The 116,374-nt window shown below is 42.3% G+C and overlaps 5 protein-coding genes across 5 annotated transcripts; all 5 read left to right on the top strand.

The window, feature by feature from the left end:
- Window positions 1-31,982: 31,982 nt before the first annotated feature.
- On the top strand, window positions 31,983-73,414 carry arhgap21a (Rho GTPase activating protein 21a). The gene is made up of 25 exons (XM_070927954.1): window positions 31,983-32,294; window positions 36,759-36,947; window positions 39,794-39,815; window positions 50,448-50,540; window positions 51,446-51,524; window positions 51,904-51,958; window positions 53,979-54,002; window positions 55,480-57,481; window positions 61,390-61,539; window positions 61,638-61,740; window positions 61,945-61,981; window positions 62,359-62,478; window positions 62,845-63,144; window positions 64,245-64,309; window positions 64,442-64,590; window positions 64,721-64,863; window positions 65,084-65,242; window positions 65,397-65,475; window positions 65,593-65,666; window positions 65,885-65,974; window positions 66,058-66,183; window positions 66,272-66,313; window positions 66,521-66,626; window positions 69,041-69,072; window positions 70,495-73,414. Exons 1-25 carry the CDS (start codon window positions 31,983-31,985, stop codon window positions 72,175-72,177), a joined length of 6,234 nt encoding a protein of 2,077 aa, XP_070784055.1. The 3' UTR covers window positions 72,178-73,414.
- A 1,402-nt stretch (window positions 73,415-74,816) lies between these two features.
- apodb (apolipoprotein Db) lies at window positions 74,817-79,951 on the top strand. Its single transcript, XM_070928178.1, has 5 exons — window positions 74,817-74,882; window positions 76,176-76,291; window positions 76,375-76,496; window positions 77,570-77,655; window positions 79,064-79,951. The coding sequence occupies exons 2-5, from the start codon at window positions 76,181-76,183 to the stop codon at window positions 79,294-79,296; spliced, it is 552 nt and encodes a 183-aa protein (XP_070784279.1). The 5' UTR covers window positions 74,817-74,882; window positions 76,176-76,180; the 3' UTR covers window positions 79,297-79,951.
- Window positions 79,952-80,581: 630 nt separating this feature from the next.
- On the top strand, window positions 80,582-82,438 carry otos (otospiralin). The gene is made up of 4 exons (XM_070928490.1): window positions 80,582-80,626; window positions 80,805-80,871; window positions 81,279-81,302; window positions 82,140-82,438. The coding sequence occupies exons 1-4, from the start codon at window positions 80,582-80,584 to the stop codon at window positions 82,325-82,327; spliced, it is 324 nt and encodes a 107-aa protein (XP_070784591.1). The 3' UTR covers window positions 82,328-82,438.
- Window positions 82,439-82,999: 561 nt separating this feature from the next.
- Window positions 83,000-86,646, top strand: cops9 (COP9 signalosome subunit 9). Its single transcript, XM_070928355.1, has 3 exons — window positions 83,000-83,143; window positions 83,918-83,990; window positions 86,441-86,646. Exons 1-3 carry the CDS (start codon window positions 83,081-83,083, stop codon window positions 86,476-86,478), a joined length of 174 nt encoding a protein of 57 aa, XP_070784456.1. The 5' UTR covers window positions 83,000-83,080; the 3' UTR covers window positions 86,479-86,646.
- Window positions 86,647-89,614: 2,968 nt separating this feature from the next.
- and1 (actinodin1) lies at window positions 89,615-96,094 on the top strand. Its single transcript, XM_070928539.1, has 7 exons — window positions 89,615-89,687; window positions 92,498-92,539; window positions 92,889-93,040; window positions 94,088-94,501; window positions 94,697-94,948; window positions 95,099-95,311; window positions 95,507-96,094. Exons 1-7 carry the CDS (start codon window positions 89,615-89,617, stop codon window positions 96,092-96,094), a joined length of 1,734 nt encoding a protein of 577 aa, XP_070784640.1.
- The last annotated feature ends 20,280 nt before the right edge of the window (window positions 96,095-116,374 follow it).

The raw sequence follows: 116,374 nt of genomic DNA, 5'->3' as shown, positions 1-116,374 counted from the left end.
TCATTTAACTCTCTCTCTCTTAACCACCGCGGCCGAGCAAACTCCCAGCTGTCGAGTAGAAGCATCAAAAATACATCAATTACTTTCCAACGCAAGCTGCTTCTCGAACACTAACTTCTAAGACTCTGATACTCTCGAGCTTTGGTCAGCTTTAAATCAGCTAAACACACAGATGAAGCCGGGTTTTTAAAGAGTTTTTCAGCTTTATTGGTTGAATATCGGCACAAGAAAGATGCTACGTGCAGAAGGACAGAACAAAAAACAGGTAAAAGAGAAATTTGATTCCATCAGTTCCATAATAACCCGAGGACCAGAACAATATTGCCACACATCTCTACATCGCTGCAGAAGCTGTGAGTCACCTGTGAGTCAGTGCCGGTGTTTAGCCTGATTGTTTGCAGCCCGGGGCTTGACATGGGAGCGAGGCAGGCCTTTTTATCCACCTGATGCCTCCTACAACACGCACACAAACACAAATCTCGCCCAACTTTCAAGCTTCGCTGCTTATGAACTGCTGTCCCCTCTGGGGTCTAATGAGAGTTGAGACCCAAGGCGGGACGAGGCTCCCCTTTCCCCCCCCTCCTTCACCCTCTCCGCTGCATCATCTTGGCTCACTAATGAGGGAGGTTGCAAGGGGTGTCTTCTCTAAGACTACCCCCCCAAGACATACAGACACCCACCCCATCCTGCTACCGCCAAAGCGATGGTAGCAACGCTGGGGTAATTTAGGCACAGCTGCCCCCGTCATTAAGAGAAAAACACCCCACATGTATAGTGTCTTCTTCTCTTGGCATTTTCCGTGTTCCCTACCTTACTCGACCTGCTGTCACACTGATGCTCGCAGGGTAGTTATGAAGCAGCTGAGGCTCAGCTCTAGATACATCTTAGAGAAAGACAATTCAAAAAGACACAGTCAAAGTGACTTTCTTGTTGTTAGAATTAGTGCTGCGACTAACAATTGTTTTCAAGTCCATCAAATATCTTGTTTTGTCCAAAGCCTAAAGTCAGCAAAGCTGCACAATTGAGACGCTGAAACTGGGCGATCGATTAATCGATTAATTGACAGGTCGTTTCAGCTCTAGTTAGCATAGTGGTTGGCTTCATAGCATTATTTTAAATTTAATAAAACGCCTGCTCCTTTGTTGAGATCTCCGCTTCTGTTGTGTTCACTATTAGAATGGGAGGTTACCTATTTCTACCACGCCGTGAAATAATGGAAGCTGAAACGATTAGTCAATGAATCAATAGAAATCAATCAACAGCTTATTATGATAATCACTTAATCATTGAAGTCATTTTTTAAAGTAAAAATGGCATAAATTCTCCAATTCACTTTTGTCTTCTCGTCTTTCTGTCTACCTTTCTTCGCCTCTTTCACATTTTCAATTTAAACTAGCAAAACCCGTAAATTATGTTTGTGTCCCCAAGGCGTTCAGAAAAGAAAAATAGTGGATGAAGGAAAGGGGAGCAACAAAGAAAAACAAGCAACGCAGCTGTGAAACACTCTCAAGCATATATTGATCACATCCCTCATTCCTGTTGGGGCGGATGAGACCAATGGCGGAGCTGTGAGTGCTGGTGATGCTCTCTGCTTTGCTCTAAATATAGCCCCTCCCAGCTCCATAAACCCCTGCTCTTTTTCTTTTTCTCTCTCTCTCCCCCGTCCACATGCTTGTCTTTCACCCGTCCTCTATTCCCGCGTGTTTTTAGTGATGCTATATTTAACCCGTGGAAAGATGAATGCTGTGTGTGTGTGTATGTGTCGGAGAGGGAAAAATGGAATCACTGTGCTGGAATCGCCGTGCGTTTCCTCCCGAATGCTGTTGCAAGCAGTGAATATGTGAATGTTGGTCAGGACAGTATCATTTTAGGGGTCGGGGAATGCACCAGTGGTCAGTTTGGGCCATGTGAGTGCTTGTTTTTTCTGTGGAAACTAGGAAGACGCTCTTTTAGTTTTTCCACATACATACCCAGCTTGGAACACTTAGCGTCAAAAGACAACTTACATTTCCAGTGTCACATCCCAGCCCTAATTAAGCTCTCTATGATCTCATTTTTTAAAAGTCTGATGGTTTATTTTAGTCATTGCAAGGGAAAGAAAATGTTTTAAAAAAAAAGGTAAATTACAGTGTCTCCAAAAGGAAATGACCTACACATTTATCAGCGTTTAGAGCCGTGGCAATTCATCAATCAGACCAGCGACAAAACGATTTTGATTTGCATACATTTGAAAAGCAAATGTGTGTCGTGCAGCACATCAGGGTTCTTTCCTATTCAGCAAACAAGACCTGGACATGACCTGGCTCGTGTCTTAGCACATACACTCACAGAGAGAAAGCGTCTGGGGAATAACCAGGAGTACGCTCTCTGGGGGGGCTTTCCCCAGGTTTGGAAACACCAGATCTGCCTCACAGTTATCGTCGTCAAACTGAAAGCGGAGTGTGTGTTTTGGCATCTCTTATCGGAAACAAACTTCCCAGCTATTGTCGCTATTTTTTCCTGGAAAAGATAAAAAGGGAAATCTGTACGCGTGCTGCACCGGACTCAAGGTCACTTAAAATATGTGAGCATGTGTGTGTCGGGCGGCCCCCTTATCGCTTCCTCTTGTGGAGGGGTGACGTTCATGCTCGGCATGGCTCCTCTGCATGTCATCCCTCAGTCTGCTAAAAGCCCAAACTGGCCGCAGTCACACTAGATGCCATTATTCTGCTGGCCACAAGCATGGATGGATGATTGAAGGGTGGATGGGTGCTCAGAGGGAGGAAGGGAGGAAGTGGGAGGAGGGCAGGGGTGTCGAGGCAGACGAGAGTTTAAACATTAGGGAAAAAAATGCCACCCTTTTTCTATTTCTTCTCATCTTTTTTTGTTCTCTCTATTGCCAATTGGCTCGATGTCACAGCCTCTCCTGCCTGGATGCCCCCGTCCCTCCATGCGATAAAGGGAGGGGCAGAAAAAAAATGGTGAGAGGTCGGAGTTTTGGGGGGAGGGGAGGGTTGCAGATTCAGGCAGACAGGCAGAACAGAACCAGTCTAATGCTCAGTGAGGCTGAGACGCTATCCATTACACATGCCCAAGGCATCTCCGTCAAAACACTTGCCCCCCTATCTGCCTCTATCTTTGGCTCCAAGACATGACATACACTAGTCAGGGGTGTGTGTGTGTGTGTGTGTGTGTGTGTGAAGAGCATGAAGTGCTCAGTTTATCTGCACAGCTCATTTCTTAAGGCGGTATTCACCATCCTCCATCCTATCATAATTTACACCTTACAGGCGTTATTAGCCACACATTATGTAATGCACTTTTTCAGATGACAGTACAAGTAGAGACAGATTTTCTTTCAGCCATTTCCTGGAAGATATTCCCATGACTCCTGGAGGCACTTATTTTATCCTGTATGTAACACTGCAGATGTGTATGAGCAGTATTTGTTTTTAAATCTATCCGTATGTAACAAGGTGTTATCAGAACATATCTTAACCCACAGCGTTAGTGTGGGCTTTGAGGTCTTGGCAGGAAACCACATTATTTCCTGTCAGCGTCAGCAGTGGAAATGAATAAGGGCACCCTGATGAAGGAATGATTTAATGAATGGATGGCAGGGGAGCCACTCTGTTTTGGGAGCTGCAGTCTTCTCTGATTGGCTGTGGAAGCTTCTCGAGTTCAAGACTGAACTTATAAGTTGTCTATGAAAGTAAATATAATACCCCAGAATTGATCACAACTGCTTAATTGTATATATACGCTGCTAGTTAAAACGGATTAAAGAATCCTAAAACACATTTTTACTAAGATTTGGGGTCTCTGAAATGTAAATGAGGATTATAAGACATTCATAAAAGTGTCCAACAGGTAAGAGTGTGAAAAAGGAAATTGCAGCAACACATGTGCCACTTAAAACAAAGTTTTATTCCAAAAGCCACCACATTTTGGTTCGTGGCCTCCCTCAGTGCTGATTGGAAGACCACTAGTGCTGAGACCGATAATTTGAATGAACGACAACAACATTTACTGGCTCCACCTTTTCAAATGTGAGGATTGGCATCGGGTTCTGGGAACTTTTCTGACTTTTTATAGACTAAGAGATCAGATTGTTTGTTGGATCTGTCAGCCATCTCAATCAGCTTCAGGTCCCCACATGACTGTCATGGAGTTATATTTCTCTGCCTGACCGTCCTCATCTATTCTCTGTCAGTGGAATGATGTAACCTTAACCTCTTTAAAACATGCATGCGCTCCCTGTTGTTTTGAATACTGTAGGAGGGTGTGTGGCACTGACTGTGTGTGTGTGTGTGTGTGTGTGTGTGTCCAGAGAGTGCCACAAGATCTATAAGTCAGAATTGATTGGATTATATTGGCTTCAGCGTGGGGGTAGGGCACATGCTTTTACTCAGCTTCTGATTTTGGAGCCGCAGCTCATAGACATGTTGCTGCATGATGTCACTGCGGTTTACTGTGTAGATGATATTAAATGTATTTAATAAGTTGTAATAATTTACTCCAACATGATATAATTTGGACTAAAGTGAGCCGCACAAGTTTAAACAAATTATTGCCCTTCTTATAAACAGGTCGCAAGCGAGGCAAGTCCTCTTTTATACACTGCATCGTGGATATTTTAGAATTAATAATAACATTTCGGTAAGCTTTTTCATCTTATTTGAAAGGTAGTTTATTATTTTGGAACATTGCCCCTCATTGAGGCGATTTGTTGGATTCGCCTGGCCTAGATATTTTGTGAACAGTACGTCACTGTTGCAGATCTTGGTAGAAGATTTGCTTGTGTTAATCCCTTTGACTTCTTAAGCACTTGTAATGTTTTGTTTGAAGCGTAAGATGGCAAAACAGGGACTTTGATGTGTTTCATTTTGCCAAGAGAAATCTGGCAGTCTGGAGACAGCTGGGCGGTTTGGACTGACGTCACATTTTAAGAGTCTTGGGTCTCTGAGAATTTGTCTTGGTGATGTCTTACATGTTTTTCCCCCTACGTGATGAATGCAAAAACAAGGTCTTTTAGTTTGTCCTGCTGAGCAACAGCCCTGACATGCTTATTTTTTAACTTCAGAATGAGAATATTCACCTTTTCCAGTGAATCATTCCCGCTGGAGGCCTGGCCTCCTAAGTTAAGGAAAGCAAAGATGTGTTGTGTTGATAATGTGGAACACTAGGCAGTTAAAGAGTTATGGGGGGCAAGCAGAGGAGAGCAGTGAGTGATCACCTCCCCAACTGGTCTGTTGATATTGTGTTGTGGGGCCCAGGGTTGCCATGTCTGGTCACTGGTGTGGCCTGTGGGACTTGGCTGACCTTTCTGACCAGACTGTGTGTGTAGCCTCCTGACCTAACACACAGTCTTGTGTCTGTGTTATCACTCAAGTTGTCTTCTTTTTGTGACATAAATCTATCTCTGATATATCGCCACAGTTTTTACACAAGAGTTGGTGCACAAGAAGACTTTGCATTACAGTACTACTGCTTCTGAATGACCGCTTACTGCTGCACCTGTACAATTACCAGAGTTGTCACAGTGGTGTGTTGGTTTTAGATGGCCTTAGCCACGGTGGATATTGAGCTTTAATGGTCAGTTGACATCCTGGGGATCCCTGTAATTTAGAGAAAGAGGAAAAAAAGGCTGGAGTGACACATAGTACTAGGGGGTTATTAAAAATGTATGAATATCTTAAACCCCACCTCAGGCTACTCCTTGCTCTTACGTGGTTATGATATTTCTCATTTGCAGTGAGCTCAGCGTCTCACTGATGAAGCCGCCTTACAGCTAATGTCACAATCTCAACCATCTGGACGTCACACAGCATCAAAGGGTGGAAGGAACACAAACAATCCCAGTATTTACTGGCATCCAGTAGTTTCCTTATTCTCCTTTCATGCACTTCCGACATATTTTCCTCTCAAAAGCTTGACTTCTTTGACATCCCACGGTGAGAGGAAGTCTTTAACTTGATGTTCATTTGATTAAGAGAGCTGACTTGAGTTTGTGCTTTGCAGTGGTGGGGGCTGCGGCACTCGTCTTGCTTCTTGTCGGGGAGTCTTCCCCCTGCAAAGTCGGGTGAAGATTTTTTTTGCAGACTAATGAAATAAATAACTCAGGCGGGACAGAGTCCCGCATTGCCGGCAAAGTGCAGCATCAGTCAGGTTTGGAGTTAGAGGCAGAGAGCTTGCACAGTCCTCTCTTCTGTAGGTTTTCACAGGATCACACAAACAACTTGAAACCTCATGAGGTGTTACAAGCCTTAGGTGTATTTTCATTTTCACAAGAGACAGTGGCGGGAGGTGCAGTCAGTGACAGCGACCTTTGCCTTTCCTTGGCTGTGTCAGAGAGAGGAGAGGGAGAGAAGAGGAAAATACGCTCTTCACCGGTTATACGTCCTGCATTGTGGCCTGATGCGTGATGATTTAGAGTGAGCCTGTGCTGCTCTGATCCTCAGGCTGCCTCAGCCTGGTACCGCTGCAGAGACGAGCACAGGGAGGCACAGCCAGCCGGGAAGAGACACCATCACAGGAAGAGAGACACAGAGAGTCATGAAGAGGGAGGGTTACTAATACGTAAAGACAGATGAGAAGAAGAAGTGCAAACTCCTCCATCGTCTTTTAGGCTTCTCCTCCACCGGCACTCTGCTGTGTAACCATGGTGATGCCTCTCCTGCACGTCGATAACCAGGTGGACTTTCTTGCTCCGGACTGCAGATAACTCTTTTCTGCTGGATCCCTCTCTCAAGTAGCCTATTTTTTAAGTGCTACATCTGAGATAATCCCCCGAGTGTCATTAACATATTGCAAATGAAGCGCGGCTGCAGCGACGGCCACAGCGGATAGGATACCCGCTGGGCTCGCAGATGGGCACGGAGATGCTCCCTCTGCCTTCTGCTGATGATTCCCTCTCGCCTCCTTGCACCCTCCTCTCCGTCAAGGTGGCATTGAGGAGCGTTGCTGCCAGCAGGGTGCCGCTGGGCACGGCAGGGTTTGATACACACAGCTGAGGGGCAGGTGTCTGGGCAGCTTCGATCTCTTCACTGCAACGTAAAATGGCTCATCTTAAAGTTCTCGACTGTATGATTAACAACAACTGGAGTCTGATCTGCGATCTGTACTGCGCCTGGAACAATCAGGTTAGTTTTCTCTTCATTTTGTTGAGCATTTTACTTGTAGGCCTGACTGGGAATTAAGTTTCTTTCCTCTTTAATATTTTTAGCCTTTTATTGATAGTGACAGTAGAGCTTGACAGGAAACATGTGGGGAGAGATAAGTGGGTGACATGCAACAACCTCCTAACCACTAGGCCACCACAATGCCACATTATTTTCTTATCGCAAGGCAAACTGGCAGCTTTTGGGGCATCACACTGTTATCTCCTGGCTGCAGGACATCCTCCCAACCATCAGGCTACCCTATACCCCTTCATAAAGGTAAAGTAATAATATTGTAAAGCATTCATTCAAGAGTTGTTAAGAGTTGGTCAACCTTCCTCACCCTTTTTATGAACTTGCCATCCTCTCTGTCCCCTATTACTCTCTGGTGTTCTCCAGGAAAGGCATCCCTGGCATCTCGCATATTAATAGCCAGCATTCATTCAGTAGTGCAGTGTGGAACTGGAGACTCTGGAGTGCAAGGCATGCTGACCTCTGAGTGTCCCTGCTCTTGCAGACAGAGTGCCTCAGGTGGCTTGAGGCTAAACTTGATTTTAGAAAATCAGTCTAATCAAGTTATTTAGCAGGTGATTCTTGGACTGAAATTTCTCTTTCTCATGCCTCCAATTCAAATCAACTTGTCTTGTCAATTTATTGTAGTAAATGGCTCCATTTAGACACAAATCAGAACATGTTGCATCAAGTGTAACTCAATCAAAAACTGGTGAAATTATTCATCCCATTGGCAGTTTGTAAAACTAGATCCAGTGGAGGATGTTCACTTTCAATGGGATAGGATGTTAAGTGCAAAGGTCGAAGCCTTTCTATGTTCTAAAAATGGCTTATTTGCCTGTGAATGTGAGCACATGAGTGGACGTTCTCTCTATCATATAGCGCTCTTTGTGGTGCTGTCTTGTATGTATCCATTTATCTCTATATGCACAGAAGTCAACTTGGCACCCTTACTAACACTTCATGTCTCTGATATGCTTTTTTCAGCTTTCTTACTGGAAACTCACACAGACAGCTCATTGTTTCATGCATTTTCCCCCCTCTCCCCCCATTTTCATTTGGCCATGGAATGCCTGATGTGAGGAGTAAAGACGTCTTGCCGTGTCAAACATTGCGGCAGAGCTGCTCTCTGGTATGCCCCTTGCCCTAATTTAATTTTAGCAGTGCTGAAAATTGTTTGCGTCCCAGGCTAAACTGATAGGCCTCTGTTTCCAGAGAGCCTCTGCTGTCCGAGGCGCTGAAAACGGCCTTTGTGCGCCAGTAGCAAAGCACAGAGGTCTCATGAAATATTTACAGGCTAACACCTGGTGTGAGACGGAGAGAGAGAGGAGCAGGGAATCAACAACACTGCCACCAATAACCGCCAGGCCACAGCTCTATTGATGTGTTGGCCTGCCAAAAATATCTGGTTTGTTATCGTTTGATCTTTAGCAATATCTTCAACAACAGAATTAATTTAAGTCTCAATGAAACAAACAATGAAAAACAGTCGCCAGACCATTTAGAGCTGAAACGATTAGTCGATCAACAGAAACTTAATCGTCAACTATTTTGATAATCAACTAATCGTTTCAGTTGTTTTTCAGCCAAAAACAGCTGCTGCTTTTCTTTGCCATATGTCATTGTAAATTGAATATCTTTAGGTTTCAGACTTTTGGTTGGACAATTTAAGACATTTGGAGACATCATCTTGGCCTTCTGGAAGTTTTTTGACATGTCAGATTAATCAATAATGACAATAATCCCAAATTGCAGCCTTGAAGCTATTACTACCTGGAAAACAGAGGTGGTGTCATTCTGCGTTAACCGGTGTAAATAAAATCAGAGATGGCATCAATCCACTCCTTGTTGTCGTGTGCGTTCTTGGATCTTTCTGAGTCTCTCCAGTTTGTCCTGAGAGTGGCTTTAACATGGCACTGGGGGGGTTAAACAGGAGAGTCTATGTGTCAGAGGGCGCACTGTCATGACCCGGCCCTGTCAAAAACCTCAAAGAGCAACCAGGATTAATAATTCATAGATGAGGAAACCAATTATACAGGACTCTGCTCGCATCTGGATGGTGGGGGGGGGGGGGGGCTGGGGACTCTAATTGGCCCACCTGCTCCCTGTCTCTGAAGGGTTGGCCGAGGTGGCTGGCTGGATGTGAGGGTGGCCTGCGTGTATGTCCTCTCTTTGTTTGGATGCCTCTGGCTCTAAGCTTTTAGTGTGGGGGGATGGCTTCTCAATGGTGCATTGGTAGCCACTTCAGCTGACATCCCTGTAGTGATGGACCACACCCAACACATCAGGAGGGGCTTCCCGTGTGCCCCTCAATGCTTTTTTTGGACTAAGAGACACATAAAAGGCCAAATTAAAATGGTTTAATACTAGGGCTATATTATTTTTAGAATTTGTAGAATATTTATTTGATTATTCTATCAATTGTTTGTTGATCTGAAACAATTAGTCGATCATCCCGTCCCCGTTTGCACCTTCTGAGTTGGACAAAAAAAGCACTTTAGATGTGTCCTTTTGGGCTTTAGAAAATTGTGATTCATATTTTATATATAGTCTCTGACATTATATAGACTGAATATTAGTAAATTATTAGATAAAATAAGCTGCAAATGAATCAGTAATTAAAATAATTGTTTGTTAAAGCCCTAAGCAAAACTAAACCAGCAAAGTACACTAACATACACTAGAAATACACTCGAGTAGAAAGCCACCCTTGGGCTCTTTGTGCTCTTGCAGCGAGCCCTTCTTTGGACGGTGATTTGGGCCTCTGATGTGCATCAGCCCACTTTTGTCTGGTCTCTTTCTCTGTCTGTCTGTCCCTTTCTCTCCTCTCTCCTTCCATCTCCATTTCTCCTTTGTGGAGAGGAATTCCTGGCTGTTGGCCCGCACAATTGCCCGACCATTAGCATATGAAAGCAGCTGAGGGGCAGTGAGTGAGGCGGGAAAAAGGGAGGGAAGGGGAGTCATAAAACTTTCAAATCAGGCCCAAGCAGACATCAGAACTTTAATCAGCCTCATGGTAGCACATGGGCCTATATTTCCCTCAGGGAAGTCATTTACACTGTAATGTAAAAAGAAGAGTTAGCCTGCTGTCTCTGTTTCATCCCCGTGGTTTTATTCATGGACATTGTTCTGTGTTGAACCGTTCCGCCTGACACTTTCAGCATGTCAATGATAACTGACAAGCTTATCTTTTCAGCCCCTGGCTACGACTCTTGATGTCCGAACCTCGATGGTGATATCACCTGCTCCTTATACACTTCTCTCAGGCATAAAATCAATCAATCCAAAGGATTTGCTTCGCTCTCTTGAGATCTTAATGTGGTTCCCAAATGAGGCAGTGTCCACATGGCTTTGTAAGCTGGATAAATCTGATGCTGTGTATGTTTTGAAAATGACTTGTCCATAGGATACGTGTGTTTTCTGGTCATTTCCGGTGCATAATTTGGTAAGAAAGCGGGACTGACCTGGTTATTGTGCTGAGTCTCGGCAGTTTAAACCTCTGTTCTGTCCTATTCTGCATGATCAGTGTTGTATTTCATTATAGCAGAGCACACAACCAAGTACTGGTTCGGACATATTTTCAGATCTGAGGCCTCTTAACATTACTGCTACACCACAGCTGATTGTGTCTGTGAAAGCAAACATTATTTTTTGTTTCTCATCCTCACTGCAGTGCTCTTTCAGATGGTGTTCATTGCAGAGATTATTTATCTGGATGAAAGGCCAAAACAGAGAGGGAAAAGGTGCATTTTGAAATTAGTGCAGCTTACTGGTGGACAAACTGTAAAGCATGTGCTGTGTCAGTGAGTGAGGATGTACTGAGGCATTAAACTATGAAGCACTACCTCCCACTGAGACAGGTTAATGTTTACACACAGAGGGCAGTTTTAAGTGCAGCGACATAGATTATCTTGAGATACCTGAACCTCTGACTCGCACCTCTTAGCATTTTGACAGGATCTTGTTACAAGCAGCAATCAGCAGTTAGTGGACGCATACGTTTTGATTTAGTTCACTTGTACATCTAAGCTATGAGTGTACCCCCAAGGGGATTTACATAAACATGTTAATGTCAAGGTTGGAATAGAAAAACAGCAAGAGAGTAAAGAAATATTGAATGTGTCAGAATGAAAGATTGTGCTGAACACCTTTTGATGAATCAACTTGTAGATTTTACTCGACTTCAAAAAATAGGTCACATTTGATACGCCAGCACCAAAAAAGTAAGATACCCCTCCTGTGGCTACTATTGCTGTGTCATTGTCACTCCATACAGCTGCAGACTACGGGGTTTTCTTCACCGTAGACTCGGGGCACGTCTGCCTGTAGTCGTAAATTTGAGCTGTACTGTCCTCAGCAGTTTGGCTGAGTTTGTAGAGAAAAGCGGCGTGAACAGAATGCTGATTCACCTCATGCTGCCACAGAAACCCCTCGCTCCCCCTCCCCACTCATGCACACAGACACGTAATCCCTATGACATATGTGCACAGTGCTGCGGTAAACACACAGTGATGCTGTTTGTAAAGGTTTGTCTGTATATGGCAGAATTGCAGAAAACTGAGCTGAAAAGAAAAGCGTCTCTAGAGGCTCGGCTCAGCAAAACCAAGACACACCTTGTCCTTGGAGTGTAACCTTGGTAACACAGAAAAGGATGGCACATAAAGACGCCTTTCTTCTATGATATTTCCAGTACGCTATTCTTCTAAGCCAGAGAAAGGAAAAAGGAAAGAGGGAGAGGACAGCGGAGGATGTGAATAAGAAGTAGCTGGATGCTGCTGATTCTCCTTGGCCCCGGATGATGAAAAAGTGGCTTGGAAAAGATGCAGCTCTCTTTGGTGCAATGCAGACAGGGCTGGGCGGAGCCTCGCCAGTGGGTGGAGCTGTACGTGCATGCATGTGCGCGTGCAAGAGAGCGTGTGTGACTGTGTTTGTTAGAAGGTGTTGTTTTGTTTTCATCTATAAGTGTTTACACATTGGCTCTCTTGCCCAACCCCCCCCCCCAGGCTCTCTCTCTCTCTCTCTATCTCTCTCTCTCTCTCTCTCTCTCTCTCGAGGTGAGGTTTTAAATATCACTGGTACGCTGGATGAGAAGAGGGTTGCCATGGTGATTTGTCTTTTTTTGCAATGTGTTTGTTTTCTCAAGGTTTGAATGCCAGAACCGCCACTGTGGTGCACGGTACATCTACACTCGATCAACCTACTAAGAGCAGTTACGTCATGCAAGACAGTCAGAGGGTGGAGCAGGGGAGGGGGGGGGGGGATAATCCCTCTGCAGAGCCCTGACAGAGAATCCATAGATCACTGGTGTGTGTCGGTCACCCTCTCTATACTCTAACCCTCTCTACTACTGTGATCAGAGCTTGTCCTTCACAATCTCATTTAGCTGGATGGATCAATAACTTTAGGACAATCGTTTACTTGCTTTTAAAAATCTGAATTCTAAAAAAAACTCAATCCCCATCACGCCCCTCTCCTGTGCTCCCAGCTCTTCCATAAAATGTTGAGCCCGACATATTTTCCTGTTTTCCTCACACAGCCCTGAGGCATCCCAGTAAAAGTGGTGTTAATTGGCTGCCTGTTCAGTGCCAGAGCACGCGATTGGCCAGACGGTACGGGCTCCGCAGCAACACAGACAGTGATAACGATGCCCTCTGTCCTGCATCAGTCAGTGTGCGCACGCCTCTTTGTTCGGATGCTGATGAGACAAAACCACATTAGCATTCAGAGCACCTCCACACCTATGGTCCTCTGACAGCGTGACAGAGATAGGCTGAGCCCTGGTTCACTAATCAACAGTGATGAATTGCATGCAAAACCAATCTGACAGTGTCACGTGAGAGGTCACCAGAGGAAGATGATGCCAGATTTGCTATTTTTGCAAAATGAATACCTCTCCACCCGACCCTAGGACATCTATTCCGTTGCCATTGTCTGTCTTTATAACACAAATGACATCCATCTGTTTCTCCCTCGCTGTTTTCCTTTGGCTTTTATTTTTTAAAAGGGGCCTGTGCGTGCATGCCAGAGAGAATGGCTCACTAGTTGACTGAGTGTTTACTGTGGCGATGGAGAATGCAGTGGACACTCCCTCTCTGTAGTATGGGCCCCAAGGATGATTAAAAAACAGTCTGATAAAGGCAGGCAAAGGAAAGACGGGTGCAAAGGGAAAGAGGCACGAGACTAAAGACTGAGATCCTGAAGTTGAGGGTTTAAAGTGCTGAGAGGTGCAGTGAGAAGGGGCAACAATAGAGGACAGGAGATGCAGGAGAAAGAGGAAGAGATGAGGAGTATGAGGTTTTTATTGTTTCCAGCTGGGCCTGGGTGTGGTCATCATGGCCTGGAGACCTGCTGTGTTCAGTTCTGCTCCAAGTCCTCCTTCACAGTCTCTGACCCATCTGCCAAATGGCTTCTCTGTGTGTTGTTTTGTGTCTGCGTATGGTGCTGCACGTGTTCGACTTAATGGCGATTTAATTGTGTTGTGTGATATTATTATTTCACGTTAAAATATTTACATTTCTGTGCAAATCGAAGCTGTGTCAGAGGCAGTGTTAGGCTGCAGGATACGCATCAGCTGCTGCGGGACTCAAACTGGTGCCGTTTCCATTACAGGATGATCTGTTGAAATAGTAGGAAACCCAGCAAGTGGAATATGTGTCTCCAGGCTGTAAATCGAATTGGACGTTGCTTTATTGTTTGCTGTGACAACCATCAGTTTTTGACATGTTTTATTCTCTGTTGAGGGTCAGCTGAGGTAGTGACAGCGGTGTTACTTTGTCAGCACTTCCTGTCCAGGCTGGCATAAATCCACATTGTCATCAGTGCTGTCTCTTTCTATGACTGGGAGACAAATTGCTAATACATTTTTTTATCACTTTGCATATGAGAGAGTTACATTTTCAGTTTCCCGAAAAGAAACAAACACCTGCAAATGAATGAATGCTTTAAACCTAATTTATATGGAGACATGCCCTGTTATTGTGTTGCGCCACATTTTGAATATAATTCAACACAGTGTACAAATGGGATGGAAAAAGCAACAAAGACGTCCAGAACACCCAAACATCCAAACAGTTACGGGAAGAAAACAGGCAGCCAGATGGACTGAGAAAAGGCTCCATTAGTGGAAACGCCAGCTAACATGGCTTGAATTGGCTTATAATAGCCAAACCAAATTATAAAGCATGGGTTTAATTACATAACATGATGCTACACTTAAAGCAGTTGCTTTAGTGATCACATTGATGGATAGAGTGTGACAAAGAGAGGTGGGGTGGTCAGGTTTTTTTTACTCCTTGCAGGATTTAGTTTTGGCGTGTATGAAAGATAGTGTAAGTGTGTCTGACAGACATGTAGCCACAGCGCTTATAAAAACACCGCTTTAAAACCAAAGTATTCAGCCTTCACCGCACAATCCTCCTCTGGCAGCCTTTTGGTGCAGTTCTCGGCCGTGTGGTTTTTCCTCTTCTCTCATCGCTTCATTATTCAATTAAGCAGTAAAACACATGTTAAGCTTAACATTAACCGCACGTCGGATCCCCTGTTGGGACGAGAGCAGTAAAGATCATCCGTGGGCTCTTGAATCATGCTCCATCAGCAGCGATGAGACTCTCAACCTGGTTTCCATTTGGACCTCCGGTGGACGAGGGTGATGCTGCGCGACGGGTGCACCTAGTAAATACCTTCTGGTTTTGAGGGTGAGACTGCAGAGAGCGAGGTTGCCAGGTCTGGCGTGGATGAAGCGCAGATGGGTGGGTAGAAAAAGGAAGGTAGAGCCAGGATGAGACATTTTAGCCTAAGTGGAGGAGACATTTGGTTTCTACAGGTTGTGGTTACTGTAGAGGTTGATGGCAATAATCCTGAGCACTACATCTATATTACCCTCTGTGTGTGTGTGTGTGTGTGTGTGTTTGTGTAGAGTCTAATGGGGTCAAGAAACAGTCGGGTATAGAGCTGTGATTCAGGTGCAGAGATGCTCCCACGAAGCCATCCCATCAGTCCCAGTGGGGGCATCCATCAACTGAGCTTCAGGGCCTTTTCTTCTCCGATTTGATTGATTGCTAATGACTGGCACTAATGGACATGTGGCTGCGTGTACACACATGTGATGCAATACACACAAATGGATGCACGCACACATCAGCGTGCAGAGTATCACATACACATTTCGAAATTCGCACACCTCTTAGACGCACTTATTCTGGGCCTTTCCACAGTCTCCACATTCCACTGGCCGTATCTCACCGAAGGCCCCAACTGCTTTTAATCAGTTGGGTCACGAGGCACTCCAGATGGGCCTCAGCGTTGGGTGGGACTGCCGTGGACGTGGTGGAGGAGGAGGAGGGGGGGCTCGAGCTCGTAATAGTCAACATATTTGTGCCCCCTCTCCTCTATCCTCAACATTCCCTCCCGTCCTGTATTGCGTCACCCTCCTCAGAGACCCGTGCTGGACAGCTTGAGCTGCATTGGCCCTGCCATATTCAGTGCATGCATTTCTAAGGCTCTCACTTTTCCAGCGTTTTACTAGCTAACATTTTCCATCGTCCGACTGCACGCTCCGAGTGTTTTGAAAAGAGCACTGTGTGCTTTTGGAGAGCGTCATTGCAGGATGTGCTTTTACAGTCTGAGGAAAGATGTAGGTGTACATTGCAATTTAGTAATTTTTTTCCCCCTCAGATGTCTGCAATATTGAGTTCACCAAGTACAGAATCTTGATCTTGATCTTGGAGATGTGGGCCATGAGACAAAATATGTGCAGAATGTGGCTGGAATCTCTCAATATGTATCCGCCTAATCAAAGTAGGAATAAGACCTCATGGATGTACCAGCTTGATTTTTGGTCAGCATCCCACACATCTTATATAGTTAAAATTAGGAAGGAGGAGAAAGTTGAGGAAGAAGAAGGAGTTATTTGTAAAGGAGTCCTGAATGTGAACCAGCCCAAAGCTAGACCATGATGGCAAGAATACTGTCGGCAGGTGTAATATTTACTTTCTTTCTTGCATAGTAGCCAAACCAACACACAGCATGCTCATAAACATGAATAATTTCCTCTCTTCAGTTGTTTAACTACCACAATAGCTGGTCTTTGTCAGCATGTCATTGTACAGTCTCATGCTTTGATTCGCTCCGCGTTCAGTCTTGCTTTGACAGTGTTTACAACCGTTACCTGGATACCGTAGTACTAATCTCCCCTTTCCTCTCTCCCCTCGTAACCTCTCCCGCTAGCTGCTGAGGTCTCACGTTTCAGGGGCTGAAGTCGCCTCATTCTCGGCACAGGCCTGTTGGGTTAATACTCACAGGGCGCACACCCTGGGTGAAGGTCACGACACATCCGCACTACAGGAAACGTCTGGGATAGTCTCACATATTTTGAGTGGAATGGGATCTAACATAGTACCGAGTTGTTCCTCAAAGCTCATCCCCAGCAGAGAGGTTCCTGTCCCCATACTGAGAATGTGGTTTAGTGCCAAAATGAGGCACGGCGCTCAATTTGGAGGCAGATGAAGCAAGAAAGAAGTGGATACAAGAACACGGGAGCAACTTGCCAGCTTTGCCAGCTTAGGTCCTAATGAGTACCCTTTTTGGAGACTCCAAGTTGACATATGTTTACACTCAGGTAACAAAGCAGATGAATCAATTATGACGGAAGCAAAGGAGGAAATCAGGTGACTTTGATATAGAGCGTCAAAGTCCACGTAGGTAGGAGGTCGGACTTTGACACACGTTGTTTGTGTGTCATTTCCAACAGTCAGTCAATGTTTGTTTGTTTTTTTTAAGTCATGTGAGCACAATCGTTCCCTCACCTTTACCATGACACCATGGTTATTGTTACCATGGCAGCAAAAGGGTCCTCTAGCTGTTAAGGAAATAGTTATTTTAACCCAAACCACAATGTTTCCCTCAACCTAAACCTAACCAAATGATGTCGTCCTGCCAATCAGACATCAGATGCTTCAGATCAGAAAACGCTCCTCATGGACAAACAACATATTTTGTATTTGGTTGCAAACTTTTCACTGACATTAGGTTCTGCAGCCAGTTCACTGCAGTGGAGGCCTCATGCAGCAGAGCGGGGATATAGAGTGACTTCTGCCACTATTCCTGACACGCTGGTGGAACATTCTCGTCAATGGGATTGACTGAGTAAGGTTTGCTCAGTTTAGCAGCTGATCTCATCTCTCCTAAATGGATTAGAGTGGTTGTACCTATAAGGTGGACACTGGGCATCCCTCGATGATAGTTACTGTACCTTAAAGTTATCTGTGACTGTGTTGCTGCCAAGATGTCCTGCACGTACCTGCACTCCACTCTACTCGATTTGTCCTTGCCAATTTAGATTTGCTAAGTGCTACACTAATGAGATCTGGACTTAGCTAACGCCCTGCTACTATCTCTCTGCATCTCCTTACACTTTCCCCTCGCTAGCCATTTAATCATGACTTGTTGGCCTGTCAACAACACTTGGCAGGTTGATGGCCACTTCAAAGATGAAGTGCTCCAACTGCTTTTCTTTGCTGTCACTGCCTTTTCGTGGCTGAGGAGTCAAACAGGTTAAAGGCAAGAAGCTCTTTACTGTGATGTAATACTGCTTTTTATGGGAGGATACATTTACAGCTAGAAAGAAGAGAAAGTCTTGTCTGTTTGATGTCCAGGATAGACCTGATGAGTCTTCAAAGTCACTGCAAGCCATAATAATGATATAAAAAAACCAGAGTCAGTTACAGATTTATGAATGCAGTAAGTAGTAGCAGAAATACTGCAGGTTTCTGAGCCTGATGCCCACCTGGTCTGAGTCAGTGCAACGTTACATGAAGAGGCAGTGGCTTCATCTGTTCAAGTCTCCATTAAGGCCAATTGTCCCTCACCTTTAGCCCTAACCCTGAAACCTAATTCTTGCCAGTGAAAGCTCAGAGTGTGTGTGTGTGTGTGTGTGTGTGTGTGTGTGTGTGTTTTCTTGTTATCATTAATATGTGTGTGTGCCATGCAGTAGTCCTCTCTGTCCTGTAAAAAGTCATCCACTCTCCCGCCAAACAGATTATAAACAGATTTAATCAGTTGCTCAAGCTCAGCCCCACCACCACCATCACTGACTTCTCCTACATCACACACACACACACACACACACACACGCACTCCTGCCCCTCCTCCCACCCACATGAGCAAGTGGCAGTCAGTTGAGTTTGCTGGTGAAGCCATCTGGCCCTCAATCTGGTCTTGCAGTACCACCACCAGCAGCCCTTTCTCTTTCTCCTCTTACAGTAAGACATGTGCCCAGCGCAAACAATCACTGCTGACTCAGTTTTGGACAACTTTTGTACAACTTGTGATCATTCTGTAGAGTTAGAAACAGTCATTTCATATTATTGTAAAGGCTAATTTAAAGCCTCCAGGTTTTCAGTGTGTTATGTGTTTGATAGTAGCCGTTTGTTTTGGGGACAGCTTGTGTTTATTTGTATGTATTATACATTGTATGTACTGCATGTGGTCTGTTTTATTTTTACTGGCAGCAGATTCCTTTCAAGGGACAAGAAAGTAACATAATGAATAACCTTAGAGAATTTGAATATTTCACTTTGGTGCCTGTGGTGGTATTTAGGATGTTGAGATAAGACACTGCACTGCTGAGATAATAATTCTCACAATAAACTATGTGTATGAGTTGTGCAGCTGTGCATGTAATGGGCTTTAGCTGGTGTTCTTAAAGATGCACCACAGTCATGAGGACTGCCTTGTGCATGTTTAACACTGCCCTGATTGTACATTAAAAGCAATAGGGACTTTTTGAAGTATCAAATAGCGTGCCAACTGGTGTAGCCTTGATTGTGAGAAAACAAAATGAACAGTGAGTGGACATTTCTGTTTTCCTGCTATGGCTTTTTACCTTTTTATCTCTCTGTTGAAATTGATCTTTTTTCTCAGATTGTGTCTCATGTCAACAGGACGTGTTTATCTTGTCCTCCGGTCTTCTTTTAAATTGCAGGTCAGTGTTGTTGGCCGTTTTCGACATTGTGTTTGTTCTGATCTGTTGATAATGACAACTTGGTGAAAATATCTGAACCCCCCAAACTAGACAAAAAAGGTGTGATCAACCACATCCTTGTTTCCCGCTCTGTTAACACTTGCAGGAAGGTGACTATGTTCACCTCCATGTGTTTTCCTGTCAAGTGTCTGTGTAATTGGTTGACACAGCCTCATAAATTGTTTATTTTTAGGCCATTTTTCAGTCTCAAACGTGTACATGCTTTCACACCAGCCTGACAACAAAATACAAAGGAAGAAGTACTCATTAATTTCACATGACTTCTGGGAGGAGAGTCATGACGACTGGTGAGGACGTCAGTGACTTGGCGACGGGAGAAAGTTGATCAATTTTATGTAAATGACCAGCCATGGGGTGAAGACATGGCTAATTAAAGGACATCTTTTTTCTCCCTAACTTACTGTATGAAAGGTCAGAACTAAAGTCCACCCATTTTTACTGCTGTGTAATTTGTGGCTGCCCTTGATGTCAGACACCTACTTGATGTAATTGCACCCAGCTGAGCAATAGTCTGGTCTGGTTTAGTGAGTGAGCAGAAGTTTTTAAGATTTACATACTCTTAACTATTCCTACTGTGGCTATCACACAGACCGCAGTGTTTTTCAAGTATCATCCATGGAGGATTTAAGTGTCATGTTTAAGGACACATGACAATTTATGGATTTGTTGATGATTGCAAGAATTCAACTTGATGTTTGGTGTCTGATTTTTTTTTGCAGCATGTAAGATGGTAAACAGTAATTTTTGTGTCATTTTGTATTGGTGACAGTATTAAAACTGATATTTATGGAGGTGAAAACATATAACCCTGATTGCCTTCTGCAACAATAATGTTTTATTTTTACTCCTGAGAGGGTGTGTGTGACGGGAAATTTATCAGTAAATAACACTTAAGATCTCTTATTATTAAGAGGTTCCTGTAAAGGGTTACTCATCAGTCAACTTGGACTCATTTACCCTAGATTAAGAAAATACAGACAGACAAGCACACTCTCACACAGAGCCCTGAGGCTTCGGGGTCTCAGCCCCCCTGGACAAACATGGGAGGAAAACATTCCAGTGAATAATGGCCGAGCTGCTTCACGCAGTGGGGAGAGAGGTGGAGAGCTAAATAGTCTTTTCTTCAGCTCATCTGGCCCAGGTCCTCATTACATAACTGGGTTTTGTTGGACAGACACACTGAGAACAGGCTTAAGAAAAGCAGGGACTGTTGACGGCGTAAAAAGCCTCTGATGTCAGCTGTTAAAGGAGATGCTGCTCGGGTAAACAGTCAGCGCTGAAAGAATGCTCTGATCCAATTTGATATTTGTGTGATGGGCTCTTTTTGAAATGAAACGAGACACGCTTTTCACTCAAAATGTCTCACAATACATCACATGTGTCTGGCTCCTTGTTAACACGCAGACAGACATCAAACAGCACGCAGCCCCAGAACTGTTCTCCACCAAGTGACGTTAGCACTCGGCTGAAAGACGACATTCTTCTCTCCTCAGCTAAAACAGGGCATTACTGTTTGGTCACACCTGCCCCGCCCTGTATAAATCCCATGTCTGTCTGTATGTCTGCAGCAGGTCACATGAACTCTCTTGAACCCCACCCTGAACGGCAGTCCTGGCTGACGTTAGCAACAGTTACGCAGCTTCCAAACCATTTTTCAAGTCCATCATCTCTTGGGGCTCTCAGATTATCTGTATTCCCTTATTTCACCCTGAATCCACAAACTTATCTCACTCACTGCTCCTGGCGCCTCTTTTTCTTCTGAGGACACTGACCCGTATTCCCATCTGTATTCCCAGCTTCTTACGTCAAGTTCTTATCCCCATCTTTGTTCCCACCCTTAAGCCCAGTCCTGTAACCCCAGGCTCCAGCCCCAGACCCTGCACAGACTTCAGTGAGGAGTACCAGCTGACATTAGACAGCAGCTCAGACTAGATGTGGAAAAAAAAAGCCTCTCTGATTACAGTCATGCTGATCCACAGAATTACTTGGGCTATAAATCAGACCTGCATCCTCTGAGAAGCTGCCAAATGAAGTCAGAAGGAACGCCTTTCCCTGCAGCAACACGCAAGCAGCTGACTGACGTGTCAATCATGTTTTTCCATAAAACCGAATTTAAACTGTGTGATCATATCTTGGGAATCTTGTCTGGTTTTCTGAGGTCATGACATTTTAGGTTTTTTTACGTGACCCATAACAACTGTGATTAATCATTTAGTGTATGAAACATCAGAAAATAGTAAAACTAATGCCGATCCTAGTCTCCGAGGGTCCAAGTCGATGTCTTTAATTGTCCTGTTTTGCCTGACCAACTTTCCAAAAACCAAAGATGTTTGATTTACAACAATAAATAGAGAACACATTGGAGAAGCTGCATCGATAAAATGATTTTTTCTTGAAAATGACTGCAAAGGATTACTCAATTAGTAATAGACAGCTTGTTTCAGCTCTGCAGTTTTTTTTATTTTCTTTGGCGACACTTTAACTTGTCTGCTGAGCTGGATCTTAACCATACATCCACTGTGGGTTTGCAGAGTCCACCGTGGTCCATTTGATGAGATGCAGCATGATGTCACTCAGTGAGTTTCTGGGCGTGCGTGTCAACGTCTTAATTGATGAAACTCGTAGGTCTGATGAAGTGCAGCAAAGGGCGCCTGCAAGGGGGGGGGGGGGGGGGGGGGTTCAGAAGACACACCCATTGGCAGGAAAGTGAAGGATGAAAGGAAATGGAGAGAGGAGGAGGAGGAGGAGGGAAGATCCACAGCACTGTATGTGCTCCAGCTCAGGCCATGTGTACACAGAGGAAAGCACCATGGTGTTTTCCAAGGACCATCATTCCTCTGTCAGACACTACGAGCATCCACAATGACTCAGAGTCCACATTTTCTTGAACTCTTCCTCTCGCTTTTTCTGTTTCTCTCATTTTCTCTCTCACAATTCTCCCTCTCTTGCTGGATCATAATAGCGGTGTAATTTACAGCTCTTGGTCAGCCCGGGGCTGTGTGTGTGTGTGTGTGTGTGTGTGTGTGTGTGTGTGTGTGTGTGTGTGTGTGTGTGTGTGTGTGTTGTTTAAAGGGCGTGTCCCACAGTCCTCATCAGCGTTGGCTCCAGTGCAGAGCGCCTCTCTTCATAACTAATACCAGATCTGTCCCATACCAAATCTGTTACAGTCCACTGAATGCCTTTACAAAAACGCAATGCCATTAGTATTTCTGACTGCATTGTCTTTTAGTGTATTTGTGTGAATGTGAACAGAATATAAGCAGCATATCCATCAAAGCTAGAGCACCCCGAAACCCTGTGGTGTCTTTAAGAGAAAAGGAGTGTCAGGGAACGTCACAATCTCCCAGAACCAAAAGTGACACCTCCAAGTTGCTTGTTTTGTCCGACCAACAGTCAAAAACCCAAATATATTCAATTTATGATGATATAAAACTGAGGAATGCAGAAAACCCTCACACTTGAGAAGCTGGAACAAGCAAAAAATGGCATTTGTGCTTGATAAGTTGCCTAAACATAAAGCATGCTTTATTAATTGTCCATTGACTGAAGAAGACAATCTTGTATGCCCCTCGTTCCTCTGTAGAGCTGTGTGTCAACCCTCTATCATGTGGGATGAGTTTCTACAGTAATAATTACTATCAAGACACTAGCAGCTGCTGTTTTGGCTGCAGTGTTTAGCATCGTACTGCAGCAGGAACACATGCTATAGCCGCTGCACGAGAGAGAGGTAAACACGAGATTGCCAGACGTGGCAAAGGAGTTCATATCAAGATGAATATTTGATACTCCATTACGCTGTAAGGAGTATTTTTAGAGTTTGCGAGCATCTCTCCAGTCGCTTATGAATTTTAAATGGCAGCTGTGAATATTTCACCAGGCGACCAGAATAGCTGGGCTGCATGTGAGAGATGACATGTTTGGTATTTCCTTGGTGGATGCAGTCAAAGGTGTTTGTGCACTTTTTTGCATTAGCTTTTGCACGTCTGCACCGAAGGCCTGACGATAATTCTTTTTATGATCGATTAATCTGTTTAATATTAATCTTCACACATTTTTGGCGTTTTTGCTTGACAAATGACTTAAATAATTAATCAATTACCTTAAGTGGTGTCAATTAAGTCTCTGTCGTCTGTCTCCTTCAATAATCCACTAAACAAACGAGCCACCAACACACACAGCTGCACTTTACAAAACTTCAACCAACTCTGGTCAGGCAAGGAAAATAATTCGGCCTCCAGTCTGTTAAAGCTTTTTCCCCCCTTTACTCCAAAACACACACACACACCAACCTCTGTTTTCATTTAACCAGTGATGTTGGTCACTGAATCACACTTAATTTGTACTATTCTTATACAGGCAGAGGACTGTAGCATGATTCCAAAATTTTTAATCAAAAGGTTGCACACACTCGCACAAATACAACCAAGAATCAGGTGGTGTTGCATTGTATTTTGTATTATATCAATATGCTTTGGTGCCAAGCTAAATCTTTTTGATTAAATTTAAAGTGCGTATTCTCACATGTAAAACAAAATCACTGTAATCTCATCCCAGCATTAATCCAGCATTAAAAGGGTGTAATCACAGTAGAGGACCCTACTCAATGTTAGCTGTGCTTACTGTCATACCATGACTGCACTCATGTACTGGTCAATGCATGTCAGCCATTCATTAAACCAGCCTGTTGGCATTAATTACATAAATGCCTGCTTCAGCCGTTAAGCCGTAGAAACAACCTGGACTATTTTATCCCCTTTTTAATGGATAAACATCTTAATGAATGAGGATTCATTATGGGCTGTGTTTGTGCATCTGGATGAGCGCTGTTCTCCCTCCATGTGTGTGTGTTGTCACCCATTACACCGTAATTATGCATCCGTCAGGCACGCGTCTGGAATGAGTGGACCCTCCACCCTTCAGCCTCCCTCTGAGTCTACAGCAGCCCAACCTCAAACCTCAGCCGAGGGAATTCCAGGATCAACTTACACCGCTGCTATATGGGCTCTTTATGAAGCACAAACGTTGGCTAACGGCAGTGTCACAGTTTCTTAAAGGAGCCTTTCACACGGCTGGAAAGTCTGAGTGACTTAGTTTACATTCAGGGCGGACAGGTTAGTCCATACGTCCTATTCTCGCATTTTAGTGGCCGAGAGTTTTGAATCAGGTGTTTGTCTGCGCGTCTCAGTGTCTGATTTATGATGTCCATGTGGAGTTTCCAGACGTAGGCGGTTAACGGTGTTGGGTGGGTTCTGGATAGAATAGTGGTGTCTTATGTGGGGTGAATCCTGCTTTACTTAGGGGTTTATTCAGCCGACCCATTAGAATCACTTTAACACATAAACCCCTGTGTCTGACGTGTTAAACTTGACCCATTCATAAAGAGGTTAATCCCTGGTCACTCACACAACACCTGCTACTGCTACTGCAGTTCAGACCACAGCTGAACCAGGCCTGGTTTCATTATAGTCAATTTTAAATGGTTGCTGCAGTGGTTACACTGGAAATAGCACACAGCCAACAGTGTGGATGAAAGAGCAGTTATTTTAAAAGTGTTTTTGCTTATTTGAGCTGTTAATAACAGATGAATTCAACAGCAAACTCCTTACGTGATGTTCAGGAATCGCTGAATCAGTCACAATATCTATTATAGGTTGTAGTTATGAGGACTGCAACTCACAATGGTTTTTATTGTTAATTTATCTGTTATTTTTCCGATTAATAAATTGATAAATTGCCTAAAGTGATGGCAGCGTCAGTGAGCTTACCAGACCTCTGTAGCCCGCTCCTCATCTCTGCTTGAGGCTAGCGGCTCCAAGCTACATTAGCCGCTACTAGCATAACACAACCGAATTTCCAACCGAACTGTCGGCGATCCATGTGAGCCTTTCTGAGCCCGAGTGTCGTAGGAGTACAGTACCAAATCGGTGGTGTACTTTATAAAATGTCAGAAAGATGTCATGTATGAGGAAGTTGTTTTCCCCTGACATTCTGTCATATATTTATTTATACAGGTTCATGCTCTGTTATTGTGAATATTTTGAAAAACCCACACTACCAAAGTAACAGTGTAATAATCATATAATTATTATTCACTCCTTCATCCTTAAGCCAAGCAATGTTAGACCTGCAGGCTTTCAAAGGCAGGTCAGGTGATGCATGTTGACCCACTGACATTGACCTCAGACACAGTCTCACATCCCGGTGTCAGTCTGACAGGAGTATATCTGTGTCTTCATTAGCGCCTTCCTGATGATCTGAGGCTCTTTCTCGCCTCACCTCTCCCTAAACTCGTGCTATCTCCCTGAGGGAAACGGCCTGAGCGATGAGGAGAGATGCAATAATTAAACATCGGCAGAGAGAGGGTTTTTTTTTTTTTTAGTTGGGGTGGGGTACGGCTGTCATCAGAAACGTATTTGCTCCTTTTTTTGCTGTCTGAGAGCAGCTGCTGAGGAGTGAATGAGCGGGCTACTGAATGCTTGATTGGCAGAGGCATTTGTCTGGAAGTGTCGAGGGACCTCTGGAGACAATTGTCCAGATCAAGCAGTGCTCCTTCACTGGGGAGCTCGCTAATACGCCAAGCTCATGCGACCCCCCCCCCCCCCTGGGCTTTTGTCTTCCCTTTTTGGGTGAGTGTCCAACCCACAGCTCTCAGTGTTGAAGGAAATCCCCTGTATTTTTTCTCCTCGAAGCTGTCGTGTGTGTTTTTTCTCTGCTCTGCACAGATGGTCTCCATAGCAAACTGTGAATTTTGATAGTTGTTTTTGCCAGTGGAAGAGAAGTGATACACGGGCTCATAAATACGTCGTGGGCATGACTCACACAGAGTTACACTGGTAGCTTTTGGAGTTGTTGCATCATGACTTATGTTTGAGTTGGATACTTCTTAGAATGAAAGGAAAGCTGGTGCCAACTTCCTCCTCACTACAAAAGCATGCATGAGAAAAGGCAGCCATTGTATTGTTAGTGGACTTTTAATGGTATCTTTGACATTTGCTGAAGCATGATCTTTTGATTTGTTACGCAGAGGAAACATTGGTTCCTCCTTGAAACTAATATTTTAATTTTGGCAAGAGTAACACGCTCTTTCTGCAGCGAGTGTACTCATTACACTTTCTGTGTTATTGGCTTCCTGTGCGTTGAACACCAACATCTACAGAACATGAAACCGGAGCTGCAAGAAAACATCGTTTTTTTATCATTCATTAATCTGCTGATTATTTTCTTGATTAATCGTTTAGTATGTACAATTTCAGAAAATGACAATCATGACCGGACTCGAGGTGACTCAAATTGCTTGTTTTTATCTGTGTTGTACATAGTCATTTATTATAAAATATCAATTATAGGCACTTTAATGTTCTGTCAGAGGACTAATTGATTACTTGACCAATTGTTTCAGCACTTCCTGAAACGTTAACTGTGTGAAACTTTATCAGTGTTGTTTGTTGTTTTGTGTTGCTGCTACAATTGATCCGACCAGGAGGAAGAGCTTGCCATGCAGCCTGTTCCAGATTTTATTTTATTTTTCTTTCGCTGCTTTAAGCAGACTGTTTACAATATTCCCAACTGCAAATAGCTTCTCTCACTCACTTTCTTTGTCCTCATTTACTGTCTCAGTTTCATCCCTGCCCTCCAGGAAAGAAAGTCTGGCTTTGTATGTGTACACCCAAAACACCCTCCCCTCCTCCTGGTGTATTGGCAAATGAGGATGCAGTAAAATTATATTATAGGCCCTCGTGTCCTGACTCTATCTATTGCCTCCTACACTCAGAGTGAGGCACTTATCTGAGCCTGAAACAACATCAAGCTGCCCCAGTATCTGCCTGATCAGCGATGGGCAGCCTACTACCTCCCCAGGGTAGTCGATTGTTGGGTTCATACCCCTCAGTACCCCCTGAGGGTTGTATGAAGAAGGGCTTTATGGGTGTGCAGTGGTGTGGGTGCATAGTGGGAGCAGTCTGTTCCCTGGCCCTCATTAGCCAGTCCTTTGTTACAGTAAGCCATACCTCGCGGAGCCCAGATGCAGCATGTCCAGATTAGATCTTACACCCGCCAGGAGTCCTGAAAAGCCACCCCGAATCGAGCCTAATCCTCCTGCAAGACTTTCTCTTTTCTTCTCCCTCTCTGTACCACACACAGGCACACACATAGCCGCAGATACATAAAGTTGGTCACACACGAGCACCGAGCGGAGACTTCAACATTACTTATTGTAGTTTTTAGAGCCCTGTCGGTGCCTTGTGTCTTTAATCCCCATCCAGAGATCCTGTCAGCTGCTTACAGACCACAGGCCTTTTTCCCCCCCCTTTGTTACACAAATCAGAGCTGCAGATAATCATCTAATAAATCCAAGACTCCAAGATTTGAGTGGATTAAAATGAAACGGCATCATGAAACAACCTGGTTTTCATTGTGTTGTGTTCTCCAGAAATGTAAACATCTGAAATGAGTTTCACATCTCAGGGAACACAACTTTTGGCTGTCAGCGATTTTCAGGGACTTTTCTGTGTCGAGTGTTGTCGTACTGCTGTAAATATAAAAGACAGAACAGCAACTTTTCCTCCAACCAGTTCAGCTTCTTTAGCCTTTTCCGAATGCTCAAACTGGACTCGACTGCCCTGGTGTTTCAGTAAGATTGTCGATTTCTCCATCCTTTATCCGTCTCCGTCTTTATTTCCCCACAGCCGCAGTCTGGATGTTGTCTTTGGCCCTGCATGAGATGTTGTGTGAAGCCACAAGGCCATTTGCAGAATTATCAGCAGGGGGACTCCAAGACCAAATTGCTCAGTGTTGGGTCAAGCCGCGAGTGGTAACGGAGCAGAGAGAGCGACAAAGACCTCTAAATGTTACAAACTCTCCGTCTGTTGGTTATTCATAGCACCGCCCTCCACACCCGGCAGTAGAATTTCACAGGACGTCTCTGGCCATGCTCGCGTTGATGTTTTCAACTAGCATACGCTGGTATTATTTGTTATTGTTGCATTTCTAGGATGAACAGCGTTGCTTACAATTTACACCCCTGTGCGATCTCATAAATTTCTTCAAAGCATTTTCCTAGCTGGTGTTAAAGAGCTGTGGCCAGTTTATTGTGTGTTTGAACATGGCCGTCATCCCGGAAACCTGTTGCTGCTTTTATCTGTTTTTTATCAAAGTAAACTGAATACATTTGGGGGTTTTTTGTTTGGTAATTGCCAAAAACCTGCAGAAGAAGAATGACATCTGCACTTTAGCACTTAAGTTACAGCAGTTAGCAATAGCAGATGAATCGGATATATAAACTACGAGCAAGACTTTTAAGCGCTTTCACTGGCTACTGGCCATACTAATCGTGGATTGATGGCCGCATGTGTTGAACTCGGCGAAACCAAGGTCGCTTGAGAGAGGGAGAAAAGTGGCTTATTTCTGCGTATCTTCAGCTGCCTGTATCACAGCGCCAGACCATGGATGTATTGTAAGAACTGGATACGATGGGACATTTCCACAGACCGCCCACTGACGTACTTACACTTGGTAGGAGTAAAGACTACATACTGTATGTGTCATGGAGAGATGGATTTCAATCCTTTCTTCTTGCTTTTTTGAGATGGGATAGCTATCCGGTCTGCCCAAGACGTATGAAGTGTGTAAATAGTTGTAAGTCCTACATGATAATGTAAAAGCATCAAGGGTACTCCATCTTGTACAGTATATTGCACCTGGATTGTCCTGATTTTCCTTTTGTGTTCAGGTAATGAATATTGCCATGACTCTGCAAACAAAGTTCTTGTTTTGTTTACACTAATTCATTAACGCGCCAGAACACGACTCCTCTGCTTACTTTACTCTGCTACTACAATACCTGAGGTGACCTGAATTATCCTTAAAGCTGTGTCAATTCTGCCATTCAGACGTTAAATCATGATCCAGTTTCCCAGCTAGTAAAACAAACACAGCACCGATAAATCCAGGACACGCACACTCACACACACAAATCCTTCCTTTCATTTTTCCTCTGTGTTTGCGCATCGAGCCGCAACAAACACGTTCACCCTCAACTCTTAATAACGTGTGCAAATCTGCTGGAGTGAGCTGGATGGTCAGTTTCAAGCCTCAAATCACCTCCTCAACACTATTTGCCTTCATATGACGCCCTTAGTCACACTGATCTATACATAAACACGTACACAGAGACGTACTTAAAGCCCGGTCTGGTTTGTTGCCACGACAACGGCATAATATTTCTGGGCTGCATGTCTAGTTTTTGTGTCTACATGGCACCAAATCCACTTCCTAGCCAACAGGAATTCCATTCAGGGATCTTTTTTTCTTATCACGTGTTTTAGATTTACAGGAATTTAGAGACATATATGATGTGGCCTGAAACCCTATAACGGTCTGAAATGTGTTAGTGGAGGTAAAGAGGTGTTGTTTGGCTGGAAATTGTACCTCTAATGGTAATGTGGGCTTGTAAGGCTTTATAAAAATGGAAACGACACATCTGACATTTTCACAAATTCACTTATATACGCAGTATAGACTGTACGGTTCTCATATATAACCATTCTTGTGAGACTTGATCCTTGTTTTGGCTTCCGCGAAGTCAAGTGTCTCAACTGTTTGGCGACTTCTATTTCTGCCGTCTTTTCCAAACAGAGTACCACATGCTATATTGAGCTGAGTGAATGTGGTAACAAGATGCTCATAACAAAACGCTGAGAGGGAACATTCCACGACTGGGTTCCTGATGTTGTTTTCATGGTCGCCGCTGTCTCGGAAGGCAAATATTCCCCCGAATCAAAATAGACTGGTATTTACGTTTCCGCCATTTAGCAGACGCTCTCTTCCAGAACGACTGTACAAACCACACCGAGTATTAGCAGTTGTTGGAAGTGAACCAGTTAACTTACGATTATGGGACAATCTGTCAAACCCCGGAGACTAAAGACGGATCCATTGTCCTTAAGCGACTTACTCAACGTTTAGTAACGGGCCACAGAGTCCTGATGTTGCTGCTGGAGCAGCACAGAAGCTCTAGAGAGCCCTGAGATGAAAATGTGATTAAATATTAAATTGATGTTTTGGCTTTTGCTCTGTACCAGAGAGATTTACTAAAAGGTATCAGAGTCCATCCTGCTCCCAACCACCTCACTGCTACTAAAATAAAGGCCGTTGCCAAGCCTCTGCGGAGTTTGTTTACCTCGAAGGATTGAGGAGGTATTCCCTTGTGGCGTGGCTTACCTCTTACGTAATACTACAAGGCGAGTGTGAAGGGAGAATTGGTGGTTGCAGGTGGTGAGTGTCTAATTCAGAGCAGATTGTCCTGAGTGAGGTAGGAGGGTTTCACTGTCATGGTCAAGCTGATTTTAGCCACTATAGGACTTTATGTTTGAGACTAGATTAGTTCCCATTGTTCCTGTTGGTATCTGCACACAGTCAGCTTAGTTTGAGGTACCAGAGCTTGTTTGTGGCCGATCATTGTTGTAAAATAACATAATAACATAGATAAACCTCAAATTGAGCTTAACAAGGGATGAATTTGGATATTTTACTGTGCTTAAAGGCCCTGCACACCCACACAGGTATTTATAATCACTCTTACTGATTAGACCTTTAACAGATGGAACAAAACTACTGAGGAAGCTGTCAATCAAGCAAATCTGCAATCCACACAATCTTGAGAAGAAGTCGTCTGTCTTTTTATTTGACATGTCTTTGCTACATTGGATAACAGTTAGTTAAGCTAGACTGTACACTAAATACTGTGAGAATTACTTATAAGCCCGCAGGTTAGCCGAACATACATTACATCTGTTGCATTGCTTATCCTTATGTAACAGTGTTTATCTGTATGGGCCTTAAACAAATAAATAAATACAAAATATACAGGCGTTACTGTGTGTTTATGCAACTTCTGGTAGTCCCTCTCACCACCAAGCCTGCCACCCAGACATTAGGTCTTTGTAGTTGCCAGATGAGCTGCAGGCATGCAGAGGTGGGTGGGTCGGCTGTACATTTTTGTGCCTTATGGATTTCACAGAACCCATATGCGCCCTTATCTGTATTAGCCCCACTTGACTTCCTCCAAGCTGTGGCTGTGAAAACAATCCAAGATACTCCCGTCTCCTTTCAGATAGCAACTTTATGCTGCTTGTGCTTCCTAAAAAAAACTTTTTTTTTTGAGTGTTCCTCCTATTTGACTCACCTTTTACTTGTGTGTGTGTGTGTGTGTGTGTGTTCGTCCTGTCTTCTCCTTTCATTTGTTCTTATGACTTATTGATTAGCCTCGACACGTGAGTCTGTTAGCGTGCGCATGTTGGCAAGCGCACAACAGCTAAAAGTTTTAAAGGTTTGGCAGCGGGAGAGTTGAGTTAGAGAGAGAGAGAGAGAGCGAGAGATGGAGGAGACAGGAAAGGAAGAGAATTCACTTCAGGCCGCCTGGTGTGTGTGTGTGTGTGTGAATATGTGTGTGTGTGTGTGCATACTTCAGAGTGAGTTTTGTGTGGTGAGTGGGTGGGTGCGTCAGTCAGTCGGCCTGGGCTCTCTGCAGTGCACTCAGCCGCTGTGCTCTCCTCTCGGCTGAGTGGAAACATCATGTGTCTGTGGGACGCCCAGAGGAACAGCCCTGTTTCTCCGAACTGAAACCAGAATAGACGGTTAAAGACAGACTGAGGGACAAAGAAGGTGCAAAATGGACTCCTACAGAAACCTGGAGTAGACTAGAAGAACCAAAGGGCGCAGAAACTGGAGCATTTTTGAGGATAGTTTTCGTCTATTCTGCCATTTGGTCTCACCACCTCAGACCTGGCTATGCCATGCTGGCCCAGAGGAACGGGCTACCTCCAGGCTGTAAGCCGGTTCCTCTGAACGATCACCCAGACCTGCGGGATGTGGACGTGAATGCTGAAGGGTGCTGCTCCCTTTCTCCTTCCCCTTCATCCGGAGGTTGTCCCTGGGCTCGACTTGCCGGGGTGGACGGCTGCCTGTCGGAGCCGTACTGCCTTTGGTTCCAGCTTTTGGCCAGAGCCTACTGGGGAGAGGTGGAACTGGGGCTCACCAGTCCTAATCGCAGCGTGTCCTGGGCTCGGCTCAGAGAAGCCTCCAGGAAGAACTGTGTCCGATCTCGGGTAAGGACAGTTGATGGAGAGCATCCTCGTGAATTGACATTTTGAGGAGGGTCCGCGGCAAGTTGTGTTACAGTTTTGAGGCATTTAGGAAAACCCTGACCGGCTGAAATATGTGTTAAGGCGATATCAGTCTGGCAGAGGCGTATAGGTTTACATAGGAAGCGTTGGAGAGGGGAGGAGAGGTTAGGGGCGGCTACACTTTGTTGTGCTGTCTGAGGAATTTCGTGTGCGTCATCCTGCTCCAGCGGCAGGGTAGTCCTGTTTCACTGACCGATATCTTTTGTAACGTGAGTGTGTCTGTGTGTGTGCGTGTGTTTTGGGTTTTAGGTTTCGTTTATTGTTGGTCCCTTTGGGGGTTTCAGAGTGACACTTCGCTGTATGCTGTCAGAGGAAGATGTTTATTTTCCAGCTGTGCATATACGGCAGCATCATTTTCAGAATTTCTTTTAAAATAAAAAACATTATTTGGACTGAAGCTCAATGGAATGAAGCTGTTGTTTAGTCACGGACCAAAGTAGGGAATTGAAGGCATATTTTCCAATGGTATAGTGAATAAAGGTGACTAATGTTAGAGTCTGTGGTCAGAGAGGGAGAGAAGTTTGGAAAGAAAAGGCGAGAGGGAGTGAAAGAGGTAGATCCATGAGGTCAGACAACCCAGGGGTGACTCACAGACTTTAAAAAAAAAAAAAAAAAAAGGAATAGTGGTTCAGAAAAGCTGAGTCCGCAAGTAATGCCATTCAAATTCCTCATCTCATATGCATAAAGAAGCAGGGAGAGGCATGCAAATGCAACATCCCGCAGGCCACAGCACCATATGGCAGCATGCAGATCAAACCCTCAGCGTGCACATAATGGTGACTGTTTTCATGAACAGACTGCATGCATGATTGAGTAGTATTTATCAGGTAATTGTGTGAGCTTGTTTGGAGCAGATTTACAGTATTGTACCTTTTTGAATATGGCTTTAACTGAGGCATTGTGGGAATCTATAGCAGCACCATGCAGCTGTAGTTTCCCTTCACACTGTGCTACGCTGCTGCCTCTCTTGCTGTATAATTCAACATGTTGTGTATGTTTAGAGAGATGGAATATGTGTGCACCTCAGCCATGGGACATTTGAGTCAAATGGCTTAGCTGTTGCGTAATACGACATTAAATTTTAAGCTTGAAATCAAAACAAACAGCTGACTTGGACTGTCAGCTCTCCTCTCTCAGTTACATTATGGACTGTGGCTCACTTCCAGCTCCACACCACTGGGTATTGGTGGTGATTTCACCAGTCATACCATTAAGCCAACACCCATCCCACTCTCTGGAGGCCTCTACATCTGCTGCTCCCAGACAGGCAGAGGAGAGATGTGGATCGAGAAGCCAGAGGGGCGGTGCGGAGAATGTCTTTGTTATGGATCCACACCTAAGATGTATTTTGGTAGGAGAAGAGCCTGTGGAGAGATCTGGGTTGAGGCTGAAACTCTTGGCAGTCTCCCGTCGCCCGGAGTCACTATGGTGGTGTTAGCAATAACCGCTAACGCACGCCCTGTGGTGCAGTGGTTCAGCTCCATCATTACTTTGATGATGGATGTGACAGAAGTCTCACTGCTCAGATGGCTCACAGCAGCAGGAGAGGGCCGAGTGTTTCTCAGCGATGGCGCAATATAATAGAGTTGTTGTGTTCAAGGGTTATAGAATATTTCCTCTTGTATGAGTCTTGGATGATGTATTCTCAGAGTGGTATTGCTGTTTCGACTATTGCAGTACTTTTGACTTGAAACACCAAAGAAGTACTAGCCTAACTCTTAAAACATTGATACTTGTTAGTTGGGCTACAACTATCAATTACTTTCACTATCAATTAATCTGCCAATTCTTTTCTTGATTAATGAGTTCATCGTTCGGTCGCTGAAATAATAAGAAATGCCCATCACAGTTTCCCAGAGCCCATTGTGACAGTTTTAAAGAGATTTATTTGTCCAACCAACAGTCCAAAACACAAAGATATTCAGGTTAGAGTCATTTCTAAGAAGTAAAAGCAGCAAATCCTTAAATTTGAGAGGCTGGAACAATATTTGTTTTAGTGTTTTTGCTTTAAAAATGTCTTGAGCAATTAATTGATTGTCAAAAATAGTTGCTGATAAATTTTCTGTTCAACTAATAGATTGATAATTTTTTTTTTCAGCTTCACTAGTTTGTTGTCGCTTTTGCTGTCAGTTAGTTGGATCTATTTACATATATGTGTTAAAAGTTTTGGGGGTCACAAAATATATAATATGTAATTGTCAACTATTTTGATAATCAATCTGTAAAGTGATTGTTTTTAAGCAAAGATTCACTGGCAGCAGCTTCTGTTCTGGTTCCAAATGTGAATACTTGCTGTTTTCTGTAATAATAAGCTGAATATCTTTGGACTGTTTGTTGGATAAAACAAGACATTTGAAAATTTCACCTTGGACTCGTGGAAACAGACCTTTTTAATTAATCAACAGAATATTTTCTCCATGAACCAATAATGAAAATAATCGTTGGCTGTAGCCCTGCTGCATCCTGTTGAGACATTCATCAAAATGCAAGATTAGATCTAATATGTGACCACCCATACTCCCTGTGTGCGTGTGTTTCTGTGTGTTTTTCTTAGCTCTCGTAACATCATCTTCAGGAAAAGAGGATCTTGAACGTAACCTGGAGTGACTCACTGTATTTTCAGTCAGTCAGTGTAAACACTTTTTGTTGTAGAACATTTAAAATCAGAGTTTTGCTGCTGATATGGAGCATGGGTTGTGTTATGTAGGCATAAATGTAATGTTACGCAAGCATTTAGCGGTTGTTTTTATCCTGTGTTAGTCACAGTAGGAATGTAGAAGATAAGTCTGTCATCATGCAAACACGCCAAATAGCCCTGCAAAGCCCCAAATGTGCAATAACTAAAGCCATATGTATGGTTGTGTTGAGCTCTGGGCAGTACAAATGTGGCTTAAATGACAATCCTGGTTATGTTGACAGATATCAGTGGTCACTGACATTAACCACAACTTAGGAACTCAATTATTTGACTGCATTTTAGGCCTCTTGTCACTTATATTTTAACAGTTTTCACCTAAGGATACCAGGCATGCATATACATATCTACAGTACATAATGATATATTGTGTGTGAACTGAAAGTACAGATACGGAAAGTTCCAAAAATAAAGAAAACATGACGCACTAATGATGTTATGGTGGAAATGGGGTTTTTTGTTTCCATATATGTTGTATGTTTGTGTGGTTTCGGAAATGTAATTACTGAATTCTTATATTCCCGACATTTAAATTGTCATTGTGATGTTGTCAATCTGCCACAGTGTTTGTGATGACAGACAGCAGAAAGTCAAACATGCCTCACGCATTCAAAATCAGCCATCAGCTATCACCAATATGTTATGATTTATTTATGCACTATTACTTAACACAGAAACACCCTACAAACATATAACAATAATCCCTCTTTCTTCTTATTCCCAAAAGCGTAAACCTCAACCACAGAGTGACACCTTGTTATTCAGTAGAAACAACATAACAGCCTGATAACTGTGGCCGATCACCAAACAGGAGGGTTTCTTGTGCTTTTAAATCAAGTTGATGAATAAGATATATGCTCAGCCATGGGCTGTTTCATCTGTGAAAACACATTTTTCTTTGTTTCAGCAAAACCACTTCACACAATTACCAGGGGTGAGGTGAATGGAGTGGCTGTAGTTTCGTGGCTGTGAGTTTGTTCTCGACAGTGAACTTGTGGAAATGGCAGTTTTACTATCAGTGTGTCGTTGTTGTGCAGCGGTGCATCATCTACAGCAGTGCTTCTCAACATGGGTTGTCACTAGTGCACAAGGGGGTCCCAAGATACATTTTGAGGGAGGTGATGATGACTTAAGGGGGAAGAAAAATATTTCATACACTTTTTCTTCTTGTTAAATACGGAAATACTTTCAAAGGTCACAAGACAAAAAAGGTTCCCCCATTCAGCACTGTTAAGAGATGAGAAGATCAGTGCCACACTCATGTCTGTATGCTAATTATGAAGCTAGTGACTGCTTAGCTTAGCTTAGCATAAAGACTGGAAACAAGGGGAAACTGCTAGCATAGTTCCGTCCAAATGTAACAAAAGCTGTCTACCAGCACCTCCTTCTACCTTCATTAATTGATAAGTTACATCTTGTTTAATCCAAAACAGAACTGATTCCTTCTGTTTTCTGGATGCTAGGCTAAGCTAACTGGCTTCTGGAAGCCTTTTATTTACCATGTAGACATGACAGTGGTATCAATCTTCTCGACTAATCCTCAACAAGAAAGCAAATAAACATGTTTCCCAAAATGAGTGTTCCTCTTCGTTCCAGTCTCTATCTGTGTCCTCAACACAGTGCAGGTTCTACACACTGTTTATGTTCTGAGGATCAACACTGACGTTCCTGTTTGTTTGTCCTCCTTTCAGGCCAAGCAGAAGGATGGGCGCGATCAGAGCGAGGCGTCGGCCATGGCTTCTCCCGGGGCAGAGGAGGAGCCTTTTTCCTGGCCGGGCCCCAAGACGCTCCACCTGCGCCGAACCTCGCAGGGCTTCGGCTTCACACTGCGACACTTCATCGTCTACCCGCCGGAGTCGGCCGTCCACAACTCTCTGAAGGTGACAGAACATCATCTCTTACTCTGATGACACTAGGACCTAAATATAACAAAACAAAACAACCTTCACACCATATAATGCAATTTAGTGCTGAATCATTTTTTAAAATAAGCAAGAAATTCAAAAAACAGTTGAGGTAAAAGAAAAATAAACGTACTGAAGCTTCCAAAGTAAATAAACGTTTGTTGAATCGGAGAGTCAGCCTCAGGCAGGTAGGAGGATCTGACTTAATTTAAGACATTGTCATAAAAATCTAAAAGAGACATTATATTAGAAGCAGATGAAATAATCTCAGACCACAGTTGTTTAAGGAAATAAAACTTTTCATTTTGTTTTTTCATTTTTCGGGACTGAAACGCATTACCAGATAGCTGATCCAGACCTCTGTTGCAACTGTGCTATAATCAGTGCTATATAATGACTCTAGGGTGCAACGAATGTAAACAGGGTCAAGTAATGACCCTGTATGTTTATGTTATGGCCTCCAGTTTTAATTACTTCAACTTGATTTCTGAGAAATCATGTTTTGTCAGTTTGGCGGATGGCACCAAATACAATACCCACAAGTCTCTGTTGTTATTGCCATGGAGAACACTTAATTGTTGCAGTGTGGAACAAAACGTGGCGCCACCGTTTCTAAATTCATCCTAAATTGACCCAGAATTTAAAAGTGAAGCTACAGATTGTGTTTTCATTTTTCTCAACATCGTCATTTTCAGCTTCTGCTCGCTGGTTTTTTTTTCAGAATTTTAAGCTCCGTGATTGGATGTTTCTTACCAAAATGCACTTTGGGAGTCGTAGTTAACTTCTCACCTTTAGATTTGTATGTACACAAGCTAGTACCTTTTTGTGTTTTTTTTAAGTAAAAAAACCCCAGATATTGTACTGACAATTAGTATAACTATAGTAGACACTGCATAAACACTTGGGAGTATAATCAGTATTTAATCTGTTCAGTTTGTTAAAGTTAAGACATTACAGTCATCTTCACAGACGCCAGACTAAAGAACTACACCGTTGCAGTTGAACTGTTATATTAATATGCACATGCAGTACCAGTAATGCCTCTCAGACTTGTATCATCTCACCTGGGAAGTCTGCCAGCCGTCCTCTGGTTAACATCAGCACCAATCTGCCCTTTGGTATTAATCCTGACGTTACACCACTTCCGGCTCCTAATGGGCACAGACTGACACAGACTAAAGGGCTTTGGATAAATACGACAGGGCCTCTTTAATGGGGAAATGTGCTGGTGTTTTGAGTCGGCTCTCCCAAAGCTTATCGTGGCCTCCTGACTATTAGTTTTTGTAAGTGATAATTCAGGATAAGTTGCGTTTACTTTTCTCTGAAGTGTATTTTGACAACCTCTTCAGTTTGCACAGAAGGATTTCCTACAAAGTTAGCATAGTGCTTTCTGTTTATAGCTCTTGGCTTTGGTTCTGCATGTTTAAGAGAAACTGTTGCACGACAACCAAAGAGATAGACGATTTCTCCCAGCGGCCTTCTTGGGTGTCACAATGTTGTTTTGGCCACTTTTGGGCCACAATGTGCTTTTATGATCTTGCTATAATAAAAAATAAGATGATATGAAGGTTTTGTGGACTTTGATTGAACTGACATTGGCTGGTGTGTTCTCTTAAAAACTGGAAATCTTTAGCCCAGGTCTAAGACGCATACCGTGCAAAATTAAGGCAATAAATTCATCTTAGAACAGTGGCAGCTCCTGACAAAGCTGAATTTAGCCTCGAGTTTCCTGCGTAAGAAGTTGGCATTATTCTCCTTCATTTAAGTAATTAATTCTGTGACATTGATTTATAGAATTACACAACTAAAACAAGCTGGTGCTAAGCAGAATTTTGTCTTTTAGCTGACTGTCTTGAGTCTGCGGTGGCCTTCTTATCATAAGACGTGATTCTGGGAAATACTCAAACTGAAACCCGTCAGGTCACACTCACTGTACACCCTAACCAGTTCACCCATTACGTAACCCAAACCGACAAGGGGAGGGTAAATTACAAAAAGATCCTCATCCTGGTACATTCATCACATTTCATTGTAATTACTTTTAGGGTCTTGGATTGGAGGTCTTGATTAATCGCGGTTTGAGGATATTGGGGTTAGCTTGAAGAGGGTCAGAGCGTCTTAAGGAAAGCCTTGGGAGAGCAGGGAGTCTTAAAGGATACATGGAGAACATATGTGTCACCGAGGGGAGGTGGATTAAAGCAGGAGCATGATTTTAACTGTGGCTCAGAGGGAAATTAAGGTTTTATGTGTTGAGGAAATGGAAAAAACACAAACATGGCTATGAAGCGGGTTTTTTATCCCAGAGACTGATCCGGATCGTCTTGTCCCCCCCCCCCTTGTGTGTTTTGCCACAACAGTTTTAATTTTGTTCAATGATAAGGAACACTCCTCTTTTTCTTGAATGGATCATCTCATCCTTCATTTAGTGCTGAGAGAGTCCCACTAGGGCTGTAATTAACCATTATTTTTATTATTAACAATTAATATGTTAATTGTCGTTTTAATGAATCAAATCAATTAAATATTCTGTGACATAAAGCAGAGAAAAGATGGAAATTGTCACATTTGAGAAGCTTGACGAAGCAAATGTTTGGCATCTTTACTTGATTAATGACTCTTGATGAATCGATTATGAAACTTAATTTTCTGTTGATGATGATCTGTATTTTTATTTACCATTATTATGTAAAACAGTCTTTCAACATGGTACATTCAAGTTCAACTGTGGTGCATCTAGCTGTGAATATACTGATGCAAAAGATTCTGGGAACCTCTTGTATGAGATTAAATCATCAGACATTTACTTTCTTTTTTTCTTCTAGGATGAAGAGAATGGCAGCCGAGGTAAGTGTCTAAAACCTATTTTTTTTATTATTATTGCATATATTAGAGATGTGCTGTGTGATCTGGGAGCTCAGGTGTTGCAATAACACCAGCACAGAAACCATTTACTCTCAGCTATTCTTCATTAACTCCCCACAATAGGGATCAAATTAGGATTGACAGTCCATTACTCTAATGTCTTCCCACTCCTTATAGATTGAAATAGATGCATTTTGGTGATTCTTTGTGCCTTGGTCTAAACATTTCATTAGCGTTGGCAATTAATTCCCATTAATAGCTTTGTAAAGGCTCTGATTTGGCCCGGGAATGGAACTAAAGCCAGTGTAAACAACATGTTGCAGGTGAAGCTGTCTTTTCTGCAGGCTGTCAGGCAGACAGGCGGTGTTGTGCTGCACTTTGGTGATTAAAGCTTTAGTCCTTGCTCTTCAGAGTGGCAGTCAGAGCTGTGCTGCTAGCTTGGCAAGGCCTCAGCATTCCTCACAGCATCCAGCTCGTCCTTCCAGTCCCCTCAGTATTCAACTCACGTCTGCAGCCCAGCATGAATGCAGGAGGACTGCTCTGCTGAGCCTCATCAGAAGCCTTCTTAAACAGCCCTGCATCTTATGTCTGTGCTGCATATAGGAACACAAAGCACGTGTATGTGGGCTCCCATAAACACACACAAAGACAGAACAGCAACAGTGACGTTAAAGAAGTAATCCATTGTACTTTTATTTTATGTTTCCTGTATTTTCTCATCTAAGCTCAGTGTTTGTTTTTAAAAAGGAAGAGCTAGCAAACTCATAACATTTCTGGGAAAAGCACCAGGTTTTCTTTGTCTGTAATAAATGGGGGGGTGGCCATCATTAGCTGTTTGTTTGTCTTGTAATTAACCCAAAGCCCTACCAGGTGTGATTCAGTGAATTGTTATGGCATGAGTGGACAGTGAAAGTGAAGAATTCAGGGTTAGAAGAGGGTGAGCGCAGCACTTTGTGATAATTCTGACTCTTAAACGGCTCTCAACGGGAAATTGAGAGATTCCTGTAAGTGTCCTTCATCATCCCTCTTGGCCCTTGGTGTCACATTCCTGGCACTACCCCCCCCTCCCCACCTCCCCACCCATTTTAACCCCTCCATGTCCACCCGCCTCATTCAACACAGGCCTCAAAACATTAGACAACACTCCTGCTGTGGCAAGAGGAAACCGTGCAGGGAGTTTGTGGAGCTGCACATTCACACACTTGAATTCCTTTTTGTGACTCTACCTGAAAGAAACCATGTAAAACCCATGTGTGACTGTGTGTGTGTGTGTGTGTGTGTGCCTATGTCATTAAATAGTATTGGGTAAATGCATGAGAACCATTCATCGCTAACCTCAATAGATGACGAATAAAGGTCCTCGCCTGGAGAGCCCCCATGCTGCCACAGGAAGTTACTTGGCTTGCTTCCAGCCTCTCATAAATCCTTATTTGCCCCTCAGCAGGCTCAGAGACCCAGCAGTGGCAATGATACTGACAGGTAGTAGGGCATCAGAAATGGATATCAGGAACGACAGGAGTTTCTCTGCTAAGCCACAACTGACACAACATTTACAATATGAATAACAATCAAATCATACCATTATTGTAAATGTCATCAGCTAAATAAACCATTTAAAAACCAAATTGCATTATGTGAAAAATGCTAAGTGGGCTTCTGGACCCGGACCTGGATCTTAGTATGATGACAAAGCCTCAGATTTGACAAATTATATTTGTAACGTTTACATAAAATCGTATATATTTCCGAGATACAGACAGATCTAAGGAAATTATCTTCATCTTGTGCTTAAATTTTTCTCTGTGGTTTAGTGTCCGTTTTTATGACTGAAGCTAGTGTCCAAATATAATGTAATGACTGTCTCCTCTGCACATTCTGGCTCTCTATCATAGTGAGTTAGACTGGCTAGGTATATATATATATATATATATATATATACACACTCAGTTGACAGTTCATTAGGTACAACTAGCTAAAACTAATGCAGCCTAATACTACAGTCCAGCAATAAATACTACCTTCATGAAGGTTGTATAATAGAATAATAGAAACACCTGTCAGTATAAAGTGTCTACTAGTAATATATTACTCCACTGAGAAGCCTCTTAATTACACCCCCCGTCCTTCCTAATAACCTCCTTTACTTAAAATTGTTGGAATTAAAGTCTAAATTGATTAAATAAGGAGTCTGAATCACATGAACTTCAGTATGAACTTCAATTCAGTGAAGGTGGTCGATAGTGTAGATTTAATAAAATGCTATTGAACCAAACCCTGAAGAGGAAAAGGGCAATATTATTCCACCTCTCCGCTCTCCAGAGGTAGAAAATGTTTTGGTTGGCTCATTTTCTTTTCACACCCCAGTGCGTGAGCTGAGATTTAAAATTAATTTTTGACCTTGGACGCAGCAGTCGACAAAACAGCCTCACTACAAAAGTCCATTTAGTAGCTGTTCTGGAGCTTTCCATCGTGTAGTATTGTACACTCTTCCTCAGCAGATGGTGTCATGGAATTGTAGATGGTCAAATTTCCATTTTCAAATTTTCCATTTCCTAACCACTTCTTGTCCATTTTGGCTAAAAAGTTGAGATTTAAAGTTCTGTTATGAAACAACATGCAGCCAGAGACTGAGGGAACCGACAACTAATGCAATAAAAACAAGAGATTTGATGTGTGTTTTAACTTCTAGACATTTGGCTTTGGTGTCATTTCTTGCTGATGCCTACAAATTGTTATTGTTGCTATGTGACAACCTCAGCACACTGCTGGTCACAATCATAGCAAACGGCATACGCCCCAAAAAAAACACCCGGAAAACGTCATCGAATAACCACGCAAACACACAGGGTCCCGCACAGACGCAGACAGATAATACATCCCATGTGCTTTGTTGTTTTAACATTTTTTTTTTAAAAAGTTGCATTCTGCAGCTTTCTCCAGGTTTCTGTGCCTGAGTCCCGGCCTCCCCGGAGCGCTGCAGTGCAGTTTATTTGCTTGACTCCATGCCAGTGTGTGATGAGGCTGTTGGTGTTTGGAGAAGGGGGGGGGGGGGGGGGCTATGCTGACCACATGTTGACTAGCTGGGTGTTGCCGCTGGAAACACTTCAAACCTCCAGAAAACACACAGACAGATCCACACACACTGACGTAGATAAACACACGTAAACATTGATATACAGTATGGAGACGGAGAGTGGAATGATGTGTGTGTATGCGTGTGTGTGTGTGTCATCTGTTTATTTCTTTTAACAGCGGTTGTCTACATACCAAGCGGCTGTTATCCCAAATCTTCCTCTCTATCTGACTTCCTCTCTTCTTCCCTCCCTCCTCTGTCTGTCTGTCTCTGTCCTGTATCTCTTTCTCTTCAGCTGTGTGTTTTAGCAAGTTGTTGAAGGGTAAAATCCGAACGAGGCGTTTTGTGCTACGCTTATGAAGCTGTGGCACCTCAGCGCAGCGAGAGAAGCAACAGAAACAATGTCTCCATCTGTTCAAATATTTGGTTTTCATTCAACGTGAAACACTTTTCTCTGCAGATATCGGCTTTATTTCCCCCCCTTTTTTTTTTTTTGGTTCGTTCCCATGAAGTCTGCAGAGGGAATGTGATGCAGCACAAGCGAACAGAATTCCCCAGAATTCTCCAGTGGGCTTTTGAATGCCCCACCTTCTTTAACAAAGCTGTGTCCAAAGTTTTGCCTTTTCTTTCTTTTCTTCTTCCCGTCTTTCTTTCCCTGTCTATATCTTTTCCACTGTGAGTTTTAGGCCTTGCACTGAACTCACCGTTAATTTAATGGTGTGTTTTATTTTTTTAATATTTATTCTGGCAACAAGTAGATTTCTCTCTTTTTTTAATCTTGAGATTGAGTAATAGTAAAGCTGACAGCTTGTTTATTTGTCATGACATTCACCCACTCACCCACATAGTAGTTAAGACTCAAGTCATAAAAACTTTTTTAGGCAAATATCCAAATACAATTGGCCATTTGCCTCCTCTGAGTTACTGTTGCTACGCCTGTTTGTTCTTTTTATTCACATGCAGTTTGTAGTGATATGGTGGCAGATTTACCTTTTGTTTTCTTATTGATTTTAGACAGGTAGACAAAGTTTCTACCTGTCGCTGGCAGGTTTTATCAGCTTTTGCTCGCTAGATATTTAAGCTAACTTTAGCTCCATGAGTTGGTTGAAAACTTTTATCTCCGACTGACTTAATGAATGTTTCCTGCTGACTTGTTCAGAAGGGAGAAACTTGTGAAAGGCGTCTTAAGTATGCTTGATGGCTACATGATATCATGCTAGGAGACTCTAGCTAACAGGGCCCAGGTAAAAAGTTAGCATCCTCACCTGTTTGTGATCCATGTAGAGAACAGCATTGTTCTTGCTTTGCAGTTTAGAGCTAGTTAGCGTTTGTATTATGAGGAGGATAAGGAAAAATGCAAGATCAGACTGTCACATACTTTTCAAACTGTATGATTTCAGTTTGAGGGTTATAAGAGAAAATGCTTTTAGGATGAGGACTAACAGATGTGTTTTGCAAACGTAGCATCCAGGACGGGCTTGCACACAGTGGGGGATTACTACAGAGTGAAAGTGCTATTGTGAACGGGGCTTTTTAACCTGTAACCCCTCTAACGTAGTTAGTTAATGACTTGCTTGGTTACTACTGTAAGTAGTAGGCCGAACATGCTAACGTTTGCAGCTGATGAGCAGATAAACACACAATTTAATCCCTTCCTTCCACTTTTGTTCTTGCTGTTTTTGGTTTTGGAAAAGTTATTTGAAAAAAAAAAAAACAGACACCAGCCTCCACACTCTTTTAAAGAGCGTCACGGCCAGTTGGCTAATTCAACACATTTCTTGAAGCAAGAGACCGTATTTTAGGCTAAAATCACCCCATCTGTTTCCAGATGTTTGTCACTTGTTCCCTCAGTTGAACTTAAAGTCCCTCGGTAGATCGTTTGGCTTGTTTTATAGAAAGAAAACAAAACACTGAATCATCTTTGTTTGCCGTGTGGTCACAGCAATGTCAGTACATATCCTCTTTCCCCTGGGTGGGTTTTGGTATTTGGAATTCCTAGAAGAAAAAGTGATGGAAAGTACTCCACCACCGTCCTGTCCGCGATGGAAACAACACCAGGTGTGTGTTTGTGTGTGAACCTGTGGTGATCAACGCACGAGTGGACAGAAAAGAAAAATCTCACCTCAAGTTCCACTTACTAGCTTTTTCCAGAGCTTTTAACCACCACCAACCTCATCCTCAGCCGATGGAGTTTGCTCCGTTGTCATAGAGATAGCCCAGTTGTCATTTGATTTCCAGTAAAATGAACTGTTAAAAATGTGCTGAGGCCATATCATGCTTTAATTATATTCCCCACATTAACTGCTTACATTCTTTACTTTGACATATCAGCGAGGGTGGGAGGGTGTGCTTTGTTTCATTGCTGAGTAGTGCAGTCGCCATATTTATGTGGCTTCATTCACTGTGATAGTGAGTGGCGGCCGCAGAGGGACGAAGCAGTGGAAATGCCTTTGCTAGATGTGTGTTACGGAAAGGACAAAATAACTCAGCCTTTTTCAATCTCAATGACTTCTACTGGGATCAGAAACTTGTATGAGAAAACACAAGCAACCAAAGCTGACCAATCGCAGTTCTTACGGTCCCTACATGGTATTTCAGTTCCATTTTTGAGGAGGTGCACATCAGCTATAGCATAATCTATGGCATGGCTAGAGGGTAACCAATAAATTAAGCTTCAGTGTTGTGTTTTTGACAGGTTTATCTTTTCACAGTAAGACATCTGGCTCAGTAAATGTAAATAACCAAGTGTAAAGGATCTTTATCAAAAATGCTTGTTTATATTATGTTAAAAAACATCTGCTGATGTATTTTTAGGAGATTTTTTTATGCTAGCCTCTCAGTATCAGTCGGACTACAGGTGTATTCCTCTCTTTCTTTATGTAACTACTGTTTAGAAGCGTGCTATATGAATAAAGTTTACCTACTTACGCACAAGGACAAGCTCCTGACTTGACAGTGTGGGTGATGACAGGGGCTGTAAGGCGTATTGACATACCCTCCCCCAGTGTGTGCTGAGGTTTCTGACATAAAGCTGTGGCTGTTTACGAAGTGCAGCGATTAGTGAAATTAGACCTGTCCATCTGAGGCTGGCACCTACAAGACGTTTCGCCATCTGACAAAGTCTATTGACGCAGTTTGTGAGGATGTGGGTTTGTTAAGCATTTCAAGGAGGTCAGGACTCGGCTACGCAGGTGTTTTAGCAGAGTTTAAGCTTTCAAAGTAGAGTTGTGTTTGGACTAGTTTGTGTGTGAACCGAACAGAGTGTTTCTTCACGGGAATGGGAGAAACAAAGACAGAATTACAGTATTTATTTTCATAAATACTTCTGCTGTCTTTAAGCAATCCTGTTTCTTTGAGCAGAGGTTTGAGAGTAAAACACGCTGTGCTTTTGATGGAAGTTTTTGATGGAGTTTATGGATTTATGTGAAACGTACTTGTGCTTTGACCTTCCCACACTATGGGGGAATACACTATGCCAGGATTATGTGCCTCCCATTTTCATATCTCTCTGCTGGAGGAGACCTGACATAGATAACCATCTAAACACATACACAGCCCTCCTCCTCCTCCTCAGTGTTTGAAGTGGTGGGAAAGTTAGAGAAAAACACGTCTTCCTCTCAGTATCAGAGCGAAGAACAAACAACACATCTGCATAGGTTTTTGTATACTTTTGTATACTCGTACATTTGTATGTGGGTGTGGCGTTAGTAAATCTGAGAGTGACACAAATGGTAAAGGACAGCGAGTTGGATGCAGAGGCATTACGCCAGGGTTAATGCAGTGAGTGGGCAGCGGGCCCAGCCCTCTGAAGAATAACATTATCTAACCCAAAACAACGGGGGAGCGGGGAGCTGGCCGACACAAGCAGGCCCAGCTGTGCAGCCAGGGACGACAGCCAAACCAGAGCTTGTTGAGGCCAGAGAGCAGACAGCCAGCCAGTAGATGGCCAGATAGGGTTGGATAAAACTTGACATAAAAATGACATTTTATGCTTTTATATATGATTTAAATATGAGTTGAAGTTCATATAGAGACATTTTCTCTGCTTTCCTATGCTTGAAAACTAAAAAAATGTGGCAGAAGCCAACAAACCTAAAGCTTTTCGACCAAAAGGCTGTCTCAACTTGACTAGACAAAGTTGTCTCATCATTTCCTTTTTGAAATTGCAGATATGTACCATATTGGTATTATATATTTCCCATTTTTCAAGTAGTTGATTGACAGAAGATTAATTCCACTGTTTAGATATTCAGATAAATTGTTTTTGACGTTTTGTCAAGCTAAAGTGCCAAACAAGCGCTGGTTCAAGCCTCTACAATGTGAGGTTTTGATGCTTTACTTTGTCACATATGATCGTAAAACTGAATATCTTTGAGCTTTGGACTGTTGGTTGGATAAAACAAGCATTTTGAGAACATCACCTTGGTTTTTGGGAAGTTACATATTTTATTACATTTCATAAACAAAACAATTAGATTAATTTAGAGAATAATCATCAGATAATGAGAATAATCGTTAGCTACATTTTATAGTCAGCGTTGTTTACAATTAACAACTAAGGGTCAGTTATAATAAGTGTTTTAACACTCTCAGTCTTTTAGATGCCAAATGGGAAATAATACACACAGAAATAAGTGAAGCAGGTATAAAATACAGTAGGAAATGTGTTAGTTTACTACACTGGCAGCTTACATAATGCCGTACAGAATGGCGTTGATGTGGAAAACTATCTACTGTAGTTTAAACAAAGCCTGCAATTATTTGAATATACTTTTAGGCCAGGTTCTGCTTCAAGCATGCACCTGCTTTCCATAGATCATAGAGTGCCGTGTCCACTAGTGAAACATTTTCCTCTGAGAAAAGCTGCGGTTATTCAACTCTTATTCTGTGTTTTGGACCAGCCAAAGTCATTTTGAGGCAGGCTGATGTATTTCATTAATCCACACAGTAGTTTATGCTTTGGTAAGACAGTTGGGAGCATTAAAAATATCCAAAGCTTTAGATTTCCAGATTTAATCCTGCTCATCCAGCTGCGGGGCACGGAAACTTCCAGAATCCAATTTGCGCTGCAGAGTTGGAGCGCGGTGAGATTGGCTCGGGATTGGGAATTTGCCGAGTACACAGAGAGAGAGAGAGAGAGGAGGAGGGAGCATTTGTTGACATCTGTACCTACACCACGGGTCAGTCATGTCCTACATTGTGTCAATGATGCTCTGTGACGAGCTGCAATAGAGCCACATTGCAGTCAAGTTATATGTCAAGTTTCAGCCACCGGGTCATCCAGGAAGATCATAACCTGCAGGAACATGAGTGGAAATACAGTGTTAACAATTTTACACGTTTCCTCACTAAGAAAGTTGAGCCATTTTATGTGCTGCACTGCCTTCTACTGGATCCAAAACAAGCCTGCAGCTGTTGTCAACATCTCAGTCAAACTCTGAAGCGTATTTAAAAGTGATTTCACTGTCGTTGAGCACGTTAGGAATACAGTAATCCCTCAAAAGGGCACGTCGGCTATGATGGGTGTCAAAAGTAGCCCTCAGTTTGTAGAAATATCTTTCTAGCAGAGGTTTTGGTGATGATTACATTGTCTTTGTTAGATATGAATGGGCTGGAGTATCAGTTTAAACTCACTTCGGTGATGTTGTTGCTCTTAGATGTTATGGGGCGGTTAATCTCTGAATGACAACATTGTACATCACATATTTAAATCGTTTGCAGTAACATATTCAGCCACAGGAGGGAGGCAGCAGAGTGTACTGGCAAATGCATTCAACACACTGTCCTGCCATCATCACAAAAGGAAAAAGGACATCTAAGGTGACATGCTTACATTACAACAGCCTTTGCTGGAAACGTTCCTGCCCACAGGAACCCAAAAATATGTAGATGCAAGTTGGCAATGTCTTGAGACTAATATGTTACAGGCTTGGATTCCTGAACAAACTTGATGATTAAAAAAACTCTAACCCCTCCTCATCTTTGAAGTTGCTCCTCAACAACACTTTAAAAAACCACATCTGCTCCAGTCCAGCTGTTCAGGGCTCTCCGGAGCACTGATTGCACTGAGCACCTCTGGCTCATACATGCATGTATCTGCTGCTGCTGCTGCGTACATGTGAATCTGGGCATTCATTAAAAGAGCATGCATACTTTGTCAGCGTTCCCTGAGGAAAGAACAGTGCGATGCTCTGATGTGGCACTTCCTCAAAGCCTGTGGGCTCGAGGAGGCAGCTGAGGCCAACTGAGATTGAGGCTTATGGCTCAGGGAAAGACGATTTTGCTGTCTTAATCAGACATAGTTGCTCCCTTTTTATCGCATGCACGTAATTGCTGTTTTTAAAAACAAAAGAAGTTATTAGTGATTTTACGTGGTCTTGATTAGCCGGATTTCCTCCGCTAACTTGCCACATGCACATCACACGACATGGCGTGCCCTCTTTTCCTCTGCTGTACGAAACCAAACTCCCTTGTGGCTTGTTCACACGCGGCAGCCTCGTCAGCACACTCTGACCTCTCCTCACTGTGCTGTTCTGCAGCTCAGGACACATCTGACAGCAGAGTAGAGTCAATGGATTCATGTGTCAAGGGAGAGGACACGATAGCACGAGGAAAGGACTGATATGGTGCTTCGGGATATAAAGGAATATTTTGAGAAGAGGAAGAATTACTTTCCCTGCGTCTTGTTTTTATGAAACCATGGAGCTTATTTGTTTTAAACTATCAAGGCCACTGAGGAAGAGTGAAGTGAAATTAGAAATTTGGCAATGATGCTGATCAGAATTGAGAATAAGGCAAGTCCTCTACACAGCAGTGCAGAGCTGAAACAATTAATTGATCAGTGGCAGCTACTTTGATTATTTTAGTACTGGACTTTAGTACTTGTGCATATTTTTTCATCAGAGTCATGATTATTAATTCACCTTGCGTTGTTCCAACATTACCACCACCTGGGGAGGAAAATTCACGTCCTCATTAGCTTGTTATCGATTGATCTGCTGACTGTTTTCTTTATTAAGGTATCAGTTAATCTTTTTCTCGAAAACCCGAAGATATTAAATGTTTCATCACATAAGACAATGAAAAGCAGCAAATCCTCACTGCTGAGGAGCTAGTTTGTCATTTTTGCTTTAAAAACAAATTAAATGATTAATCAATTATAAAAATAGTTGCAGATAAATGTTCTGTAGATCAAGTATTTTATTAATCTAATAAGCGTTTCTACTGACAACTAAGCAGTTTTCTTTAGTTAAAACGTAAATAAAACTTCACCAAGTTACCTATTTATTTCACCTTACAACCAGGAAATCATTTCCATTAGCATTGTTTGAGCAGGTGAGAAAAGTCAGTAAATTACAATTCATAAACACATGTGGAAAAACCCTGAAAAAACTGCAGACAATATGTGCACTGATGCCACAGTGTTGCTGCAGTTGAACTTCCAGTTCCAGTGCAATGTGTCCTACTTCTGATTCCGCTGCTGCTCTTCCTCACTGTGTGACCAATCGCCTCGGTGCATGTGCTCTCTCTCTCGTTGCCAGGGAGACAGCGGAACCGTCTGGAGCCAATGGACACCATTTTCGTCAAGCAAGTGAAGGAGGGAGGCCCCGCCCACGGAGCTGGACTCTGTACAGGTACACACACACACACACACACACACACACAGTCTCAGAGGAGATCATCGCACTTTTTCTGATAACTGACAGATCTTATGATTAACTCTGCCTGTCTCACATCTGACCTCAAAGCGCTGTTTGATGCCAAGATTTCTTCACGTCTGTACTGTCGGTAACTCCACTTCCTTGTAACCCACCAGGCAAAATAGATACGTGTTACAAAATAACAGAAGGCTCCTTTGTGGGAGGTTGAACAAAGTGTAATATGGACACTGTTATTCCAACCTTCACTTGATTCTTTCTCCCACTTTCTCTCTTCTCTTATTAATACGTGAATCGTTTCTAATTTTAAGCAGCAAGGAAAAAAATACTTAAACAAACTCCCTTCTGGTGGAAAAAGTGAATCAGCTCCTTCCAATTTCCCTGAAATGGAGGTGACAGCTGAAGCTCTGTGCTCTGTACTGTCAGCGTTATTGCCAGGTTAGCACTCTGTATTACAGGAAATGTTAAGTGGCCTGGACAAGCCCTCTAAACTGTCTGCTTTTATCTGTTCACTCTCCTCTCCCGGGACAGGGGAGTGCGGTGTTTTCCCACAATTATCTAGTTTCTTCCTTAAACTCACCTCGCCTCTCTTCCTGTAAGATGGCCATCTTCAGAAAGCTTGAATGGAGATGGATCCGCACATGTGGTCCATCAAAATAAACAAGTATTGATATTCTCCTTTTGATCTAAACACGGATGAGTGTTTGTGCTGGAAGGAGCTACTCCAGAGTGACTTTCTTGGTCAATAACCATATTGACTGGATTCCAGATCGTTTTTTCTGAGCAGCCGAGTGCAGAAACGCAGACGTGAGAAGTTTATTTGTCATGTTGTTGTTAGCAGTAAACAGCAGGCTTGTAATTTATTCTCTAATCCTATCCAGGGGACCGGATAGTGAAGGTGAATGGAGAGAGCATCATTGGGAAGACCTACTCGCAAGTCATAGCCTTGATCCAGAACAGGTAAAATCGCCCTCATTTTCTGGTTTATTTCAAGGGAGTGAAAGAGCCTGGCTGACTCAGATCCCAGAGTTTCTATCTAATCCCTTCTGTGCCAACACTCCACTGCATGTTTGTGGACTAACAACACAGAAAATGAGAGGGAGCTATTGTGAAACTTTCTAGGAAAAACAGAGAGGACCATTTCCTTATCGCTGACAAGCACACATGTAACATTCAGTCACACTTCATTAAACTGCAGCTATTAAAGGTTATATTTTACCATTTAAACTTGTTCTCTTGAGAAGTGCCATGAGCCCCGTGCTATAATCGTCTCTCTCTCTGTCTTTGTCTCACGTTCACTCTCATTCTCTCTCGTCTTCCACTCCCTTGCTTCCCTCAGCGATGCCTCACTGGAACTCTGTGTGATGCCAAAGGATGAGGACATTTTGCAGCTGGTAAGCGTTCATTCATCAGTAAATATTGCAAGTGCGCTTAAAAGATTTGTGATCAGCATGTAAAGCCCCCTGAAACCACAAATTGTCGCTTTTACATTTCTGTTTATGGGTTAAACAAATCAGACACTAATAATTGGTCAGCTTTTATGTCGTTTGTAGGTGTGTTGTTGAACTTTTGACAGAGCCGGGTTAGCTGTTTTTTCTATGTTTCCAGGCTTTATGCTAAGCTAAACACTTTCTGACTCTCATAAAGAAAATAAACAAGCATATATCCCAAAATGTGAAAGCCCTTCCTTTATGTGTAACTTTCTATGAAGTGATACCAACCGTCTGGAGAGAAGATGGAGAGAAAGTGTTGACGAGCTACTCTGCTATCATACTTCTAGTCTAATTTGTACTTGATTGGACCCAGATTACCAGAAAAAAACAGACTTTTTGGACTACTTTCCAAAAATGTGATCTTGAAAATTCAGTGAGGAAAAGGTCATAACAGGAGGAGCAGAGCTAGACCTCTTGCCACAGCTCCACACCCCCTCCACCAGTCACCCTGATGAGCTCAGTGATGCAAACAGACAACCAACGCCACCAGTCAGGGTCCAGAGCCCCGCAGACGATAGCACAGCGCTGGGCCACGTCAAAACCAGTCGCCACACGTTATTCACCTCTGTTCGGGAAATTCTCTCTTGAGTCAGATCCCACTGTGTTGCTAAATTCCACACATAGCTTGTTTGCTTGGCCGCAGATCACCAAAAGCCACAGAAACTTGCTTTTGGCATTTTGGAATGAGTCTGAGCGCTCACAAGGCTGGGGGATTCGAATGAAGCAATTAGCCGTTTCTCCCCATTGAGGAAAACAAAAATAAAATTCAGTGTTTGATGTGCCAACTCTGGATTGTTTTTCACTTTACAGTTCTTTCAAATCTGGCTGCCATTACACAGATTTATGGGTTTAATCTGTTGCATAATGAGCTATGAACCTCTGTAACAAAGTAAAATTAAGGACAGTAGAATACAAGATGTGATTTAACACGCATATGTTGCTCTTGGCATATGATTTGGTTCCCTTTTTCTCAGTATTTTCAGTGTGTTTCTCAGTCCTCATCAATTCAAATCCTGAATACTACTCAGTGACCTTTTTATCCTATTTATACAGGACATATTTGGACATTAAATACATACTGAGAAATACATCAGGTGTCTATTGTGTTATATATTATATATATTACATTCAGAATGAGATAATTCCTTCAGTATTGTTTTGATGAGGATGAATGGAGGAGGCACATGTTGGTGTCTGTAGATGTATCTGTCTGTTTTTAAATGTCTTCATGTTTGTCTGTTTTGTGTTTTGGGAGACATTGAGCCCACTCACTACCAGAGGGAGTGCAGCTGCAGTCAGCTGACTCCTCTCAGCTCACTGTTTACAGGAGCGAGTGAGGAAGGAAGCCAGTTCAGATCAGGCAAGCGTGCTGTTATGCTCACCCAGAAGTGGACATATGAAAGAGCAGCGTCTAACAGATGAGCGAGAGGCTGACAGCGAGGAGGAAAGAGGCTAGAAGAGATTGTCTGTGTAGTGGCAAGTGCCACTGAAATGCTTGAGAAACCAGAGAGGGGGAGGGGAGGTACCACAGTGAGCAGGTGAGAGTGACAGAGCAAAGGAAAGAAATGCTGAGTATGTTGAGGGAGAGAGAATGCAGAACATGTTTGCAGCTGTGTTGTGAGTTAGAGGAAGGAAGTAATGGGGATGAACAGCAACTCAGAAGATGTCTGAGAAGGACACCAACACTGCTGAAGTTCACATCTATTCTTCTTCTTTCTTATTCTTCCACTACGACTCTCCGGCTTTGATGCCTCTGCTCAGCGTTCCCACAGCGGGATGTATTTTTAGCCTGTGCTGAAGTCAGCCTGTCTCACCTCCATCGGTGGCATTGTACCTCCTCATTTCTTTATGCTTACCTGTTTACTTCTCTTTATTCCCTTTTTTTCTCTCTGCTTGCCCTTCTCTAACCTGTGGACTGCAGTTTTCCAGGGATATCACTGCTCTGGTAAGAAGGGAAACTACACTAACTAATCACTTTCCTTTAAGTTCTCTTTCCTGGTTATTAACAGCTCTTATGACATGTTCTTATGACCACCCTTAGAGCTTGTATTTGCAGCTGGCAAACCCCTAAAACCCCAAATATGCTTCCCCTTCTTTGTATTTACACTTTTTGTGTACTGTGGTTTAGTTTATTTTGTAGAGGTTATTTTCCTGAATAGCAGGTTGAAAGAAAGATATGTGTTGTGGAAAAACAAATGCTCAGAGTTGATATGTCAGCAGACCTCAAACATTTTGCTCTGTACTTTCCCTTAAGGATATTGGTTTCTATGAGTTATGCAAATCCAAAGGGAGGCACCAAGCAGCTGACTTACTGCTGCTGTGGTTAGTGTTTGTAACCTGACACCTCAGGTAGAGTGCTATCGATTAAAGTCCAACACCACAACTCTCTCCCTTTCATTTTCTCAAGAGCTTGTACGCTGAGGAGATGAGGAAATATAGTGTGTGCAATATGCAACCAGGAGTTTTCTCTGAAGCCGTCTGTGGTGATCATTCACCGGAGAGTGCGCAGGATTATAACTAGCTAAATTTGAGTGTTTTTCTTCAAGTTTTAATCAAGGAAAGTACCTTAGTTGCTACAGCGATAGTAGATTTGTGGAGCCATGCTGACAGAAGTAGCGTTAGCTGCCAACGGCAGACGGAGGCGTCCCCCGTTCACCCTCTCCTCATGCCTCAGGGCTCACTCTCCAGTACCAAAGGTGGGTAAGCCCCTGCCAGCCTAATCCTCACTCCTGGCTCCACGGGTTTATTCTGGACTTTCCAGCCTTCTTTTTACACTTATTTGCCTTTCTGGCTATCCCCTTTTTTCTGTTGCTTCTCAGGGCAGTTCATTTGTATCATGGCATGCTGTAACATTTGTTTGCAGTCTCCTAGGGAAAGATTGAGAAACTGTTAACAGAGTGATTGTTGTGTTTGATTTGGAGAAGTAGTACTGCAGCACTGTGTCTACTTTCAGCATGCTGTTGTTTTATTGTCATAGACAGGCTGAATCCAGTTGTCTATCTGTCACCTACAGTTCTCCGAGGGTGTGCTGTAACAGCGTTTGTCTTGCTGATAATCTCATCAGCTCACACAAAGACTCTTGTCAATAAACGGCACTACTGGATTACCATTCTTCTCTCTTCTTTCAAAATGTGAGAAACCACATCGCTGTGGTGCATTTGAGGTATTTTAGAAACAAAAGATTGATTCTGTAGCTGTAATGGCAGAGGAAGATCAAGTCATCGGTGAGATGTGGCAGTAAATCATCATCTAGCGGTTGCACCAAATTTACAGTACTCCCTGTTCCTTACATGTCTTTAAGGAAAGTCTAATGTATCCTGTCTCTGGTTGGGCGTGATGTTCTCCTGGGGTTCAGTGTGATCTATTTTAGCACTCCAACCTCTCGTAACCAAAGTGACATAATGTCCCATAATCTCTTGCAGGCATACTCCCAGGATGCATACCTCAAAGGAAATGAGGCGTACAGCGGAAATGCCCAGAACATCCCCGAGCCCCCTCCCATATGCTACCCTCGGATAGAAGTTAAGGCTGCGGGCATGGCTCAGACATCAGAGCCAGCCACAGTCAGTGAGACCCCCCGAGGGCCGGCTCAGGGACCAGGAAGACGAGGGGGGGCCGCAGAGAAGAGCTACCGGGTGGAAATCCCTGTTCCGCCATCTCCTCCACCCCAACAGACGTCAAAGTCTCAGACAGTGGTGTGTGTCTGTAATGAGAATGTGAGGACAGTGGCCATGCCTCCTGATCCAGTTGACAGGGGGTCCCGGGTGGCTCGGGCTGGACCCAGCCACAGGACAGAGGAAAACCGGTACAGTCCTTCAGCAGAGTCCACCTCTGCTAAGCCCAGACCCCTTATTCCCGCAGTACCTGGGGGTGCGCAGTTGCGGTACTCCCCTTCCGGTCCTACAGAAACCCCAGTCTACTCCCCTTCATCAACTTCTAGACCTGTCCCTGTCTATGCTGACACATTATCTCCACCTGCACGGACCCCTCTCACCCCTGTCTCACCAGACACGTTCTCCACTGCCATCTCACCCAATGCCAACCACTACTCACCCTCTCCCACTGCCCCCTCCACCTCTCCACACCAGAACATTGACTGGAAAAACTACACCACCTATAAGGACTATATTGACGCAAAGAGGCTGCACACGTATGGCTGCCGCACCATCCAGGAGCGTTTGGACAGTTTGCGTGCGGCTGCCAATTCCAGCTCCGCCTATGCCCAGCAACGTACACCGCCTCCTCCTAGCCCCAGTGGGGCACTGGGCTCCCAGGTCAGACGGAGAAGCACCTCCAATGACCGCGGGGTGGATGCATGTAGCCAGGTTACTGCAGTGACTCCATTACGTAGCGTCTCCCAAGAGCGGCTTGGAGGTGGAACAGAGAGGACAATACCAATCAGGAATTGGCCTCGGAGTGCTTCCGAGGATGCTCTGCCTTTCTCCACTCCCACAGGAGTCACCAAACCTAGGGCCCGGTCTTGTGACTACCTGGGGCAGCAGCCTGGAGAGCCAGGTGGGGCTGTCTTTGGAGATAGGGTGGTGTTGGAGGACAGGCTGCTGCTGTGCCGGGGAGAGGAAGCCAGAGCTAGCAGGCAGGGAGCAGGCCTGAGAGCTTTACCTCATCTGAACAGGAGTCTCACTGGACAGGAGGAAGAAGGTCGAGGAAGTGGATTATCTAACTCACCTTTAGCTGCTCCTGTGTTTACTAAAGGTACAATAGATTCCGTACTAACATCAAGGACGGACGGCCTCATTATGAGACCATCACGTCTGCCTGTCAAAAACTCCATCTCAGATTCTTCACCTGCCTTATCCTCCACTAAAACCACAGACCCTCTTAAAGACCAAAGAGCTAACTTCATGGGCAACCATCTGGGCTACCCCTCCCCTCTGCACCTGCAGCTCAGAGGCAGGGCTGACAGTCTGAAAACAGAGAGCAGGTCAGAGGCTGGGTTGGCAGCCAGGTCCTCCTCTTGCTCTGGTCCCTCCTCTAAACTGCAGAGACAACTACAAAGTGTAGCTGTTGCCTCTTCTTCTGGTTCCTCCACCACTAATGGAACTGTGACCCAAAAGCCAAAAGTCAGAGAAACCTCCAGTTCCACCAACACCCCCGTACGGACTAATGGCGGTCTTGCAGAGGGTGTAGAAGGGCCGGATGCAACAGTCGTTGTCCTAAGAAGGGACAAAAACTCTGGAGCTCCTCACATTCGCCCTCCATCCTATGTGCTAGCTGTTAATGACAAACAGGGAAGAGTGACTCATAAGTCACCGCCATTGGTGAAGGCAGGCTCTGCAGATGGAGCTATGTGCTGGATGTCTAATGACAGCTGTAGGGAGATGCATCTGAGAAGGCTCGGAGACACACGACACAAGTCTGGCTCCAACAACCTGGATGACTCCCTGGATTCAATCCCCTTCATAGGTAAGACTGCACTCGTCTCGATACCACCTTCCTTTTAAACTCTTCCTGTTTCTATAGCAACAGCAGTGACAGGGTAGTCCTGTGAAACAAATGACGCAGCATGTGTTTGTGTGAGTGAAAAAGTATGTTTATGCATGAATTTGCACCAAATTCACACCATACTTGTGATGTTCTGACATGTCCAAGTAGGGCTGGGCTTTGAACCTTGATCATACTGACCAACACTGTTTATAGCATCAAGTATCGAAAGTTGGCATCAAAGGCTTGGCCAGATCTCAGTCTTGTTTCGGTATTGATCTGATATTTCCTTATCTAAACTTTACATGACAAGTGAGCTTTATTTTCATATGCTAGATAGTATTTCCATTGTGAAAATCCAGAGTAGGTCAGCTGCAGTTGCAAAGGAGAGGGTGTGTGTCTGTGTATACTGTAGATATAGCATGTTGGAGGCAGTTAGTGTAGCTATGCAGTATGCTATTTAATGCATGCAAGGTGGAACTGCTGGGATTTTCATGCAGGCACTGGGCCGTTAAGTTCACAGTGTAGTGTATACTCTTAATCGCTTTAATATCCTAACTCAAAATCCACACTTTAAGGTGGCCTGTCTGGTATTTCTGCCCAATATAAGCCAAGCACTTTCAATATCTCCCCTTTTTTTGTGCATACTCTCCATGGGAACCAAATTACAAAAAAACAACCTCTTAGCTTCAGGAGTTGCAATCACAAAAATGCATTGAAAATCAAGTGTAAGCCTGTCCGTTGTTGCCCTACTTATCACACTACAAGGAAATCTATTGTGTCCAAATGTCATTGTGAATATACTGCGGATCATCAGAAGTAATGGTAGGGTTATCTCACACAGGAAATACCCTGCGAATTTAGTTGCTTGTTAGAAAAGTGTTGGATTGAATAAACAATCCTATGTGATTTAGTGTCTCTCCATTTATCCGAGGTCATGAAGGCAGTGTCATTGAAGGGATACTGTCCATTACTCTAGTTGGTGGCACAGCAGAGCATGTTATATAGGTATTTAAATGCTAAAAGAAATTGGTTCCTTTTGGCTTTTTGAACTCCTGATGACACAGAGTCAGGTGTGTGATTACGTGACAGCTTGACACTGTACTGCAGGCAGCCATGACGTATTCAAACCACCCCTTTGGCATCTGAGTAGGGCAGCACAGACACATATAGTCACTAGGTACACACACACAATGAGCTGCTGTACAACTCCATACACCCCCCCACTCCCTGTAATGTCTCATATTTCCCCCAGTGTTGTACAGCAAGAGAAACCTAAGAACGTCGTCCTAATGGACTGTGACATAACAGAGAAATAAGAGCATTCCTGCGGCAATCTGCTTCAATTAGATTTCATAGTACAGTTCCAAATAATACGTGGAACAACTGCTGTACATTAAGTGTCTGCCAAACATTTTGTACTGGGAACAGAACACAACTGGTATTGCTAAAGCACATGCAAAATGTCACGTCCCCTCTTGGTCATGATTAGGAGAAATTCTTGCCTTTTTTTTGTGTTTTTCTTCAGAAACTGAACACATTCATAAGAAAGCAAATCCATCTGAGTGGAACTGAGCTCTATATTTACTTGTTGTGGTGTTTTAAAATTAAGTAGTTTATTACTGTTTGAAGTGGCTTCTTCTGTGTCTTTTCATATCTCTGCCAACATATCGGCTGTCATAACCTAACAAGCTTGAACTCGACCTTGCATCCTCCGTTGTGTCTTCATTGGTGACTCATCGCCAACCAATGAAAGCAGCACTTGTGTTTTGTCATGTCCCAGAACCTGCAGGGGTTAATCTTATTCTCTTCCAGCACCATTTCCCTCTGCGTACACAAACACACCTCAGCACTCGCTTTTTACTTCTCTAGATTTAGATATAGATTAGATTTTAACACTTCCCAGTGTTCTGTGTTGAACTCCGGTGATGTGCTGTGAAGGGAAAACATTAAAGGAGTCTTTTGTTTTTCACATTCATCATGAAAAATGGCTGAAGTTTTATATTTGGGTATTTCACTCTCATGTCTGTACGCTAAATATGAAGCTACAGCCAGCAGCCCCTTAGCTTAGCATAAAGACTGGAAACAGGGGGCTAGCCTGGCTCAGTCCAATGGTAAAATAAGTCCACCTACCTGCACCTCTAAAGATCACCAATTAACATGCGATATCTTGTTTGTTTATTCACAGCAACAACAAGATGCCATTTAAGAAGTAGTCCGGCACATAGTTTGGATTTTATTACCTTTGGACTGAACCAGGCTCGCTGCTTCCCTGTGTTTCCAGTCTTTAACCTAAGCTAAGCTAAGCTTACATGTCCTGACTGTAGCGTTGTATTTTACGGAAAAAGATATGAGAATTGTATTGATCTTTACATCTGCCTCTTTTTTTTTTTGTATTTCCCAAAATGTGTAACTATGAACACATTTTATGGATCTGCATTGTCTGTTTAAAGCCAGTCTTGATGTCTCTAACTGGCATCCCCTGAATAAATTCTAACTGTACGTGTCAGACATCACTGACTGCCGCCGTTTTTCCCAGAAACAGGATTGGAGGTATACAAACAAGTGATTAAATGAAATGTTGTTGATGTTTGGCAGAAATGAGGTTTGCAGTGTCATGGGAGATGTCTGAGGTTTGAGGGGAGAGAGATTGCACAGCAGTAATCTGTACACAACTAACAAGCAGATCAGATGTTTCATATTAAGTTGTGACATTTTGCATCAGTGCTTTGGCACTTGTAGGAATTTAATCATTCAGATTATTTTGCTGTAGTTCTTTTGAGTTGTTGTGGTTTTTGTAATGAAGGCAGTGTGGAGTTTTATAATAGTTTATAATAGTTATATAACTATTATAATTTGGAGCCATCAAATCCATTAACTCTCTTTTTAGAGTGAAGTAGAACAAAAGCAGAATTGTTCAACGCTTAATGTAGGTCGTTCTACGTGAGATTTCACCTGCATCACCACAGTCGCAGATATGATTCATTTCTGGAGGTGTTCGTTCGTCACAAGCGTCTCTTAATTTGTTTTTAGGGCTTGCCATCATGCTGATATTGCACATCAGACGTTATGACGCGGCCTTGTCTGTGATGAAGTAATGTTCGCTGACTACCTGCATGTGTGTATTTAAAAAAGGGAAGGTGTGCACCAGCTTATCGGAACAGAAACCACTATCTACAGGCTGACTGCGTCTCTGTCTGCATCCTTTTGCTTTATCCCCACGAGTCCTTATCACAGCACTTTATTGCCGTCTGCTGAAATGTTTATTCAAGTTGAGATAGCAGTGATGAATTCGACATTGTTTTTAGATGATTTAGTATCATATATGACATTTCCTGTTGCAGACTACAGCTGAATTTATGCCAAATTTGTATAGAAGTTTAGTTGAATACTGGCCTTCCTCTCATTTAATAGCACTTGACCGTCCCTTAGTTGGTGTTCCCATGCTTTCTGCTCTCACACAGCGCATTAGTTGCATTAGTTATATATTATAACGGTGGCAGAATTATCAGTGAAGTTCTTACTCATTTTTGAAACAAGGGGATTTCAGCCAGAGGTAGACAGAAGCTTATCATTTCCGGCCAGTGACGTCGATTTTTCCGGCCAAGATAAGAACTGTCAGCTCTAACAGTTAGCTAGCTAGCTAATTAACCTCACGGTAGCTCCATGAGTTTGTTGCAAATGGTGATTATTTAATTGTAATTATTTAAACTCGCTTCCGTACACTTTTGCACTTGTGTTGTTGGTTTGCCGTGCCTAGTTACGGTTGCTGAGCTATGATTGGACAATCACTGCCCGGGGGAGGGGTTTAGCTGACGGTCAGTTCTAACATAAAATGCTCAGTGTTTTCTTGCCCTGTAACTAAATGCCTCTTTTTTGTCTGTCCTCAGATGAACCATCTAGTCCCAGTATTGAACAGGACAGCACACACATTCCTGCCTCTGCTGTGATATCTGGGGCGCCCATCATCATCACCACCATCCCACCCAGCCCCACTTCTCCGTCCCCTCTCATTCGACGCCAGCTGTCACATGACCAAGGTGTGTTCACGTCAAAGCAGCAAATTAATGAACTGAACAGTACTAGACAGTACAGGTATTGAATAGTTACAAATAATCATTTAACCCTCTCTTAATAGATTCTCTCCGTCTCACAATTATTGACTCAGACTCTGGTACTAAAACTGAGCGATCCAAGTCGTATGATGAAGGTCTGGATAACTACCGGGAAGAAAGCAGAGGGTAAGTTTTACCCACAAACAGGAAGCAAGAAAAACAGTTAAAATTACTTTGAAAATGAGCTGTAGATTTGTTTTGTTTTTTTGTTTTGTCCAGATGACAGATATCTCAATATACAACAAAACTTTAGAGAAAAACCACTTTAAACCACTGTATGATCTGCAGGCTTCTCTTCAGTATCATGATGTGTTTTCCTCTTCCATTTAGGAGGTCTTTAATACCTGGTCTGAAAAGTCTTAGGAAGGTGAGTCCAATCCACATTGTTTGTTCAGTGCCAGCTGTGCTCACCTGCCACATGCCTTGAGGCTTTATCAGCTCATTAGGTCACACCCAGAAGATAAAGCTTCTCCCACTGAAATGTGAATATATTATGGAAAATAGGGCCAGCTGTAAAAGCAACATCAGGCATTTCTTGTAAATAATTGATTCAAAGGGTGTAGGAGTCTATTTCTATGTATTTACTTTTATATATCCATGAAATCTGGCTGAAAATGAGAGTTAGTTCACAACTGTTCTGGGTGGTGGTCACAAACATCACTCTTTCTCTCCATATTTCCATTTCTTTAACTTCAGTCTTCTAAGTGTTTTCCAGGCTTTACGTTGTCTTCTCCTCCGTCACAGGCTGTGGACAGGTCGTCTGAAGATTCAGGGTCCAGGAGGGATTCTTCATCAGACGTCTTCTGTGACGCCACCAAGGAGGGTTTGCTGCATTTCAAGCAGCTGAACACAGACAAGGGCAAGGTGCGGCTGGTCTCTACATACGTAGCCATTGCATCACATAACTCACACACTGACACAGAAAGCAGACTGCACATCAAGCATTACGTGACCTTCTGTACAACGTGGTTTAGAAACACTAGCAGGGCTGCCTTTGTTTCCAGAGTGTATCTTTGTCTGACTGTTTTTTACGCTGCTCTGAATGCTTCACCTGTAAGACCAGTTTGAACTCATAGCTGCCTTTGACCTCCTTCTATGAGGTCTCCCATATTGTCCTCAAGGTGATTATGTGTTATGATACCAACAATAGGAAGGTTTACAGAAAGATTACAGTTTACGTCCCTCCATTTTGCTTTAAACTCATCTCTTTCTCATGACCTATTTCTGCAGCGCGTCGGTGGGGGTATGCGCCCGTGGAAGCAGATGTACGCGGTGCTGAGAGGCCCCTACCTCTGCCTATATAAAGACAAGAAGGAGGGGCAGGCTCATGCCAACTGCCAAGCAGTAGACGAGCCCCTGCCAATCAGCATCAAGGCCTGCCTGATCGACATCTCGTACAGCGACACGAAGCGTAAGAACGTGCTGCGGCTGACCACGTCGGACTGCGAGTACCTGTTCCAGGCTGAGGACCGGGAGGACATGCTGGCCTGGATACATGTCATACAGGAGAACAGCAACCCGGATGAGGAGGTGAGTCATGTACAGACAGTAACACTTATTTGACTTAAGACTTGTACTGACTTAATCTGAAAGAGAAAATATCATTTAAATATGGGATTTTATTGTCATACTTTGGCATGGTAACTCTGGACAGCTGCCTCAGGGTCTTAATGCAGGTCCAGGTGAACATCCTCTGTTACCTACTGTATAATTGTCCTATTGCCCTACAATGACGGTCGCATCCCCTTTGCCTCCTCCCATCTAAGTCATGGCCCACTTTGCTTTAGTAAATCTTATATTAGCGTCTAACTTTACGTAAAACCATTCCCTCTTTATGTCTAAATTTGTGATCACCTGCTGGTTTCCGACAGCAGGACCTGAAGCTCTGCGGTGTGACATTCTTCTTTTTTTGTGAATGAAAGTTGCCTGCAAACTGAGCGGGACAGGTAGCCCTATATGACCATTTTAGGGGTGTCAATAATGCAAATAATTTGAGTTTAGTTGATCGATCGGCTTCTCAAATGTGAATATTTGCTGGTTTTCTTCATCTGATATGACAGTGAACTGAATGTATTTGGGTTTTGGACATTTCCAAATTTCACTATTTTCTGATATTTTATAGAACTAACATTTATTTTTATATATAAATATTATAATTGGCTGATTATTCGATAATGAAAATAATTGTCAAATCAAAGTTTGTCCAGTTAAGAGAGGTGAATCCCACTTGGACGAGCAAACAAGAAAGAGAGATTTAGAATAAGAACATGAAAATGTTCATCAGGTGTGGATTTTGTTCACTGCTGTTTATTATTGAGCATATAATGAGAATATATATCGGATATTTCCTGCTGTATGCTTACTCCACTGTGTCTTAAAATAGGCGGGTCTCCCCACATCAGAAATTTAATCCCGTCTTTCCCCTCTTTTGAGGACCACACTGTCCAGACTATGGCATTCCAATGGTCTTACCTGTGTCACCTGATAGCAGCAGCTTATATAAAGATCCGTTTTGGCCTGTAAAGGGGGTGTTGAAGGGAACCGTTTCACCTGATGCCTTAACCGTCACCTATTGTGTCCATTCTGCTCCGCTCCACTTTCCTTCCTTCCTTTTTTCTTTCTTTTTTTAGAACGCGGCCTTCACCAGCCATGACCTCATCAGCAGGAAGATCAAGGAGTACAACACCTTGATGAGGTAAGGGGGAAGGTGAGGGGGGCAAAGAGGGAGGTCCTCAAACTTGGAGAGAACTTCACACGCAGTGCTGGATAGTTACCATTTGATTGTAGAGCTCATTTTGTGTTTTTTTTACGTCCTTGTCTCGGCCAGCCCGACAGGCAGCAAGACGGAGCCGTCGCCCAAACCTTCACGCCAGTCGCTGAGCATCAGACAGACGCTGCTGGGGGGTAAAGGAGAGACCAAAGCCACAAGTCCACACTCACCCAAACCTGAACCGGAGAGGAAGAACATGCACAAAGGTAGGAAAGGAAGAAACAATTCGCATGCAGTTTCTAAGAAATTGATGTATTTTGCAAGGAAAAGGTATTATATTTTAAACTAAGACTGGTGAATATGTCACACTCATGCTCATCCTTATTGTGCATGCAGATGACACCAGCCCTCCCAAGGATAAAGGGACGTGGAGGAAGGGCATCCCGGGGCTGATGAGGAAACCTTTCGAGAAGAAGCCGTCGCCTGGAGTCACGTTTGGAGTGAGGCTGGACGACTGTCCTCCTGCACAGAACAACAAGGTCTGTACTGACTTCATTTGTAGTAAAACACCAAAAAGAGAGAATACATTTGTGGAGGAAAAAATAGAAAACCCTAATCGCTTGTTAAAAGTCAGCATTTGCATCTGTATTTTCTTTTGTGTATATATTTATGCTCTTGAATTTGCCTTTTCTCCTCACAGTAATAGCATACTGTATGTCCAATGAATGTTTTCTCCATTTCTCTGTACTTTCTCTGTAGTTTGTGCCTCTGATTGTGGAAGTCTGTTGTAAGCTGGTGGAGGAGAGAGGGTTGGAGTACACGGGCATCTACAGAGTCCCAGGAAACAACGCTGCAATCTCCAACATGCAGGAGGAGCTCAATAACAAGGGCATGAATGATATCGATGTCCAGGATGATGTGAGTGCTCATCGATCGGTGTTGCTTTAATTAAACTCTCCTTGGAGTCTCACATTTTAGCAGTCAGAGCTGCAGCACCCTGATAGTGGATGTGAATATACTTCTTTTTTTTTTTGCATATTTACCCATCAAACCTTAATCTCGTGTTTTACAGAAATGGAGGGACCTCAATGTGATCAGCAGTTTACTCAAGTCTTTCTTCCGGAAGCTTCCAGAGCCGTTGTTCACCAATGGTAGGTTGCTTTTTCAAAGGTTGTGTATGCCATCTAGTGGCCATAATTGAGAACTACCACCTAGTAAAACTGTGTTTTACTTCCAGCCTTTGCCTAATTTTTCATTTCTACCTGCAGATAGATACGCAGATTTTATCGATGCCAACAGAACAGAGGACCCAGTGGAGAGACTCAAGGTGCTCAAGAGGCTGGTGAGTTGCTTTAACAATCAATTTCATCCCTTTTTTGTTGCCTGTTATTTAAATAATTATTCATTCACTTATTAGCATTAGGTTTTCTTATTGTTTTCTTTTTTGCAACCTGTTCACGCCATGTAATCGAGCACTGTAACCTTATGAAGTTCTCATGAAATGCAACAAAAGTGAAGAAAGAAAATTCACTTCTGTGTTGTATAATGTCTCTGTTTCAGCTTCGTGAGTTGCCAGATCATCATTACGAGACCCTCAAGTTCCTTTCAGCTCATCTCAAAACTGTGGCTGAAAACTCAGAGAAGAATAAGGTGTGTAACAAATAAATGTCTTAATTAAGTTTTGATGAAAGAACTGCAAATTTACAAATAAACCTGGGTTTCCTGTTTGTTAGATGGAACCAAGGAACCTGGCCATCGTGTTTGGTCCCACTCTGGTGCGCACCACCGAGGACAACATGACCCACATGGTGACACACATGCCAGACCAGTACAGGATAGTGGAGGCCCTCATTCAAAACGTGAGCATCAGATCTTTAACTGCCAAATTTTCACATTTAAAAACACAAAAACGTAATTTTTAATGCTTTTTTTTTTTCTTTCCTGTAGTATGACTGGTTTTTCACTGAAGAGGGAAACGGAGATCCAGTGGTGCGTACAGGCGTCACTGCCATGAAATTGTTTTCTTCTAGCTCGGTCTTTCCTTTAGGGTTGACTTTAAGCATCTCCAATTCATTTCAAAATACTTAATTTGTCATTTTAATGCAAGACGGAGGATTAGCAGTTTTTGTTTCTGTATATTTCTGTAAAACGTCCACGTGAATCTGGTCCTAACTGTGTTCCCTCTGCTCCTGTCAGACTGCGTCCCAGGAGGAGAGCGCGGTGGAGTCTCAGCCCATCCCCAACATCGACCACCTGCTCACCAACATCGGCCGTACGGGCACGTCGCAGGGTGAAGTATCAGGTAACACGCTGCCTTTGGCAGACCAACTCTTTGGTGGGTTAACCTTTCTCTATCCTTTCTCTGCTGTGGTCAAAGAGGGACCGCTGTGTAAACTAGTGACGAATGTTGATGATAATGCTACTTCTTCCTTTAGGCCAAGCTTCCCCTTTGCTTCTTTGGCTGTTGCCACTAGATAGAAATGTCTATGGCTAACCTTGAGTCCAAATGCCTGCGCGGGTTTCAGTGGACAATTTATTTGCATCACTTAAAATTGAAAGGATGCAATAAATTGTCGCGCTTCTTCATTTGCTTTAAGATATTTACCCCCCCCCCCCCTCGGTATTTGTTAGTCTTTTAAACACGTAATGTTCTTTTCCTTTTTTTAACATCCTTCTGCCCCGTAATACGTCGTTGTTATCAAACTCCACACCTGGGCTGTGCCCCCCCCTCCCTTTATCCTGCCTACTGTTGCACTAATAAGGCATGTTCTTTCCCACGTCAGAAATAGATGTTTTTACAGTGAAAGGCGACCTCTGATTCCTCTGTCTCTAGTGAGGCTCTGTCGGGTGTCCTAAAGGCTTTCCCAGCATTCACACATACTGATCTTGACACAGGCCAAGTGGGAGGAGTCTATCACACCATGATGACACTGATGGACTCTATAATGTCCGTGATGGACAGCTGGAACTGTAGGAAGAAGGAGGATTGTTGCCCCCAGTGTAGCTGCCTAGTCTGCAGGAACCCGCAGTTCTTTTAAGTGCAAGAAAAGCCAAAGAGAGAAAAAAGAAAAAGCATTAAACAAAGAAACCGTGAGGAAAAGGGGAAGCGAAGCGGCTACACGGTACTGTGCAGTGTCCGGTGATGTGGGTTTTCTATCAGAGTATACCTAACACAGGCCGGTGCTACTGTCTCAAAGGCTCTCCGCTGTCTCTCCTCACTGTCTCGCAAGCTTGCCAACAGGAGAGATAGCATGGTATGGTTTCTACGTCACCAGTCAGTGTGCACTTGCATATTGTGCCATCATCTGTATTGTAAGGGGTGTATAGGGGGGCTCGGCTATGTCACACAAACAAACAAGAACAAATTTTAGCTAGAAACGAAGGATGATTTAAGCAGATGTGATTACAGAGCAGGTGAGGACTGATTATAGGTTTTCCTTGCTGACACTCTCTTTCTCATGTAGTGTCCTCTCTTTTCATATAGCTAGCCCCTCTGTGACCCCCCTGTCACTTCTCTTTTGTTCTCTTTTGTTTCCTCCATAGCCGTCTCTGTCATCACCGTGTCACTGTTGTCATGGCAGCTCACGTCACCTCACATTGCTTCGTCCGTTCAGCTAAAAAGCATCGTCAAAATCAGGAAATGGAGAATTTTTTTTAATCTTTGAGGCATCAAACCTCAAGATTTTTCTTGTGTTAACCAAAATTTGGCATTGAATGTCCAGACAGATCGTTATTTTGTTAAATTAATCTTTGATCAGATAGTTCCTGTCCTACATGGAAATCATTTTTAGACTGTTTTCTTCAGGCAAAGTTCTTGTAAGGCCTCTTGTGTTTAAACCAGTGGTTCCCAGCCCCGTGGTCACAAAATGAATCGAAGGTGTCGTGAGATGATAACCAAGAAAAACATTACTTTGGATTACACAACGTTTAGACTCTTCTCTAATCTTTGCTTTGTTACGTCTTCATGCCTCTAAAATATACTCTCAAATAAAACTGTTTGAGAAGGGAACGTCACTCTTTGATTAACTGAAAAAATCAAAGTTCAAACTGAAGGATTTAGTATTGAGCTAATTCTCGTACATCTTAACCTAAATAAACATTTTTAAAAAAGCTGAAAAGTTTCCATTTTGGAGTTGGACGTTGGTTTTCACAGGACAGCGTTGACAGCAGGTTCAAAGTAGAAGTTTCTTTTAGCAGAAAATGTGGGGAACCACTGGTTTAGACCACATTTAATATTTGAAAACAGTGGCTTCTTTTGTTAAAAGAAAAAAAAAGAGACATTTCAAAGTAAGGCGGGGTAATAGGCATTGTTGCAGGGTGTTGCACGGCGCATTACCTGCCTCGCTGTTCTGATGGTGTTCAATGTACTTGTTGTGTTCATTGCCAGAGTTGCACTCAGTATCACTAAGAAAGGAAAGATTAGAGCTATCTTTACTTGGCTTGGTCAGAGTTGGGGAAGAACGTCACATGCCAGGTAGATGTGGACCTGAGTGTAACGTAGAGCTCATCTGTCCCTGTGTGAAGCATGGCCTGTTGTCTGCTCATGTCTGTGCTCACTAATCATCAGTCTGTTCTGTGTTTTCACATGATCCTGCTCATCAACATGGTTCTCTCCTCCTTTTTTCTCCCCGATTCATTTTCCCATGTCTCTTAGATGTGTTCGCCTGTGCGGTGAAATCAGCTAACGTGTCCCTCTCTTCTCTCTGTCACCCACAGATTCACCGACTAGTGACTCGGCTAAATCAAAGGTGAGTGTGTGAGTTTGTGTTAACCCTCTCAGGCCACTGCTAGTGTAGGATGACAGGAGGTAGGTGACGAGCAGGAAAGATCGCCTCCACCTCCTCCGGTCAAGATCAGCCTCAAATGAAGAGTTGTTTCACCCAAATCACAAAAAAAAAATGACTTCTTGTGGTATCGAGCCATCCAGATGGTTTCGGTTACATGTGCCCAGCTTATATAGATATCCTGCTTTTCTGCGTCCACCTGGATACATGGAATAGAATTTTATAGAATAGAAAGGGTACAACTAAGAACATCAGCAGCAACATCTCTTTATAAAGACGTCACTGTTAAGAGCCCTATACTTTGTCAACTAGCCCAAAATTATGCATTTGTGAGATAAAACGTGGTAAATTCTTTGCTCGTCAGTCTAAAACGGTGGTCCGAAATCATCCAAAGACAAGGAACGAATTCTCACAATGTGATTGCTGCTTCAAGTCTTGAATCAAGAGAACATTTTGTTATTTTGGGATTTAACTTACCTGAAAGTTGATATCCAAAACAGATTGCAACTAAGGTTTTATTAAAAACCGTCATGAGCTTGCAAGATTGGGGAACTGTTATTGGGGAATTTACTCTCTGTAACCTCACGGACATCCCTGTGGACAGTTCTCATTGGAACTACTTTCTACAGAAGAAATAGTCCCAATGGATCATCCAGAGGAACCAGGACGCTGTTTCAGGGGAAAACGTGTTTCTGTAGAACTTTTTAAATGTAATTTCTCAGTGGTGTGAGCACCACAATATATATGTACTTCACATATAGTACACCATAGTATCCGGATATCTGAAAACCCAAACTATCTGCATGAGAAGATACCACGAAGGCGAAATAAGAAAGTATGTTTTCTTGTAGTTTGGATGAACCGACTCTTACCTTACTTACCTTGTATATCCAGTGAGCCACGGCCTCTTTCATAAAGTTCCTGCTTCATGACACACATTAAACGTAACACTTGTGGCTGAGAAGCTCAGGATTATGCAGCTGCTTCTCGTGAGATAGAAAGAAAATCATTGGGATTGTGTCGTTAGCAGAAGCAGGTGCTTTTCATCACTGCGCTGCTGTTACGTGGCTGCTTTTCTTCAGCTCAGGCTCATGCGGGGATGCTTCAGTTCATGCTGTGCTACTGCTTCTCCTGCTTCTGCTTAAAGCCTGGCATGGAAACAATCATGTGCTCCCTGTTAATGACGCCTGTTAATGTTCCTCTCTCTGTCCACTTCTCTGGTTTGTGGTGCTTCATGGGAGCAGGTGGAGTACAGATTTAAGTTTCCAGGCAGGGGTGAAGGGTTTTTGTTCTCTTTGACGTGCTCCATTCTTGTGTTTCTCATCAGAAATACTCACTTTGGTTTCCTCCTGCTCTCTCTTTCTCCCCATCTTTCCCTGTCTGCAGGGTTCCTGGGGCTCAGGGAAGGATCAGTGCAGTCGAGAGCTCCTGGTCTCCTCAATCTTTGCTGCAGCCAGTCGCAAAAGAAAGAAGTCAAAGGAGAAGCCGCAGCCTAGCAGCTCAGATGACGATCTGGATGCTGTGTTCCCCAAAAAGGAAATCCCTGGCCAGAAGCCGTACCACCACGGCCTCCAGGCTGAGGTGCAGAGCGAGACCCGCCCTAGCCCCAACGCAAAACCCAACGCAAAGCAACCAGTACAAGCAGAGGAGAGGAAAGAGAACGGGAGAAGCGTGGAGCTCACGCCTAAAGCCAAGAGAGAGCATAGAAACTCCTTATTCCTGAAGGAGAAGACTACACCCAGACACCCCTCACCTTCCCCCTCCCCATCCCCAATTATCTCCAGCTACCAAACAGCTCCTCACGGGAAATCCTCCTTGTCGGACCCCCCATCCCAGCTTGATGAAAACACCTCAGACCTCGGGACCATGAGCTCTGGAGCGTCTGTGCCGCGTTCAAGACCGAAAAAGTGGACCGGGGGAGCGTCCGCTGATCTTCCTGCAGGAGGGTGTGTCGGACTGGGAGCAGGTCCGGGGGCGTCCGCCGGTGCAGAGGTGAGCTCCATCACCTCGGACTACTCCACCACTTCTTCCATCACATTCTTGACTGGAGCGGAGTCCAGCGCACTCAGTCCGGAGCTGCAGTGTGGGGAGGAGGCAGATGACGAACGCAGCGAGCTCATTAGCGAGGGACGACCAATGGAGACGGACAGTGAAAGTGACTTCCCGGTGTTTGCCCCGGGCGGAGGCAGCAGCCAGTCTACACCCTGCCCAGAGCAGAGTCTGGAAAAGACTGATTCTAGAGGAGGTGGAGCAGCTGAGGGGAGCACCACCCCAAAAATGGAAGCACGGCGCCTTTTCCCATCACACAGGATGATTGAGTGCGACACCCTCTCCAGAAGGTGGTCCCTGAGACAGAAAACAGACAGTGAATCATCAGTGGAGGGTGTAGCTGGGAGTGGGGAGCGTAGTGAGGGCAGAGCGGAGTCTTCCACCCGGCTCTCCCGAGTCCTGGAGGTGATGAAGAAAGGACGGTCCACAAGCAGCCTCAGCTCGTCCTCACGCAGCGAGTCGGAGCGCTCCGAACCGGCCTGGCACCTTAAGATCACCGAGCGGCTCAAATTCAGGTTACGCACATCTGCTGACGACATGTTCACCCAGAAGAACCGAACTCCAGACGCTCAAGGGAAGAAGAAGAACATCCGCCGGAGGCACACCATGGGCGGGCAGAGAGACTTTGCCGAGCTGGCGGTCATCAACGACTGGAGGGAGCAGGGCGGGGTGGACCAGGCGGCCGAACTGTCAGCTCTGGACCGCCTCAAGCCCAGATGTTCCTCTCAGGACTTCTCCATCCGGGACTGGATCGCTCGAGAGCGGTGCAGAGGCTCTGATCCGAGCGCGGAGGTTGCGCCCAAAGCCGTCCCCGAGGATGATCGTCCAGACGCCCAGGACACAGCTCCCGCAAGACCTCCTCCTTCTGCGTGCCCGCCAGGCGCACAGCCGCTAGCAGGGGAGCATGTTAACGGTAGCGGGCTGCAAGGCAAAAACAAAGGCAGCCTCGGGGCCGACGCTCACCCACACAAACTGTCTGGAGCACAAGTCGTCCGCTCACGGTTCTACCAGTATCTGTGAAACGGCCAGAGTGGTCTCGTCTAGTGTGTTTGTGAGGATTTAAAGAAAAAAAAACACAAGAGAATGAATGCGGAAATGTACGAATGTAGGTATTTTAGCGAAGGTTACTGCACAATATTTTTTCTACAAAGTATACTTTATGTATCTACTGTACATACTGTGTATAGGCTTACATGATTGTTACTGGAATAATGCTGAAGAGATGTTTTATGTATGTAATTCCACTGACTTGTCGGCCATACTGGAACAGACGTGGACAAAAAACTCGGACTTCCTCCTGCAAGATCGAACCCTATTAATGCAAGAATGGGACTTTTTAATGGGACAGAAATGGACTGATTGTGATGCAGCACTACAGGGGTCGACTTTATTACTGAAGAAAGCAGGAGGAAGCCTATTTTTTAAAGGAATCATGGTTCAGTTCTTCCTATTATAAGCGGTATGAAGAATGTATTACTCTCTTTGGACTAACACTAGTTGCTTGTGACAATATTGTCATTTTCAAAACAACATGTATGTGTTTTTTTTTTGCCTGTACTTGAAGTATGTGGATGTAACTGAGGGCTGCTTTCTGAGCTGGGTGCTGTGGGAAGTTTGTTTTTTCACAGTGCAGTCACAACAGCCAGATATTAGCTTGAGCGACTGGAGGATTATTATTATAGTTTTATCAAATAAAGACTGAAAAAAAAAAAACAGTAATGAGATGCTGATACTATAGTATGTAATGCTTGGTACAGTAGTTTTTATTTCCACACTTTGTCCTTTGTTATAGTCCAAAAAGTAAGTTTTTACATATGTGTGAATTTGTTTTTATCTCAAAAAGCAAAAGTGCCTCTTTTATTTTTCTTTTTTTAAACGGTTGTCAAGACGAGAAGAAACTTTCAAAACATTTTTAGGAGAAAATAACCTCACAGGCATTCCAGAGATTTTTTGTTTTGTTTTGTGGTCTTTCCTGTTTGTAGTTTAACTCACAGCGACATCAGAGCAACTTTATGTCAGTGTCTATGTTCCATTATAGTTTTACTTCATTTGCCCCCCCCCCCCGCTGTATTTTTCAAGTGCAGTAAAATGCATGGGCGCTTAAAACCTGGGAGAGAGAAAAACAAACAACAAACTTATCTTTAAGAACTGCATGAGACAATGTTTTCTGAACAGTGAACATCTCGCCTGTGTACAGCAAAACATGGGTGCAATGCCCTCCCTCGACGAACACTGGAAATAAATAATCTTTATTAGATCCTCGTGTCTGTTTGGTGTCGTTGTTTTATACCCTTCAAACATTTGGAAATAATAAAAAGACATCTTGTTCTTAATATTTGCCTAAATGTATTCATGCTCATCCCTTTCTATTTTTACTGAAATGGTCCCGTAGATTTAGTGAAATGTTTTCTACAGAAAATAAACATGCACATAAATTAATATTTGGAGTAAATGTGTGGCTGATGTTAGAAATAGTCCACCACTACAGTTTGGCACTTAATTTTCAAGAGAGGGTTACTTCGGTTGTGCTGATGTACATTATATTTTATTATAGTAGCTTTAAGGTGGGAAACGTGTAAATAAATGTTAGACTTTATATAACAAGCTGCAACCAACCTGCATGTAGTTTTACGTTTACATGTCCTCCATGACGAGCTTGATGATCTTATTTAAGTTAGATTTATTTTCCTCATTATACATAGTTTTAATGCGTGAGAGAGGAAGGGCACATGCTCTTCATTGCATTTGAATGTGCATGATACTTCTATATGACAGTGAACTTGAACCTAGCAGCCAAAGTGGAATTCCACATCAAAAGAAATCACTAAGGTCAGTGAATCTACGAGGATCCTGGAGGTTTTCAATAAATACCTGGGTGTTCGTCGAGAAGAAACTGGCAACTTGCACAGTGTCAGTGAAAGTAAAATGTATTGATGTATTGATTGATTTATTATTAGGTAGATATAAACTACTGCACACTGATAACATATGAAGTATTTAAAGTTACTGCTGTATGTATCAGATTTTATTCTTGCTTTGGCGCCATCTAGTGGTGGCATAAAGAATGATACTGTGGCAAACAGCTATGTACGCCACTTATAATAATATTAATAATATCGATAATACACTTTATTTATATAAATATTGTATAACAGTGCTTTACATTTGAAAGAAAACAAGTTAAAACAATGAAATAAAATCCAGCAAATAAAAGTACAGATAATAAAATGGAATAAGCTTAAAATGCCCCAAAATACAACAAAATAAGATCAAACACATAAAACAGTGGAGGTGAAACAATATGTCAGATTAACTACAGACCGACTTGCATTTGAATTTCAAATTGATCGTTTAAAAGTTGCTATAAACATATAAAATCCGACCAACAGTAACTTGAGAAAAATGTAAATTATAAAACGTTGTTCTGATGAAACTCTGCAGTATTAAAGAAGTACATCAAAATAAAAACATACTGTGTGAACTGAACGAATAAAACACGTCACCGTCATCACAGCGCGCGCTCTCTCACAATGTGGGAATGTGCGCGTGAGGGCAATTTACCTAACGAGCTGCCTCGTGCTGTGGGAATGACATAACGTGAGCGTGAACACTCCTTGTGTGTGTGTGTGTGTGTGTGTTTGTCCGGAGAGCGCGAGACAGTTATTATCAGCAGCAGCAGCAGCAGCAGCAGCTCCAGACCTCCAGCTGACCCCTTCACACCTCAGGTAAGAACGTCTTTATGGCTGATGGCAATTATACTGAAATGGAGCTTTAACAAGATAAATGCTTTTAGTTAACTCCTTTTAAACGCTGATTTTTATTTACACCACAACTTGTTTTCCACTTGGTTTTATCCTCTCGGATCCTAAACTAGCCTTTTATAATATAATCTATAACATAATCTATAGTAATTATATAATTATATTATATTTCGACATTCGGCTGAAGTCCCTTGAAAATCTATTCAATTTAATGTTTGTTGTTACACAGTAGTCACTCCTGCTGAAAAGAAGCAGCCTATTGGCCTGTGTGCAGGCGCAGGTGTTATGTGAAACCAGAGGAACAGGTGTGGCAGCATGTGTTGTGCAAAAGAGACAAAAGAAGATGCAAAGAGACAAAAGAAAAAAAAATGAAAGAGTTTTCTGGCATGTGTTTCTCTCCTATCTTATTTCACAAAACCATGAACTCCCAGTCAACTATTGTGAATCTCTATAGGGAGCAATAGACACTAAAATGCAAATACTTTCAGGTATGTGAAAGTAGCCAACACCCTCCCTGGACTGAAGTTAGGAGGTAACTCAACCCAAAAATGAAATCAATCGCTTTACTGCTTGGTTGTGATCGACACATTGTCATTAATCCAAAATAAAAACGCAAATAGTACAAAAATCAACCAATATGTTCCTACACAAAGTCACTGAATAAACTTTATATTACTTTCTTTTAACAAGAATTACCCTACAGCTGTGGTATAAAACATTTCGCTAACAGTTTTTAATTTTTATACATTTTAATCTCTCTCACACTATTTACTAGCTTTATTTAGACCTACATCATTGTAGTCCATTATTTCTGAGGGGGGTTACACAAAGAAAGATTTAATGTTGTTACATTTGGTCAGTTACTGTTTTCTCTCGTTGGTGTTGGTACATTATTTCTTTATTTCCTCCACTGATTTAACATCGTACTCCTACAACACTGTCTGACTGGTGATGGACAGTAATAAGGAATGAACCAGATATATTGTCTTTATTTACTCCTGATCAAAACGTTTCCCACAATGCAATGTAGTTTGAGTTGTTTGATTTTAATCTAAAGTTTAAAGTTTATTCTTGACATTTTATTCTCAAAATGTAAAATAAAATAAATCTTCGTCCTCATGCCTGGCCCGAAGGACATTTATCCGACTTTGTGCAGCTTTATACAACTTTCTCACATATGCAGTAGTGCTCCTGAACACCTGTAGACTTTGATATGAGTTCCCCCTTTAATTTCTGCCCCCCCCCTCCATCCTGAAGGAACAATGTCCGCCGTCTACCTCCTCCTCCTGCTGCTCCCCCTGGTGGCAGCGCAGACCTATCACTGGGGCCCCTGTCCTTCTCCTAAGGTGCAGCCCAACTTCAACCTTCAGCAGGTAAATGCAGATAAAAACATGCGTTCGTTCACGCACAGTCAACACTGAGCTGCGCAGAAGTAACGGACCCTCTCTGTTGACAGTACCTGGGCAGGTGGTATGAGATCGAGAAGCTCCCTGCTTCCTTCGAGAGAGGAAAGTGCATCGAGGCCAACTACGCCGTCAGGAAAGATGGTACCATCCAGGTACTGAACTCTCAGTTCTAGTGAGTATTTTTATTTCTACTAGTTGCAGCTCTGTACGACTTTTCCATCTGACCTCAGTTTTTTTTATTTCTGTCTGTTAAAGGAACAGTTTAACATTTTGGGAAATACGCTGGTTCGCTTTCTTGCTTCTCTCATTACAGGCAGCAGCCAGTTAGCTTAGCTTAGCATAAGAACAGGGGAAACATGGCTCTTTCCGAAGGTCATAAATAGCACCTCTAATGCTCACTAATTATCCTTAAAGTCCCAGGCTGCGTTTTTGTACTACTTCCATTTATCAGCCTTTTATCAGTTTCTTATTAGCTTCAAATATGGATGTGTTGCACATTTTACTTTTTCAGAATAACCAGGACAATTTGAATCTGTATTCGATGTGAATAGCTGCATTTATGATGGATTTTATATACACATGAAGAATTTAGGTTCGCCTTGATAAACATTTTACAAAATGAGTTTTACTTGAATTGTGGAGTCAAATATGAGAGCTCATCACAGAACAGTAACACGACCAGTCAGTGACGTGTGTGAGGTTTTTGGTGAAAGTGACACAACATAACTTATAAGTACAATAGGCAAAAATTGATAAAGTAACTTTTACTCAGGTTATACTCAAATCAAAACAAATGTACTCAAATCACTGATCTTTCTGACTTCATGGGGGTCAAGGCTCAACACACACCTAGAATATAAATTATTTACAAAAGCATCATAATCAATAAATAACACAGACAACTATTCATTGAGTTCTTTACAGCCTTTTCTGCCATTAAGTAGAATGGGACACACCCAAACTTTGATGCTCACATGTCGGTTGGATCATAATAACACACAAGGAGGAGTTACAAGCAGGCATGATAACTCATTATCATTTACTCATAAATGATTATATTATATAATCAAATATTTGTTATGTGAACCCTGAACTCTGACTGGAGGACTTTTGTCTTTTACAGTTTGTATAAAACTCGGTGTATGCTGGGAGATGGTAGACAATCTGTCTTTCTGATTGATGTGATCGTGTGTTATTGGTTGATTGGTTTGGTGTAATAATTGTTTCTCCGTCTCTCTCTCTCAGTAAGGACAAGGTGAGGGTAGCAGAAGGGACAGCAGTGATTCCAGACCCGAGAGAACCTGCCAAACTTGGAGTCGGCTTCTCGTATTGTGAGCGCTCTTCTTCATCCTTATCCTCCTCTCGTGTTTTGTTTTTGTCATCTTTGCTGTTGTCTTCTTATTTTGTTTAGAGATAATAATGTTTTATAATTATATTAGCAAAATCTATATACAGTTCCTTACAAAAATGTACAAAAAGACAGAAAATTGAACAGAAATAACAATTTTTTGCATCGCAGACTTTCCACTCCACTGAGCTTAATTGAGCACCTCATACCTCGTGAATGATGATATAACGGCTGACACATGATGCAGCTGCCTCAGTGCATTTGTAATGTCTGCCTGTCTGTCTGCAAAACATGTGAGTCATCTATTCTGGTCCAACTAGTTATCAGTAGATGTTTACGTCTCTTTTTCAGCCAACTTGAGCTTTATGGGTTCATGGTTCAAGTCTGACTTCTCAGGCAGGACTTAACATTAGTTAAGATTGTTAAGATTTTAAAACTTTGATGGATTGTCGGTTGGTCCGTCCACTTTGGTCCAGACTGAAATATCTAATATATATATATATATATATATAATATATAAAACAACTATTGGATGGATTGCCTCTGACTTTTCACTTTGCGCCACCATGAGGTTCACGTTTGTGTTTTTGAGTGAACTTTCTCAATGGATTGCCATGAAATTTGGTACAAATATTTATGTTCCCTTCAGGATGAATTGTTATTACTTTGGTGATCCTGACTTTTCATCTAGCGCCATCATCAGGTCAATATTTTAATTGTCCAATATGGTTTATGACCAAAATATCTGCAAAACAGACGACATTCCCATCAGCCTCAGCTGCACTTTATGTTTAGTGCTAATAACCAAATGTTAGCAAGCTAACATGCTAAACTAAGATGGTGAACACGATACGCATTATACCTGCTTAGCATCTGCTTGTTAGCATCGTCAATGTGAGCGTGTTAACATGCTGACACAAGCATTTAGCTAGCATGGCTGTAGACTCATAGTCTTGTGTATTTATATACTGTTCATCAGTATGCAGATGATACTCGTATTTATCAAGGCTTTGATCTGAATGGAAATGTTTTGATGCAATTTTAAAACAACCTAAGCACGCATGTCTCAGTTAGCATACTCAAACTTAATCAAAACTGTTTAATTTGGATTATTGTAATTCTTTGTACTAAAAATCAAACAAAAAACACAGCACATATTAGCATGGCTCCTTGTTAAATCCACTGTAAATTCGTTTTTCTCCATGTGTGGATCATTACACATTTAAAAAGGTGCATTTTGAATCAACACGATCAAGATCAAGTTAGCCAAAGCAGCATCATGTTTTGCATTGATTTATTTTGTAAATCAATGTATAAACTCTGCTCTAGAAGTATGATGTATAGTCACTCATCAAGATCATCTCTCTTATGTCTCTGACTTTTTCTCCCAGTTGCTCCCTATGGCCCCTACTGGGTTCTGACCACCGACTACACCAGCCTGTCCGTCGTGTATTCTTGCACCGACATCCTCCGGCTGTTTCGCATCGAATACGCCTGGATCCTCAGTCGGTCGCGCTTCCCGACTCCAGATACCGTGCAGTACGCCAAACAGCTGCTGATGAAAGAAGGAATCGAACTGTGCAAGATGAAGGTCACAGACCAGACGGGCTGCAAGGATAACTAGGGCTTCCTGGAGACTCCCACTCATTGCACTGTAACAGTCACAGCACTCTGATGAGACAAACATACAGGACAAATATTTTTCATTGCTAATTCCAAGTTACAACAGGATGCAGTTTTTGATCTGATTGATTTGAAGGTGGTTCAGTTCTCTTGCCTCTTTGTCAGTATCTTTAATTTTATTGGAACCATAAACAACTCATCAAATCCCACAATACCACATCCACAACTGCTGCTGCCTTTCATTTTCTGCATTTTAAAGATTCTGTTCAGAAAAAATAAAAGTATCCAGCTAATAACAAAATCTACACTTAAATGATAAAAGAAAGAAATAATTACTCTCATCATTTGATTAATGTTGTGGAATGTAACTCCTTTTGTAATTCAAGCAAATGTATTTTATATTGTACTACAATGATGTTATATCCCTAAATCCCTAAATCTGTGATACAGACATGAAAACTAAAATAGATTTTTATATTTTAATTCTGTAGTTACTTTAAAGATGGAGCAAATGGAAGTTACTTGTTCGTTGTCAATATATCATGTTTTGATATTCTAGCAGGACATGTTACAGTACGTAAACAAGCCTATTTGTGGTGGTGGCAAAAAGCAGGGGGGTGAGCTCTATGTTTATTAAAGCTATATTCATTAAGCAGTTCGTGATTGGACTCTAATCATTTATCTGATGATACTGACTCTTAACAACGACAAGACAGCAGGAATCAAATACTTTCTCTCCAACGTGAGAAGATATCAAAAAGCTCCACAGTTGTTATTATTACTGTGGGGAAGAAAAAAAGTTATACAGCCAGCGGCTGCTCATTGACCAATAGCAGAAAAGTCAAGCTGAACAGCGCAGCTCTCTGCTCTGATTGTGAAGCACACACAAATAAACAAGCCAACACTGATTTGTGATTTGAAACGTCTCCGGTGGCAAAGAGTTGTATTCAAATTGGTTTGTCTGAACATCTTTTACTCTAATCTCCTTCCCCAGATAAAGTTTTGTAACGAGATACTGACAAATATGCACTGACAAATTAATTCTCAGTTAAGTGTTAATCAATGTAACATCATGAGTGAGAGGGTAATATGTGCACCGACAGGACACCTGAAGATATCGAGGAAGGACTTCTCTGTGTAAATACAGTATAATCTGGGCATGGCTTGGCTATGTGTGTGTGTGTGTGTGTGTGTGTGTGTGTGTGTGTGTGCATGTGTGTGTGAGTGTGGTGGAGGTCCGCTGGCTCTTCCTCTGCTGAGCCCCACAGACCACAGTCAACCAGCAGATGAACAGCAGCATCTCTCTGCACGGCTTCACAAACCACTCACAGGTAAACATCAGCTAAACTTTCACTCATCTTACCATCATTTTACTCACAGAATAATGGTAAACTACAAGAAAAGAGTTGTTGTTTTTTAGGAATTTGGGATTATCATATTGCACATATGGAGACTGTACTGACAGGCTGACCATTGGATTAAAACCTACAGGTGTTCTTGTTCATTTAGCAGGGCAGGATGAAGCTGTTGGTGTGGCTCAGTGTTCTCCTCTGCCTCTTTGCTTGTCATCTCAGCGGTGAGTTTCTCTCTCTTTTTTAATCTGTAAATTATACTCCAGGTTTAATAGCTTAGTTTGAACAGTAAACACATGTAGTGGTGAAGGAAGAAAACCCAATATGATGTATGCAGGCATAAAGGCTTATCATCTAAATAGCTGTGTACAAGTCATTCACCCAGATGTGACGGTGCTGCGTCTAAAGGAGAGTATTTGTTTTTGGTGACTGCATGTGCACAAAGAGGACTCTGTGTGTGTGTGTGTGTGTGTGTGTGTGAAATGGTCAGCAAAAAAATGTAGGGGGGGCAGGTATCCTGCACTCCTCTGGGAGAAAGCTCAGTTTTCTGTGCTTGAATCCCGTCTTTGTGCTTGGGAAGCCTTGGAATGCTCGGGAATGTTTATTTTTCTTCTTCTCTCTCTCCTCACAGAGGCCAGAGTCATCCCAGAAGGAGGTAACACATCTCTTTTTAGATGCCTTCATTTTTTGCAACAAACACACAATACCTCAGATATTATAGATATTTTTTCCATCTCTTGCACTTCCTCTTCTGTTCTATTTAATTCAACCACTCGACATCCTAAAGTGAATAAGCTTCGTCTTTCTTTTCTACTGTTATGAACACATTTTAGACACACAGAAAATATCCACTGAAGACTTTGACACAAATGGCTTCAAGCTGAATAATGCACACATAAATAATATAATGCTCCAAAACGAATTGTTTTGTAAATTCAAGATACATACAGTATGTTCCTTTTTGAAATGATGGTACAAAATCAAAATCATTTCCAAAGCTGACTTAAAAAGGTTATTATCTTCGCCATTATACTGTATGATATTATAAAAACATTACCAGAATTTGAAGGGAATTTTAATTTACTATCTGTCAGTCAGTAAAATGTTTATATATCAGTCGAGTTATAACTGAGTTGTGACAGAAAAAACTGCCTCAGCTGTAAATGTAAAGTACTGGTGTTAGTACGTCATCATCAGTTCATCAACAACAGAAGCCTCAGTGGACCAGAATGCATTGCAATCACTAACCATTTTGAATTTGAGGTGCAGCTCACTTTCTCTTGAGTGGAAAAACTTGCTCTTCTTCTCTTTTCACATATAAGCTAAAAGTTCACACCCCTTCTCCGAGGGTTGTGCAAAGGTATTCTGGGAATTTGTCAATATGCTCACTGAACAAACTGAACCTGAATGTTAGGCATATTTAGAGAAGGTGGGAACAGTCTAATAACTGGTGGAAAGTGATTTTCTCCTGTGACCTGCTGTGTGTCTTTAGTGCCGTATGATGAACCACCAGCTGTTCCCTACTGGCCCTACTCCACCTCCGACTTCTGGAACTACATTGAATACTTCAGATCCATCGGCGCCTACAACCACATCAACGAGATGGCCCGGGCCTTCTTCGCCCACCAGCACCTCGGGAACACCCTGGGATACGAGACCAATGAGGGACATGAACACTGAAAGGAGGGCTAGAAGGAACCAGGAGGGGCCAGAAGAGGGCTGTTGAGATATCCTGAGTAAATAAAAAGGAATGCATTTCTTACTTTGACAGAAATGCAAGAAATTGAATGAGTGAAGGAAAGGTATAGCACGGCAAGTGTTTGTAGCGTAGTCATACATATAGAATACAAATGTAGAGTATGTAGCCCCTTTTGTGGGATTGTATAATATCTTCATGTAATAAATAAAACATTTTCTAAACATGGAAGGATGTCTAGAAAATGTCTTCTTTCTTTAATTCTTCTCAACCTTTTCTCTAATCTTATTTGGTGGTTTTTTATAATGGTTGCCAGCTACAACAATAAAATGCTGTGTACACATTGATGCATCAGTATTAACAATCTAATAATGTCATACATAATAATAAATCAGTCATAGGGGCCATTTTACTGGAGAGTGATGCTGTGAGTATACAATGGATTTATGTTGTTGTATTACTTAAAATATCTGAATATTCCTTCCACCACTGATATGGTCACATATTTCCATGGTTAATATTGCTAAAATGAATTTCCTTAATTGTTCCGGAGAAAAACTGCTCCTATAACAGCTTTTAAAGAGCGGACTAATTGCGACCAGCTAGTAGAGCCAGCCGAGCCCACTTCAGTGTTGCACACGTTTGTTTTGTTTTCGTGTGATAAGAAGCTAGTCATCCTAGCTAGCCACAAACAACATATTTTAAACCAAGTCCTGTTGAACTAATACCAAAACATAATGAAACCCGCAGTGGACGAGATGTTCCCTGAAGGAGCCGGACCTTACGTGGATCTGGACGAGGTGGGTTTAACTGATTCGGAGCGAAAATACCAACATAATCGTCAAAACACCGGCTAATGCTAGCTAGCTTAGCCACGTAACGTAGTTAGAATGTAGCTAGCATAATTCCAGCTAACAACGTTTTGAAAGTAATGCTCTCAGCCTTTGGGTGACAGTTTTTTTTAATACCACTATGACATTAATAACATCGTTCAGCTCACGCTTATTTGTTCCTAACATGAAATACATCAGGAGTAGTGTCGAGGCTCAAGTCAAGGAGGTCTCAATCTGGATCTCAATTTTTAAACGGTACATTTTACAGTCAAGTCTCCCCTCCAAATATGAAGCGAAATATTTAAGCACATGTCTGTATATATAAAGGAAGTCCACAACTTTTTGAAGTTAAAATCAGAAGTTATATATTCCTACTCTGCATGATTGAAGCACCAGCATCTTATTGAAGGGTATCTATTACTGCACTGTATTATTCAACAACTAGCTATTCCCCTTCCGCGTTTTCAGAGATGATTAGACTGACCGCCTCTACATCTCCCTGTATTTAATGTGTAACTGAACGTGCACATTGTCTACCATTTAAATTAACACATTTTTCTTCTACACTCCAGTTACAGTGTTGATTGTGGGGTACTTTGAATGAGAAATTATTATTATTATTACTATTATTATTATTAAGTGTCATGTATCCTGTTATCATATTGTCCCCTAGTAGCTTCTCTGAATATTGACTATGTCATCTAATGCCATAAATTGGGCTGTACTGCTCTGTGTTAACAGGCAGGAGGCAGCAGCGGCCTGCTAATGGACCTGGCAGCCAATGAAAAAGCAGTGCACTCTGATTTCTTTAACGGTAAGCCACAGTTTTCTCTTTATCAGTCACTGTAAAGAATATGTGCACCACTTAAGTCACATGTCAGCAGGACTGTGTTCAGCAGAAATGAAACAGAAATCATCTTTTTTTTGTCGTGCTTTTATCCAGTGTGACAACCTGTCGAGCATAAATTCCTTGATACTTATCATGACCGAAGTTAACATGATCAAAGCCACATCGCATGTTGCAGCAAAAGCGGCAGCAAAATACTCCATTGTGCCTCTGAAAGGATCATATCAGACTTAGAAGTGTGAGGTGAAGAAGTAAAACGCCTCTAGTGCCTAGTTGTGTGTGGGTAACTAAAGCAAGTGCACCATTATGATTTGTTTCCATCAGTCTTCTTGCTTTATTGCCCACATTTGTCAGCAGACACTGAGGATTTTAGACATGAATGGAGGTGTTTACAGGCATTTAAGTTAACCTGAACGTTCCTGGTTTTTGGATGTAGACATTTTCAACATCACGTAAATAAGAAACCCAGTTCTTCTTTTTAATGATTCGCAGAAACCTGGTTAACACACATGGATGTCTTTTAGAGGAACCTCATCATCTGGCCATGTAAAGCATTCTTTTAAACTTAAACTGAACGAAACTGTAAGCTGAGACACATGACTGAACTGTTCAAACACACGTACACAGTAAAATACAAAAGCTCCAATAACTAGCAGCATCACATCAATAGGAAAGTTTCTTATGTAACATATTAACTTAAATGCACTTAAAATATTAAAAAGGTTAAAGAGGAGAAAATCACATTATTGACTAACTGCATGGAAACTGGGAAATGTGCTTACGCTTAAACCCCAGTGTCTTGCCTCAACCACATTGTCTTCTCAAATTAACCCTCAAAAATCCCGTAGTTCCCCTGTAAACACCAGTTTCTGTGTGAGCCGGCCCGCACATAAACACATACACGGAGGGCGCACGAAAAGCACGAAGCTAATCTGTTTTCCTTCTTGCAGAGTCGGCTGCAGGCAAAACAATTTTGGCTCAGCAGCACATGACCTAGAAAGAAAAGAGCTGATTGTTAAAAAGGAGGGAATGAAAGAAGTAAAAAAGAGGAGGATGGTAAAGTGAGTTTATTGCTGCTGTGAGACTGAAACTCAGCGGGACACCTCGCCAGTCAGCTGCTTTAAAACACACACACATATACGCACTCCTTTAGATCACTTGGGTTGTAAACACTTAAAACTGCCATTCTGTGAATTCTCATGTATGGCGCGTCCTAGCTCGTGGCGCTAACAGGTATTTAAGGGCCCTTCATGCTAGTAATGAACGCACTCAGAGTATTGTAATGTCGTGTTTCATTCGTAAATACACACAGACTGACATACAGTATGTGTCCAAAATGATGCAACTTATAATGTAGTGCTTTTTAAGTGGCTGCAGATGAGGCACTAATGGAGCGCTATAGCTGTAGCCACTCGTCTTTTCACGTCTTTGCACTGGACACTTCTGCTAATAAGAATCAGGATTTAACACTGTGTTCTTGGGGGCAGAGGTCCTGTTCTTTATCATGTAAGAAGTGAACATGACATGTTAAAGAGTTCGGTGTGATTATAGTAGTATATATATGGTGATAATTTAAGAGCATTGTTTGATCTCAAAGCGACTTTGCCCTTTGGTGGGGCTCCGTAAGCTAAGGTGGAGGTGTCCCTCTGCCTCTGACGCGTACATGACAATGTAATGTTAAGCCGTGTTAAAAGGTCATCTGAACACATGGGCAATGTTTTTTTTTAGACCACGTTGTGAAAATATTGTAAAAGAAGACTCCTATTCACTGGTGCTGCAGTGTACAGTGTTGGCAGTTGCAAGGAGTTATGGGTAGCCAAGGGGCAAGCTGTTTGACTTGTAAACTGTCCCTTATTAGGCAAAACATAGGAATGTTCTGTTCCTGGAAACAGCAAAGACATGAAAGAAAGAGTTGCTCAAAGCTGGTGCTCAATCAGTTTCAGCCTATAGACATCCTGGCTGGGATGACAGATTTATGTTAATATCTACGAGTCAAGTCGACATAACGTTTAACTAAATAGCCTTTATAAATCCTCAAGGAATATTTCAGTATATTCTCCAGCAGTTACGGCCTATAACGAATGCCTTGCAGCACACACATCAAACTATTTACATCAGACTCACAGCTTTTGATACAAAGATGTCAGTTTGTCAAAGTAGGGCTGAACAATTCATCAAAATATCACCAAAATCACAATATGGCCAAGTTCAATATCCAAACAGCAGGATCTGCGGATGTTTTGATAAAGGGTTAGACATCGAAGACATCATTCTGGACTCGGTTGCAGTCAGACTGGTTGGTCATGCTTTGAAATCTTTACAAAGTAAAAGACTGGATTGAACTAATTCTAACCCTCGTTCTCGTCTCTTTTGTCTCTTTTCTTTCCATCTCGTATTCTCTCCTTTTACACCTGCAGACTTTGAGGATCTGTTCGACGACGATGACCTGCAGTGACGACAGCATCTGAACACCTGTGTGCTTCTGTGAACGTGTACATAAGAAAATGAAAATGGCCTTCTTCTGACTACAAGTTCCCTTTTATTTGTACAGCCCCCCCCCCAACTCCGACATGTCACTCACCACCATACTGAAATAAAGACTTTTTCGTTTTTACAAAAAGAAGCTGTCTTGGTGAACCAGGTGTCTGTGAATTCTGAGAATCCCTCACATTCCAGCTTTAGAGAAAATTATGAGTATGGTTTTGGCGGCGTCGTGTTTGAATCTGCTCTCGGCTGGATTGTAGGTTTGCGTGCGCCACGAAACACCTGTTGGCACGCGTTAATTACATACGAGATACAGTGTTAACATGACCACTAAATGTTCAGTCGGGACACGATGGGACAGGAAACGGGCCGCAAAAATGCGAAGAAATGCAGAGAACATAAAGCGTTCTCGTTCGGGTGCAGACTCAGGCAGTTAAATGATGAATAATGAAGACTATAAAGATGCAGGCAGGGATCATAAACAAGGAAAAACAATCATTTATTTACACCATGCATGTGCATTAGAACTGTATACATATTGCAGAATTTACCACAGAGACACAAAGAAGTGCTGTTCAGGGCGGGTGATTACAGTTTAAAGAAGTTACAGTCTGTGGCCAAAAGCATGTGGACGCCCCAACATGACACTTTTATGTGATTCTTGAACGTCTCATTCTGAACCTGTGGGCTTTAATCTGCTGCTAGAACATCCTCCGCTCATATAGGAAGGTTTCCCACATCATTTACAAGTACATTTACTCAAGTACTGTACTGTACTCGGGTGCAATTTTGAGGTACTTTTTATGCAACTTTATACTTGTACTCAACTACGTTTTAGAGGGAAATATACTTTTTTTTTTTTTTTTACTCCACTACATTTATTTGAAAGCTTTAGTTAGCAGTTACTTTGCAGATTGAAATGAACTCAAAATATAAACAAATAAATTCTGATGTATTATTACAGATACAGTACAGTCATTGTAATCCTGTAGTTTAATATATATTTTGCTGAAATGGGTCATTCTGCATCATGAGTACTTTTACTGTTGGTACTTAAAGTGCATTTTGCTTCTAATACTTTTGTCATTTTGAATGCAGGACCTGTAACAGAGTATTTCTACACTGTGGTACTTTTACTTAATTAAAAGGTCTGAGCATACAACAATATTTTAGACAAAGAGCCTGAAAACATTTTCTCAACCAGCTTCTTACGATGTGCGCGAGTTCAGACGTATTTTAATTCAAATGTGATTACAGTTGTTTGAACAGATTTAAGTGATGGTGGGGTTTGATGAGTTTTCGAGTGTTAAATTCTTGATAAGTTTTAACTTTGATGCTTATTTAGTCATGAATATTTAACATTTAAATTTGGGCCCAAATATACTTTGACTGTACTTTAACAATGCGTCTCAGCTGAGATACAATAGGGAAATAAAGAAGTTTAGTCTCTGGCTCTTACGTGAGCTCAGCGTTCAGATGTCGGTCACATCCAGAAATAAGAGAAAAGAGAATCCTCTAAAATTATACTAAGATAATATTGAAAAACTAATTTTGTCCTCAACAAACATGATTTATTTTGGAGTTAAATCACTTTTGGTGTGAAAAAGCAGACATTTTCTTTAAGTGAAAATCTCAATTTCTGCATAAACTAATAAGACGTCCTCAGAAGTCGGGCCTGGACTCAAACCTCATGAGACCACTGAGTGTCATAAAAGAATTACAGGCTTATTCAGTCAGATGTGCTGATATTGCATCACACATCACAGCTATAAAGGCTTTTTCAGAGACCCACTAAAATCACCGTCTGTGTGAACGTGTGTGTTTCAAGGCTGGCATGCCTGAACACAGTTAAACTGAGGGGGAAACTGTAGATTATCAAATTCCTCATGTGTAGACCAGCTGTCCCTGCATGTGTGTGTGTGTGTGTGTGTGTGTTCAGGTTTAGACAGAAGCTGTGGTTTGGCCCTCATTGAGGGTCTCCGAGAAGTGCTTATGTGGCACCTCTGCTCCCCTTCATTATTTCCTGATGTTTTCTTTCTTTCTGTCTTTGTTTTTTTGGGATGCTACGATCACTTCCAAGCAGGAAAAACAAACAAAAAGAAGTCTGATTTTTAACCTTAAATGTGACTCAGAATTATTTATCAATCATGAATGTTTGTTAAATTAAAAACAAACAACACTTGAGACAACTTCTCTCCACGTGTCCATCTCTGCTTCAAGCCCTCCCACCTTCTCTCATTTCCTGTCTTTAATTACGGTGCCTCCAATTGGCTGAAACTTTCTGAAAGATCCGACCAATCGGGCGTCTTGTTGAGGTGGCCCTTGACCCCCTCAGGTGGTCCCTTCGTGCGTTTTTTTTTTCTGTGTGAGCGTTAATGAATGCTTGTGGCGTGTGTGTTCGGTTTAAAACCTTGGCCGATCCCTCCGTGAGGGCAGTCTGTCAGAAGGGCCGCAGGGACAGGGTGCACCAGGAACCTCCATCATACCCCCCCAACACACACACACACACACTGTGTTTGAGCCCAGGTGGACTGAGTCATCTTCATTTGAGTCCACATCTGGATCCGCAGACAGACACGCCGATAAGATAAGCTCAGGTAAGAGACTCTGGGGATTCTGCACTCCTGTAAGTTTACTTTAGGTGATTTCCAGGGATTCAAGTTCAGGTTGAAGTCAAGTTTGACTGCAGAACAACACCTGGTTCTGTTTTTTACGATGACAAACAGGTAGCTTCAGCCCAGCCAGGAGCCTTTGTTTTAAAGCCTCCAAATCAGAGTTCACCTCCAAGCTGCAGCGGTGACTTCACCGGCTCTCCAGGTGTAAACTAGCACAGGTCTGGGGTCTCAGGTTGGAAATTTACCACCTTCCAGTAGTCTTACAGGTAACCTAACATCTTTTTGGGCTCTCGGTCTGAGAAGTGTACTTTTACTACCCTGGCTGGGTGAATCCTAATCCTATCGTTGTAGCATTAATCAGAAAAAAAGTTTGCTCAGAAAGTTATCCTAACAATCCGTTGTGTGCTAAGATTTTAAAGTGATGGAGTGGGACGTTTTGGGAGTTTGAATGTTGGTGTCTTTGATATTGGCAGGACAGGAGGAGGTGAAGTCATGGCTGGAAGGAGGAGAACCAGTTTCTCCGGTGTATTCTTCACCGCTCTGCTGGCTGTGGTGCTGCTGCCTGGTGAGTACACAGAGGGGATCAGTATCACATAACAAGGCCAGTATGTGAAACATCTGTCACCATCTAGAGAGTCACTGTGGTAGTATATATACAGTATATATATATAGTATCTATACACATGAAGCAGTGGAAGAAGAATACACTCCATTACAGTACAAGTAAAAGTTCTGTATTGAAAATGTTACTCAAGTAAAAATTTGAAGTATTATCTGACAAATTTACATAAAATACCAAAAGTACTTAATGCAGAAGATTGTGTGTTGCTGTTGTAGAGATTAAGCCTTTATTATTTTCACTACACAACAAATTATTTTATAGATATTCAGTTTATAATGATATAAAAACAGAGAAGCAGTGAAATCTCACATTGGTGAAGCTGAAACCAGAGGATGGTTGGCATTTTTCCTCCTATGATTTAATTATTCAATTATCAATTGCAGATTCATTTTTCTGTTGCTTGACTAGATCTGATTAATCCATTAGTTTAATTTAGAGCAATAAAATATATTTTACAAGCTTGATCGTGTGTTTTGTATATTTAGTATTTTAATCTGAAAACCAAATAAATGTAGTGGAGTAAAAAGAACAATATTTCCCCCTGAGTATAAAATATTAAATGGAAATAGTACCTCAAATTGTACTTAAGTGCAGTACTTGAGTAAATGTCTCTGATTAGTACAGAGTAGTACAGATTATTAGGAAAGTAACTGTTGTTTCTCACATTTCTGTCTTCCAAAATCAACAAAAATAGAATAAAACAGAAAAGTTTTTAGAGTTTTTACTTCAAGATGAACCCAAAATGGTCAGACAGTTTTGTTGGCATTGAATGGTGAGAGTATGTAATGTAGTTTGATACTTACAAGCCCAAATTACAGGAGAAACAGTGCTGTGAATAAGAAATTATAACCTTAAACATACAGTAATTAGCAATAGTTAGCATTAATCATGATGTTGATCGAGGTATTCACTCCGCAGTGCATCGTATAACCAGCTGTCTGTCTCCTTTTCAAAGAGGCTCTGATTTTGGGCAAGAAACCTTTTTCTTAAGTCTTAAAGCTCTGCTGTTTCCAGATGTGCCAGCCAGTTTTTTTTTGATTTTCTTTTAAGTTTTAGCCAGTGGTGGAAGACGTGTTCAGATATTTTACTTAAGCAGAAGTCCTGATTTCAGACTCTTACTTCAGTAAAAGTACATAAGTAAAAGCACTCATTAGGCAGCAGTGTAATATTATTATATTATATATTATATTATTATTATGGATGCACTACTGTGTCTGCAGCACTTTATGTTGTAGCTGGTCAAATTAAAAGCAAATTTGGACTCCTTTATATATTGTTGGGTACGTTAAGCTATAAATGTGCATTATGTTTTATAAGCAGATCATATTATTTTGTACGTAAAACCGTGATCTTCACTGGTGACTATAGCTCTCAAATAAAAGTAGTGTAAGTACAGTATTTGCCGTGGAAATGTCATGTTTCATCTCGTGTTTTCCAGTCTGTGTTTTGTTCCTCTGTTTGCTTTCCAGCCTTACTTAACTCTTAATAAATAAATATTTGAGTTATAGCTTCATCTACATTTCAAGGACTTGTTAAGGTTAAGGGTTAGTTGAACTGGTTTCTGCCCTTCACCAGTTCATGGACACGGACTCACGTTATCACCACGCTTGCTAAGAATGATTGTAACTCAGCTGTGCTTCATGTATATCATAATGTGGCTCTCTAACAGCCTGTGGTGTTCATATATCATCTGTAATGCTTCCGCGTGAAGACAGGTTGCTCCTCCGCCACCTGTTTCCAGTTTGCTCTCGACATGATTGGCGTATTTACAAAAAGTGGGCAAGGCTCTTTAAGTCTCATCTTTCCTTTAAAAATGTTTTTTAAAACGGCACCGTGATGGTTAAGAGGGGGAAAAAAAGAGCAGTAGTAGGTGGAGATCCTTTCATCGCTCCTGCTCCTGTAAAAAATGAGTACCTGTCAGCATCACCTCCTCCTCTGCCCTCTTAAAGCTCTGCTGTTTCCAGATGTGCCAGCCAGTTTTTTTTTTACAGGCTCGTAAAAAACAATACAGCGGATACACTGAGACAGCATCATTTAGCCTCCTCCTCCCTCCTCCTCCTCCTCGCTCCATCACCTCGGGTCACCTTCACTTCTTCGTCTTCCTCTGATTCTGTTTTTCTCTGCACATTCATGCCTTTGCTTTTTACCCGTCATCCGCGACCTCACACGCTACAGTACACATCACATCTCCCTGATTACTCCATCAAAGCTTATCAAAACTTTTAATCAGGAGATTGTTTTTCCACTTCCGACACGCGTCACATAACCCTGAATTATCCCCTCTGGATCTCTCTTTTAAACCTGTCGTCTGTTCCCCCTCTTATTCTTCCTCCTTCCTCTCCTTCTGTAAGGCATTAACACCTTTTCCCTGTGGAGATGAAAGAGACCTGGAGCAGAGCTGAATCCGCCGTTCCCCCAGCTGCATGGGGTCAAACAGTGCACATACATACACATACGTGCACAAAACAGCTCTTTGAAAACGCAGCATGGGGTTTGATGTTGCAGGCTCACCTATAAAATCTACAAAAGAGCTGCAGTCGCCAGCGCTTCAGGCAGAGCCAATTACCCCTGTCCTCTTTGATGAATCATATCAGCTTGCGAGTGTTTGAGGTTTAATGTCATATATTATCACTTATGTATGACAGACACATTTAAAAGTCAGAATAGAAAGAGTAAGCAATTTCCAGGACATCATCTTGACTTCAGCAACTTCTGGATTTTACATGTGTTTCTGCTTTTCTGTGTTTTTGTAGCATTCTTGTCTGCCGGACCAGTTGTGAAAAAGCCAAAAGGAGGTAAATATGTGGATTTTTTTTACTGCATATACTTACACATTGGTGTTTGCCTGATGATAAATGAATCCATGAAAGTAATTTTTGATTAAAAACACCCAAATTTATCATGGCATCTCGCTTCAACTTAACATCAACACTTAACCCTCTGATTTATATCTAACGTGATATAGCTGCAGTTTTCTTGACAAGTAAAAACAATTATTGATGTCTAACCCCCAAATATAACAAGTCTGAGGCCTTGAATTATCTTGTTCCGAACTTTAAAAGTCACAAGAAAGTCCTTGAATTTGATGTGGAGTGCAGAAGCCTTGGGCTCAGCAGTGCCTTTTCTTTTCTTTTCTGGCCTCAGCGGGAGAAAGTATCGAGGAGAGCGCGGCGGCTGCAGAGTCACACAGGAGGCTGATCCGCAACCGCAGGAACATCAGCTGGTATCAACAGCACTCTGACTTCTGGGGCTGGTACAAGTACTTCACCGACAACGGCAACCAGGAGGCAGTAAGTGTACACACACACACACACACACACACACACACACACACACACACACACAAAAGAAACCCCCCATTATCCAAGGGTCTTAAAGTGACAGCCCACCTTAAGTTTATCTTTTTAAAATGAAACAAAAGGAGGTTGTTAAAAGCTGTTAGTTTCCCCTCTCAGAGGTGTTACAATGGATTCCAGTAATATTTTAAAAGTTTTAAAGCTGCTCCAATCAATATCTTTATATCAACAATGGGTCAGATAGATATGTGTGATAACTCTGAGTTTATCAGTACAAGTGTGTTTAAGCTGGTTGTTTTGCTTTTTACGGCCCACAACTTCACTGTTTTGGTTCTGCCTCACTGCTCAGTGTCGTTTTTAGACGCAGCAGGTAGCTGTTTTTTTAGTGATAAACCCACTGTACGCTACGTGCTCAGCATTAAACAGCAGAGTGACAAAGTTAGCGACTAGCTGTTGAACATAGTGGAGCATTTAGCTGCTAAAGAGCCAGATGTTTCCCTCAGACGAGGGCATAGGTGGTGGGGGAAAACAATGGAGTAAAAACTATTTCTTATATAGATACCGGATACTTCCTGATTATCTGAGATAATGTTGTCGTTTACTACTTTCCTATAAAGGGCACTGTGCTCGACTGTCTGTTTAGGAGAACACTGTAAATAAAATATAGAAATTGATTTTATTTTTTACCTGAAAATCGTGATTGGGAGTAGCTACTGTTTTCAGCCCTGAATAGTGTCTGCAGATATTTCTTTCAGGCTGCATATACCCCCAACAACCTCGAGGGCAGCCTGCAGCCTGAGAGATGAAAACCAGGGCAAGAACTTTCTGCAGGACTCGCTCCTGCTCGTTAAGTTTATTTCTTTGAGCACATGAGCGTACCAATATTTTTTGTCAATAAAAGATCTTCTCTCATCTGGACCCTGGTGGCTGGACAGGAAGAAGATAGAGTTCAGACAGACTTTAGTGAGAAAATCAACAAGTGAGTGCTTCTTGCCTCATCATCTCAATCAGCTCACCAGTGAACTCCTCCTCCCCTTTCAGGTTCAGGAGATGGACCGCATCTACCTGGCCTACCTCCAGAACAAAAACCGTGCTGAGGGACGCCGCTCCTACAAGGCCTACTTGCGCCACTTGGGGGACATCTACAAGTCCTGTGCTGACTCTGATGATCCCAACTGCGTCGCTTCCTTCACCAGCAGGCCCAAACCTAAACCAGAGCCCCCCAAACCCGCACCAGTGAAAACCTGTGACCCCACCAAGGACCCCTACTGTCTGTATGCTGCTTTGGTCCAGGGCAAGAGCCCATACCTGCCCCTGGTGCTCCCGGTTGCCACCCCTGCCCCTGCCCCAGCACCAGTCAAGGCCCCAGCCCCTCTGTACGTCCGCTCTGCTGCTCCAGCCAAGGACCCGCAGTCAGGGTACTACTACTACGCTCCATCCACAATGCCTTTCCTCTCCAAGGTATGCTTTTAGATTGTGTTTGTCATACTCCGATTTATTGAAGAATTGATGATGATGAACTTTGGTCCAAAATCCAAAACTTACACTATTAAAATAAGATGATATATGAAATTGTAGCTTTAAAATACAGGATACAGTGGCTTCTCTAGCCGCAATGTCATGTGACCATCTCTGCCTCTACTGTTCATCCTTCAGGAGCAGAAGTCTGAGCTGCTGCGTATCTGCTCCTCTGATGACGTGGAGTGTCTGCAGTACCACCTGAGAGCGGCCCACGGGTATGCACCCTCTGCCGGACCTCTGCCTTCCTACGCCCACCTCGGCTGTGACCCCAAGAAAGACCCCACCTGCAAACCCAAACTGGTGCAGAAAGCCCCCTCTGGTCAATACCTGCAGTACCCCAACTGTGATCCACTCCGGGATCCCCTCTGTGCCTATGCCGCCTCCCTTGTGGTATGCTTTATTCATTATCATGATAGATTTTCTCAAATTCAATTTAACAGATTGTAACAGCTGCTTTCTGTTTTTGTATGTTTTCATTTGCATCTATACCTCAATTATCATGACTTATGGTGTTTCTACTGTGATGTGTTCCTTCAGGCACCCCGTGCCCCTAACCCCCCTGCTCCTGCAGGCCCTGGATCCTGCAACCCTCTTTATGAAGAAGGCTGCAACCCTCTTACCGCCACCAGATTTGCCACTCCCCCTGGGTCACACAAAAATGAGGAAAAAGAGGAGGCTGCTGCCATTCGTGTTGCCCCTCCTGCTGCTGAGCAGAACAACGACCCCTATGCCATGTTTAGGGATGCTTATGCTAATGCTAACAGAGTTACTGATCCTTATGCTATGTACCGTCAGGCTAGCGCCCCAGCTCCCCCTCCACCTAGTGACCCATATGCCCTTCTGCACCGATTTATGGCCCAAGCTCAAGGTAATGACCCATATGCTCCACGCACAGAGGTTGCTCCAGAGGCTAACCCCAATGATCCTTTCTCTGCAATCCGTGAGGCGGCGGCCGCCATGCATCGCCGCGGTCCTCCCACTCCCAGGCAGCAGTACCCTTTTTCCAATCCCAATTATGAGGAGCCTGCCCAGGAGGAGCGCCACCCTCTGGGCCCCCCAGGTAAAACCAAGGAGGGCTACGACTGCTTCATCGGCTACGATCGTGAATGCTACCCCGTGAAGCCCAACGAGCCACGCTCTGGAATTCACCGCCGCATCCCCTATCCTGCCGAAGCATACGAGCCCCACCTGAATGCTGACGGCACCCGAAATGGGGTCCTGGAGCCTACCAACCCCCACTGTGACCCTGAACACGACCCTGACTGCCGCCTGCGTCGCTATGAGCCCGAGCAGGCCCAGCCCGAGCATCACGCTGAGGAGGACCACAACCAGGGGGCAGCAGAGACCGAGCAGCAGGAACAGGACCAGTATGAGGCGGAGCCCTACCAGAGCGGCCAGGAGGAACCTCACATGTCCTACCAGCCACTCTCACAGGGTATGCCCAGCCTCCAGGACATACTGAGGCGCTATGGAGACCAGTACCCTGAGCAGGGTGATCACAGAGCCTACGCAGACGACTACCGCAAGAAATAAACATGCCAACACTCACACATGCATGCAGATGGACATGAATACACAGTCCCGTGCGTACTTGTAGCTTAGCCCTCGACCGCCTCACGCAGCGCGCAGTAAGTCCTACCTGGACCAGATCTGGGACTCAAGAGAAGTCTATGGACCCAATGAGCGAGTACATGCACGTACATCCACACATAGCTTCCAGCTGTAGGAGCACGCTCAGAAAGCCGAGGGTGTTCCAGGATATATTTTCATCTCTTTAGCTGCTTTAGACCTGTTGCTTTGGCCTATTGCTTTCCAGTTTCCACCTCCTCAAACCACTCGAATGTGTAATGACTTCTCAATGCTCAGCTTTGCTTCTGTATCTATGCAGCTCACATTTTTTATTTGTTTGTTGCTTTTTTTGTCAGTGATGGATTATGTAAAGATTTTTTTTCATTTTGAATGTTCTAATAAAAAGCTCTAGAAAGCTGTTTTTGCATTTCATTTACTGAATCTTGACATTTGACTTGTCTTACAAGTTTTCGGTTTTAAGGTGTTTTTTGTGACATGACATGTACCTTGATGTAGACTCACCACTTTTAAGAAAGTAATTGAAGGGTGCTCCTTTAAATTGGGGGACTCACAAGTGACAGATCTGTGAAGCTCTAAGGTGACTAACATCACAACTGAATCCACTTCTGCAGTGGATCGTCTCGTTTTTATGTGAAAAATCCGATTTTCACTTTGAAAGTCAAAGTTTTGATGTATGTTTAACTTTGTACTCAAGTAATCTTGACTTAACATCTCATAATTTTGACTATTCTTACTTTTATAATTCCATTTTTTTTCCTTTTTCTGGCAGAGATGGGCTTCCATACTATGCTCAGTGATAGGACTACAAAAATGTACAGCTTCAGATTGTTGTTTACTCACAAGTGCCCTCAAAAGAGCCAAAATACAGTCTGTCATAGGAGATTTTCTACACCATGAATTCAGTGTGGCCTTGTCTGCTGTTCTCATCGCCCTACACAAGGTAAGTCTTTCATACACCTTTGACTCATAAGCAAAGACTTTCCAAAAATTAAAAGGGAAAATGGCAAAACAACAGCACTGTATATGTAGAAATTGAACTCAGTATGAAACATAGAAAACAGATATAACAGGATGAATGTTAACTTCCTTTTAAAATAGATTAATTTGAGTTAAACCTTGACTCTCACTCAGTCTTCCGGTTTGAGGACTTGTCAACACTTTAATCCACAGCTTGTGTTTTTTTTTAAAGGGTTTTCTCTGCCTCTCTGCTCTCGTCTTACCCTCCTCTGACTTCATCTTTTGACGTCCCTCCAGCTCCAAATACTCACAGCATGAGGGGGTGGGGTCACAAAGAGCAGAGACTTGACTTTATTGATCCCAGTGCTCTCAGACACATTAACAGCAGCAGCAGCCATTCAGAAGTCCAGAGGGAAGCTCTTGTAGTTGTCAGACAGTTACAGCAAACTTTAGCTACCTTTAAAATAATTCACCACAGTCATCATCATCATCATCATCATCATCACTGTGGCTCCTTCCAGAGGTCCTCAAGAGATTTGGTTGGGGGTTAAGAGACTCATTGTGTCATTACATATGGGTGTCACAACAAGTATTAGAGTAGAGAGGGATGTAAAAAGCACCCAGCAGATACATTATACTTATATTAATACAAATTAATATTGATACAACATTAGGTATTGATGATGGGTCGCTTGCTAAGTTAGCTTACAGTTACAGTAATATAGGTGTGGTACTTTTTTAAACATACAGCAGAATGCAGAGTTGGAAGGAGCTCATCATGGGCACTGCTAGTATCATCAGTTGTAACCTGCAGTTAACTGGTTGACAGGATTTGGCATTTATAAATATTAAAGATACATTTATCAGTATTTACCTGTAATATGCCTATAATCAAATTGAGCAGCTTGAATGGATTTTAATAAACGATTTTTGGGTTGTAAACCTATTACACTGAGTCTAGACAGAAAAACTATAAATAAACATGAAGACAAGTAAAATGAAGCAGAAAAACAAGTTTTTATAAGGTAAGCCTTCTATTCCATTATCTGAGAGAGAGGTTGTGCACTTCAAGAAATGCCAACCCAATCTTTAAGGCGGTTGAGATATAGACAATCAAAAATGTCAAATCTGACAGCAAATGACCTTCTAAAACAACTAAAGATAAACAAGTTTGAGAATAGCTCGAAGTTCTTCAAGATTGTGGGGTCCAACCTTTCTTCTTGCATTTAAGGAGCTGAGAAAAATGGGTAAAAAAAACAAACTCTTTTGACGAGTTTATGGCCCTGGGAACAGTATCTGGAGATCTTGTTGGAGACAGTCTTCTTCAAGAGCTCAATACTTTTGAGGATGACAGGTCCTAGATAGGTAAAAAATTACCCTTTCAGTTGTCACATAAAAAAAACTCTTGACACTTTTTAAGAGATAGCTCGAAAGAATAATGGGGAAGTACCAGCAATAACATGGTTTGTTACAGCAAAGATGACCATAGATTTATGGTGATTCTTTAAGATTATTTCTTTAAAATTCAAAATTATACAACTTATGTTTGTATTGCAAATAAGTATTTTAAATGCCAAAATTCTATTATTACAAACAATACTGATTTTGTACTCATCATTGAGTCCTGGTGAAGCCCTGGTTGCTCTCTCCCACTAACTGAGGCACGACCCCGACCACACTACTGCTGTTTTAACATCAACCCAGGCTGTCAGGCCGTGGAGGTGGTGCAGCAAACATTTTAATAACTACAAATGTTCCCCTGTCTCTCTTCATATTTTTTCTTCTTTTGAGTCTCCCAGCATTCGGTACTGTTTGTTTTAATCTATAGGCCGCCTAAGGCTAACACTGGTTTTATTCAAGAATAATTATTTTCATATATTATGGCCAAATATAATAGAGTTCTTATCCTATCCTCTTATCCATTTATTGCCCTGAGCCTTTTAATCTTGAGCAGTCTGTTAAATATCAAACTCATAATATGGGACATACCCTTGACCTTGTGCTAGATTTTCTTTTTTTTTTCTCCACCTACTTTTATGTACATTATAGTCAAATATTTATTTTACCTATCTTTGTTCATCTTTGTTCTCCTTGTTTTTAGCTGTATTTCTAGAACAATCTATCTTCCTGAAATTTGTTCTTGGAACTGTGTGTAACTTTGAGAGCAAGTCAAATTACGTGGACACAAACTTGACCAATAAAGAAGATTCAGAAAGAACAACAAGAGTAAAAGTACAACAGATGCATTAGCAACACATTAGCAACAGTTGGTTAGCAGTAAACTGATCACAGAGCAAAAAAAAACAAAAAACAAATCACATAACAATCACAAAACAGCTGGATAATGCTGTAAAATAAAAGGGTGTAGATAAAAGATTTGCTTGGTAACAGATGTGACAAAATGGTGGATGTACCAATGTCAGTTAAACTGCCAGAACTCTGCCAGTAGTGGTTGCTACTAGCAACAGAATGTGGTTGCTACTAGCAACATAATGTTCAACTGAAACCAGCTGTTGGCAGAATACTCAAAAATACTGTACTGGAGTGGGTCTGGTTGGAGCAAACTTGAGTTTAAAGGTTTATGGGCAGTGGCTCGTCCATAAGTGTGGCTGCACCAGGAAGCCCATGAAATGTGGAGTCATTGTTGATATCTCCTCCTTCGCCTCCTTCTCTCTTGCACTGTACACCTGCAGATAAAGCCGTGTGATTGCAGACTAAACCTGAGCCTTGTAATTTATGTCGTCTGCCATTTGCATCCTGAAATTGACTGTTGTCCCGTTTGATGATGTGTTTTTCTCTTGGGTGCCCTACAGGAAAAACCCTCATTAGAGTTACCATTAAAGTTTCCATTGCAAGTATAGTCATCACTGGACATCAGCAATATGTCTCGTTTCTGTTCACAGAGCTGGTTTTTGTCTGTGTTCTTTCCCTTCCTGTATCTGATTTTTTTCTCTAAAGGATATTGTGTTTTTATGAAATCAACTTTCTGATAATATCTGATGAGTGTCTGCAGTTTATCTTCAAAATGTAACTGACCACAGACAAATGAAAACTGTGTTCAGAGAGCTTTACAGCCGATCACCCTGCTCCAACTTTAACTCCACTGGAGATCCTCAGTGGCCAACACTGAAAAGGTAGCTTCTGCTTCACCCCTTTTATAATCCAAACATAAAACACAATTGACCTAAAGTTACCGATTGTTTTAATCCAATGTCCTTGGGCCATATTTATTTTCAGCGTTGGTAGTGAGAAGTGCTTGTTCTAGTTGGCCCAGATTACCTCACTGTAGTTAAAGTGCCAATCTGTTGTTGTTGAACCAGAATAGGGCCCATGTTTAAAAACACAAGAATTTCCCTTTAAATATGTAGGTACAGCCAGCAGGTGATTAGCTTAGCTTAGCAGAAAGACTAGCTAACTGTATACTACAGTAGACAATAGTGCACATCCACTTAGAATATTAAATTTAGTAGATAAACACTTACTTATCTCTGAAATTGTTTCAGAAGAAACACTGAGCCATTCTGTTCTCTCTGTTTGCTAACATTAACTCGTGCTAGCATGCTCTTGCTAGCATTATGGTTCTTCATTACGTTACGATACTACCTAGCTCGTCAGATGGAAAGTTGTGATTTATTCCTTGTAAAACCCAGTTGTTATGCTGCGCAAAGTCTTAGTCCTTTGATTTAAAAATAAATGTGTATTGGCTTTGTTTCAACATGAATTCAAACTATCTCTGGAAACTGAAAGACATTTTCTCCGTATCATTCATATCTATAACATAGCTATAATGTGATTAGATGCACAACAAAAGGTAAGCGGGAAGTCCAAAAAATTAAACCACCATAAACCACTTGTATTGTTGACAAATTAAGATTCAGAGGCAGCTACCTCAAAACCTGGACACATAAAATCCCCGAACTACAGAGTAGATGTTCACCCAGGCTGAAGTAAACCTTGGTGCAACATGAAAATAACATTCCCCAACAAGACATTTCCCCTCATCAAAAGTATTTATTACTCAGATATTTGGGAAGTTTTGGCTTTAGGGTAGGCTACAGCAAAAACAACAAACAAACAAACAAACATCAAAGCAACTTTTGAGTACCTATTCATACAAAAAAGCAAAACAAAATAAAAAATTGGTTACCTAATTCAAAAAACAGGGCATCTAAATGATTTGGGTCAACCCTTTAAAGACCCTGAATTTGAGGTAATATTTCGTTTGGTATCTGTTGTTAAACACTGAGGGGCAGCATAGAGTCTCAGTGAGATAAACTGATTGTAATTAGACCAGGCTCCCTTTGGAAACATAAAACATACAAACATAAATTCACTAATGGCAGTCACTACATTAAAACAGGCCAGGTCTGTGAAAGGTTAGAGGAGCACATGTTTCCTTTAGAGGCATTGGAGAAGAAAAAAATAAATACTGTGCTTTATAGAGAGAGAACACAAGGGAGAGATCACAAGGCTGTAAAGAGAAAGAGTACATCCATCTTCACCCTCTGTGTTTGTGTACTCCTGCTGGGCAAAAGACAATAAAAAGACACAAATCAAAAGAGAAGACAGCATGAGACAAACTCCACGCAACTGAATGAAGAAGTGAGTGATGGCATGTGTGACAGTGTGCGACAGAGAAAAGAGATCGTTATTCCTAAATATATCTGAGCCTCAGCCTCCAGTGACAAAGTCATAGCCCCTGCACACACACACACACACACACAGTAAGCCAGGACTCCCTCTTGTGGCTGCAGATGTACAGGAGAGGACGAGGTGGACGTCCATCACTGCTGTCGCTGTCAGCAACAGTCAGGGCTGATTATTATATATAGACTAACAATAGATCACACTGTCAAACTAATTACTGTACATCCTTTACACCTCTGCCCGCACAAGACATTTAATACCACCTTAAATTGGCAAATAGTATCCTTAATTTACCTCAAACGCAGACAGAACCAGGCTTTGACTTGAAACTGACGACCTTTTATCATATTTTAATAAGATTGTACCCGTTTTCTGATATGCTCATGTTTTAATTTACTATTGATGAAGTTAATGAAAACTTCAACACGTCCGTAAACTCAGGATAGTGTATATTTCTCCAGCATAATAACGTAGCCGTGCCATTCTCACCACTCGATTTTTAAACGCAAAAACATGTTTTTTATTTGAGATTGTACAGCGAACAGTAAAATATATATATAAAAAACACTTTCATGTTTATCAACCAAACCAGTCTGATCATGTAACTCCAAAACAAAGGGACAAGATGTCAAAGATTTGTTGAGTTCAGCTTTCTCTGCCATTTAGGAGGCAATTTCCTGCCAGAGATCAAACATAAAACCTAAATTTTATTTCGGTAAATGGGATGAATTTACGGGCCCACAGTAGGGAGGAGACACTCAAACCATTTTGGAGATTTGGCCGCAGCCACACTGATCCATCGCTGTACTGCCAAAAGTTAGACCAAGATGTTGTTCTCATTGTTCTGTGTTGAATGCAGTAACATGAAATTTTATGGAGCAGAGTGGATCTCCATCCACTGATGAAAGCCAAAAGATGTGGCTGAAATATCCGGTTAAGTTTCCAGTAAAGTGAACCTTCTTTTGTCAATGATGAATCTTCAAGCTCAAGTTGGCAGTCATGTTAAAAGAAGAAATGGGGACAAGAAAGCAGTGTGCAAGCACTTTTTTCATTTCAGGACTGAGCTGATTCTGGTCCTGCACACCTGCTAACATGCACCTCATTCCCTAATCACCCTTCACTACATATACCAGTTCACCTCCTTTGTTCCCGGTCTGATCGTTAAACCAGGTTTGTGTGCTTCATGCTTTGCTCTTTAGCTGTTCTTCTGTTCTTCCTGAGACCTGTTCGGTGCCTGTTTTGATTCTTGCCTGCTCCTTGTCGGATTCGTTTGCCTGTCTGGACTGCCTTCACTGGTTTTGACCTCTGTCTGCCTCACCATCCTATAAGCCTCCGCGTGTCTTTATGTTAATAAATAGTCTGAACTACATCAGCTCTGACTCAGGCGTTGTATTTGGGTCTTATTACCCTGCTAGCACCAGCCGTGCCTGTTTTCACCTTTTTTATGGGGTTAAAAACAAGAGTAAAAATTTAAAAAATATAACAAACTTTAATTCTAACCTAAAACTGTACCTACACTTAAAATAAGATTAAATTAAAATGAATTCTGTTGTCTACATTGCCGCAGAATCTGAGAACAAATGATGGACGGCTAGAAATGAGTCACGAGCTGTAATGGTATGTCAGCGTGATGCATCACCTAAAATAAAAAGGTGTTACTTCTGGCACCTTGTCTTCAGAGCTGAGAGCTGGTACCAGGTGGAGTGAAGCTCCAGGGGTCCACCTCTGCTCTTATTGCCAATAACTGATCTTAGAAACGAACAACAAAACTGTGACGTGAGTCCAGGAGAGAATGAGTGAAAGAAACAGAGGAGACAGAGACAGAGGAGAGGGAAAGACAGTGGGAGGGAGAGAGGAGAAAGTGAGTTGATGAGGAGAGGGGTGAGAACCAGAGACACAGCAGGCGTCTTGCTAAAAGGCTGCGCTCACAGAGTGTCTCCATGTACAGAAATATTCCAGCGCACGTCACTGATTATAAAACGTTGTGACGTGAAGGATGAGTGATTCAGAATTGAATTATCGCTTCCTCCTCTTCCTCTTCTCTCTCCACGTCAGAGAGGTACGTTTGTCATAAAGAAACATACTGCGCTGTGTTGTCTGTGTGGCAGAGAATAAAGGGGATGTTCTGGTCAGCGGTGGAGGTCGATGACACAACAAGAGCACATCTACACAATAAGTACATAGACAATTAGATCCAACATACGTAATATATTCATTCAGACAAAGTAAAAGTAGTTAAATGAAGCACTAGGGTGTTCAATGATTTTTTACAAAATACATTTATATATTTTTATTGTGGTACTATGAAAAGTTACATGAACAATATGTATAAATCGATGACACCCTCGTTTTTTTTCCACCAACAGTGTAATAAAAAGAAAACTTTATGAATCAAAAATAGTCCGCCTCCCAAAGAAGCGGGTGTTAAAGAGTTTAATGGCTTTTTAAAACAGCTACATAAATTAATTTATAATATAATTTTTCAGTATTAAAAATCAATGACAGTACTTTAAGCTACACTGCCAAAAAAACCTTCATATTAAAAAGTCTTTTGAGGAAACAAGTGTCTGATATGGAGCCACTCGCTTCAAGAAAAACTTCAAGAGGTTTTTATTTGAGAATCAACTCTTTGTTTCAGGTTTCTGAGACTCAGTTCAGTCTGAAAAGTCTGAAGAAACAAGAAAAACTGGGAACAAGTGGAATTTAGTGATTTGTTTCCTTCTTTTGGATCCAGTATCTAAAGTTAGAGGACTAACCTTAACGACAGCGTTGTTGTTGGTGTTGGTGTATAACTTTAACACTTGTGGACGTGTGAGAGCCTCGTGCATCATCACTGTGCGTAGATTCATCTGCGAATCAATCACAGAAAGAGGTCAGAGGAACACCGAGTCAGCGGTTTTCACAGGCAGATTTACGCAGGCTCAATATCTGCAGGATTAGACTGAAGAAGAGTCCACAATGTTAATATGAGGGGATTTACAGAAACTTTTACCTCCCATATTATGCAGTATTCATTTCTTGCCCCCACCTTCACCAACTTTCTAGCTGCCTGACTTTGCCTTTGCTCTTAGTCAAGAACATCAGAGACCTGAACTCTGCAAGAGTCCAGGAAACAAGTCTAATAAAAGTGGGTTGCACTCTGATTACAAAAAGACAAATATCTGGTTTAAAATGAAGTTTCATTGCTTATTTCAAGCACTTTTAAAGTCAGATAGGGTTACATACTGATCTGATTTTCATAGAAATGTATAGAAAGTCTTTCCTGTCCTCTATACGACACTGAATCAGAAATCAGAAATACTTTATTGATCCCTGAGGGGGAAATCACACAGTTACAGGTGGTAGAAATGAGAAGTGTATACAAATAAAGATGTAAAAAATAAGATTAAAAAATAAAATATACACATTTACAATAGTCTATAGAGATATCAACTACAGCTCAACTTGGGCAAGACTGTGTTCCTTGTGCAGCAGCATTCACAATACTGTGGTGACGCCACATCAAACTGCGGGACAGATTTCTCATCTCGATCAAAGCTCTTTTCCGCTGTGGCCCCAGAGAGGTGGATTCAAGGACAGCAAAGTCATTGATAAGGTGGGTTTTTCAGCCTGCAGATAAGCAAACTATAACTAAACACTTCATGCTAGCACTCTAATTGAGAGAGTAATAAGAGTATCTGCTGAATAAATTTAACGTAGCATTCCTCTACATCACAGAATATTTGACTCCTACTGTATGTAGAGGGGGATTTTTGCAGAATGGGCTTCTTTTCTTAGATATAGGATCTTTTCTCTCTCTAGCTCGTTCATTAACGTTCTTGTTCCCCGAGGAAACAGAGAAACCGTTAACAAGGACAAGAAAGAGAAAACTGGAGAAAGCGAGAGACAGAACGAGGTGGGGTGCTGTTGTCTTATCATTGTGAAACAGGGTCGCTCGGAGACAAAAAAACCCATGAGCTAATTTCATACCAAATTTACATGAAAATTACTATTAATTACTCCGAGATATTATGTATGTTGGAAACAATTATACGATCCACATGCAGACGTTTTGTAAATGTGATTTTGTTTCTGATCCCCACGTGAGTTTTTAAAGGCCCAGATGTCACACACACACACTGTTTTGTCCACATCCAAAAAGTTTCCCCCCTTTTTGTTTCCTCCTCTCGCCGTTGTATAACTTGGTGATTAGTTGGATCCTGTGCCGTGTTGCTTGAGGGCCACGGCTCTGAGGCGAGCGGCACAGAGCGGTCGCCTGGCGACAACCGGCGACAGGGTGTCGGGGCAACCTTGGTGTGATAGATGTCCCCGCCTCTCGCTGTCGTCTTGGCGATGCTCTGGTGTTTATCTTGCTATCCTTCGCTGTGAGCACTCATTCATCATCCCACCACTCAAAAGGGGGTGCACATTCCTCGCTAACAGCACATCTGATTAAATATTAATCACTTTCTTAAAACGCTGCTGGCCGTGTGTGTGTGTGTGTGTGTTTATGTACAAAAGAGTTTTTTCTCTCCTGCAAGTCCAGTTTTGCATTTGTTTTCCCAACTTGCGTCCATCGAGCAGTGAACAAAAGTAGCATTTGCTCAGCTTCCCTCGTGTGTGTGTGTCTTCCTTTTCCACATTTAATTAAAGCAAAGTAATGGAGCGCTCTGAAAATTAAATCTGAAGGGCCGTGAAAGTGGAGCAGCCGTTTGCCCGGCGTGACAAAGTCCATTCTAATAACATTTGTCTGAATATGTAAGCGTGTGTGTCTCTGCATTACGTTAGCGAGTCTCTTTCTGTGTACATTTTCCAAACTTTCCATGTTTGGCCATGAAGCTGTGCCATCTGGAGCAGCGATGCCTCGGGTGTGTGTGAGTGTGTTTGTGAGTGCGTGCACATCTGAACGGCAGCTGCTTAAAAACGGCAGCAGATGGCTCCTCCTCCTCCTCCTCCTCCTCCTCCTCACCCGAGGCCCTTCACGTTTAACCCTTCACGGAAAGGAGAAAGGGGAGGAGATCAAAGCGAAACAAACTGTTATTTAAACTTTACATAAGAGGCACAATAAGAGCATCAGTGTTCATTTGTTCAGCATTTTTAAATTAAGTCGTAGCCTTTTTAGGAAAACAGCCTCCAGGCCTCAATTTAGTTTGATAAATTGATTTAATTCAGTTACTCAATAGGATTCCTCTAAAATAACCACATTTAACAGCTTTCTCACACCAGTATTTTAAAAACAGCGACAAGGAGCTCTGGAGACTTCAACTCGTGTCGATGACCAATTGGAAACCGTCGCTTGACCATTGAGGGAACCAAAACAAAAAGGCAGACATATTCGCTGTGTTTCACCATCCAACTCTATTCAAGTCTGCTCAGCTGAGTGAGAAGCAATGTGAAAATCTCTTTTTATATTGATTTAACTACAAACAACAGAAGCCACTCCTCAACCCACAAGTAGGTCACCAAGCTTCAAGTCCCCTCTGAGGACCTATGTATTTCACAACTATGCACAAATTGGGCCATTTTCTGGTATTATTGAAACAAATCAGTGTTTTTTATTATTAAATACATAAGAAATGTAAAAAGACATAAATAACCAATAACCACAGTGAATATTCAAATGTTGAAAGTTGTCCAATAACTATTTAAGTAAAGTTCTGGTATCTTAATTATCCAGTGGTTAAGAGAACAGCTGTATGAATTTAAACCTGCAATAAATTACAGTGGAACAAAATAATGCTAACAAGTTCGACATTAAAAGGTGAGGATTTGGCAAACATCTGCTTATTTACACATCCAGCAGTTACAGAGCAACATTATCATTCAGTTGGAGTCGTGTTTCTGTTCACCTGATGAAGGTGAGTCCAATATTCACTCCTTTTCTCGCTCTTTAGCTGTTGAACGCACCACCACGTTCACCAGCTAGTCGCCAACTGTGTCTGCTGTTTGCTGCTGAGCAGGTAGTGCACAGTGGGTTTTAAACAGCTGCCGTCTGCAATCGAAACAACACAATCGAGAGCAGCGAGAGTGAACCAAAACAGCCAAACAATGAGATGAAACTCGCTATAAACTTTACACGTTGTCATGTCATACATTGTTATACAGAGCTTTGAATTAAATTCAGAGCTTATTACAACTATGATTGAAGGAGGGGCGGCCATAAATGCAGATTTCCTTTGCTTGGGTTTGACTTTTCTCTCGCTTCATCTCTCCTCCGTGTTTCTGGTCTGAGACGAGCTGTGAGGAAAGTTCAGGACGCAGCAGGAAAATGCATATTTATATACATATAATGCAAAGAGGGAAGGCAGTAAACTTAATAAAGACTTATGTGCCAGTGTTTTTCCAACTAATCTTTCCTGGTGGGGTGGACAGACCTGTGAAAATCGACTCAGTAATGCTCTGACAAGGGTTTCTACACCGTGTTTTAGGTGCCCAAATAACTACAAACATGTAAATCAGATTCTCAAGCACAAAAGAAAAAGACGTCTGTGTGAGCTGATATAAAAGGGATTTACACATTTGTTGTGCATTTTTTAAAGTTCACTTTTTCATTAACTTAACTCCCCACAATTTAAAATGGTTGTGTCGTTTTACATCATTAGTTTGTTTGATGTGAGTATTCATTGAAATATGCGTACTTCAAGCTGAGGAGTGTATTGAACTGGAGGAAAGAGTGCATGACAAATTGTTACGATCATTGGCATCGATTACAGCTTCTACCAGCTTTGCACATGTGGATTTTGGCAGTTTCTTCCATCCTCAATGCAGATTCTCTCTGTTGGTGATCAGATGGGGCACATCTGTGACCTGTTATTGTCAGGCCCCTCAAAATATTTTCAATGAGGCTTGTCACTAAGTCAGCCTCGCTTTGGCCGTGTGCTTCAGGTCATCGAAATGTAAATCACCATTCTTAAGTGCGGAACAGGTTTTCTTGCCAGTCACGGCTGCAGAAAAGCGCGATGCTGCCAGCGCCAGACATCACTGTAGAGATGGTATTAGCCAGGTAATGAAGGAGACCTGGTTTTTGTCAGATGTAGCATACTGCATTCAGGACAAAAAGTTATTGTTTTTTTTTCTTTCATTAAATGACATAATCATTTAAGTGCTTTGTGAAAAACCTCAGACGAGCTGTCATTGCCGTTTACTTAGAAGTGCCACAGACGGTTTTTCTCCCAACTCTGCTGTGGAAAGTTTAAATTCAGTTTTCAGACAAGGTCCTTATTTTTTAAAGGTCATGTTGAGGGGAGGGGGGGGGGGGTGGGGGGGGGATCATCACTTTGTTAAAGTCACAACTTCAAGGATGGACTTACATTTCTGTAATTCTTCCAACATAGCACAATGAGTTGTAGATCCTCTTGACCTACAATGTTTTTGTGTAAACCAAATCATAAGAGCAGGACGTGACATTTAAAAAGCTGAAACCTGATTCTGGAGATCATTCTGAAACAGCAGGTTTGACTGAAGACAAAGTTCTTGCTAACTACGCAAAAATAAGAAATCTAATATTTTTCAAAAATGGCTGGAAATTGGTCTGACACAGATTAGATCTTCTCCATCCATCCATCCATCCATCCACCTGATGCCCTCAGACTTGCCCCCATCAGCTGACTCCTACATCCACCTGCTCGCCTGTTTCTCATTCCTATTACCCCCCCCACAGTATTTATTCCTTGCTAGATTGTCAATGTTGCTTCGTGCCGTTGCTTTCCAGCCTCTGTACCCTGATACCTTGAGCTTGAACCTGCCCCGTTCCTGTTAACCTGTGGATTCTCGACTACTTCGGTTTGGACTTGCTGCCCTTAACCGTTTGGGCATCTGGGTCCTTTCCCTCGTACACACCCGCTTGTTCTTGCTTCCTGTAGTTTCTCAGAGTTGTGTGAAGAGTGGAACGATGCTGTGGCAGGAGTGTGTGTGTGCCTGAATACATCACCAGTGTTTACACCTGCTTTTCTCTTTATCCACATGTCATGAGACAGGCTGAGCTATCATTTCATTGCAGCAATACATGTCAAACAATCTTTGTGGGTTTACGTTTCGACAGTTGGCAGTAGGTGTACTTGTTTACGAGCTCCTCCACGTAGAAAAAAGGCTTTTTGCACAGTGTCATCCATAATTACAGCGCTCCATTCTATACTCCGAGCAAAAAAAGAAACGGCAGCTGTCACAGAGCCGAGCGAAACACCCAAAATCTCCAGCATCTCACCAACTTTGAGATGTGAGAATCTTCCACAGCCTACGTGAGATGAGGCACAATTAGCCTCTGACAATTTTCCCCACAGGATCCATCACAGTCCAGCTGAGCTTGGCTTGCCTTGTCTTGTTCATTGTTTGTTTGCCAAGCTGTTCACAGCTGGCAAGCGTCTAACAAGCAAAAAGAACTCATTCTCAATTGTGTCATTTTCTGTAAAATGAGAAACGTATGCAGTGGCTCAGTCAGTGGCCTTATGTAAAAATGTAAACAATAACTGGAAAGCTGAAAAGATGTGAGTCACAAACACAATGTCTTCTGTGTTCATTATATTTACCCTCGCTAGCAGCACCAAAGCTTTTGCATTTTTGTTCCTTTATATTAATGTTGTTCTAGGTAGCCCTATTTTTAAAAACAATTTTCACGATATCTTTTGTTTCCACACTATTCCCGTGTTGTAACCAAGCCGCACAGTGTGTTACGACTCCTACACAAGGTTAACAAACAAGAAACAAAAAGAGGGGAAGAGCAAAGGGAGAGGGAACGGCCGCATTCGGACAGGACCCGGAGAGGTCCAGGGTGGGTGGTGAGGATGCTTTTATGGAGGCGAGGATGAGCAGCAGCATATTACTCAAGTGCCCTTTGACATTTCCTTTGGGGCCTCATTCAGAGCTCCTGAGAAGAAAAACACAAAATGAATGAATGTGCAAATAAAGTGTGTGAGAGTGTTTCTTGTTTACAGCATCAACCGTATTAGCTCACAGCTGTGATTACAGATGAGCAGCACGCAGCCAGTACAAAAAAAAAAAGAGGGAAGATAGGACAGTAAGACAAATGACTACAAAACACAAACATGTTTACCACCTTTTAGTGGTAATTTAGTGGTAGATTTGTGTTGATGAGGCAATAGAAGACGTAATTAGAGAGAGCAAATAATCATCCTCACTAAAAGGCCACTTTGGAGTGTCCGAGACAGAAGTGAAATCTTTTTGGTCGTCAATCCAAAACGATGGTCCGAAAATCGTCAACTGGCGGCCGATTTAGAGACAAGCTGCGGCAACATTGTGACAGTGTCAGCAACAAATCATTGTGATCATTTGGTCCTGAATGTCTATGACCCACGTCTACAAAGCAACCAATCAGAATATGTCAAGAAATGACGCAGAACGCATTTCGCAGTCGTCACTTTTGCAATAAACTTAAAGGCATCTTAAACCATCTCATGTTTTTCTCTCTGTTTTGGTCTTCTACCCATTTTGGCATTGTGGTGTTTGTTTATGTCGCTAATGTGCCATTAACCTTTACATATTTATTCCATTATTTTGTCTGACAACTTTGTAAATATACGAAATAATGATTTGATCTGCATCTTAGTGCAGCAGGCTATGAATTACTTTTTGCATGATTAACATAGTATTCATGAGCTGCAATCAAATCATTGTTTTATTGTTTTCAGTTGCCTGACAATAACTAAAGCCTGAGTGAGTCTGGCTATATTAAAACACTGAATATGTGATGAGGGCTGCAGAACAGAGATTTAACTGAGACTCAGTCTGTCCCCTTCTTCGCCAGATGTTGGCTGTGATGATTCAACACACGAGTACGGTTCAAATGAATTGCCTGATGGATTGTCAAACGACGTCTCAAGAGCCCTTCACTTTTCCGACATGCAGATTTGGGGAATCTCCATCTAACAAATTTTGCAACTCTCTGAAACTGACAAGCACACCCGCTAGTAGGAAGAATTTGAATTTTTCTCTCAAGCTCTTTTATTCGTCACACAACTACCTCCATCTCTTTTTCTATCACGTGTTGCTCCTCTTAATCAGGGTGTTTGCCTCATCTTTTGCCTTCAGGTACACTATACCTTGGCCATTAGCCATTCTCATATTGCGTATGCAAGTGTACAGAGGTCTTTATGACAATAACCTGAAAATGTATGTCGTCTTCACATATAAAATGGCACAATCACATTTAGCCACCTTAGTGTGGATGTAGTGTAAGCGGTAGGACAGAGTGTGGACACGAAGGGAGAGGAAGCGGGGATGTTCATCATTAAGAGACAGAGCGGGGAAAAAAGCACAAGAAGCACTCAAGAGTGCTATATGCTAATGATGACACAGGGAGGTGGGAATTGCAGTGAGGAGAGGGGTTACATGAGGTGAGACGGAGAAAAAAAAACTCACTTAAGAGACTCACCGGCCATTCTCCTGTTGCATGCTCGGAGCATCTGCAGTAGAGTAGCTAGGTGTTGGGCTGCCCTGAATGCTCTGTTGATCAACTTAATGGTCAAAAAAAAAAACTCCCCAGAAGATAATTTGGACCAGTTTTTCATGATAACACTGTGTTGAGTGTAATGAAGCATGCATAAGAGGATAAAAATGAGACCTTTTCGCTCTATAGAGAGTTATTGTAGTGATTACTATTAAACTGTTTTACAGTCCGGTCTGGCAGCTTTGTCAGTGAGATGTAATTCACATGAAATAGGTGTCAAAATTAACTGTGCATGGATGAAACTCATGGTGGCACCAGCAATATTCATGAAAATCATATACATGATTTACATTTATGGAGTAAAAGGTTAATCATTGTCATTGCCAGTCATTGTTAAAAGGAGTCAAAGGGGAGGCTGGGTCACACAGAGTTCTTGGCTTACCGGAGACAGTCACTGGTAGTAGTAATCTGACTAATTACACCAGCTCCCTCAAGAGCCCAGCCCAGGTGGTGTTTAAGGTTTTGTTGTTTAAAGTTGACTTCAGTTGAGAGAGTAGACAGTCGCTGTTTGAATATATGTATTTCGTTTTTTTTCCCAGCACATTACCACCTGCCAACTGAATTGCATTTACAACTTATAATGCAGAATGTACATACAAGCAGAAGAAGAAGTAGGGGAAACCATTCACATCGGCCTCCTGGTTTTAAATGGTAGGAGATATGGGTTTTTTACCCTTACACCACAGGATGCCAAAGTCATTTGATTCATGACTCACAAGTATCGCACAGATCTCCCAGAATAATTAAATCTTAACTGTTTTGCCCATATTTATCTCTGCCCTCTTATTTTGTCTTTCTTCTTGTCATACACATCCAGTTTGACGTGTATTAATCATAATTTGTTTATTAAATTGTTTTACCATAAATAGCCACATTTATCACTCACTTTTGGCAGATTTTAAGCATCCATAATCCGACTTCCCTATCAAGAGCTAATGCGCTCAGGGTGGAGGAATCAATTCCCTATCCTGACAACATAAACCATAAAATGTAATTGCGGCTCTTTCTGAGTGAGCAGTGTCTTTGTGATGGATTCCCCAACAGCAGTTATTGGAGAGTGTGATCAGTGTTCCCTTGGCGTTTTGGTTGTCTCGCCTTGGGTGGCATTTTCACCAGAGCCTCTCCATATATTGACTAGGAGTTCATAAGAGTGCTGCGCTGAATGAAGGTCATTTGTCAGTAGAAGGTCTCTATCCTTGTGTGAGTGGTGGTTTTGTGGGCTGATGGTTTAATAAGTGAAACCTTTGCTCTGCAAATTAAAGGTGAAAAGCTCAGTGAGATCTGAAAACATGGCTAGTGTTTTCTGACTTTCTTTATCAGTGAATAATGTTAAGCTTGTTAACAGAAAAGACAATGGTAGCCATGCTAAAAGTCCACATCTCTGCAACTGTGTGTACTGAATTAACAGTACAGTCAGCGACCACAGTAGTCTTTAAATTAGAGTTGCAAGATGATACCAAAGCTTGTTTCACTCCTGTGAAGTGCACTGTTTCAATGCATTGTGCCGGAGCTTGAGTCAAATGAAGAATATCACGTGACTGATGACGTCCGAGGTTTCAAAACACAGTTTGACAGTTTATAAATATGAGAACATTTCCTCCTCATACCAAGTAATAATGTAATACAAGTATTAGGCTAATTCAATGAATATCACAACTATGAAATGTCAGCTGGAGAGTCCAAGACACAAAAAGCTGTCATAGTAGCGTCACGCACTTTTATTTAACCTCCTTTACTGGAATACGAACTGCTCAATAAGAGACACACTGAGTTTAGACAGTTATGGGAATTGATGCTTTCTTAAAACATCCATGATTATCCTGCTAGCGAACAAGCTAACTAGCTTGCTAACTGACAGTTAGCCTCTATAGCTTGGACAGCTATTGTGATCATGATTGTAACTGACTAGCGCTAGCATGTTAACGTTAGCCAGCTACAACAACTTCTTTTGTTTTTTAGTTTATTAACAGAATATGTTCATACATCATATGTACTAATAAAACTAAAGTAATGTTAGTTCACCAGCTAGCTAGTCACTACATTGAGGCTTTTAGCATTGCCTATTTTGTGTGAATGTGCAGATAAACTTTGCTGTGGAACTTAAATCAAAATGAGAATAGCAAATTTAACACTATTGGTAAAGAAAGAATATATATATAAAAAAGTTAAATATGTTGTCAAAATGTAGAAGCCATTTGATAACAGCAGTTGAGGCAAAATATTCTTCTCACACTTTTTCTTCACATTTTTATTTAAAAGAAAATACTGTACATATGGAGAATTTTCCTAATTTATGAAGGAGAATGAAACTCTCCAAAAAATTGGCACCTTCTTCTTCAAACTGTTTCACTCACTCGAACCGACGTGGGCATTCATCCTGAAAAAAAAAAAGTGGCGCTTTGAAACTCCCTCTCTTCATCAAGCTGCTAATGAGGATGCATGCAGCGATTTAGTGGAGATACACGCTCACTTTTCCACTACGAATCCCGGTGGGATTGGATTTGGATCCAGTTACAAATGAGACAGATACGATGCGATGAGAGGGCATTTCTGCTAAATCCAATAACGGCTGAGTCAGAGGAGGGACAAGCTAAGGACATGTCAAACATTAGATTATTAATAATGGAGGCGTTTTCTGGCAACAAAGGGACACTGGAAATTAGCTCATTTATCTTTACTGACTCCTCCTCAGTGTGTGGATCAATGTTTATCTACATTTGTTTTGTATTTGCCACTGTGGTAGAATGAATGAATAGTCCAGGGAGTGCATCGGAGTGAAAGACCATTTCATTTAAATGCTGAAAGAGCCTTTATACTGACTGTATGTAGAACTCAATTAACTTAAGCACTGTTTATATTGAAAAAGTGGCAATTTCATTGTTTGGCTGTACTTTTTTTTTCTGTAAATGATGATGACATTTAACAAACTGAAGTCACATTAAAATGATTATTAGTGCTGCCAAACGTTCAGCGCAGTAAAATGGGTAAGCTCAATGTGATTTGAGGCCCTGGGGCAAAACTATTGTCCCTATTAGCCTGGGAGGGAGTCCTGCAAGTTTATATTAACTGCACACAGCCATGGCAGCTTCATAATTTGAGTGACATTGTTACACATGTACAGTATATACTGCAGCTGGGTGCAGTTGAGGTAAAGTGGAGACAGCATGCATTAAATATCATAACCTGATGATATTAAAAAAAAGCCTAAAAGTATCCAGCTGTGAAGTTTCTCTTTAGTATAATAAAAACTTTCATTGCCATGGTGATAATTATCCTGCTCCGAACCTATCGCATCCTGTGCTACTTCATCAACTGGATCTCTCAGGCGGAAAGGGGTCCAAGGATGGGTGACAAATTGTTTTTTATTCTGCATAAATTAAACTTGGCCGCGCTTCAAAAAAACACCCCGTAAACAATCGAGTCAGGACATACATACGGAGCGATTTTTGAGCATACTAAAGAAGAAATACGAACACAGCCTGCAGCCTTTTTGGAGTATCTGTAACACTAAGAAGTGAGATTACAGGAATTTATTCTGCATAGTCCAGTGACATCAAATTAGGTTTTCTTTGGAACACGTTACAAAAGAGTCTCTTCAGTGGCGACCAAAAGTCCAGTGCAAAAAGCGTGTTAATGAGTTCAACATGGATTATCCCCACTTAAAATACAGAACATTATATAACCAGTTGGAGCTGAGATGTGTTGGGCCTGCTACTCCATCATTACTGCAAACATTTACTGCAACTTCTCAGCATAAAATGCGAGCAGTGTTTTCCTGACACGTAAAGGGTGTTGCTGTTAGTTTGGATGTCTGGAACTGATAATCACTCCACGTTGCGTCTCTGCGAGTGATAAGACTGTAGCTGGTTCACTCCTTAGTGTTTCAAACTGCAGACTGAAACACACGTCTCATACAAACACATGTACACAAAGCAGCCCTGTTCTGAAGGAGCATGTTCATGGTGGAAAAGGCCAGACATCTAAGGAATGCTATTAAAGGGTCTGTTTTTATGCATTTTATAGTGTCAGTTGTCAATGCTGCTAGGCGCTTTGTGTAAACAAAGTCTCAAATCTTGATTATACCAACTTTAGCACTATTCACTCACTTCAATGATACTAGTATAGTACAGAGTAATGTACAGGGCTGCTAATGCAACAGGAAACACTGAGTCGTGCAG

The sequence above is a fragment of the Enoplosus armatus genome, chromosome 21 (genome assembly GCF_043641665.1).
Source record: "Enoplosus armatus isolate fEnoArm2 chromosome 21, fEnoArm2.hap1, whole genome shotgun sequence".
NCBI lineage: Eukaryota > Metazoa > Chordata > Actinopteri > Centrarchiformes > Enoplosidae > Enoplosus > Enoplosus armatus.
This window is presented reverse-complemented; position numbering and strand designations above follow the sequence as displayed.

Excerpts from the sequence above, each read along its gene's own strand:
- otos (XM_070928490.1), top strand. The coding sequence starts at position 80,582 with ATGAACAGCAGCATCTCTCTGCACGGCTTCACAAACCACTCACAG. Across the intron at positions 80,627-80,804 it reads GCTTCACAAACCACTCACAG|CAGGGCAGGATGAAGCTGTT; the intron begins GTAAACATCAGC and ends TTGTTCATTTAG. Across the intron at positions 81,303-82,139 it reads CAGAGTCATCCCAGAAGGAG|TGCCGTATGATGAACCACCA; the intron begins GTAACACATCTC and ends GTGTGTCTTTAG.
- apodb (XM_070928178.1), top strand. The coding sequence starts at position 76,181 with ATGTCCGCCGTCTACCTCCTCCTCCTGCTGCTCCCCCTGGTGGCAGCG. Across the intron at positions 76,292-76,374 it reads CCAACTTCAACCTTCAGCAG|TACCTGGGCAGGTGGTATGA; the intron begins GTAAATGCAGAT and ends CTCTGTTGACAG. Across the intron at positions 77,656-79,063 it reads TGGAGTCGGCTTCTCGTATT|TTGCTCCCTATGGCCCCTAC; the intron begins GTGAGCGCTCTT and ends TTTTTCTCCCAG.
- arhgap21a (XM_070927954.1), top strand. The coding sequence starts at position 31,983 with ATGCTGGCCCAGAGGAACGGGCTACCTCCAGGCTGTAAGCCGGTTCCT. Across the intron at positions 39,816-50,447 it reads TGAAGAGAATGGCAGCCGAG|GGAGACAGCGGAACCGTCTG; the intron begins GTAAGTGTCTAA and ends TCTCGTTGCCAG. Across the intron at positions 65,243-65,396 it reads ATATCGATGTCCAGGATGAT|AAATGGAGGGACCTCAATGT; the intron begins GTGAGTGCTCAT and ends CGTGTTTTACAG.
- and1 (XM_070928539.1), top strand. The coding sequence starts at position 89,615 with ATGGCTGGAAGGAGGAGAACCAGTTTCTCCGGTGTATTCTTCACCGCT. Across the intron at positions 89,688-92,497 it reads GGCTGTGGTGCTGCTGCCTG|CATTCTTGTCTGCCGGACCA; the intron begins GTGAGTACACAG and ends GTGTTTTTGTAG. Across the intron at positions 94,949-95,098 it reads GTGCCTATGCCGCCTCCCTT|GCACCCCGTGCCCCTAACCC; the intron begins GTGGTATGCTTT and ends GTGTTCCTTCAG.
- cops9 (XM_070928355.1), top strand. The coding sequence starts at position 83,081 with ATGAAACCCGCAGTGGACGAGATGTTCCCTGAAGGAGCCGGACCTTAC. Across the intron at positions 83,144-83,917 it reads CTTACGTGGATCTGGACGAG|GCAGGAGGCAGCAGCGGCCT; the intron begins GTGGGTTTAACT and ends CTGTGTTAACAG. Across the intron at positions 83,991-86,440 it reads GCACTCTGATTTCTTTAACG|ACTTTGAGGATCTGTTCGAC; the intron begins GTAAGCCACAGT and ends TTACACCTGCAG.